Here is a 142,920-nt window from a genome sequence, read left to right on the forward strand (position 1 = left end):
ACCTTTAGTCAATATGAAAGCCAGGCCCCTGGCTCATGTTTAAATTGCATTTTTCCGCCCTTAAAATCACATTTCTTCTTATAAGAAAGGCTGAAATCCTGTGATGCAAAACATTCTGTACAATGAAAACTTATCTTTCCTCATGAGCTCCCAGATCATGCCTAAGTCTCTTCTCTCTATAGAGAGAATACCTTTGCATTCATGCAAATATTTGTGTCTACAGCAGCATTTGAAATTCTCTTCATACAGCTCTTGCATGTTAAATGAAACTAGTTCTAGTGTGTGTGTGTGTGTGTGTGTGTGTGTGTGTGTGTGAGGGGGTACAGGGAGTTGAACCCTGGGCCTGGGTATGTTAGGCAAGCACTCTACCACAGAGCTGGATCAACTCAGCCTCAAATCAATTCTTCTTTTTAGTAGTTAAATTTATTTGTTTTACTTCTCATTTTTAAAATTTTATTCAATAATTTTAAAAGTAAAATTTCAGATTCACTTTCACCCCCCCCACAACTCCTTTCCTGCTCCACTATTCCTCCCCCCCCCCCCGAAAGCCACTGAGTCCACTTAGTACCACAAGTGAGAGGGGGCAGACAACTAAGAGCCAGAGGCAGTGGATGACTGAGTCAAAACACTGTTTTCTGGATGACAAAGCTGTCGCACACACAAGATCATAGAGGAGGCCGTGACTAAATCCACAAGACCCATACAAGATCAAGCCAGCCAAAATCCCAGCATGGGTGGGGGAAGGGGTTACAAAGTCCAAATTAGTTATCACTCAAAAAAAAAAAAAAAGGCTAATAATTGAACTATATGCATCACTTCTTAAATGGTCATCTTGTCAATTTATAAAATCCAAAGTTTAATTAAAATGTCTGTACAAATCTCTACAGGGACACACTCAGATCCGTGCATATATTACTATTATAAATTATATAATTAAATCAAAAGAGACAATACACCCTGTGGGAGGCTAGCTCCCACCTTTTAAAAGGGTTCCTATGAGAGGGATAAGAAACTTTTAGATAGAAAGATAACAAAGAGGAGAAAGACAGAAACACAGGATAGCTTTGGGAGGACCTGGGTCAATACCCAACAGGCCCTTCTGCTTCTTCAAAAGGGCTTTTTATAACAATGCCAAGGGGAAGGGCAAAAGACCTCCCCCTTGCTAGATCAAAGCACACAGTACAGCCAAGTGTAGACCCTTCCAAACACCTGGTAACCACACCTGTGGTCATATCATCCCCTCATGTAACCACACCTGTGGTCATATCATCCCCTCATGAAGCCCTGCTGGGTAAAGCAAGCTCAGATTCTCGGACCCGGAGTAAGTCCTTACTGGGAAACCTCTGTGGGTCTCTCTACAATACCCCATCATTTTGTTTTGTTTTCTGAGACAGGGTTTCACCATGTAATCTAGGCTGGCCTCAAACTCACAGGCATCTCCTTGCCTTCTCCTCTTGAGTGTTGGGATTAAGGTACCACATTGCCTTGGTACCACATCCTTTAAAATTTTTTTTTTTTTTTTTTTTTGTTTTTTGAAACAGGGTTTCTCTATGCAGCCTTGGCTGTAGTAGAACTCACTCTGTAGACCAGGCTGGCCTTGAACTCAGAGCTCCACCTGCCTCTGCCTCCTGCTTAGCTATATCCTTAAAAAAAAAAAAAACAGCTATTTTTAGTCACTTTTATTTATATGTGAGTTCATGTGCACGACCGATATGCAGGGACAGTAAAGGTCAGAAAAAGGGTGTTGGATGTAACACAAATGTACTAAAAAATTTAGAAACAAGACAAAAAATACAAATTAATTTCACGAGAACATTACCAAGATGTCAAAACCTGATGAGGGATCTGCAGAGAACTGAAGTTACAGATGGTTGTGAGCCACTGTGTGGGTTCTGGGAACCAAACCTGGGTCCTCTGCAAGAGCAGTAAGTGCTCTTAACCTCTGAGTCATCTCTCTAGTCCCCTTGTCCTTTTACTAAAAATGCTATTATTACATGTGTGTGCACGCACATGTGTTCACACCTGATTCCAGGTGCCTTCAGAGGCCAGATCCCCCCCGGAACTACAGTGACAGGTGGTCGTGACCTCTTAGACAAAGGTAAGGGAACTGAACTCCAGTCCCCTGCAGTAGCACCAAGCCTTGTTAACCTCGGAACCTCTCATTAGCCTCTCGTCCTTTCTTTTCCTCCCTCCCTCCCCCCCCCACTCCCTCTCTCTGTCTCCTTGTCTCTTTTTATAGAAAACAAGTTTGCAGGAATTTTTTTCTGCAATGGATTATTACAAATCTTAATGCACATATAGATTTGTGTAATTATCATCCAAATAGCTGTTAATGGCTCCATCACTCCCAAACACTTATGTTGCCACTTCACAGCTTCATACAGTTCTCACACTAACTCTGGAAACCTGGTTCGTCCTCCCAATCATGTATCTTTTCTAGACTATTACGTGACTAGGAACCTCCCGAGTGACATCCCCACAGGCCGTTTTATGCATCAAAACTTGTTTCTCAGAGCGTTGCATTGCGCCATATGAACACCACAGCCCTGTTTACTCGAAGCTGCTGACAGACACGGGGCTCTTTCCAGTTCCTGGTGGTTATGAACAGAACAGGCTTTTGTGTAACTGTAAGTTTTAACAACTCCAGGTGAATACACAGGAGGGGGATTGCTGGGCCATGATGTCAGGAGCTGTTTACGTTTGCCAGAACTCACCAAATTGCTTTTCACCCCAGCTAAACCACGTGCATTCCCAGCAGCCAACTGAGTTCAGTTGATCCACACCCTTGCTAGATCTTATCTAAGAAACTCCTGCTAGGATTTTGATCGAAAAGGATATGTTTATTGAGTTTTCCATCATTAAATACACCTTTAATTTATGCTTGACAACAAACTTTAGTTTTTAGTTTTCAGTGTGACTGTCTTCTACATGTTTTGTTGGGATTATTCTCGGGAATGACATTTTGGTAGGAGCTGTTGCAAGCAAAACTGTTTAAATTTCAGCTTCCTGTGCTCCTTGTCAGTAAGCACACATCCAATGGCTTTTTGTGTGTCAGCACTGTAGCCTGGGTAACGGAAGGGCTTGGAATTCCCAGGAGGTTGAGAACACTTTTGGGTGTCTGTGAGGGCATTTCCAGAGGAATTCTGGAGTGGCAGAGGGAGACCTGCCCTGAGTGTGAGCTGTGCCACACCCATGGACATGTCACAACAAAGGAGCAAACGGCTAAAGCCAGCGTTCCCTTTCTCTCCCCGATTCCCAGTCCGCCATGAGGTGCACAGCTGCCCTCTGCCTCGCTCTCCGGCTGCCATGATGCTCTGTTCCAGTGTGTGGATCAAGCACTCTCAGATGGAACAGTCTGGAAACCACGAGCCAAAGGAAATCCTTCCTTGTTCCTTTCAGGCATGTCAGTCATTGCTGTCCCCAAAGTAACTGATCCATCCCACACAATGCTAACCCCAGTGTTGGAGGAGGGTTTCTGTTTTAATTTTTTGTGGAAACCTTGGGGTTTTCTTTCTCATGTGATGCCGAGAATTGAACTCAGGGCTTTGTGTGCGGTCTCCAGCCCCCATCCTTGGGGCTTCCCATCTGGATCATGATGTTATCTGTGAATAGCAACAACTTCACCCTTCCCCCACACGCAACTTACTTCTTTGCCTTACTGTGAGAACTGGGAGCTCCTGAATATGGAGAAAGTGAGTGGTGAGATTAGACACATGCACTGTATTCTCCCAGGACCAGCACTTCTCTTTGACTTTAATGTTAGCTGTAGTTTATTGAGTCTTCTTCTCAGTCATAAATGGTTGATTTCCATCAAATCATCATGTTACTGCCCACTGTGATTTGTAGTTTCCTTATATTGTTATTACCAGGTTTTTTTCTTAAGATTTATTTTTATTATTTTTTAGTTACGTGCACGTGTGTAGATATGAGCACATGAGTGCAGTACCTGCAGGGGCCAGAAGAGGGTGTCACTTTCCCTGGAGCTAGAGGCACAGAAAATTTTAATTACACTTATTTCTTTGGGTACGTGCATGCACATGCCATGGCATGAGTTCAGAGGTGAGAGGGCAACCTGTGGGTGCCTGTTCTCTCTTTCCATATTGTGGTCTGGGGACTGAACTCAGGTAATTCGGTTTGGGGGTGTTTTCACGTGCTGAGCAGTCTCGCTGGCCCTTTGTTCTTGTTCCTGAAGGGGATGGATGGATAGCAATCCTGTTGGTATTACTATTTACATTTCAGATGGAGTTTACCAATGGAATCATCTCAGCATTGAATTCATTTTTTTTTCAGAAATATTAACTACATATCCCGTTTCTCTGATAATTACAGTATACCCAATACTAGTCAAAAGGCCAAGAGGCAATAGTTTACAGCTAGCATTATTGACACTGCTCATTGGTATTAGGGAAGTTTTAGTTTTTATGAACTTATTCCATCTCATCCAGCTTGCTGACTTTATGTAAGTATAGTATTCCCTTATCCTATGAGCTTCAAATTGAAAAAAAATGAAAATACAACATGTTAAATCTTTGGCATCAGTTGAGCCTGATTTCCTGGGGAGGAAACCATACTATTAAATTATATCAGTGGGAGAGTCATTTCCTGCAGTGGTCCAGCCTGGTAGATGTTCAGTCAACTGAACACTGACTTGTTCCACAGTTCCTAGGTTTTCCTGTTTTACACAGAACCGCAGGAACTAATTGCTTCAGTATTACACACACACACACACACACACACACACACACACACACACACACACACACGTTCAAACTGGAAAGGGAGCTGCAAAGGGGTCCTGTTCTTTCCATGGGCCAGGCTGGCATGATCTCACCTTCAGTCTCTATCATAATAGACAAGGGACAAGCCTGTGTTTCCCAGGCAGTCCAAGGACCTCCTCAACTTGCACAGCTGTAGTAGGAGCAGCACAGCTGTCTGTCGCTTTCTGGAGCAGAGGGTCATTTAGCCAGGGAGGAAGATGCTTTTCTCATCCCGCAGGCTAACAAGTAATTCTGCTGCATATAACCCTTTGCATCAGGGAAAAGAAATGTTGGTTCCAAAGTCTCCCAATAGGCCCTAAGTAGGAGGCAGGGTATTACTCACTTGTTTCTGATTCTATTTAGAACGTAACTAATAATACTTGGAACACTCCTCCATCTTTAGGCATTGTTCTGTTTGTTTGCTTTAAAGTTAGGGACAGCTGGGGCTGGGGGATGGCTCAGTAGGTAGAGTACATGCCACACAAGCATGAGCAATCATGTAAGAAGCCGGATGTAGCAATGCTCACCTGTAGTCTTAGAGCTAGGAGTGCAGAGAAGCAGACCGCTGGAGTTCAGCAGCCAGCTAGCCTCACTGAGTCTAAGAGTTCCAGGTTCAGTTAGAGAACCTGTCTCAAAAAAATAAGATGGAGAGGGATTGTGGAAGCCACCCTGGGTGGACCTCCTGGCTCCCACATCTATATGCACACACATGGGTGCATAACCACACACACAGGTGTACCTATACACTTTCCCCTCCAAAGTTAAAGAAAGCTGGGATCAAACTATGGATCACTGTTCTTTAAAATGTCCTTTGAAGTCAAGAGTTCAGAAATGAGTAAGATTATAGAATTAAGTGATATGTAAATGAATTAACTGGCTAGCATATTTTAATCTAGATTATAACATAAAAGAACAATGTCTTACATTGGAGGACGGGCTACTTTGGCTTAGCTCCAGAGTGGGGCAGGGGACATGGAAGGAGGCAGAGGTGTGGTGACAGGTGCTGGAGGCTACGTGGTCACACTCCATCTGCGCTCAGGAGGCTGTGAGCAAACAGGAAGTGGGGCCGGAATACAAAGCCTCAAGGGTCGCCTTGAGCATCCCACTTCCTCCAGGAGGGCTTTACCTCCTACGGTTCACAACCTTCCCCCAAAGCACCACCAGCTGGGGACCACGTGTTCAAACATGAGTGTATGCATTTTCTGTTCAACTCACAACTGCTAGACATTTTAACTTTTGGTGTGTCTGCACATGTGTATGAGTATACACACCTATGTGCTTGTGGAAGCCAGAGCGTCAGGTGTCCTGTTGTACAACAAGCTGTATTATTCCCTTGAAACAGGAGTCACTCTTACAGAACTTGTGTTTTGGCTAGTCTAGTGGCCAGCAAATTCCAGTAATCTTGCTGTCTCTGGCCCTTCCACTGTTGGGGGTACATGACAGTACACTGCCATGCCTAGTTTTTTATATGGGTGCTGGGGCTGTGAACTCAGTTCCTCCTGCTGTGCAGTAAGGGCTCCTACCCACAGATCCATCTCTCTAGTCCTCAGACATCTCAACTTTTGAAGGAAATGAAGTAGGAGGGGTGGGTAGGAGAAGGGGAAAAGTTTTGTTTTGAGACAAGGTCTTACTATGTAGTCCTGGCTAGCCTTGGATTCCTAGAGATCTCAGCCTCCCAAGTGCTGAGATTACTGGCCTGTGCCACTGTGCCAGGCTGGAAGTTTTTAATGGGTTTAGTTTTGACTTTGCAAGATGAACAAGTTCCGAAGACAGGTTGAACAGACTCAGCACTCCTCAGCCGCACGCTTGACAGTGGGTAAGACGGTCAGGTGAAAGAGAACACGATGCCTGGCATTGAGTTGATGCTTTATTTTCTTAAGAAACATCTAGACAGTGCTAAGACAGCCCTAATGTATCTACAGTGCCATACATAAAAGGACGGTTGCTCACAATGACATTTTAAAACACCGGAAGAGAGCAAGTGCTTTCTGAATCCAAGAAGTCAAAATATATTCAGAATGGGTCTTAACATCCTCATGTGGATCAAGGTTTTAATACTTGCCACTTGGGAACCTAGACAACCAGAACACCTGATCACGTGACTTTGAGTGTAACATCCCTTGATGAAAACCAAGTCTTCTGGTGACATACATTTGTTACTCATCTGGCCTATTTCCATATACAGATTTAAAATCCTAGTTTCTGTCAACTGACACACTGCTTGGATTAACTAAATATATTTAGACTTCTCTATCACATGAACAAATACACAACCAAATTAAGTGTATCAAAAGTGCTCACTGTTTTTTACAGGAACATTAACAATCTGACAGATGTTCACGAATGCACTCTACACTAAATATGTCCCTAACACATCTAGAAATCTTCCTCTCTACATTAAAATCAATTTTGTGATTTTTCTAAGGAACGGACACCTCCTCAGGCCTTCAGCTCTCCTTTCCTCCTATTTCTTGGCTGCACTCAGTCCAAACTGCTGGCATCTGTGGCTCTGTGCCCACCCATCCTCACCACTAGCAGGTCCGCAGGGGCCTAACTCCAGCAGGGAACTAATGTTAAAGGTGTACGAAAGAGTATTAAAGACACTTCCTCTAAAATATACAGAACATGTCATGCCAAAACATACAGTAAACCGGTAATACTGGTGGATCACACATAGAATTTACATTCCCAAACAGAATAACTTAAATATTAAAACGTACCTTTATGTTACCCAATGTAACTGACTTTAAGCATAACAAATGGCAAAATTTGATACAAAAATCACAAAATCCACTAGTTTTAAATGCTGTGTATCACAGCATATGAACATATTTCTATCATCTACTCCAACTACAAACAGCAATGCTTCTTCAAGCTACTCTAGGGTTTAGAACCTAATTAGAAATTTATACGAAATACAATTTTATGTTCAAATATGGAAATGAGTAACATAATCCCAAAACCCAGGAGTATCCCAGCATTCTGCAGGAAGAAGTACCCCCAACGGCTGCATCCATGGTCACTAGCATCATTGTGCAGCATTTCAGGCACCTGAAAGAGGCAAAAGCAAAGCTCAGCTCCTGGAAGTACAGATGAATTCTAGAAGATTCTGTAGGGCAGTGTCGACCAGGCTGGATACAGTATGGGTCAGTTCCCTAGAACTCGACTATTACATGCACACTGACTCTCTTGGGCACAGACCTGAGCATGTCCTAGCGGCTGACTAGGACAAGGACTATTGTGGTATTCTGAGCAGGAAAACATTCACCCCACTGTTAAATGAAAGGTGATGTTGACTTTCCTGCTTCAGGTACTAAGGGTCATTTCTAGAATTGTTTGTTTGTTTGTTTTTCCCCAAGACAGGGTTTCTCTGTGTAGCCTTGGCTATCCTAGAACTCACTCTGTAGACCAGGCTGGCCTTGAACTTAGGAATCCACCTGCCTCTGCCTCCTAAATGCTGGACTAAAGGCCTGTGCCACCACCGAACAGCTTAAGGTTCACTTCTAACACAGAGAGGGGAACTCTCACACTACTTAAAACACAAGTTCAGCAGGAAGACTTCTTCTAGGTGGACTTGGAGACAAAGGAATTTTAAGCACAGCCTATTGACGACATTGGCTTGGGCTGGGTTTACCGCGAGTTTACTATAGACAATTTGGGGCCTAATTCTACTCTACAAAGGTTAAGACAAGGAGTGAGTTTTCACATGTTTCCTGGAAAACCCTGGGTAGGAGAAAGGTGTGTAAGTGATCAACAATGAAAAACAATGAACTCAAAGGGCATTTACACTCTTTTTTTTTTAAGATCTATTTATTATGTATATAGTGTTCTGCCTGTAGGCCAGAAGAGGGCACCAGATCTCATTATAGTTGTGAGCCATCATGTGGTTGCTGGGAATTGAACTCAGGACCTCTGGAAGGGCAGTCAGTGCTCTTAACCTCCGAGCCATCTCTCCAGCCTGCATTTACACTCTTAACTGGCATCCTTTGGGGTCCAGAATCCCTTTTCATCACTAGAATCTAACACCATTTCTGCAATGAATTTTTTTTAAAAAAGATTTATTTTTAATCCACGTATATGTGGGTTTGTACTTGTACACTGCCTGCAGAGGTCAGAAGAAGGGGTCAGATCCCCGGAACTGGAGCTACATGGGGCTGACTTGTAGGTTGTGGGTGCTGGGAACCAAGCCCCAGTCCTCTAGAAGAACAGTATGTGCTCTAAGCAGCTGAGCTATCTCTCCAGACCCTGCAACAATTCTTACCGAATACTTCCTGTTTTACCCGGTCAACGTCCTGACTCCTTGGAGACTTACCATGTCGACCAGGGCGACATACATGAACAAGCCGGCAGTGAGTGCAAATATCCACATCGACACATTTTCTGCATAATGCCCAATGAATATCCCTGTTGCCATTCCAAGGTACGCCAGCATGGCCGACAGGGCATTATAGAGCACAGCTTGCTTGACGGTCATGCCGGCCTTTAGCAAAACAGCAAAGTCGCCTGTAACAGAAAACAAAACCCAAGGCCAAGTCACTGAAGATCATTTTCACACACATCTAAGAGATTTCTCAGATTTAAAAAAAAAAGTTTGATTTTTTTTCCAGGGGAATAAAGAGAAAGAAAATATCCAGGGCTAGAGCAGTGTTAGTGACTGTAGTCACGCAAAAGTTTTATAAACCAAACAAATATTTTATTCAACATTTTCTGAAAGCTTCTTCCATGTCAGTGATGATGAGCACACAAATCTACTGTTTTTTTTTTTTTTTGTGTGTGTGTGTGTGTGTGTGTTTGTGTGTGTGTGTGTTTTTTTGAGACAGGGTTTCTCTGTGTAGCTTTGGAGCCTGTCCTGGAACTTGCTCTGTAGACCAGGCTGGCCTCAAACTCACAGAGATCCACCTGCCTCCCCACCCCCCTCCCGTTCTGGGATTAAAGGCGTGTGCACCACCGCCGCCACCGCCGCCCGGCTTTACTGCTGTATTCTTGTCCTGTCTTTAAGGGGGCTGACACTGGAGGAGCAGGCAGGAGCAACAGTTCAGTAATCCTGAGCTACAAAGTAAGCTTAAGGCTAGCCTAGGCTACATGAGAACCCAATCTCAAAAACACTAGGACAGACAACCACACAACTGTCAATAGAGAGGAGGGTGGTGTAGAACTCACAGGATCGGCAATTGATAAAGGCAACACCCAAGAGATACTGAACCACGGAGATGGAAATGGTTAACAAACCTCCCAGGGCAGGAAGGATGAGAATGGGGAACAAAAAGGAGACACAGGCTTACTCAAGCATGTGCCAGGTAGACGGGAGGCCTGCTGAATGGCTGGTATGCCAAGGAAGCAAAGTGAAAACAGGGTCAGAGTGTTTGCGAATGAACACGTGCCCATGAGAGGAAACATCGGGACTTGAGCTGGAATCCAAACAACGGAGGGAGAGGTCTCAAACTGTAGTACAACTCTAAGTGCAGCTCACTGACTCCTTTCCTTCAGCCCTAAGACATTACATCCTCGTGTGTGTGTGTGTGTGTGTGTGTGTGTGTGTGTGTGTGTGTGTGTACACACTCAAGGTCAGATGAGAGGGTCAGCTTTCCTGCCTCTATCATTTCCCACTTTACCCCTTCGAGGCAGTCTCTTACTGAACCTTGAGCTAGGCTGGCGTCAGCAAGCCCCCAGCCTCCTGTCTCCATCTCCCAAAGCACTGGGCTACAGGAACACACCCGGGGGCTGAACTCAGGTCCTCACGCTTGCATGGCAAGTGCTCTTGCCCACTGAATCAGCCACCCAGAGCCTGTTTTTTTTAGGTGGTATTCGGGACTAAATCTAGGGTGTCATGCATTCTAGGCAAGTGCTCTACCATGGAGCTACCTACCACACAAGCTAGACCCTCTTTCCTAACTTCCTGACTTAATTTAAGAAGTGTTACTATATATGCTGTAGTTCTCTTTTGGGGGGTGGTGGGAGACAGGGTATCATGTAACCCAGGCTGGTCTCGAACTATGTGGCTGAGGATGACCTTGAACTCCTGATCCTCCTGCCTTTACCTCCCAAGTGCTGGGCTGACAGTCGTGCGTACTCTACTGTAGGACCACAGCCACTCATGTCTCCAGTGTGCCAGCACAGAGAGACTTGGTAAAGAAAGAAGACTACAGACGGGGCCCAGGTACTGCCGGACAAACCCACACAGGCATTATGTACTTGTAGGGTAGGAATTCTGGCTGGAAACAGATTTGTGTCCAGTGAGAAAGAAGGGCAGTGGACGAGCAGACAATGGGAGGGCCTCGGGTTACGAAGAAGCCTTCTAGAGTACTCCTTAGCCCAGCCACGCAGAGCAGCACGGTTCATTCTCACAGCAAAGGCAGTTCACACGCTTCTCTTACCCAATTCATGAGGCAGTTCATGACAGAACACAGCAACAGAGGTGCTTAGTCCGCTGGACAGGCCCTCAGTGAAAGCAGCACCTGTACATAAAGTCAAGAAAGGCTGGGCTGAAATTTCTGAAATCTTTTCAGTACACAAAAATAATGAAGAAACAATGACAGTTAAATTTTGACTGTACATAAACACCATCTTCCCAGCTCAACCTCTATATTCTTACTAAAGAAAAAAAGTTACAAGCTGGGTATGGTGACACATATCTTTAATTATAGTACTTGGAGGAAGGAGGGCGTCTGTGAGTTCGAGGCCAGTCTGATCTATATAGGGACCTCCAAGTCAGCCAGAGCTACATAGAAAGACCCTTGTCAATACATAAATATGTATTTATTTTGCTTGTGTGCGACTACGGCACTTGTGAGGTCTGAGGACCACTTGTGGGAGTTGGGATTCTCCTTTCCTCACTGGATACGAGGGCTGGAACTCAGGTAGCAGGTTTGGTGGCTGGTGCTTGAACCTCCTGTGTCATCTCAATGGCCTGTCTTCTTTCTAAAAGGTCTCAGAGCACATCTCACTGGGAAGCACAGGCGTACGTGACAGGGAAGGGAAGGGTCACCTGCCTAGCAACAGGCCGCTATCTACAAACCGGAGAAGGGACTGCTATCATATAAAACACCATCTGAGAATATTAACTAGGTTAGAGGAGCGCCCTCCGCAGTCAGAAGTACAGAAGCATCTCACTGGCCTCAGGAATTCATGTCATCAGACATGCACATGCATCCTTTAACCATTCCACAAGGGGACTCAAGACAGAGCCCCTCCCATTTAAAAGGCTAATTCCCTCTGCTGACCAATTGCCTACAGCTGTGCACCGGGACATTCCTCCTGTGTCAGCCTAAGCAGACTGTGCGCAGGAGCGCCAAGGCCTTACTCAAATGCGGCACTCCCTCCTCTACCAGCTTCTGCTGCCTAATTCCTACCTAGTACTTTCACATTTTGTGCCTGGAACTCTCAATTATGGCACAAGGATTTAACTTTGTCTTTTCCTTTGGCTAGAGATGAGTAACCGGGGTTACCAGGTCCATGTAAATTCCTTCATCACAGAAAAGATCCGACCTCAGAGGGGACATGGATATACACGGGATGCCTCATACACCCTTCATTCATGTTTCAACCATGATCTGAAGACCTCATGGATAAGAACAACTTTTTGTGTTTGTGACGCAAGGGCTGGAATCCGGGGCTCAGGCACACTGTATAACTGCCCAGCCACTGAGCTAGACCCCAGCCTAAGAACAACTATTGGTAAGTACAATTTAGGCAATAGGTGAGGCACAGATCCCAGATTTATTTGTAACCCACATTCACTAAGTACTTCATTGTCACAAAGTGGACAAAAAGTATTTTGATAATTTTGGAAGTCAACATCCTCACCTAACTAATATATATATATTTTTTGGTTAAACTTGAACGAACAACTTAATGTGCTATTTCCAGGCTAACCAGCACGGACCAGCTAGGCAGCAGCATACCAATCGCAAGGCCGTCACTGAAATTGTGCAGCCCATCGCCCATGATCACCATCCAGGCCAACGTGGCAATGCCAGCATCCTTCAGCTCCTCTCGAGAGTAGCGCTGGCTGTGGCTGTGGGGGTGGTGGTTCTGGTGGTGGTGGTGGTGCAGAATATGATGGTAGTCGTGATGGTGGTGAATGAGGTCATCTGACTGGCCCAGTGTGTCATGGAAGTGTGAATGGCACTTGTTCTTGCAGCCCCTGGGCACGTATTCGTTGTAGACTTCCTGCGGGTGTGCGTGGGCTATCATAACCTCTTCCTCTTCCAACATCGTTGGCTGCTGGGAATCAAAAGGGGAGGGCTCTTGGGAGTCTGCTTGTAGATAGCTTTCAGGCCCTAGGGATAAACACAAAGAACACTGAGACCAAACGAAAGGCTTTGTGGATGTTCCGCTGATGACTGTTCATCTCAGGGTCAGTAGCTCTCAGCCCTGCAGGATAAGGCAGCACAGCACCGTTGATGAGGAATACCAACGGGCTCTAAGGAGTTCTTCAAAGGGAAATCTGTCACGTTTTAAGACGGAGTTTCAAGTGCATAGTCCTAGCACTAAAGAGGCGGAGGGAGGGTTCCTGGAACTCAGAGCTTCAGGATTAGCTCAGGCAACACTGTGAGAGTGAGAACCTATCTCATAAAATAAAAGGAATTATTTTTAAGTGTAATTTTTAATTACATTTATTTATTTATTTTAGCATGCACGGGGGTTGGCTCATGGCCATGGCATGTATGTAGAGGTCAGAAGACAGTTATCTGGAGCTGTCTTGCCTTACATCGAGTGGGTCACAGACTGACATACAGCACCCTCGTCAGCTAAGCCATTCACCTCACTGGCCCCATTTCCTCTTAGTTTCTCTCCTTTTTTTTTTCCAGTTAGTTTAATAACACCCCCCCCACACACACACACACACACCGGGTTTCTCTGTGAAACAGCTCTAGCTTTCCTAGAATTTGTTTTGCAGACAAGGCTTGCCTCAAACTTACAGAGATCCACCTGCCTCTGCCTCCAGAGTTCTGGGATTAAAGGTGTGAGCTATCACTTCCTGGCTTAATGACTTATTTTAAATTACAGGAAAATTTTTGAAATGGTAAATTCATGTTGATTTTAAAAATAAAAACATCTCTATCAAACTTCTCACAGCCCATCTGGAAGTCAGTCTACTTGAGGTATCTCTGTTCTGCTCTTCCTTTGTGTCAGTGAGTTAGGACTTGTCAGAAACTCAAAGGGAGAGATGAGGGGATCTCATCAGGACACCTAAGTTCCAGCTTCTAAAATTATCTGCAGTGCCTACGTGGCTTCCTCTGGGCTGTGACAGTGACTTCGACAGTCCTCTGGGTCAAGAGAAAGGGATGTGTACGGTGAACACATTTTTCCATTCCATTTTTTTTTTTTTAAAACGTGCATTACTGTTTTGCCATGGGTTTTGGGTTCCCTGGAATTGGAGTTACAGACAGTTGTGAGCTGCCATGTGGGTGGCTGGAGGTTAAACCCAGGTCCTCTGGAAGAACAGTTGATGCTCTTAACCACTGAGCCATAGCTCTAGGCCCCCCTCCCCCACCTCCACTAACGTAGTTTTAAACTCCCTCTTGCAGCTCTCATATGATTTTAAAGCTGGGAATACTAAAATCTTCAGTCCCAGGAAAGCCACGGGGCAGGCACAGCTCCTGGCAGAAGGAAGACCCCCTTCCCAACTGTCTAGAGTAGAACATTCATAGCGAGAATGGCCCATGCTTGGGAAGAGACGGGTCCAGTTCCACCAACAGCTAGGCTCAGAGCCTATTTTTTGACTTTGTTTTTTGAGACAAGGCTCCATATAGCCCAGGCTACCCGTGAATTGTTATGTAGCTGAGGATGACCTTGAACTCCCGATGCCTGTCATCACCTCTCAAGTGGATTATAGGCTTGCATAAAACCTGTTTTTTGTTTGCTTTTTGAGACAGGGTTTCTCGGTGGGTAGCCCTGGCTGTCCTGGAACTTTCTTTGTTGACCAGGCTGGCCTGGAATCACAGAGATCCACCTCCTGAGTGCTGGGATTCAAGGCGTGCACTGCCACATGCTCAAAGCCTGGTTTTATGTGGTGCTGTGACTGGAACCTAGGGCTTCAAGCATGCTAGGCAAGAACTACCAACAGAGCTACATCCTCACCCCTGAGTAAAGGCTTCAAATATTAGTCTTCCATAACTGCCCTTCTGACTACCCCTTAATATATTCTACTTCCTTGTATGCGAAAAGATGGGTTTTTCTTCTCATTAAAAAAATCATATGCCGCTGGGCAGCGGCAATGCATACCTTTAATCCCAGCACTCGGGAGGTAGGCGGATTTCTGTGAGTTCAAGGCCAGCCAGGACTGTTATACAGAGAAACCTTGTCTTAAAAAAACCAAAAACAACAACAAACAAAAGAAAGTATAGACCTATCAAGACTTCCTTTTTATTAGGTGACAAAATTCAAGGAAAACAACAAGGAAATAACCTTAATTACTTTATCATCATCAACACCAAGAATCATTGACTGGCTGGGCTTGGGGGCTCTTGCCCACAGTCCACACTGATTATCTGCTTGGACAAAGAAAAGGAAACTGTAACAGTAAGGCTGCTCTTTGTCCTATAAACTGTTATCAGTTTGGGGGAGCATCCCTGACCTCCTTTCTGTCCTATAGTTACAAATGTCACTGAAGTTCATCCAGAACCCTGAAGAAGGACCAGTTATGGAAAGAAGAATCAATGTGTTTTAGTTGCTCGTTAGAGAGAACCAGCATGCTAGAAAATGCAGCGTGAACTGCGAAGCTTACCCCCAGCAGCAGTCTCTTCTTTCCTTAGTCAGGAGCTATCTGTTGAGCTATCCTGCCTTAAGAATTCTGGGTTGGTTGGTTGGTTGTTTTAGAGTTCTGCTATGTAGCCCAGGCTGGCCTCACGCTCCTATTCCTCCTGTTTCAAGCTCCTAAATGCTGGGAATATAGGCCCAGCTTTTCCAGATGTTCTGGCAGGCCTTATGAGGATACAGGGAAACATTAGAAAACATCTGCCTTCTAGAAGTTAGTTGACTCTGTAATACAAGTATGCGTTTGTGAAAATCCCTAAACTACACTTAAAACTTGACTCTAAATGAGTGGAAAGCAAAGACACACAAGTCTCTTTCATCGGCTAAGAGGAAGTTCATTTGTAGGTCTGTACTTCCCTTCTCAAAGACTCATGCCCCATTAGGAATTCACTGGAACACAACGTGATGCTAAGAAGCACTCACCATGGTCTCAGATGACCTCATTTCAGTTCAGTTCTCCCTTCAGAAGGAAGTGAGAGGGGGCCAGCAATGTGTCAATGTGTTCACACCAAGTTCCCGGATGCAGAGCTGGGGGAACACTGAGGCTTGAAACAACAACCCCCAAGACTGAGCAGTTAACAACGGATGGCCCCTCACAGTAGGAGGCATTGGAGGGTGCTGTTGGCCTCTTGCCTGAGATTCCAGCCAGCTGTATGTTACTCTGCCCTAACTGCATATAGCCTTACGATCTCTGGAAGGGGTAGAGTATATGGAGGGTAGAAAGCTAACTTAAGGGAGACTCCATCTATGCAGCTGTGGGAAAATGTCATCCATACTGGGTGAGATTTTTGGGTGCTATGGCTGTTTTGAGGCCACCCATGTTCCTATAAGCTCATAAAGCCAAATAAGCTCATGATTGCCCAAGTTAGGCTCTGGTGAAACCATACTTGGGTTTGTCACTGGCAGCATCTTGGGTGGGTGGGGAAGAACAGGCTTTGTTTCTATTTCCCCAGGGAAAGAATTCAGAAGCAGACATTCACACACGAACCCCCCCAGCAGTGATTACTCTGTGGCAGTTCCATGACTCATGAGAGGCGTGGAGGAAGGCCTTCAACACCCTGACCCACATTTGGACACAGCCGCCACCTGCTCACACGAACTCAGTTCTGTATCTCACAGCAAATAAACAGGATTTCTGTTAGTCTCACATCAACTGAGTTGTCCTCAGGAAATTATCCTGTTTAGAGCCCAGAAGAGCACTCCCACCCTGTGCCATACCTGGGGGGGGGGGGGGGGTCCTCTGCTGCCTGTGCCCTCCCCTCCCTTCCCCTCCACTCTCCTCACTTCTACAGGAAGTTTACAGTGCTCTCTCTACAGCACACCATGCTCATTTCCTACACCAGCCACCCTGTGGATCCCAAGCCTGCAGAAAATTGCCTGTTAGAGTAAGCCTCTTAGACATTTGAATCCTGCCTCTCAGGTGGCTCCCAGCATGCAGTGCAGATCCTCATCTGAGCATTCTCGAGATCATTTTTAAAAATCAGGAGATACTTTAGGAAACAAACAAAAAGGTCACAGCCCCATCTCTTCCAAATGGTCCCAGCTGTCTTGTGTCCCAGTGCCACCTGGTCTGAGTCTTGGAAGACTTACGTTCACCTGCATCCACCTTCTCCTCATTTGTGGAAAGCTGGGATTCATATTTGGACAGCTGCTTCTTAATCTCCACATCCTCATCATTTTCAGGTTTCTTTTGATTCTGAAACAGCCAGGAAGAGCAACATTTTGAAATAGTTGATTTGCTTATGTGGACAGCTTTCAGTACAGTTGGGGCCATGGCTCAGTGCTACAGCACTTGCCGAACAGAGGTGGGACCCCGGAACAACCCCAAGCAGCACAACCAATCAAAAACCAGACAAGCAAAAGACACCGGGAAGGCGACAGGGCTGGCACACCTCAATGAAACACAAGCCATCCCAGACAGGGCCTTGGATGTGTTTTAGCACCTCCGTGGACTTCTGGCTATAACAGCTGTCAAAAAGGCACAGGACGCTGAGTCAAGAGAAAAGCCACAGTTCATCTCCCTGTGTGGCCTGCACCAGCTACTGTAGCATGGGCTCATGCGGTCGGTCAGCTGGAGCACTTGAGGACTGATGATGCAGAATCCTGGGGTGATTCATCCATACATTAAACCAACGAACTCTAACTGGGTTATACATTTAGAGCCAGTTACAGCCATTTCCTCCAGGCTTGGTTACCTCTGGGCCACTTCTTTGACACCGAAACCTACATTTTCCATATGTTTTTGCTATGAAGACTAAAGTACTTTTCCTTAGTAAAACACCATTAACATTAAAAAAAAAGATTTAGTTTTCATTTATGTGTCTGTGTGCATGTGCAAAGAGAAGCCAGGTGAGGGGATTGAAGCTACAGGTGGCTGTGAGCTGCCTGATGTGGGTTCTGAGACCCAAATCCAGTCTTCTGCAAGAGCAACAAGTGCTTTGAACCACTGGGCCATCTATCTTGTCCTAGTGTTTTCTTTTAAGTATTTACTACTTAGCCTTGAAATTATCAGTGAGCTTTTAAAAAAAAACCCTTTATCCTTTCTTATACATTTTGTGTGGTAATGGGGATTGAACCCAGGTCCTCATGCATGCCAGGCAAGCATTACCTCTGAGCTATTCCATCAGAATTTTTTTCTTTTTCTTTTCTTTGGGATAGGTTTTCCGTCTGAGCTAAGGCTGGGCTTGGACGTATAGCACTCTGCCTACAACACCCTCTCTGAGTGCTGGGATTGGGTATGGGCCACAGGAGCTGGCTATTACTGAGCTTTGCAACCACTCCTGTGCTAGGCTCCCTGTGTGAGTCGGAGCAATGTTTATGTTGCAGAGGTCTCATTAAACAATCAAGCCTGTGCATTATCTACTTATGTGGAAGATAGTATTTTTAATTATAGAAACTGTTACACAAATATTTATTATTTGTATTACATTTAAATGAGCAAGAGACTCCTAGTCACTAATGACCTGCAGCTGTTCCCCAGAAGACAGGAGCTTTAAGACAGAAGAGGACTATGCAATTCTTTGCTTATAATCATTGATACATTTGATAAAACAAAACCATGGATGCCATCAGTGTCTAACAAGACCTGAAGAAGTTTCAGGATGGGCTCTTCAAAAATGCAGCAGTTCAACCAAAATGTAAGGGTGAGCAGGACTTTGGAGGGCAGGATGGGGAGGCACTAGTCTAGGTAGTTTTTAAGCGTGAGGGAGGGGCCCCAAACAGCAAAGATCTTTCCCGGAACTAAAAGAAATACATGACAGCCTGAGAGGACTCTCTAGAAGGTGGGTGGGTTAGAGTTCCAGCTGCAGCAACTGCAGGAGGCCAAGTTACGCAGAGCATGCTGGGAGTGGCCTTTGTCTACAGAGCAATGGGACTCTGAGCAGAGGTGTAGAGTACCCCTGCTGTGTAAACAGAGTAGGTGGGGGGAACTGTGAGGGCAGGCTGGGTAGAGGGGGAGACAACTTAGGCCTGGACAGGAATGACAGACAGCAAAATGGTTGGGGGAAATAGAAAGACTGTGGACATACTGAATAAAGCTTGATCTGCACAGAGCCAGAGACTGTGGACATACAGAATAAAGCTTGATCTGGACAGAGCCAGAGCCGGAGGGTTATCATAATGATTCTCTGGCTCCCAGTGAGAGCTGCAGCACTCACTGGTTGGAAGGATTTGTGAGGTTGGTCAAACTGCTGTAGAGGTCTAACGCTACAGAGTGAGCATAAGCAGAAAGTCTAACTGGAATGCAGATTTCCCACTGACACGGATGCCATGTAACCGACCACACCTGCCACACAGATGCTCTGGGGGCAGAGTTTGGACTCCCTAGGGAAAACACCCTCTTGCTTCCGACACTCGTCATATGGTGAAGTACATTTTATTTTATTTATCTTTATGATGGAAAAAAGAAATTAAGTAACACCAAGACCTGAATGATCTTTAAAAAAATAAACCCGCTGGGCAGTGGTGGCGCACTCCTTTAATCCCAGCACTTGGGAGGCAGAGCCAGCCTGAGCTACAGAGCGAGATCTAGGACAGGCACCAAACAACACAGAGAAACCCTGTCTCAAAAAACAAAACAAAACAAAACCAAAAACACCAAACCAAACCAAACCAAACCCCAAACAAACCCAATGTTTTCTACGATGGGAGAAGAACAGGTAATGTTTGCAAAACAGGTGAAGGCTATCTGGAGTACCTCCTGCTGTTTCATAAGCATTCGTCATCATCTACTCCGTGCCAGACTCAAAGTGGGCAGAGAGAAGTGCACAGGACACAGGCAACCTGGATCTTCATGATTACGTTCTACTGGATGTCTTAAAATAGAGATAACCCAGCTTCCCTGCGGTGAGCCTGAGCAGCAGCAAGATCACACTGCTGCTGCCCTTAGAGATACTGGCACAACACATGATTCACAGTTCACTAGTGGCCTGTCAGAGCTGGGAAACAAACCGCTGTATCTGACGTAATAGTCCATCCTTTAGAATCTTGTTATAGAGCGCCAGGATAAAGGGCAGTTAGGTATAAAATTGAAGTAAAAACTGAACACCAGGGCTGGTGAGCTAGCAGTGGATAAAGACACTTGCTGTCAGGCTTGAGCTCTATCCCTGGGACCCATGTGGTGTAAGGCAGGTCATCCTCCTGTCTACACGCGTGTCACGGCATGCACGTACATGCCCTTCCTCACATGAAGGTAATTACCTTTAATCCCAGCACTTGGGAAACAGAGGCAGGCAGATCTCAGTGAGTTCAAGGCCAACCTGGTCTATAGAGGAAACAGACAGCCAAGGGCTACACAGAGAAATCCTGTCTCAAAATATATAAATAAATAAATGAAACAAAACAAAACAAAAAACACAGTAAAAATTAACTGAAACCTCACAAGTCAAATCCCAAGTATCCCCTAAGTGAAAAATGAACAAATTTTAAATTATTTTTACTTTTACAATTTCTAATTATGTGTATGTGTGTGGCTGTGTGTGGGTATGTGCATGTGAGTGCAGGTGCCTGTACAGGCCAGAAGAGGGCATCAGATTCCCTGGAGCTGGAGTTACATGGATACTCGAAAACAAACTTGGATCCTCCCTTGTAGCATGAATCTTAAAAGCTCTTATTAATAAAATCAAACCCGAGGCCAGTTATTGGGGTGAACGCTGGAAGGTCAGAGAATCAGAACAAGCCACAGCTATCTCACCTCGCCGGATCCCCAGCTGGTCCTGTTTCCTCAGACTGGAAGCTTCTGTGTCCTCATCCCAATGGCTCTCAGCTGAACTGCTGCTAGAAGCCTGAATGCTTAACCAGCCAAAATGCTTAACAAGGCCAAAATGCTTGTAGTTTCTGGTCCTCACGCCTTATAAACCTTTCTGCTTTCTACCACCACTCCCTGGGATTAAAGGCTGCTTTCTGGGATTAAAGGCATGAGTCACCATGCCTGGCTGTTTCCAATGTGGCCTTGAACTCACAGAGATCCAGAGGGATGTCTGTCTCTGGAATGCTAGGATTAAAGGCATGTGCTAACATTTTCTAGCCTAAGTATCTTGTGGCTTTTCTGTTCTCTGACCCCAGATAAGTTTATTAAGGTACATAATATTTTGGGGAACACAATACCACCACACTCCCTAAGACAGTATATACTCTTAATGTGCTCTCTAGCTCCATGATTATACTTTTAAAGCTAAGAATTCCAAAGGATATAAAGAAATAGGACATATCTTTCAAGCAGTCTAAGTGTAGCAATGGAAACAGCCTTCGGACATGACTTAGGACATTAAAATGAAGTGGCTGAGCGGGAGCCTTGGCTTGGTGGTTAAAAGCATGTTACCCTTTTAGAGAACCTGAGTTTAATTCCCAACACCCACATGGTGCTCACAACCACCTGTAACTCCAGTCCCAGGGAATCTGATGCCTTCTTCTGATTTCCACAGGCACCAAGAACACATATGGTACACATACATACATGCAGGCAAAATATTCACACATACAAAATAATAAAATCTTTTAAGATTTCAAAAAGGAAAAGAATGAAGAAGCTATTCTTTCATTTGTGTTGTCTTTTGAGACAAGGTCTCATATAACCCAGGCTGGCTTCAAACTTGCTATGTAGATGAGGATGACCCTGAGATCTTAATCCTCTCGCCTCCACCTTCCAGGTGCTGGGTTACAGGCATGTGACATCATGTCCAGCTCTTGAGGAAGTTATTTTGATTAAACTGTTCCTTTAAAACTTGGGTCCACTGAACAGAAGGTTCATATTTGTAATAGATGATTTTTTTTGTTGTTCATTTTTGTTTTTTGAGACAGAGTTTCTTTGTGCACCAGCACTGGCTGTCCTTGAACTAGCTCTGTAGACCAGGCTGGCTTTGAACTCACGGAGATCTGCCTGCCTGACTCCCGAGTGCTGGGATTAAAGGCTTGTGCCGCTGCCACCGCCACCTGAAAACTCTATTTTTAAAAACACGTGTGTCACTATATGGTCCAGACTGTCATGAATTCATTTATGTAGTTCAGGCTGGCATTAAACTCTGGATGCTCCTTCCTCCAGGTCGAGCACGGGGGTTACAGGTGTGTGTCACCCTGCCCCGCTTACCACAGCAAAGTTTGGAGTGTAAAATCCCTAAGGGTAAACACTCACAGGATGGAGTCGGCAGCAGTTCACACAGCGTTCGTTGTTTCCCACAGTGAGCCTGATGCTCACTCAGGGCCAGCTACGCTTCATTTTCAGACTTTTCTATGCCAGCTCTGCTGGTTGTATAATTGCACAACGTAATTACATGTTGCTCAAACTCCGAAATGACAGTGAGGATAGTTACTTCTGCGAACACAGAAGCTGAATGCATTTCAGATTCAAAGGCAGGTTCTGATGTTAAAAAAAAAAAAAAAAAGGCTAATTTATGTAAGGTGTCCATGGTTTAAAATGTAATACTTTAAAAATCTAACATCTACATTCAGGATAGCTCTACAAGTATATAACCTCTTGTTCAATTTTAGAGAAACCAAAGCTGGAAGTTGTAGATGAGCTATAGCATAGGTATAGATAAAGACATTAGACTCACCACGATCCACCCTTAAAAAGAAAGTCCTGAATCAATTGATGAGCACTTGTCTTGTTCTTTTTTTTTTTGGTTTTTCGAGACAGGGTTTCTCTGTGTAGCTTTGCGTCTTTCCTGGGACTGGGACTCACTTGGTAGCCCAGGCTGGCCTCGAACTCACAGAGATCCGCCTGGCTCTCCCTCCCGAGTGCTGGGATTAAAGGCGTGCGCCACCAACGCCCAGCTCACTTGTCTTGTTTTTAACTAAAAAAATTTTTGAGACAGGTTTCAGTAGCCTATCTGGTCTCCAACTCACATGCAGCTGAGGCAGGCTCAGGAGTGCTGGGACTAGTGAACGCCACGCTCGTACTCAGTATTTCAAGAGTTCTTCTGCCTGAGCTGTCTGATCACGTCAGATTAGAGGCAGACCACCTTATGACTGAAGGTGTGATCAGAAACAAGGAGCCTCTACTTGGCTTCAGAATGTTTTATGGTCCAATTTGCAAAGGAAACACTTGTAAGTGATGGATCTTTTGAAACACAACAGAACCACAGCTACAGTGCAATTAACTTAAAACCAATGACTATTTAATCACGGCACCAATACATACTGATGACATGTGGTCTTAGAGAACACTGTGGTCTCTAATACCAGGCCTCTGCTTTGGGTTCAGTCACATACATACACAGGCCTTCAGCTTTCTCTTCGTATCCCCAAGAGATACAAGGAATAAAGAAGATTGGAAACTCAGGGTTGGGGCTAGGAGAGCGCTCAGTCAGTCAACTGATGGTTGTGCAACCATGAGGACCTGAGTGTAGATATCCAGAACCCGAAAACTACGTGTGATGATGTATGCCTGTGATCCTAGTGCTGGGGAGATAGAGACGTGAGGATGCCCAGGGCTTCCTAGCCAAGTTGGCAAGCTCCAGGCTCGGCAGAGACTTGTCCCAAATAATAAGGCGGAGAGTGACTGAGGAAGACACTGATGTTAACCTCTGTCTCTATTCTAACACACGTGCACAGAAGGCGGGCGGGCAGGCCAGCTACTCCTCCAGGGTTATCGAGACGCAGACTTCTACATGAATACCTCTGGGGCAAAAAGCACCTTAAAGGTATTGAATGCCTCTCACAAAGATTACAGATTCTGGGCAGGCTATCCTAAGGACAGCAGAGTGCCACTCTAAGCAAGTGTCTGGTGCACATATGGTCCTTGGTGACTGGAGCCTTACCTTTTTTTTCTTATCTTTAAATTGCTTGATCAACGTGAGTACGTGTTCTACAAGAAACATGAAATATAGGCCCCCTAGTGCTGTCAGACCTTTCCACGTGGAATCAAAGTAGGTGCTTTCTTCTAGGTTCTGAGCCGACAGGTGACTGAACAGTGGGCCTCTTTTCATTTCCATCGCTGGTTCTTCATGGCTGTGACTGTGGTGGTGACTTGCATGAGACTAAAAGTGAAATAATACACAGTTTTTAAGTTGTCATTTCACGTCAGAAAAACTGCCAAATACGAGGCCATTCAGAACTAAGAAATTAATGGAATACTTTGGAGTTGAGGAGACATTAAAAAAAAAAATAAAGAGATTAATGGGCAGCTAGCTACCTAGAGCTTCATGAATGCTACTTTCTGGGCAACTAACAGAGTGGGTCTATTTGGCAGATACACCCCACAGTGACCATCATAACTCAGAAGTAATTCTCAATGTCTGACCTGTTACCATGGCCACAATTTAACAAAGACTTCATATCACACAGTGTCTACTACTTACAGGTACCACTTAGAGGCTCCTACCAGGCTCATCAGATCAGCCTTGGAAGAAGACTCGTCAGTGCATAGGGATGGGCCCTGCAGGTGTCTGAGAACCTGGGCAGAGTGTAGCAGTAATGAGCTGATGCTGGTTCTGACAGGAAACCAACCAGGTGTGCAGCATCCTAGCAAAGGCCATGGGGTCCCCGCTATGCATAGACTACTTCCCGTAGGTGGAATGCTGAGACACCTGACATTTGGTAGTCAGAGAGACAGCCCCTCAGAGTAGTTTTCATTTTGAGTCCAACATGAGATTGCCAGTGTTCTAGGAAGGAGGAACTTCCCCTTTCCACGTGTCAACTTTTCTTTTTTCAGTGCTGTGTATTGAAGCCAGGGCTTTATTTACCATCAAGCCACATCCTTAACTCTGAGATAAATGAAAACAGTGACCTCCAAATATTTCCTGTTTGTGACTTATCCCAAATACTTAATAAAAAGGCCTGTATGTTAAAAAATTCATGCCAGGTAGTGGTGGCACATGCCTTCAATCCTAGCACTCAGGAGGCAGAGGCAGGAGGATCTCTGAGTTCGAGGCCAGCCTGGTCTACAGATAGAGTTCCAGGACAGCCAGGGCTACACACAGATAAACCCTGTGTGGAAAAAACCAACCAAACAAACAAACAAACAAAAAACAAAAAAAGAAAAAAGAAAAATTCATTCAGGTCACGAAGAATGAATCTCTAAACACACAAATTTAACCTTGAAGGAAACCTAAGTTTCGTGGCCACGCGAACAGGCACACACTTTAAATCTGTGGCAACAACAGGAAGCAAGCAGCTCCCACTGGGGCAGCTGTCACAGTGCTTCAGATCTGAGCAGGATTTCTCTCCTTTAATTAGTGAGTTCAAAAACCTTAGTCCGATTCGGTAGAGTCTCTAACAGACAGAAACAAAACAACAAAAGTCCCATGGAACCTTGTGTATAAGTTATCAAATATACTTTAAAAATCAACTTTTCCGAACAAAAATTCTAACCTCTGAGAAATACCAACACCAAGAGTCCAAGTGCAACCTCAACGCTTGTGCTTTCGATGTGTAAGGATAAAACACAGCAGGGGATGGACGTCTCGCAGAACTTACATGTGGGAGAAGATGTAACAGAGCATCTCCACTCAGAGTCCCGACGGCTAGCGCCACGAGGAAGCTCAGCAGGAACTTGAAAAACACCCGGTTCATGAGTGGCACCAAGATGACCCCCAGCAGGGACAGGAAGCTGATGATGGAAATGGCTATGAAGCCTCCAAGCCAGGCTGTCAAACCAAACAGAGCAGAGGGAAGCCATGTCATCTGCAAACTGAGATGTTTCCGACCAGGGCGTTAAACAGCAGCTTAGCACAAAGCAGCTGCATTCAGGGCACCCTCAGCAATCCTGCTGCGTTCAGGGCACCCTCACAGCAATCCTGCTTCATTCAGGGCACCCTCACAGCAATCCTGCTGCATTCAGGGCACCCTGACAGTAATCCTGCTGCATTCAGGGTACCCTGACAGTAATCCTGCTGCATTCAGGGTACCCTCACAGCAATCCTGCTGCATTCAGGGTACCCTCAACAATCCTGCTGCATTCAGGGCACCCTCACAGCAATCCTGCTGCATTCAGGGCACCCTCACAGTAATCCTGCTGCATTTAGGGCACCCTCACAGTAATCCTGCTGCATTCAGGGTACACTCAGCAATCTTGCTGCATTCAGGGTACCCTCACAGTAATCCTGCTGTGTTCAGGGTACCTTCAGCAATCCTGCTGCATTCATGGTACCCTCACAGTAATCCTGCTGCAGGCCTAGATGGAGAACCTCATACACAAATAAAGAGACTTCAAGATTAGGAAGGCAAACCTCGTGGAAAAAAAATTGTTTCGAGACAGGATCTCACTATATGGCCCTGGCTGGCCTGGAACCTATAGAGATTCACCTGCCTCTGCTTCCAGAGTGCTGGGATTAAAAGTGTATGCTACCATGCTTGCTTTTAGTGGAAAAAATCTTTAAATGGGGATTATAGGAAGAGAAAAAGTTACAAGGATGAACTCTACCTTACTTGGGACCCAAGTGGGGCTTTCATTCCTAGAACAGCTGAGCTATGAAACAAGAGAGGGAGGCAGACTTCCTCAGTTATCAAAGCATGTATTTCTTCCTCATTACAGTATCTTCCTTCCCGTTCTCTTAGCCCTTCCTTACTTTGAGACAGTCTCTATGTAGACCATGGTGGCTTTGAACTCACAATCCCCCTTCCTCGGCTTCCTCAATGCTAGGATTACAGCTGCTAGCATACAAGGCTTTATTTGCTTAAAAACATATTTAATTTATTTTATGAATTTGTGTATGCTTGAATATATGTCTGTGTACCACATGCATGCAGGAGCCCTCAGAGGTCTGAAGAGGGCATTGGATCCCCTGGAACTGGAGTCACAGATGGCTGTGAGCCACCAGGTGGGCTCTAGGAACTGAACCAGGTCCTCTGCAAGAGCAGTCAGTGCTCTTAACCACTGAGCCACCCCTACCCCCATGCCTTTTTGAAGGAGGCAAATGCACTTTCAAAATTTATATTCAGAACATTCAGGGCACAGAACAACTAGTATGTTTATCTAGAGCTACAATGAAAAATAATCTCAAATATAAAGGGAAGTACACATAAGTATATCTACTAAAAACTATTCTTATGTAACAATGGCAGATTTACCTATTTGTAAAGAGTAGGTCTTCTGAGGGATTTCCGCCTTCTTCTCACTTGCTGTATGAATCAGACAAGACCGAGCATCAATTTGATTGATGATGGCTGGGCAGAGATAGTTAAATTCCGTTGCATTCAGCAGGACCTGGATGCTCATGCCATGGGATGTCAGCAGCTTTGTTGCATTGAAACACTGAAGGACACAAGCCAGTAACAATCACAGAGAGAAGTTCCCACTAGGAGACTCCAAAATGTAGTCTGACTCATTACCCTTAAGCTCTACTGAAGCTACTTTGTTGGCAAAATTAATGCGAGTTAGAGTTAAAGTCGGCTTTGCCTTCAGCACTTTGGAATCTGCCTCTAGTAGCCTGAAGAAGATACTATGTCACAATGATGGTATGCCATTCTCCCCTGACCACATCACAAGTCACCAAGGGAGAAAACCTCCCGTGGAAGAGCTTGGGGATAAGTGGAGATTCACAAGCCTGTTAACTCATTGTTTAAAGCTATTAAGGAAACGAGCTTTAATTTCGAAATGGGATTCATTAGAGATTGAGAAATAGGTTTGGGGACTAATGCCCTCCGACTTGGCCCAAACAAGCCCAAGACATGTTGCTCTTCCTGCTATGATACTACTTGCAAAAACTCAGCTCAGCTTTGTCTATGTGCCTGGCAACATGATTCTCTGCAATGAGGAATTTTTAAATTATACAGATGACTCCTGCAGAGGGCAATGCTGGTTAATAAAACAAACCTGTCCCAGCAGGCAGATGCGTTCAACAGTTTAATTGGATGACAAGCTTAGTTTGAAGAGAAACTGCTCTGTGCAATTTAACACCCCCCCCCCCCAAACCAAAAGCTCATCTGGTTATAGTATCTGTTTCTCATCTTCTACAAAGATATTTCAGACTCTCCCAATTCTTAACCAACACTACTCAGAACAACTTCAGTGTTGCCATGGCTGTGGCCATTCCTATGATTACTCCAAACTTCATAGTCATATACTGACTTGAATGAAGTACCTACAGTTGATCATTAAAGACTAACAACTAATGCTTTTTTTTTTGGCCTGATATTCATTAGCCAAAGTAAATTATGTAGCGCTGGAAAGTTTATTTTAGAAAAGCCACATAATCTGGGAATTTTACTACCTGACATTCTTGGTCCAACTTGCTCTACCTTCAATCACTCCACAAGCCACTGTTGGATCTTTCTGCCAAGAAGAGACACACGGGTGCTCTTGTGTTCTCAGCACCTTAACTCTGCTTTTCCCTAAAACATGGATTCTAAGTCCCACTCCTGCAGCTCCCCCATTGTCTATATATTAACATTATTTATCCTTAACCTTTCTCCACAATTAACCTTGGCATCTTTTTATAGTTATAATAAACTGTATCAGAAAAACTCAGCAGGCAGGACTATTCTGGACAGCTAGTCCTCAAGGATGTTTATGCCAGTCTGCACACTGTGAGCCAAAGCCTTGCTGAGAAGGAAGAAAAGTCCCTTTTGTAACAACTGTTTTATTTTATTTCACATCAACCCCTGGAGGGGACAAACAGGTGCATTAAATACTGCACAGCATTTATCTTACCTCCTGAATATTGTCATTCGTGTTTCGGGAATACATAAAGCTCTTTCTGGGTTCACTCACAGACTCGTTGGTTTTTCTACTGGCTAGACGGCTCAGTCGACCCACTCGGCTCTTCTCTGTGATGCTGGGTGGGGTAGACGGGTTTACATCTTTGGGGCGTTTCCCAGATTTTGGAGTCTCTATGGTCTCTAGAAACTGAGTTCCTTCAGCGACAGTGTTGTACACAGCTGAGGTCGCCTCACTTGTGATGACATTCTCCTTGACGTTCCTCCTACCATTCCCGTGCTCTGGTGGGCGAGAGCCTTTCCCTTGGCTGGTTCTAGGACTTTTACCTGAACTATCAGAGTCATGATCTGGGCAAAAGGCTTTCCGATTGTTTTTACCAGCAGCATGGCTGCGGTGGGAATGGCGCTCGTGGTCAGAGTGATGTTCATGGTCAGGGTGATGATCATGGTCAGGGTGATGTTCATGGTCAGGGTGATGATCATGGTCAGCGTGGTGCTCATGGTCAGCGTGATGATCATGGTCATGGTGTATGTGGATTCTTTTAATCTTATCTATGCCTATGTTCTGAAGCAATTTTCTGAACCCTTCCACTGACAAGGAATCATTCTCTCCATATCGGTAGAAAAGCTGTTGCAGATGATGTCGCTGCATGGTAACCGCCAAGTCCATATTAATGCCAGATTCCCAATTTGAATTAATTTTCTCAGTGGTCTGAGAGAAAGCAGCTGTTGCTTGCAGTTCATGAAGGGGATTCGTGACCCAAAGGGCAAAGGTCAGGATCCTGATTACAAATAAATTTCTGGCCATTGCACCTTCCTAGAAAAGATAAGGGGGAAAACCTCTTTACCACACTTCTAAAACAATTTCAGAAACTTCATGCTGAAAACTGATGCCTAATTTACACTGTCACCATTCACACAGCACTGTTTGTTCTGACCAGGGTAGTATGAGGTACTGTGGAGACACAGAACTAGGAGCCTGGGGTCTCCCCCTGCATGCTACAACACCTGAAGCAAATGCAGCACAGTCATGAACAGAGAGACAATAATCAGTCCTGCAGAAGCAACAGCCGGAGGAAAAGATCCATGTGCTCACACACACCAGTCAGCTGCTCACGAAGCTGAGAACTACAGCTCAAAACCAAACCTCAGCACACCTACCATCACCACCATTTCATAAACAGTTAAAGAAAACAGTCAGAAAAAGAAGAAACAGTTGCAACTGACACTTGGAATTTTTAAAAAAATGGTTTCATTTTCCTTGGACACACATCCATGATGTCCTTTATTCCCCACATAATTTTATCAAGTTTTTGTTGTTGTGTGAATCAAGCTATTTTCTAGCCATCTTCAGATTGGAGCATACACAAGAGCGCTCCTCACCTCCACTCAGCAATGAATCAGACCCGATTTCCCATCAGTGCTTCGAGATTTCCCAAGTCTTCTGAATGACTGCATAATAACAGTTCTTTGAGTAAAGTCAATTAAGCTTCATGAAAACACACTACATTGTTCTTCACTTGCTACACATTAGCTAGAGAACGTTTTATCACATGTCTGGAACTCAAGGCCTATGCCTGAAAGGGGAGTCCTCACTCCTTTTCAAGTGGAGCTTGAAAAGCAGAATTCGTTTAAGCAGAGGCAGTATAGTATAGTCAGATCTTTGGATGGATGTTAAACCATGTCCCTAGCAAAAAAACACTGAGGGATGTTCAACCATACAGGAGCAACAGACTACCATTTTCCAGGCAGTTTCTTGGCAGGTTCTCACGTTCATGACCTCATCTGAAAAGCCGGTAATATCTATTTGCAAGGACGACTTACACAGTGGAAGTGCTTGTTAAACTCCCCTGTTGCCCAAGTGCTGATTATCATACTAGGCACCCAGGTAAATGGAGGCACACACAACCAGCTAGGACCAGATTCCTGCAAACAATCTTCGGGACCTCACATTTTTTTTTTTTTTTGGTTTTTCAAGACAGGGTTTCTCTGTGTAGCTTTGCGCCTTTCCTGGAACTCACTTGGTAGCCCAGACTGGCCTCGAACTCACAGAGATCCACCTGGCTCTGCCTCCCAAGTGCTGGGATTAAAGGCGTGCGCCACCACCGCCCGGCTGGGACCTCACATTTTGAGAATTCACGTGATAGGCAAAAAAGACTCAAGAAGAAATCATTCCCGGGGGAGAGGCGAGTCACTAGATGGGTGGGGCAGATCTGGCCTTGAGCCAGAGGAAGATGCTGAGGGCCGCAGGCAGGTTCCCAGATCTCCTTATAGGCCAAGTCTGCCTGTGTGGAAAACACAAGCAAGCCACAAGAAGAGGCCTTGAAAAAAGGGGCAGTGGAGAAAACGGAAAAGCGCACAAAGCTTGCTTGTGAGGGCTCCTGTAATGAAACACATTAGTAGCTTCTTTGAATGTGGGTGAAAAGTTAAATCATCGTAGAAAGTCCCTAGTTTTGGGTTCCCAAGCCCACATGGGGACGTCCCCAGGTTGGGAGGGGAAGCTATCCAGGGCAAGCGGGGGCTCCAGGCGGGGCCCTCGCAACATCCCTTCTCCGTTGCCCTGCTTGGCCCCTGCACCCCTTCTCTGCGGATCCGGGCCTGCGGGGCTCCTTCCTGCCGCCCCGGGGCAGTCGTGCAGAACTCACCTCTCCCGAAGTCCCGCCGCCGGGTCCCGCGCGCAGGTTCCCCGAGGGCGGTCCGAGGGGGCTGGGAACCAGCCCGGCTCCGGTCTCCGAGAAACCTTTACAGGGCGCGGAGCATCGGCGGAATCACGAGCCAGTCCACCCCTCGGTCCCAGGTTGCCGCGCCTCCTCCAAGCAGGACAATCGGTAATTACCGCCGCCTCCCGCTGCTACCAGCGTGGCGCACGCGCAGTGCAGCTCCAGAGCCCCGGTCTGCAAAGACCGATCCGCTTTTCCGCGTGTTCTCAGACGCCACGGGCTCGCCGCGATGGAGGGGCGGGCGAGGGTCCTTTGCTCGCGCCCTCCCGCTCCACCGCCAGGACCGCGACCCAGCCGGGGCCGCTGTGGGCAGCCGAGCCGGATGGAACCGCCCCTGACCGCCAGCTCCTTCGGGAGCGACCCGCGTCCAGCGGTCGGGCCTGGCTCGCGTGCGGAGCAGCGGTCGGAGAGATGCGCGAGGCGAGCAGAGGCTACGGGGTAGAACCACGCCAGCGGGCGGGGGCGTGGCCGGGAGGCGTGGCTTGTGGGGCTGGGCCGTCTTAGCCCCGCCCCGGCTCCTCGGAAATACGGACCGGCTGGCGTCTGCGGGATGAAGCGGCGGCTAGCTAGAGTAGTTCCGCTCTGGGGCGGAAGTGGCGGGAGTGGCTCGGCCGCTGATCTGCCAAGATGATGGTGGTACCTGTGCTGCAGGTGTCTCATGTCTTTTGCTGCCCGAACCAGGTTCGAGGAGCTTTGAGTTGGAATTCCGGGCATGGAGGACAACTGGCCTTCGGCACGTCCTGCTCCGTGGTTCTCTATGACCCTAAGGTACGGGGATTAGGCGCGCGCGCGCGCGCTACGGGCCCAGGCTTGCAGGCCTCGTGCGCGGTCCAGAACACTCAAAGGGACTCGGAGAGCCTCCCGAGGGGCCTGGACTCGGTCCTCTCCTGCATCGCGCTGCCTCAACCTAGGGTGACCGTGGCTTGTGATCCCCGAACTGAAATCCTAAGGATGACATCTTTCCCACACCCCTTAAAAGAATTGAGATTTAGGCGTGGCGTCTGAATCCTTTGTTTCCCCCCGCAGTGTAGTTAACGAAATTGAATTGCGCAAAGAAATGTTACCGTTATTTTAGATACATGAATGCAGCTTTTAAAGAACTGGGAAACATAGAGGATGGGAGTCCTAAGCCCTGGTTATAAGGCAGGACTTAACCCATTTCTTGAACATCAGCCAGCTGATTATTTTTGGCAGTTTTCCTATTCAGCTTCTCAAGTGAGTAATTAATGCATACTACCGGAGATATGAATCCTCTCTATTCTATATGAATCTACCATTTAGGATGGTCCAGTTAGTGTTGCCTGGGTCCTGTGTCAGAGTTGAAACGTTGAAAACTAAAACGCAGTGCAGATGCTTGTTTGTGTTTCTTACAGTGCTGCATTGTTAAAATTTGATTTGAAATCCAATTTCCCTTAACTTTTGCTATATAAAATGATACGAAATTCATATGAAAAAAATTAATTATTTCCTCTTAACCTATAGCATGCTCCTACTTCTGGTCTTTATTTCTTATCGATTGCAATATGTATTCTTGATTGACAAGAAGAAGCATATCAAACCAAAGGTGAACTTTACGTTGACCATCAGCCAATGGCTAACTAAGCCAGTAGAAGCCCATCTTTGGGCAGAAGTCAGTGGATTTGTCCCCATACCTTCCATCACTGTTTGTTGTTGTTGTTGAAGCCCATCTTTGGGCAGAAGTCAGTGGATTTGTCCCCATACCTTCCATCACTGTTTGTTGTTGTTGTTTGTTTGTTTGTTTGTTTGTTTCACTTTGTAGCCAGACTTCCTTGCCTCTGAACCCACTGGAGTTGAGGTTGCCATCAAGCTTACCATCCTCTTGTCTTAGCCTCCCAGGCTAAGGACCTGAGCCACCATGTCCACCTCTGTCACAATTTTCAATGATAACCTGAGAGTCATGTTAGAGGATTTTTAACATGTCATACGTTGAACCCTCAAAATATTTTGCCAAGAGTTTTCTGGTTGGGTATATAATTAAAGGAACACTTGAAGTGTAGGGCTGGAGAGATGGCTCCTGGTGGGTAAAGTGCTTGCTAAGCAGGCATGAGGACCTACATTCAGATTTCCCAGCACCCACGCAAAAGCCAGGCATGTCTGTGTGCATCTGACTCCAGAGCTGACTGGCTACCCAGAGTATCCAAAACACTAATCTTAGGTTCAGAAAGGAAGGTGGAGAACTGATTGAGAAAGACATTCTGATATCAGCCTATGACCTTCACACACACACACACACACACACACACACACACACACACACACGAAATGCTACAGTACAGTTTTGAGAATGATATTTATTTGGTATTTTTTTGAGATCCCATCTAGGCTTGCTGTAGGCATTGTGATGCTACAAAGATAATGAGTAATTACTCCTCAGTCTGGTGGGAGAGACAGGGAAATGCAATCACACACACACCACACACACATACACACACCACACACACACACCACACACACACATCACACACCCACACCCACACCACACACACATCACACACATACACACACACCACACACACACACATTACACACACACACACATACACCCACACATACACACACACACATCACACACATACACACACTACACACACACATACACACACACATCACACACACGTACACCACACACACACACACACACACACAATGCTACAGTACAGTTTTGAAAATTATGTTTATTTGGCATTTTTTGAGATCCCGTCTAGGCTTGCTGTAGGCATTGTGATGCTACAAAGATAATGAGTAATTACTCCTCAGTCTGGTGGGAGAGACAGGGAAATGCACTGAAGTGCTTTCCAACCTCAGAGAGCTCATTCATTAAATGTATTGGTTTATACACATTTGCCTGGTTTTTTCACCAGCCATGAGAAATTCTGTTTGGCATACAAGCAGGCATCAAGTCAGTGCTATTGATAATAAACATGGACAGGGCTGTCAAGAGAAGTCCTGTGAGCAGATCTTTAGTGGGGTGTGAAGTCAGGCTACCGAAGGGTGGCTGAGGGTCTGGCTGTAGAACTTGCAGGGGTCTGATTTAGAAGGACTTTAGCAGTTGTGGCCTCATGACCTTGTGTCACTGTCACTGAGGCTAAAGAACCTACCACTTGACTAACCATGAATTTATATACATTAACTACAAGGTTTTTTTTTTTTTTTTTTTAAACCATCAATGTGGGCTGGAGAGATGGCTCAGTGGTTAGGAGCCCTGGTTCAAAGGACCCAGGTTCAATTCCCAGCCCCCACACGACAGCTCACAACTGTCTATAACTCTAGTTCCAGGGAATCCAACACACTCATCCAGACATACATGCAGGCAAAACACCAATGCACAGGAAAAAAAAGTTAAACCCTCTACTTAATGCAACCTGGTATTGTTTTGCTGTGGACTGTAGCCCACAAAGGGACTTCTTGTTTATCCTGGAGACTCAAGACAGGCTTGCTGACATGGAGGTTGGGGTTGAGTTGATCTATATCAGCTATGTAGATGAAGATCCGGGGAGCTAAGATGGCCAGTTATTAACAGGATGGTGCGAATGCGTGTGGAAAGGCAGGAAATGCTGTAGTGAATGGATAAGTCAAGCCACAGTTAGAGGTTTATGACTTGAAAGGCAACTCTGTTGATGGAATTCTGCTCCTTTTATTGCATCAAAATACTGATAACTGGTTTTTACTTACTTATCCATCCCTTTGTGGGCTACATTCTAATGTACTAATTGATATTTTTTTTCTCTCTAAAGAAAAAGGTGGTTCTTAACAATCTGAATGGTCACACTGCTCGAGTCAATTGCCTGCAGTGGATACGTAGACAGGATGGCTGTAAGTATTAAGCAAAGAAGGCTGATCTCAAATGCTTTTTGACAAAGTACAGTTAGTAATTTGTTTGTTTGTTTTTTAGAGACAGGGTTTCTCTGTGTAGCTTTTGGAGCCTGTCCTGGAACTTGCTCTGTAGCCCAGGCTGACCTAGAACTCACAAAGATCCACCTGCCTCTACCTCCCAAGTGCTGGGATTAAAGGCGTGTGCCACCACTGCCTGACCAGTTAGTAATTTTTTTTTCAGTATTTCTCTTGATTTATCATTTTCTTGACTGATATTTGTTTGGAAAAAAATGAAAATTGGTCTACCCAGTGAGGTAGCTGACTAGTATTTTTACTTGATAGCAGTTGAAGCATGGATACACCCTGTACCCATAGCCTTTGAGTGGAAAACCTGTGAGTAGGTCATAGGTAGAGGCTGACATTCAGCTGACTTAGTCTGTTTCTGCCATATAGACTGTTGCTTTAGTTAAGACTTTGGATGTTTGTTGCAGTTGATAGTATGGTCTAGAAAGTAAAGGACTGTACTGGATCAGAGGACCCTTGGTAGTCCCAGGATGTGTGAGGTCCATGCTATTTTCATAATATTAAGAAGCGTGCTCACTCACAGGCTGTCATGAGTGTGCTGTGTGGTTTTTCTATGAACCACATGATGTGTAATACTGTAACAGACTAAACAGAGCAGCAAATAGGAAACTTCAGCTGTTTTCTAATGTAGTCAGATACTAAAGAGCCTCCAGACATACAAAATTGTGCTCCTGTTCTTTTTAATTTTTTATGGTTCTAGCATTAGACTTCTTCAGCTCCTATGGAAGTTTATATTAACATATTTTGTACATCGTTATAATTAAATTACTATTACCAGTGTGTGATGGTGGAGTTGGGTACAGTGCGTGTGTTGACTTTGCACCCACCTTTGTGTGGTTTGGGGATCAAACTCAGATCTCTAGGTTTGTACAGCAGGTCCCTTTACCCAATAAATCATCTTAACTGTGTCTTTTTTTGGAGACTAGGTCTCATTGTCCTGGCTGGCCTAGAACTCACTTTGTAGACCATACTGGCCTAAGATCCACAGAGGTGCCCCTGCCTCTTCCTCCGGAGTGCTGGGGCTAAAGGCATGTGTTTCCTTGCCCAACATCATTATATTTTTTAAGTGAACTATTAAAAAAATACTTTTTAGTTTTAACTTCTAATATTGATACAAATAGCCCACATTGAAAGCTTTTTAGGGGTTTTTAAAATTCTTTTTTTTTTTTTTTTTTTTGAGACGGGGTTTCTCTTTGTAGCTTTGTGCCTTTCTTGGAACTCACTCTGTAGACCAGGCTGGCCTCGAACTCACAGAGATCCGCCTGGCTCTGCCTCCCGAGTGCTGGGATTAAAGGCATGCGCCACCACCGCCCAGCCTTAAAATTCTTAAGAGTGTGAAGTAGAACAAAAATTTTGAAAGTTGGTGGAATGCAGTGGATTATTTCTCTTCGTTGTAAGAGTCTCTGTCTCCAGAGTTGTTACTGGCCTATTGATTGCTGTAAACTCTTACTCCACTGGGATTCTCTCAGGTGTCCTGTCCTGCTGTGCTCTTGTCTTACACTCTAAGTTCTTCTCATTCTGCATACGCTCCAGGCGCAAGTGCAGAATTTTCTTGAGCTGGTGAGACTCTTCTGTGGTTTTATCTGTAATATTAAAAAAGGCTTAATACACAACTTATCTTAAGTGGTGAATCAGAGTAAGTCTTGTATCAAGTCAGTAAAAGCCATTATATAATACTAAGGATGGCTCTTAATGTGTGTGCAAAAATACAGTTGTAAATAATGTTACTTGGCACCACTTGACATCAAAAACTACTGGAATCACACCATAGGACTTTGTTGTGAAGTATTAATTTTACTTCCATTTAAAAGTGAGGTCACGTAAAATGAATTACATGTGTTATCACTGTAACCTGTGACCTTCTAGTAAGGTCTGTCACCAGATAATTTAGATTTCCTAAGAAATTGATAAGAAAAGAACTAGGGGAAGAAATGACGTGAATGAAGATATTTACCCAAACACGACTTTTTCAGTCCCTTCCTCTGAATTGGTGTCTGGAGGAGCCGACAGTCGAGTGATTCACTGGGAGATAGTCAATAATCAGGTCAGTAGCTATTTCTCCTTCTAAGAAGTGACTGTATGGACTGTTCAAGTTTTAGCTCTCATTTCTTGTTTTTGGATTTATAAAATGTCCTCCTTCTTTCTCATCTGTTTATTTGCTTGTCTGTAACCCATATCCTTTATCGTTTCTTAAAATCTGAAGACAAAATCCCAGCACTGAGAAGGGGAGGTGGACACAAAGCCCCCAGCCAAGCAGATATTTGCAGCTGATGCCTGCTGGGAAAGAGAAACTTGATTGTTTACAGTTTCGTCTCATTGGAGTTATCAGACATACTCCAGGCCAAGCCCCGTGTCCAGGAGAAGCTGGCCAACACAAAACTGATGCCATGTTTTTGTCTTGTTGTTGTTGTTGTTGTCGTCCATTTTGGTATTTTTTTTTTATATTTTTGGTTTGTTTTGATTTTCAGTTTTTGTTTTTTGTTTGTTTGTTTGGAATAAGAATGAGAATATGAGGTTGGATGGGTGGGGAGATGGGAAGAATCTGAAGGAGTTGGATAAGGGGGAAACATGATCAAATATATTGTTTGAAAAAAAAAAGAAGAAAAGAAATAGCTGGGCATGATTGAATTGTTATGCAGGAAAGTAAAAGGTCTCTTTTTTTTTCCCCAAACTAAATATTTCAAGTAAATTAGATCATAAATATAACTAGAAAATAAGTTGCCAAAATAGTATTAAGAAAAAAAATCTGAAGCCCAAATGCTTCTCTCTCTCTCTCTCTCTCTCTCTCTCTCTCTCTCTCTCTCTGTTACTGTTCTATTGCTGTGAAGAGGCACCATGACCACAACAACTCTTATAAAGGAAAACATTTCATTGGGGCATCTTACAGTGTCAGAGGTTTAGTCATTATTGCCATGGCAGGGAGTGTTGTGGCATGCAGGCTGACATGCTGGAGAAGGAGCTGAGAGTTCTACTTCCCCAGGCAACAGCAAGAGAGAAACACTGGGCCTGGTTTGAGCATTTGAAACCCCAAAGCCCACTTTCAGGGACACTTCCTCCAAAAAGGCTACACACACCCTATAATCCAAGTCAAGTAGTGTTGCTCCCTAATGACCAAGCATTCCAATCTATGAGCCTGTGGGGGCCGTTCCTATTCACACCATCACAGTAGCCAAGAAACTTTGTTTAGTTATTTATTTTAATAAAAAGTCTGAGCCAGGCAGTGGTGGCACGTGCCTTTAATCCTAGCACTTGGGAGGCAGAGGCAGGTGGATCTCAGTGAGTTGAGGCCAGCCTGGTCTACAAATTGAGTTCCAGGACAGCCAGGACGGTTATACAGAGAAACCAAAAAAAAAAGTCTGAGACATGGGTTGGGGATATGCAGTGGGTAAAAGGCATGCTGCACAGGCTGGAGGACCTGAGTTCTAGTCCACAGAACCCACATAGTGGCTGGACGTGGCAGCATTCCCAGGAATCCCAGAGTCTCTACTGTAGATGGAAGATGGAGACAGGAGAGTGCCCAGAAGCTCCGGGACAGCTAGTCTGGGATACATCATGGCCAACAGGCTTAGATCAGGTGGAAGATGAGGACAGACACCCAAGTTTGTCCTTCGGCCCCACATGTGTGCCATACACATGGATAAACAGAAATAAACAGCAGATGCATACACATTTTCTAAGGCAGTGTCACCGTATGCCATGGAGGGCTGAGATTGCAGGTGTGTGCCATCTCACTCAGCTGCGATGGTTTATCTCCTGCCTGTCAGGGCTCTGTACCCCTCCTCTGACTCCTGCTTCCATGTTCGTGTGCTGTCTGCCACTTGTGCCTGGGACTCCCTTATTCAGACCGATCTTAGGTGAGATGTTCTGTTCTCGATAATGACAGACATTTTGGTGTATTAGGCAGGTGCTGCCAGGTAAATATTGGTTTTGAACATTACCCCAAAGAAGTAGATAAGGCGGAACCCTCTTGTTCCTGAGTCAAGGACATTATCTTGAAGGCAGAGTGGACTTGAATACTGAAAAGTCAGAGGGCTCCATGCCCAGGTGTGCAGAGCTGCTGCAGATGGATGGCCTTTGAGTTGACTGTGCAGTGGAGGGTGTTGTCCTGGGGAAAATTCAAAGGGTAAGGATTCCAAGTAGAAAATACATTACACAAACGAACCTGTCATTCCCATTTAAAATCTCTTAGCATCCCATTGCACTCCGAGGAAACAGTTTGGGAAATGTTATGAGATGATACATGGTGTACTAACGCAAACAATAATAGGTCCAGCCTACATTGCTCCCAGGGTCCACGGAAGAGCCTACCAACCAGCTGAGGATTCTAATCTGAGGGATATTCAGTGAATCTAAGCACACTGAATTCTTTAGTCCATTTGCTTTATTTCTCTAAGTTAATTATATCTACACAGTTTCTTTTTTGTTCTCTTACCTCTCAGTCCCTCCTGCTCTCAGCCCCTTCTCATGTATACCTAGTTCTTTCCATCTCTGTCCTCATCTTTGTTCTTCTCCACCAATCCTATTCTCCCAGTGCTCTCAGAGAACCAGTCTATATATCCACACAGTAATTCCTTGGCAATGCAGTGCGAGGCTTGAAGTTTTCAGGGTCGCAGAGAGAGGTAATAAGGACCCACACATAAAGCAATTAATTGTCAGCTTCCAATTACAACCCAAAAGGGGAGTGCCTAAAGGGGAGTTCTCTGGTAGGGTCAACTAAAGGCTAAGATCAGTTAGGGAATTTATGTGCTCAAACTATAATCTAGAAATGGCTAGGTAGGATGTTATGGATCAATAAGTCACAAGAAAGTAAACTGTCTTTGGTGCCGCTTTTCTTGCTCATCTGCAGCTGCTTTCTGATAGGGAGGGGGACATACGCTAGGTGGATAAGCAACCTATGTCAGAGCATGTAGCCTTTGGTTAGTAAAAGCACTTTCGCTCAGAGTAATTGCTGAAGAGAAAATCTAGGAATAGCACCTGGCTGAGGAGGGGGAAAAAAACTTAATTTGCATAAGAAAGAAGCTTGGTACCTATCACCTGCCTGGCCTTGTAGGCAATCTCCAGGAGGTCAGTGGGAGGTAACTGCCTTAACTCAGTAACTAACCAGTGGCTAAAACTTCATCCCAGGAATGTGAGCAGTAAATCTCTTAAATTAGGGTCTTGTGTAAATAACCTGGGGTGAAGGTAAGAAGTTGAGGATTTAATTGTTAGTGGTTCTTTTCTCTATCTGTGGGTGAGATGAGCTCATATTTATCTACGTGCAGTTTTGTCCTTGGAAAAAGGGATCTTTGCTGAAATACTTTTGTTTGGAGAATGGCCCTGGCCAGATATATGTTAGTGAAAAATAAACACAGCTGGGGCAGTTGTCCAATTACCCCAAATGTACAGGGAAAGTTGTGCCCAAGATTGAGATGCAATCATGAGATTACATGTACACTAACATGGAGATGCACGGTAAATGGGGAGAATCATAGCTGTTATTGCACAAGATGTTTACAACAAGAGACAGTCAGTTCATTCAAAAGGCAGTAATTCCATAACGCCTTGCGTGATGGTTTCCTCTAACAGAACCCTTAGTTCTGATAGGTTGACCTTCTGAACTCTAGTTGTCACCGTTGTATACTCCATGGAATTTTGTTACCACCGGCTCTCAATAGTGTACAAAAATACTAGAGAATAAGGGGAGTTCATATTTGAATGCTGGCTTTAGGAGTTTGTTCTTCGGCACTCATGTAGTGCAGGCCTGAATTGTCAGCACTCAACAGCCGAAGCAGGAGAAGGATGAGTTCAAGGTCAGTATAGGCTGTACAGCAAAACACTATCTCAAATTTTTTGTTGTTGTGGTTGGACTGGGATACAGATCCATGGCAGAGCACCTGCCTAGTATGTGTGAGGCCCTGGATTTAATCCTTAGCTTGTAGGCGAGGGGTCTTATTCAGTAGGCATTTGGAAATCAGCGATGGTTGCTAAGGAAAGGATATGTCAGGTGTACTGTGAAAGCACTGCTGACTTATAGGGGAAACCGGAAGAAAAGGAGAGTGTGTAAAAATGTTTTTGGCACTGACAGGTTAGTTACAAAATAAAATGGGGATATGATGGACAGGGACATGAGTGAGAATGGGTTCTTTTTTAGGGCTCTGGGAGAAAGGTGCTTCTGTATAGAAAAATGGGCAAGTAGGAAGATATGGAACCTGATGTGGTCATGTCATGTGACCTGCTGGCTGCTCCATGCCCCCAATGCTACAGGAATTAGAGGGCCATGTGGAGCCACCTGCATTTGAAGGAGCAGAATGCCACCCCCACTGGGCCCAGTCTTAGCAGAAGAATCCAGGGAGGTGAAGTGAGCTCTTACTTTTGAGACCTGAAGTGAGAGACTTGCCAGACTTTTCCTTAATGCTTCCCTGAGCTCCTAGTGGCAGGACAGTCAACTGAGAGGAGAATGAGGCCAGACTGAGGCGGGGTGGGGAGATGAAAGTCGGAAAAGAAGGATGAAAAGAATTGGGATTCAGGGGAAAGGCTGAGCATCTTCGGGATTGGGTACCCACCCATTCAGTTCTGTGTGCACAGGTGCTCAGTGCGCCTGGACTGCTGATCAAAGAGAGAGCCTCTCAGCTGGTGTAACTGAGGAGGACTTTGAACTTCCTAAATGCTGGGATTACAGGTGTACAGCCATCATGTTCTGTTTACAGCCTCCTCACCTTTCTTTTTTGAGACAGTCTCATTTGATAGTCCAGGCTGTTCTCAGACTCAGAGTGGTCCTCTGGATCAGTCTCCTGAGTTCCAGGATTACAGACGTTAGCCACCATACCCAGCTATATAGTTCTTTTGTTCTTGTAACACGGATGACATTCTTTCTGATTCAGGTTTTAAAAGCAGTCCGTCTCCAAGGCCATGAAGGACCTATTTATGCCGTGCATGCTATTTACCTGAATGGGCCATCCGATGGTGCGCTGCATGCTCTGATAGCTTCTGCAGGTTCAGATTCTACAGTTCGACTGTGGTCTAAAAAGGGGTCAGAAGGTAGGTTTGGAGGCTTTGTAATGTAGATAAAAGAAATGGAAATTGTGAAATGAGTAACAGCTGCAAGAGCGCGTATTAAGTTCCACCATTTCAAGCAACTTTAAAATGGTATCCTAATATGAATGTGTTACTTTTGTGCTTTTTCAAAATACCCTTTAACCAAAGTATTTGCCTAAGTAAATTCCAACTAAGCCTTTTTAAATGGGCTATTTTGTTCTCTCTGATCTTTGGGTTGACTTGTCCATCACTCTGCTGACACCCTGAACTAGTGATACCACCCAGCTACTTTAGGTAGAGAAGCTCAGGGGTAATTGCTCATGGTGAGTTTTTGTTTCATGTTTTTCAGTAAAATTCCTTCAGACCTTGAACTTTGGAGATGCATGTGTTCTGACTGTCTGCCTGTCTATTTTGCCCGGTATTAATGGTGAGTATCCTCCCATTTATTAAAAGAACAGCATAAGAAAGGTTTGGGACCTTGATTTTGTATCTGTTACATTTGTTTATCTTGTGTTGGTGATCCAGTGGATGGCCTCACACATACTAAACAATACTCTACCACTGAGCTATACTCCAGCCCTGTATCTAAATGCTCCCATGAAATAACAAACTGGGCATTGAGATACACATCAATAATCTCAGCATCAGGGAGATGGAGGCAAGAGGATCAGGAGTTCAAGGATAGCCTGGGCTACATGAGACTGTTTCAGAAACAGAAAAACAGCAAATCAACTGGTATAGCTCATAAAGTTAGGACAGCTATTAGGAATTTTGGTAACTGAGATTTTATTGGTTTAATATATGCTCCAAATTGATATTGCTGCTTGTTTATTTCATCGTGGATGTATCTGAATACAATTGGAGAAAGTAGTTCTTTGAAGGTGAAGGTTGGGCTAAGTTGAAAGGTGCTTAACTGTGAGCCTTTCAAGATGGCAACCCTTCATGTCCTACATGATGAGTTTGATTTTCCTTGCCCTGTTAGGCACAGAAATGGTAGTTGATGTGAGACAATGGTTCCTGTACCTTCTCCTTTACCTGGAGGACAGGCCCAGCTGCCAGAGGCATGGCCAGGAAACTCCAGCCTCTCCTGCTCCCTGTCCTCTACAGCAGGAGCTGGGACTCTGGTTCCATGTTATGCTTCCTTTATGTAAAGGTGGCTGGGAAGCAAGGTTAGTTTTGCAACATGTACCTTTTAGTCATCTCAGAGTTCTTAACCGTATATTTGATTATGTGCTCTTTTATTTTAACATTTAATTCATTCTCAAGCCAAATGTAAAATCCTTGAAGTCAGCAAATACATATAAAGATTTTTTAGGTAGCAGCTGATGCTGGACTCAGAGGCTCTTTAGTATTCAGCTGGGCTAATGGCTTTTCCCCCTGGTCCTCTGGCTGGTGTTGTAGAAATGCACCGTCCTTGTTCTTACTTGAAATTTATTTTGGTTAGGGCACAACTTCTGGGAGTCTTTCTGTCTGTACACCCTGTTTCTAAAGCACGGGCTCTCTTGTTTCTAGACACATTGTGTTTTAGGCTAGGTGGCCTACAACTTGCTGCCAGTTCTTCTTTCTTCCTTTCATCTTGCCAAAGGAGTGCTGGGATTACAGATGCACAATGCCACATGTGGCTTTTTCTGTGGTTCCTTAATTGAACTCAGGTATTCAGGCTTACATGGCAAGCACTCACCCCATGCCTTCTCCCTAGTCCCTGCCTTGTTCTCCACTTTCCCTCCCTTGTGTCATAGTGCACAGAACTAACTGTCCCAGTATTTGCCAGATCCACTGACTAGAAACGTCAGAGTGTCGATGTAGTCCTGGAGGCGGGGGACCCTTTCAGTTCATTTGTGCGGTGGTGTGGGGAGCAGAAGTCGGTGTCTTCACCCAGTGATCGTAGCTGCAGTACTGACAGCCATGCCTGTTTTCCTTCCCAGTACCAATACTAGCGTGTGGTGATGATGACTGCAAAATTCACTTATTTGTTCAACAGGATGACCAGGTAACTAATGGTTTTTACTAAGAGACTAGAATTACGTTTTGCTTAGCAATGCATATTAATGTAGAAATTTTAAAATAGTTGCAACAGTCTAGCTGTCCAGCATTTTCAGTCCTGTATCTGCAGCATGTGCTGTTTTATCTTGTGAATGTTTAGACTGCTTGAGACTTGAAGATAGTGACTAGCCTGACTAGTCACTGAGGTGTCACTTACTTTATTGACTCTTATCTTCCTAGTTTCAGAAAATGCTTTCTCTCTGTGGGCATGAGGACTGGATAAAAGGAGTAGATTGGGCAACTTTTGGTCAGTATGAAATTTTATTACAAGTGTGCATGATAGGGACAAGTTTTAAGTTTCTTTGTGTGTTACATTGTCTACTGTCTTGGTTAGAAAAGGAACACACATACTATGGCATGCATCTGGAGACTAAAAGACAGCATTGGGGATCGGGAGCAGGGTTTCCTTTCACCGTGTGAGTCCCAAGATCACACTCACTGAGGCTTGGTGGCAGGTACCATTGCCCACTGGCCCAGAAAAGGGGATTCTTAACTCTTGTTGACTGTTGATTGGGTGGTAAAGAATGAAATAAATTAATATTGACAAGATGACAATAGTTGTCCTATTTATATGTAGATGTTCTTGAAGAACTCTTCCTAGAACTTTGTGCCCTAGCTGTAGAGAACTACTTGTTACATACATATTTATTAACATTGTGTATATATTTGCCAATGCCATTAAAAATGAATTCCAGTCAACTTCATGAAGGATAAGGAAGCAAAGTCTAATATTTTTGGATCTAGAAATATACAAACCATATATAAAAAGTCTTATACCTAAATTTACTGCATATAGTGTTTTAAAAAGTAATGTAATATGTATTTCCTAATTAGGTAGAAACCTTTTCCTCGCAAGCTGTTCACAGGATTGCCTAATAAGAATATGGAAAGTGTATATGAAACCAACATCTTTAGAAACTGAGGATGATGGTATAAGACTGAAGGAAAATACTTTCACTATACAGGATGGAGGTGGGTGACAATGAAGTGTTTGATGTACCAATACTTAGCTCTGCTAACTGTTTTATTTGTCTGTGTCTCCACACATCTGTGTGAAGGTTAGTTTTTTATTTTTATGTGAGATCTATTATTTTTCGTGTTTGAAACACTTTTATAAACTATTTTTTAATTGCTGAAAGTTATGCTTACTGTTTATCAGTGAATTAATTTGTGAAATGTGAATTCTGGTCCTGTTGGGGTGCATTTATAATGGACAGGCTAAACTCTACATTTGAGTGGCGTGTGGAATTCATATTTTCTTACAGTGTTGTGATAGACTGGCTTGCCCCTCATAGGTCCTGTTGGGATGTTGTAGGATGGAGATAGAGTTGAGTTTGTTTGTAAATACCAAAGCCAGTCCTTAGGAGTCCTCACTCCCTAAGTGTGCTGTTCTTGGTTAGTCTTAGTTACGAGGCCTGTTAGAATTGTGGCTTTGGTAACAGTTGTCTGGGGGAAACCAAGAAATGATATAGCCAATATACTATAAATAGCTATGCCAAAATGCGAAATTTTTCATTTATTTACCGTAATATAAATTTAGTTTCCCTAATATCTGTCTATCTATCTATCTATCTATCTATCTATCTATCTATTATCTATCTATGAATGACAGAGTCTCATGTATCTATCTGTCTGTCTGTCTGTCTATCTATGAATGACAGGGTCTCATGTACCCCATGCCGGCCTCCGGAACTCCTGAACCTCCTCTTCTACCTTCTGAATGTTGTTGTTAGCGGGCTGTGCCACACCATCCTGTTAATGTCAAACTCGGGTGTGCCAGGCACACTCTCTCAACTGAGTTATACCCCTAGTCTTTGTTTTTGCTTTAATACTACTTTTATTGGAGGGGGGCAGTGTATGTATTTTTGTTTGTGCTGGAAATTCAACCCAGCGCTTACACATGCTACGCAGTACATGGCTGAGCTACACTCTCAGCCCTAGTTTTGAGCTGAAACGTAAGAATTGTATATGTGATGTTTCAAAATGTAAATGATGTGTGATTTTGCTTTTAAATTGCTGTGGAACAGCTTTTCCAGGAATATTTCAAATAGTAAAATATATTCTTTAGTATTTATTTATACCCAGATAGAGAAAGTATAGGGACAATTCATTTTTAGCTCCTTTTCTCTAGTGGGTGAGGTTAATGAAGTTTAGAATTCTTGTTCTTTTTGTTGAATCTGGATTATTATGTTTTGTTCTAATTTCTTGACATAATTACACACTAGACTTGATTCTGCAGATGTCCTTTGAGAGGAACTGTGAGGAAAGGGTGTCTGTGTGGCTTCTGTTGTAGGTATCAGCATAACTGTTGCGGTTACCCTGGAGACCCTGCTGACTGGACACGAAAACTGGGTAAACTCAGTTCATTGGCTGCCTGCGTACTACGAAGGTAGGAGCAAACCAACAGCTCTTGCTTCATTCAGTGTCACAGTGTTTTGAGCTGAGCAGCTGAACTGGAGGGTTGCTGTGAGCGTGACTAAAGTTGGCAAATGTAAGGCGTGTGTGGTGACCGTGCCGACAGCAGCTCCACTGGAAGCTGTCCTCAGGCAGGCTGATTGCTACCAGGGCGCTGGAACTGCCAGCCCCTGTTACCTGTGCTTCTGTAAGTGCCTGTGTGACTCCAGAGCTTAAGAAAAACCGACTCAAGCCAATCTCACTAGAACCTTCCCTCTTGAAAGCATGGAGTGCTGATACTGGGAGGTAGTACTTAGGAGAATCAACACCTTTCCCTTCTTTCTGCGGCCCTTAGCCTCTGTCTATGGAGGGCAGGGTTGCCCTCAGGCTGGTGCTGGTGTAAAGCTGAGCAAGGCATAACCTGGTTCTTGTCCCCAGGAACAGCAGTCACTAATGCTCGGGGATCACTGCTCAGCTCTTAGGTTGTACATAGTTGCCACAGCGTCTTCTTCATCATTTTACCCTTTGTAGCCAGCTCCAATGTGTGCCGTGTAGCCTCGCCTAGTGGTTTCTTTCTTCCCAACCCATCACCTCTCTGCTTTTCCTGACCCATGTGCTCTGTGGTCATTAACGCCTGTCGGTACCTGCTCTGTGCAGGGGTCACTGTTGTCTCTGTAGCTGAGAGCAAACTAGCTGTGTGATTTAATTTTTCTTTCCTAGCAGCTCAAGTTTAGTTTAAAACTTAAAAAAAAAAAAATCTTGTTGAGTGTGATGGCACATTCATGTAATCCCACCACTAAAGAGGCTGAGGAAAGAGGATTGTTAGTTTGTAGCCAGGCTGAACTATGTAGTAAAACCCCATTTCCATAGAAAAGAAAGCTGAGCATAGTCATACATAGCTACAATTCTAGCAGTCAGGATGCTAAGACAGGAAGATTACAAGATCAAGGTTAGTCCATCTTGAATAATGAGACCTTATTTCAAACCGACACATGTGTACATACACAAATAAAAAGAAAGAAAAGCTGGACACTCATTTTTGCTAATTGGAAGCTGTGTTTCCAACAGTAAAAAGAAGAGAAAGGGGCTAGAGAGATGTGTTTGACACCCTCTTTGGATTTTGAGGGCACTTGCACTCACACACATAGACACATAATTAAAAATCTTTAAATAAATAAATAAGAGGAAGGCATTGTTTTGGCCTAGCACTTACACCAAGACCCAGCCGAAGTTACTGAAAGTCAAAGTGGAATCCCTAATTTCATATTCCCAAGCTCAAACGAAGCTCTTTATTTGGTCTTTAAAGGGAGTAGGGGGTCAGTGTCAGAGGCTGGAGTGATGTCTCAGTGCTTAAGAGTACTCACTGCTCTTGCAGAAGACCTGAGTTTGGTTCCAGGACCCACATCAGGCAGTTCATAAAGACTTGTACTTCCAGGGAATCTAATGCTCTCTTAATGGACTCTGCATGCATAGTATCAGTGTGCCCATACAGGGGAGCAGATGCACTCATTCACACACCTATAACTAAGTAGTGAAAATGTTCAAAAAGGGCCTGGAGAGATGGCTTTTGCTGAGGACCCAGGTCAGTCCCAAGCCACCCATGTCAGGTGGCTCACAACCGTTAACTCCCAACTCTAGGGGATCAGACACCGCTGTCCATACCCACACAGAGATGCACATACAGGACATAATTAAAAATAGTAAAACAACAATCTTTTTAGATTTATTTAAAAGAATATATATTACTTCACAATTTTGTATTAGAGGACAACCTCTAGCTTTTCTGTAGTTCAGGAACCTTTGAAGCTTTCCTCCATTCTTCTGTGGAGACACTGTGCTAAGTTCAATGCCTATCAGTCCTAGGCATGTTAGTGAACCTGAATTTCATGTTTATGTAGTATTGTTGTCATTGATAAAACTCGGTACTAGTATGTACTTATCCTTTTGCATCACACATGTATATGTTTAGAGATAGAGCTATGTTGGTTCATGTAGACCCTGTAATACTCCATTGTCTGAATATATCACAACTTGTTTAAACTAAGGATAGACCTTATGATTGTATGTTTTTGTTTTTGGAGACTGGGTCCCACAGTGTAGCCCAGGCTGGCCTTGAGCTTAAAGCAATTATGCTGCTTCAGCTTCCTGACTGCCGGGGGATAGGTGTGGGCCATCGCACTTGGTTTTACACACCTCTGCTGTTGCAGTCAATGCTGCATGCCCTTCTGTTTTGTTCTGGAGTCAGACTCTGCTCGTTTATCTAAAGACGTCAATTTTTACTCTTCAGATGGTGTCCTGCAGCAGAAGGTGAGATTGCTGTCTGTCTCCACGGACAAAAGCATGATTCTCTGGGGTCCAGAAGAAGACTCCGGGGTTTGGTTAGAACAGGTAAGAGGTGGATATTTAAGAAATTCAGTATATACACCCCAAATCTATATTCCTAGAGCTGTAAATTTTCACTCTTTGTGTGCATTAAATGAGCTGTAACTTAGTCTCTGAACTTCTTTTCCAGTGTGAGAAATGGACCTGTTGATTGATAACTGTTTTTCTGTTCTTGTGTAGGTCCGAGTAGGTGAAGTAGGTGGAAATACCCTGGGGTTTCTCAATTGCCAGTTCGGAGAGAATGGCACCATGATCATCGCTCATGCGTACCACGGAGCACTGCACCTTTGGAAGCAGAGTACAGTGAACCGAGTATGAGCACGTGGTTTCTTGCTACACATTCAAGCAGAGATGATAGTCATTTTAAACATAGTCTGTGGTATTTATACTAGATTATAAGTTTGGGCTTTTCTAGGAAGAAAAGTACAGAGCTGTACAGCAGTGTGACAGAATTGAATGATGCTCAAATGTTATTTATGTAGGGCTGGAATGTGGCTCAGTGGCATTGGCCTAGTTTATGTGAGGCCCTGGGTTGTCTGCCCCCCACCCCCATCACGTACAGATACAAGTCAGAGTCTGGATGCTAGATAAATAAATAAGAATATTGGGTGAAATGTGACTTGTCATATTTTGAATGTGTATCTGATAGCTTCCTTTTTTTTTCCCCCCTCTGTGTGGTTTTGGTGGCTGTCCTGGATCTCGTTCTGTAGATCAGGCTGGCCTTGAACTCACAGAGATCCTCCTGGCTCTGCCTCCCGAGTGCTGGGATTAAAGGCGCGCACCACCGCCGCCTGGCCTGATAGCTTCCTTTTAAAAATATATTTCACATATTTTTATTTTATGTATGTGTTGGTGTGTAAGTGCAAAGGTTAAGACCGCCTACAGGAGCCAGCTCTCTCCTTATACTATGCGGGTCCTGGAATAAAACCTAGGTCATCAGGCTTTGTGGCCAGTGCCTGTATTTGCTGAGCCATCTCACTAAATCTTTATAAAGTATAAATTCATGGATTTGCATCACTTTTAGTTTGTGGCCTTTGAAATGATCACCTCTGAGGTTTCACCTTCTTGTTTTATTGGAGACTTAGTCTTCTAGCCTCTATTTGGACTTAGTCTTCTAGCCTCTATTTGGACTTAGTCTTTAAGATTATTTCTGCAGTTAAAACAACCAATAAATCTATGACATTGTTAGTTTAGGAACTATTTTTTAAGGTGAACTCTGTTTCCTTAACTCAGACTCTTTGAGGGTCTTTGCAGAAAAAAAGCACAAGATGAGAGAGGAGCTATCCAAATCTGAAAACAGTTTCACTGTGCTTATGCAGACAAAGACTTACCACGTGCCCGGGGGAAGGGGTTGACTTTTAAGTGGACTGTATTTTTTTTAGAACAGTGTTAAATTGACAGCACAACTGAGAATAAAGCAGAGTGCATGCCTGCATACCCAGACCCAGTGCTCCTGTGCCTGGCCTCCCTGACTGTCAGCAGCCCTTACCAGAGTGGTCCATTTATTTATAGTCAAGATTGATTATTTAAAGATTTAGTTTTATGTGTCTGTGTGTGGGTGTGTGAATGTGAATACAGGTGCCTATGGAGGTTGGTGTTAGATTAGAAGAGGGTGTTAGATTCCTTGGAGCTGGAATTAATAGGTAGTTGTGAGCTGACTGACATGGATGTTGGGAATTGAACTTGGTTGGTCTGGAAGAGCAGTACACACTCCTAATCACTCCTAACCAAGCCATCTTTCTAACTCTTCAAGACTGATTTTTATTTATTTCTCAAGGATTTATTTTATGTGCGTGTAAGTTTGTGTGAACATATGCTCAGATGTATGTGCAAGTGCTCACACCTGCCTGTGTACAGAAGCCAGGAGAGTGTCAGATCTTTGAGAGCTTATAGACAATTGTAGGATGCCTGGCTTGCTCCATGGATGCTGAGATCTGAACTCTAGTCTTCATGATTATTCAGCAAGCACTCTTTTGTTTGTTTGGTTTTTGGTTTTCCGAGACAGGGTTTCTCTGTAGTTTTTGGTGCCTGTCCTGGATCTCACTCTATAGACCAGGCTGGCCTCGAACTCACACAGATCCACCTGGCTCTGCCCCCCCCCCCCCAAGTCCTGGGATTAAAGGCCTTTGCCACCACCGCCTGGCTCAGCAAGCACTCTTAATAACTGAGCCACCTCTCCAGCCCAGGAGTGATTTTTCATGAGCAAGTAGGGAGTTACTACGGGAGACTGTGCTGGGAATCCCAAAGTGCTGTCTGTGGCCCACAGCTTGTTGTAAACACCCTTTAGAGCATAACTTTAGAACCTGTATAACTTAGTTTAAGTATTTATTGAGCTAGTATGTTACTTCATGCCTGTAATTCCAATACTCGGAGGCAGAGATAGAAACATTAAGAGTTCAGTGCCAGCCTCTGGTATACAGAGTTTGGGGCCAGCCTGGGTTACATGAGACCCTGTTTCAGTGAAACAGAAGAAAATATTCTTGCCTATATCATTAGCCTTGATTTTAAACAACCTGTTAGTTGCATAATTAATTTCATTTCCTCTCCTAGTTTTCTTCCCTCTGCAGTTTATTGAGAAAGGCTTTGAGACAGGGTCTCTATGTAGCTGTGGCTGTCCTGGAGCTCACATGTAGACTAGGCTGCTATCAAACTCAGAGAGAGCTGACTGCCTCTGCCTCCCTAGTGCTGGGTTTAGAGGTGTGCCCCACCATACCTGGCTCAGTCCTTTAACTTAATATAGAAACCCTCTAGGTTCACACTCAAAATCGGTCTCATTTTACTCAATATTCATTCTTCATTATGGAGTTTAATAAATGCTCAGCGAGCATGCAGTATGTGCTGTCGTTGTCTGCATACTTCACGAGTATAGACTCATTTAATCCTAATACGTTTGCGTGGAGGTCGCCATTGTTTACCTGTTTGATAGGAGAGTTGATGGACAGGAACATCAGGCTGTCTGTCTGCTGGGAAATTTTCCATAGTTACTGTTTCAAAGGATAGAACACATATTTGGATTTTACAGTTTAATGTGGTTGATTGGGAAACAGCTCCTTTTATTTTATGATCTTGTCTTGAATATTTAGTTTTGCAGCTTTCTTCATGATGGTCCTTATCTTGATATGTGTTATTATCCATTTTCATTGCAGAAACGGTGGGTTTCAGACATTGTCATTTCAGGACACTTTAGTGGTGTTCAAGACCTGATATGGGATCCAGAGGGAGAATTCATCATCACCACTAGTACAGATCAGACAACTCGCCTTTTTGCTCCATGGAGGAGGAAAGGCCAATCACTGGTAAGTTATCTTACTTCTTAACTCAAGGCCTTCCTTCCATTTGAAATCTCCTAGTGGAACAGCCTCCTCAGCCATTAGGAACCTGCAGGCTGGTTACTTGACAGTAGGAAACTTTGCATCCCATATTTTGCTTGTTGAAAAGGACCGATTTTTGAAGCATGCACTCTTTTCATTTTATCTGTTGTGTGTTAACCCAGGTGACTTGGCATGAGATTGCAAGGCCTCAGATACATGGATATGACCTGAAATGTTTAGCGTTGATTGATCGGTTTCAGTTTGTGTCTGGAGCAGATGAAAAAGTTCTTCGTGTTTTTTCTGCTCCTCGGAATTTTGTGGAGACTTTTTCTTCCATTGCAGGGCATCCACTGAGTAACCTGATTTGTGATGTGAGTATTCCTCCAACTGTTTTATTTCAGTCATTTTGTTTCAAATTTCAAAAAGTTTGCTTCAGGCTGTAGATGTAGTGTACAGGTAGAAGAGAATTTCTATCACATGTTTCTGGTTTGATAGACTTTTATGTGAACTGTGGCAGGTAATGATTTAAATATTAACACAGGCTGGAGAGATGGCTCAGCAGTTAAGAGCGTTTGCTGTTCTTGCAGAGGACCTGAGTTGGTTTTCAGCACCCACATGGTGGTTCACAACCATGTATGTAGTGCACATATACACGTGTAGGCTAAACACTCATACACATAAAAATAAATAACTCTACAACAAACGACTAGACACAGATATTTTGTATGACAAATGAGTTTAAGAATAAAGCAGCAATATCACATGTTCACTTTAGACATGGCTGTCATAAGTTGCCTCTGTGGTAAGTGAAGGATCAGCCCAGTCTTGATGAAGATTGCAGTCTTTCTTTAGGGCAGGAGTGGGCGCTGGACTAATGGGTGACCCTAGTGAATCGCTGCTTTTATTTATTCATTTATTTTCGAGATAGTGTTTCATTATGTAGAACAGGCTGGCCTCAGATTCTCAGAGATCCACCTGCCTCTGCCTCCTGAGTGCTGGGTTTAAAGATGTGCACCACCACTCCTGGCCTAATAGCTATACCTTATGACAGGAAAGTTTGTTGTGGAACAAAGAGGTCACCATTTAGAGTAATGCAAATGTTGTTGGTTTTTTTTTTTTTTTAAAGTTACTATGACTTTGTATATGAGTGTCTTGCCTGTACATGTATCTGTGTACTATATGAATCAGTGCCCTCAGAGGCAAGAAGAAGGGGATCTCCTGGGACTAGAGTTACAGATGGTTGTGAGCCACCGTGGAGGTGCTAGGGATAGAACCCAGGTTCTTTGTGGAGAGCAGCTAGTGCTCCCAACCACTAAGCCATTGCTCTAGCCCCAATGAAAATGTTGGTAGGACTTCATTTATATTTCAAGTACATTTTTATTTTTGTTTATTTATACTTGCTTTTTACATAAGATTTGAGCTACTTACAAAAATACATGAATTTGGTTTTAGAATACAGCTTGGGTTACTTAGCATATACATGGCTCATGGTTCTGGCACTGAAGAAAACAAATAACGTAGATTATAAGATTATGAAGTAGGTGGTATATGCCTTTAATCTCAGCACTCAGAAGGCAAAGGCTCGCAGATGTGTATGAGTTCAAGGCTAGCCTGGGCTTTATAGTGAGTTCTAGATCAGCCAAGGCTATGTAACTGTCTCAAAAACCCAAATAAATAAGTAAGTGAGTATAGCATGAATCTTAGAGGTCTTATTAATAAAAACAAACCTGGAGCCAGGTATTGGGGTGAATGCTGGAAGAAAGTAAGTAATGGAAATGAAGTGGGAAGACAGTTGGCTATAGAGAATGGTTCTGCTGCACATAATGTCTGTTTATACTTTATTACTAAGTGTTGGGTCACAGGTAGAAGAGAGAACCAGCAAGCAGGGGAGGTCAGAGCTGTTGGGGCTCCTGGTGGAGTGAAGAGGGAATTGGAGAGTTGAAGGAAAGTTCTGGAGGGCTTCAGGTGGCAGGTACAGTTCATAGTGGTGCTGCTGGAAGAATGCGATGAAAAGCATTTGGAACAGAGCATTGTGTGGGAGCCCAGAGGTCGAGGGAAAGCCAATGGCAGTGTGGGAGAGACAGGCGAGAGCAGAGGGGCGGAAGAGAAGTTGAGCTTCATTTGGTAGTGCCTCATGCCTCAGCTTTCTCAGTCACTGAAGGCAGTTGCTTCTGTTCTGCTGCTGCTGTGAGTGAGAACCAGACCCAGAGGAGCTCAGACTTCATGGGTGGAGGGAGAGCAGGTTCAGGATCTGTCCAGCTCTGGGAAAGGAAGTGGGGTCTCCTGGGATTCCAGGAAAGGTTTAGTTCCAGGCATACTTCGTTCTGTATGCTAGAAAACAGGAACTGTATGGCATCAAGTGACTCACTGATTTTGTTCTCATTCGAGTGTTGTTGGGTAAGCATCAGGATTGCTCTCATTGCCCTTTCCCACAGTGCATAGGATAGCATGCAGCACCTGGCCTCCAGGTGGCCTCTCAGTCAGTTGGTGTTTTAAATTTGTATCGCTCATGTGTCTAGTTCCAGCCTGTGTGTTAAATTGAATTGGTAAACACTCCGCATATGGTTGTATACCATTTCTGATGGTTGGCATTTGGTTCATATGTGAATGTAGGATCTAGGCATAGCATTGTTTCTTCAGTTGATACTAAAGTTCATACTAAAGTTGTAAAGTAGCTTTAAGTTATTTATATATGTATAATAAAAATGACATGACCATGCCTTTCTGGGCTATATCCTCATCTCAGGGGCATCTCTTGACGCTTTCTTGGGGGCGGGGTTCTTGGCCTTGCATTTCAGCCTGCTGTATGGCTGCTGCATTGTGGGGGCTAAAGGATGTCCCTAGGAGAGAATGCCTGGTGGAGGTGGAGTGGTGGTAGGGCCTTCTATTGGAGAAGGATTGTTTGAAGTGGCGTCTGTCAGTTCAGGAGCTGGAAAGATGACAGACAGCCACACAAATCAGGCTCATAACATTCTCAGCATTCATGTACATCACTTTTTTTGTGGTATTTGAGGTGTCAATAAATTTCAGTATCTGAAATGTACATGTCATGCCTTTCATTCTAGCAAGACGAAGCGATTCCCGAAGGTGCCACTGTCCCTGCACTGGGGCTGTCAAATAAAGCTGTCTTTATGGGTAAGGATTTAGTCTCCAAAATTTCTGAACAGCTCTGTGACTTAAAATTGACCGACAGACTTGTGTGCCGTGTACCCAGTGCTCCCTTAGGCCCGTTGTAACATTTTGTCCTAACTGCTCAGTTCACATGCGGGCCACTGACACAGCTGTAGTTCTCACCCAGGATTTCACAGAGCCCTCCAACATTGTGAGCAACTTGAAGGATCAGTTATATATGTATTAAAAAACTTGTAAATAGCTAGGGGAAAGTAAATGGACAGAATCCTTACGGATTTCATTCCTACTTTAGGAGCTAGTTTGGAAAATACTAGAGTAGAAATACTTTTGCAGTCTCATGGACACAGCTCTGAAATACACTATTTGGAAGGGCTGCTGCGCTCTGCTATGTGGCTTTGAGATGTTGTCATTGCAGCTCCACTCATTCATAGTATCCATGTTTCTCTAAAACAGAAGACCTGGCCCCTCAGTGTACTCAAGAGGAGCCGTTCTTAACTAGCCATGTCTTTGGGCAGATCGAGATGACCTTTCAGCCTGCCGTTCTTTCTGGTAAGACATGGTGAAAATACAATTATACAGTCTGTACTCTGGCTGTGGACCTAGAGCTATGGCTTTTACTTTCTATTTGGCTAAAATTAGGAAAAAATAATTGTAGTATTAAAAATTTACTATAAAATTAAAAATATATTGTAGAACCTCCGCCTGAGGATCATCTTCTGCAGAACACATTGTGGCCTGAAGTTCAGAAACTGTAAGTTGAACTGTGTTTCTGGAGGCAGTCATAGCTGGAGGGTCCTCTTATGACTTGACTTTCTCTTCCCCTTCTGCCTACCTACATTGTCCTCCTGCCCAATAGAGCTACATAGGGTCAGAATCAAACCTCACCTGGATTTGTTTTCTTTTTTATGTTTATTATGTTTATTAGTTGGTTGGTGTTCATTTCCCAGATAGAGAGATGGAACATAGTTATGTGCTTCTGTTCTCTCTTCCGCCAGTCATTTTTATCTTTTGGTTCCCACCAGTGTCTTTCCATGGTCAGTTATTGGACTGGCAGGCATTAGACATGAAAACCTGTGTGTTAATCTAATCATTTTGATGAGTTACATTACCTTTCGTTTTTCTCTTGTTTCCTCCTTTTTTCCTTAAATAATTGCCTAGGCAAAATGTGATGTTCTTTAAAGAATTGTGTGTTAGGTTGAGGGAATGATCCTTTTCCATTTAAAATTTTTTGCAGTGTTCATTACCAATAAGTTCATTACCAATACAGAAGATACATGTTTTCCCTTTAAATTACAGGTATGGACACGGCTATGAGATATTTTGTGTTACTGTAAACAATTCAAAGACTCTGCTTGCCTCTGCTTGCAAGGTAGGGCGTTTGTGTGTCTATGTGTGTGTGTTAATTTTACTTGCTCATAGGTAATTGGAGTCATTGGGCTTCTGTAAGTTTGGCAGATACAGGCAGAATCCACATGAAACGAGCCTTTCAGATACCATAGCTTGACATTCTCTTTTCCTCATCTTTCTTTAAAAACATGTGATTATATTTTAAATCTATTGTAGCTACTCATTTATTCTTTTTTTTTTTTTTTTAAGAAAGGAAATCTTTTTTTTTTAAAGATTTATTTATTATGTATACAGTGTTCTGTCTGCACGTATCTCTGCAGGCCAGAAGAGGGCACCAGATCTCCTTACAGATGGTCGTAAGCCACCATGTGGTTGCTGGGAATTGAACTCAGGACCTTTGGAAGAGCAAGCAGTGCTCTTAACCTCTGAGCCATCTTTCCAGCCCTACTCATTTATTCTTAATGTTGATCCTTGAACAGTTTGAGTTTGGGGTGCTGATCCGTATGCACACACTAAAACATTATGCATATGACCTTACATCACTGAAGAAAATGTCCTCTGTAGGCAGTTAAGTGGACCAGGTTTTTTCCTCACAGAAGTTTGCAAGGGCTGCAATAGCACCCTCCTTGGGAGAGTGTAGCCTGTTGCTTGTGTTGTATAAGGGACCTTGGAGACAGTTTGCTAGTGTATCTGTGCATGTTTTGGATCTCATATTGTCCCCAGTCCCGGCTCCAGGCAGGTATGAGGGTGCCTTTGAGAAGCTCCAGAGCACAGTGGCCAGGGGTCATATTGGCCAGGTCATCATGTCTATCTACACCAAGTTGCAGAGTAAAGAACATGGATTGAGACCCTGTGCGGGGCCAAGTTCAAGTTCGCTGGCTGCCAGCAGATCAATGCTGCAAAGAACTGGGGCTTCCACAAGTTTGATGCAGATGATTGTGAAGATGTAGCTGAGACATGGCTCCTCTCTGATGGCTGTGGGGTAATGGACAAGGGCTGGCCCTGCACTGCTGAGGTCCACTGCTGTGCAGAGCCTGCCACCTTCCAGTCATGTTCACTGGTCAATGTCACATCCTGTTCACCTTGAAAGAAAGAAAAGAAAATTCCTCGTCAGCCGTTTGAGGCCTTAGCTCCTAGGAGGGGTACAGCCTTGTGAGTTCCTCCTGCCAACTGTTATTTTTATGAAACATCTTTAAGATAGGAAAGTAATTGTCTTCCAACTTTATTCTTTTATTTTATTTATTGTGTAATTTTAGAATTAGCTTGAAGTATTCTCAGTCTCTTTGATAAGGATGGCAGTGAATCTGTAGATCAGTTTGAGGAGAATTTTTAACAATATCTGAATAATATCCGTCTTTTATGTAAGTCTTTAATTTCTTTTAGGATGGTCTTTTAAAAGTCTTACAGAGTAATTTTAGATTTAAAGAAAAATAGTGATCACTGTCTAAAGTATCTGTACACCTCATCCATTTTTCTCTACTGTTCACATCAGAGTATCTGGAAAGTCTATAGGTTTTGGTGTCTGGTTTTACACACATTTTGTGAGCTATACCCTTTTCCCATATATTTTGTACATTTTTTTGAGACAAGGAAATTCACTTTGTATAGCAGGTTGGCCTTGAACTCACAAAGATCTGCCTGTCTCTGCTTCTCAAGTACAGAGACTGAAGGCATGTGCTGATTGATGTGCCTGGCACATCCGTATGATTTTTAATTTTTGGGGGTTTCTTTTCTTTTTTTTTTGTATTCCTAGAGCCACACCCCACATATTTTCCTTTTGTATATTATTCAACTCAATTTGATACAAGTTTGTTAAGAACTTTATCAAGTACTGCTGTCATGCTCAGTAGGTAAAGGCACCATCAGGTCTGAATTTGATCCCTAGATTCACATGGTAGAAGGAGAGAACCAACTCTTGTAAGCTGTCTTCTGACCTCCATAATGACCCCCTCCCTCTGTACATACACACATACTTGAGAAATTAATATACGTAAAAAAAACCTTAAAGCTGGAAATGATGGTATACATCTGTAATCTCTGCACTTGGGAGGTAGAGACAGGAAGATGAGGAACCCAAGGTCAGCTTCAGCTGTATCTGTAAGGGATTTGAAGCCAGCCTGGGCTACGTGAGACCCTGTCTCAGAAAACTCCAAACAAGCAGCAGCAGCAAACCTATATAGTTTTCTTTGGTTTTGAGGCATGAGCAATTTGAGCCTCATGGAAGTATGCCCCTTTCTACAGCTTTCTTGAGTAGCTTATAAAACTACTTAGTTGTTTTTTTAAGATTTTACTTTATGTGTATGAATGTTTACCTGAAAGTATGTCTGTGTACTACATACATGCATGCCTATGATGGCCAAAAGAAGACATTGGATCTCTTGGTTCTGGAGTTAGAAGCAGTTGTGAACTGTTGTGTGGGTGCTGGGAACTGAATCAGAAGAGCAGCCAGTGTTTTTGACCACTGAGCCATCTTTCCAGCTCCCCCCACAAAATTTTTATAAAACCTTCATAGACTTTCTAGATAGACAACTGATGGAGGTGTTCTTTGTGGGAAAATTTTTAACTATGTGTCTTAGTTGTGTTCTATGGCCAAGTCAGCTCTTACAAAAGAAAGCATTTAATTGAGTCTAGCTTACAGTTTCAGAGGGTTAGTCAGGCCGTTTTCATCGTGGCAGGGAGCTTTCAGCACACAGGCAGACATGGTGTTGGTGGAGAAGCTTGGAGTTCTGCACCTGGATCCACAAGCAGCAGGAAAAGAAAGACACTGGGACTGGCTTGGGCTTCTGAAACTTCAAAGTCCTCCCCCAGTAATACACTTCCTCCAACAAGGCCACATCTCCTAGTCCTTTCAGGTAGTGCCACTCCCTAGTGACCAAACATTCAGATCTGTGAGCCTGTGGGGGCCATTCTCATTCAAACCACTACACTGTGTGTGACTGCTTTAACGGGTGCTGAATACAGCTGTTGAAGTTATACATTTATCCCTTAGCATCGTTTCAGTAGCTGCAGAATCCCCAGTGATGCTGTTTTTTCTATTGCTGTGATAAAAACTATGGCCAAGGCAACTACAGAAGGAAGGGTTTATGTGGGCTTCCAGCTCCAGAGGGTCAGAGTCTGTCGTTGTGGGAAGTGTGTCAGCAGGTAAGCATGGTGGTGGAACAGCTAAGAGTTGACAGTTCACATATCAGACCATAAACCAGAAGCAGAGAAGTGGGGGAGTCTTTTGAAAACTCAGAACTTCCTCCAGTAAGGCCATGCTTCCTAAGCCTCCCCAAACAGTCGCTGAAGACCGAGTAGTCAAACGCCCAGACTGAGGGGCATCTCGTGCAAACCAGCACGGATGCGTCTTTTTATTCTTCCTGCTGGCAGCACCTCTCTTCCCACCGCTTCCTGTCTGTGTCTGTGTCTGTGTGTCCTTCTGTCGTGCAACACAGGGCACCTGGGTTGGTCTGCATCTCTCTTCTGTCCCAGAACCCAGGAACTGGCTCTGCCAGAAGAAGGCATTCATTCCACAGATTTTAATTCAGTTAAAAATACTTTGCAACCTTTTGATCACCTTTGACCTCTTAGCTATTTTTAATGTATTATTTAGTTTCTATAAACAAAATGTTTTCTGGGTATTTTTTCTATTGGTGCTTTTTATTTTCGTTTCACTGTAGTTTCACATTATGACTTGAACCCTTTGAAATCTTATCTTGGTAAACTCTCATGTTCAGTTGAAAAGAGTGTTTATTCTGTTGATAGCATATCCGCAACTGTTAGTCACTGGTTAGTTGAGGGTGATGTTATGATTGTTATGTTCTCAGCTTTCTGGAGTAGAGTTAGAGATCTCTGACTATACTTAGGGTATATTTACCTTTTTCTTTGAATTCGTACTTTATGTGTTTTGAAGCTCCTTTGGTAGGTTTGTTTGTAAACAGTTACAGTGATGTCCTCTTCGTTAGTCTACTTATTTGTTATTATGGAGTGACCCTCTTTCCAGTGATACTGACTCCTTTTTCACCAGTGTAAGACAAATTGCTAAACAGTCTTATAAATAAAAAACCTGGAGCCAGATATTGGGGTTAAAACTGAGAGATCAGAGGAATAGGACAAGCCACAGCCAACCTCACCTTACCAGCCCTCAACCTCCAAAGAAACCTACTTCCTGTATACCCACGTCTATATACCTTTCTGTCCCTGCCATCTCACTTCCTCTTCCCCGCCCAGCTACATCACTTCCTCTTTCTGCCCTGCTCTGTCATTTCCTGTCTGTCTGTACAGACCTCCAGACTGGTTGACTGGTGTTGGAATTTAAGGCGTGTGCCACCACACCTGGCTCTGTTCCCAGTGTGGCCTTGAACTCACAGAGATCTGGATGGATCTTGCCTCCCGAATGCTAGGATTAAATGTGCTACCATTGCCTGACTTCTATGTTTAGTATAGTGGCTGGCTTTTTCCTCTGATCCTCAGATAAGCTTTATTAGGGTGCACAATATATCACCACACACCAGAGTAGAGGCTTCTAAACTGTTACCATGCAGTTAATACACACGACTTGTAAAAAGTTCTAACATTCTCATTATGAAGGGTCCCTGATGAAGCCTATTTTAAATTGCACATTCCTCTACCTTTTCCTAGAACCTAGTCTTTGTGGTTGTGTGTTACTTCCCAGGAGTTTTCTAGAGGCTTTTGTGGCAATACATAGATAAATGCATTAAACAGACAAACAGAAACACCACACTACTTTATTGTGTTCTTTGATTTGTTTCTGCTTCCATGTGTCACTGTCTCATCTTGTCCTGCAGGCAGCTCAGAAGGAACATGCAGCTATCATTCTTTGGAATACAACATCTTGGAAACAATTGCAGAGTCTTGTTTACCACACCTTGACTGTCACACAGATGGCCTTCTCACCTGATGACAAGTTCTTACTGGCTGTTTCCAGAGATCGAACCTGGTCTTTGTGGAAGAGGCAGAGTGTGGCCTCCCCCGAGTTCGGTAAAGCAGCCTGTGTGGTACAGGTTATCAGTAAAGCTGTCACATCCATTTTGTCCACATTTAGCAGCTGTGAGATCAAGAGAAAAGTAACAGGTGGAGACAGCCTCCTGGCTGGGAGGGTTCAGTGCTCTTGGGGACCTGGGGAGCACTCGGCTTTCCTTGTCAGATTTTACTTAAGCCTTTTTTCCCCCTTTTCTTTTAAGATTTATTCTTTTATTACTTATTTGTGTGTGTTTGAGGTGGGGGCACAGACAGATCATTCCTTATGGTGATGTGAAAGTGATAGGCCCATGGTGCAGACTGTATTTCAGAGTTTGAATCTTGATCTCCTGAGTGTGTGATGTGGGTAGTGGACCCACCACTGTCATGCCGAAAGCCACTATTCCACAGCCGACTTGTGTGAGCTGTGATGTTCAGTACACTGGGTGTATTAGTTGCATTTTGACATAACAGTATTTTCAGTTCATGATTGATTTGTCAGGACGTAAAGCCACTGTAAATTCGGAGCATTTGTTTTCCTGTGGTATCACTAGTGAATTCCTAACTTACAGCCTTTCATTTGAAAAGTTGAAGTGCTGGACCTCTGAGCTGGCTCAGCAGGTAAAGCCACTTGCCACCAGCCTGAGGACCAAGTCTAACCACTGGAATGCACGTGTGAAGAGAGAGACCAGCTCTACAAACTGTTCTCTGACAAGCACTGTGTGTGCATGTGCACACATGGCCATACACACCCCTAAATAAATAAATGTTAGAAAGAAACACAAATGAAAAAGTCGAAGTACTATAAATGGTGCAGGTGTTAATTTGTTGTGTCTTCTTGGATTATGGATTGATAAATCTATCCTCTGCTCTCTTCACAAGCAGTTACATGTTCCATATAAAGGTTACTGTTAGGCCTTCTGCTTAAATATTAATGAAAAAAATACGTCTTCCCTTCTCTCTTTGCAGTATTTTCCCCTTAATATGCAAATCTGGCTACTTCTGGAGTACAGTTAAATCACCCCAGACTTCTTTTAGAATCATAAATTAGCCTGTAGTTGAATGCCTGAAAGATTTTTGTTAGTTAGTCACCAGAGAGTAAGGAGGCAACATGAGCCTTGTGCATATGGCCTTGTGGTGAGGGGTAGGTTCCTGGCATTTGCTGTAGAGTGAGTGCAGACTGGGTGAGTGCAGACTGGGTGAATGCAGCATGCATGAGTGCAGACTGGGTGACATGCATGAGTGCAGACTGGGTGACATGCATGAGTGCAGACTGGGTGAGTGCAGCATGCATGAGTGCCGACTGGGTGAGTGCAGCCTGGGTGAGTGCACACTGGGTGAGTGCACACTGGGTGAATGCAGCATGCATGAGTGCAGACTGGGTGAGTGCAGACTGGGTGAGTGCAGCCTGGGTGAGTGCCGACTGGGTGAGTGCAGCATGCATGAGTGCCGACTGGGTGAAGTGGCCCAGGAGTTGATGTTGGCAGTCAGTCAGACCTTGCTGCAGGTTAGAAGAGGAGCTGCTTGTCCTGATTGGGTGTAATGTATGTGTTTGTTCTTTTCCCCAGACCCATTTTTCAGCCTCTTCGCATTCACCAATAAAATCACTTCTGTGCACAGTAGAATCATCTGGTCTTGTGACTGGAGTCCTGATAGCAAGTTTTTCTTCACTGGAAGTCGAGACAAAAAGGTAAATTTTTTTTCAATAAAAGATAAAATAATACTTCTTAAAATGTAAAATGTTTTTGTAGTTCTGTTTAAAAGCACATTATTCTGCCTTTCTGATATGTTTACAAGTTAGTCACGGCTTCCCCATTATATGTGTACACTGAAAGGGTTTCCTTGTTAACTCCACAAATGTATTTCTCTGACACATGAGGAGAGACCTTTTGGTCAGTTACTGTGATCAGACAGTGAAGCAGCTCTTTGTTAAGAGTGAGAAGCCAGGAGTGCAGAGGGCTTGAGACACCACTCCCGACTTCTCATCAGTACTCTGGTGAGAGTGAGCTTTCTCACTTTCCCTGTGGCTGCTGAGCCAGCTCCAACGATGCGGTCCACCGCATCCGTGCTGGGTTCGGGTACAGCACCTTGCTTGGGATTTGTTGGTTTTGGTTTTGGTTTTAATACAGACACTGGAAATCAAACACAGGTTCTCGTGTTTGTGTGGCAAGCCTGTAAAGACTCAGCCATCTCCCCGACTCCCATTTTCCAGCAGTAAAGGTTATGATCTTTTAATTCAGTGACAGAAGAGGGGCAGAACATGGCAGAAGCTTGAAAAACTCAGGATAAGTTAGTCAGCCCTGTGTTTGAACCCACCCTTCCCCTTGTTGCCTGACGACTGCCCCTAGCTCCTGCTTGTCCCTCTGGTGTCCTGTTCTTTGAAACATCTTTTCTGAGTTTCCTAGTCCAGGGCTGGTAGAATGGTGTAGTGTTTCTTCCCTTTCTAGTGAGAACACTCCAGATAACTGAAACAGTGCTAGGTTGGGCCTGGTGACACCAGGTTAAACATGTAAGTGTGGGCCTGCCAGCGGTGGTTCTCACTAGAGAGACTGGCTATTTGTGCCCTTCCTGGTGTTGAGCATGGATCCCCTGCTGGGTGCTGAGGAAGCAGGCTCTTCTGCCTAGCTCTCGGGGATAGCGTGACTAAAACAGACCAACCACACTTGCTGCAGCTTCCCAAAGCCTCTGTTCAGAATCATGCTTTGGTTCTGTGTTTGCAACTTGTCCATTTATTTCCTTCTCCATTTCTTTGTGGCCAGTCAGACAGCCTTGAGCCCTAGGCTCCCAGAGAAGCAGAGTACTGTCAAAGTTCTGTCCTCCTGACAGCCAGGTTGACTGAGCGTTAGGTAGTATAGAAGAGGAGACTGGCTTCTTCTCCAACAAACCTGTTGCAAGTTCTGAGGGTGGTATCTGTAGCCAGGACACGATGGGTGGATTTTAGGGTGTTACAGAACAGACTAGATCACACTTACGCTCTTTGGATACACTTCTGTAGCTGAGATCTCAACCTGTGTCTACTACACAGTGACTTCTTTGTGATGCACAAAAAAATCAGGGCAGAAAGTTTTCATCATCTACTGGAATTTGAATGCACCACTAGAAACCTTGCAGAGAAAGCTTCACAGTGTGATTTATATTGTAGGTGGTCGTCTGGGGTGAGTGTAACTCTAGCGATGACCTCGTGGAGCACAGCATTGGCCCCTGCTCCTCTATCCTGGATGTGGGCAGTTCTGTGACAGCTGTCAGTGTCTGCCCTGTGCTGAACCCAACCCAAAGGTCAGTTTCTTCCGATTTGGTTTTTCAGTAGCATCTCAGTTTTGGTTTGGGTTTGTGGACCCCCTTCAGCATTGCTGCTGCTTTCAAAGTGTTTATGCTTCTGATAAGAATGTCTACATCAGCCGGATGGTGGTGGCGGCCCACGCCTTTAATCCCAGCACTTGGGAGGCAGAGACAGCCAGTTCCAAGACAGCCAGGGCTACACAGAGAAACGCTGTCTCAAAAAAACCAAAACAAAAAAAGATATTTTAAATCTTAGAATTCCAGGATTAGTGGTCAGACGGGCATAGGAGTGAAGGTTCTTCTTCCAGACTATGCACTGTGGCCTTGCTTTCTTTGTCAGAAGCAGCCCAGGAGACCAGAGTTGGTGCAGTCTTCTGGGAAAACACTAGCTTGTTAAGGACAAGTAGACCTTCATGCATCCTCTGCAGAGAGGAGGCTGGGGATACAGCAGAAACAGTGTGGATGATTGAGATACTGTGAAGGACTTAAACAGGTAGAGATCAGAGAAATTCATACTGAACCAGCCTGTGTTCTCCCTCCCTTGAAAACAGATACGTGGTTGCAGTCGGATTAGAGAGTGGGAAGATTTGTTTATTCTCCTGGAAAAAGTCCAATCAAGAAGTCAATGACTGGATCCAGTGTGTAGAAACAAGTTCAAGGTATTTTCTTCCTACTTTGCTTCCATCTGATTAGATAGGAACAGGGGTGTCTTTGATAGCAATTTTTTTTGGCTGTTTTCATGGGGAGGGACAGAAATCTCTGTCTCTGGTACTTAACAGCCAAATAGTATCTCCTAACATGATGTTTGCTAGTATGCTGGAATCAGGTTTTGGCTTTCTCAACTAGATTACTGGTTTCTGTCATACTGCTTTCACAGACATTATCCGTGACTGCCTCACCTTCCCTCTCCTCTCTCCTTCCTCCTTTGCTTTCTAAGACAGGGTCTCTTGTCCCGAGCCTGCTTCCATCTCCTGCGTTCTGGGCTCACAGGCCTGCACCATCACACCCATTTTTCACTGTGGTCCTGGGATGGAACCTAGGGCTTCGAACACTGAGACAAGCATTCTGCCAGCTAAGCTACATCCCCAGTCCCAGCAGAGGTCATTGTAATCTGCCTTTTAGCGCTTGTTCATTGTTTTTAAATGCCTAAGCTTTCAGTAAGTCATGGATATCTGTCTCTCATTTTCTTGGGCTTTTCAATCTTTCCAGTCTGTACTGTCTAAAGAGAATTTCAAATACTTTTCTAAACGCAGTGTCATGGTGAGGGTGAGATTAGAGAGCGCGGGCCTTGCACATCCATGTCTTCTAGAGGAGCTTGTCTGTTAGTGCTCACTGTAACTGTTCAGATATGTGTCTGCCTTGTTCTTGCAGTTGAAGTAGCTTGTGCTCAGCTTGCTACAAAAGGAAGCAGCCCTGACAGTCCATCTTCATCTGACCGTATCCATTCTTGCTCTTGCCCTCCCCTTTCCTTCACTTCCTTCTGTCTTGTCTGTACACGGAGCTCTGCCCCTGGGTTGGTACTCAGACTGCTATCGTGGCCTCAGAGCAGGAAGCCAGTTAGCTTGGGAAGATGTGCAGAGTTCAGGGTTTTCATTTGGCAATTTCTTTCTTTGCTCATGTAATGACAGGGTTTGTAACATGAAAGTAGTTCTGGATTTAGTACATTGTGTTATTTGGATAGCTGATGTTCTGATTACTAAATTTTAACTTTTTGCTGGTAATGCATTCACAGAAATACAAGCAGGACTTTCAGATTGGCCTCCTAAGGGCCATGTCTTGTAATTAACTGATGAATTTTGTGGTGCTGGGAATTCAACCCAAGGCCTTAAACATGTTAGGAAAGTACTTTACCACTGAGCTACATCCTCAGCTCCCCAGATCTCTTTTTATCTTCCCTCTTCCCTCCTTCCCGCTCTTCATGTGGTGTGTGTGTGTGTGTGTGTGTGTGTGTGTGTGTGTGTGTGTCTGTCTGTGTGTCTGTGTTTCTGTGTGTCTGTGTCTGTCTGTCTGTCTGTCTTTGTGAGACAGTCTTACTATATAGGTCTGCTTGGCCTAGAACTTGATGTATAACCCATCCTGGAATTGAACTTACAACCTTTCTCTTGCCTGTTGAGATGAGCACCTGCCTGGTCCTCTGTGTCGTGCATTTCTGTGTGTGTGTGTGTGTGTGTGTGTGTGTGTGTGTGTGTGTGTATGTGTGTGTGCTCATGTGTTCGTGTGTGTTCTAGCATGCTACCATCTCCTTGTACATGTGCAGAGGCCTGAAGAGGATATCAGGTGTACTGTTCTAGTCCTCTCTGTCATAGTCACTTGAAATAGGGTCTCTCATTGAATCTGGAGCTAGGCTGGTGGCCAGCAGTCTAGGAAGACAGGAGTCTACACTCCACACACGGGTTACAGGAGTATGTAGCTAGTCTGGCTTTTTAAATGGGTCCTGTGGATTTAAATTCAGGTGATCCCATTTGTATACTGAGCATTTCTCCAGGTCTCTATCTTTTAAATGTGTTGTGTTGTTAGATTTGATAAAACAAACCAAAAAAAAAACAAAACAAAACAAAAAAAACACCCATCATTTTAAGTAAACAAGTAAGTTCTGTCCTTCAGCGTATATTCGATTGACCACCATTAATGGGATGAGAGAGATGTATTTAAGGAATGCTGTTAGTGGTTGGCCTCTATGATGTTGCTGTCATGAGCACTGCTTTTGGAGCTTCTCTTTCAAGACTGTGTCCCAACCCAACCCCTGATAACTTGTGATATGAGAAAAACCAGTAACAGTGTTTTTTAGTGTTGTTCAGGAGTCTTTGCCTTTTTAAAAATCAGCACCCATGTTTATAGAGCTTGATATTCACAGTAAATCTACCATTTTAATTAGTGTGTCCAAGTGACTCATGGCCACTTTAGTAATCAGATTCCTCCTTACAGAAAGATTGGCTCTCATTGAGTTCAGTCAAGTCATAGTCTGTATAACATGGAAGCATTTCCTCTAGAAAGTTCTCAGAAAACATTGCACACAGCAGCACCATCTTGTGGCTGTTTTTTGTAAGCTGTGACATCTGACATCTCTGGGTTGGACATGATTCCCTGTGCTGAAGCAGAGCAGGCCTGTTAGCATGCCTTGTATGGGGGCACCAGACCTTCAAGGGAGCCTCGGGAGGCCCTCACTCTCTGAAATTATGTAAGGTGAACAGTTGACAGATGTGTAGTTGCCCATCCGTCTCCCAAGCTCTTTTGAGTAAGCCCAGTAAACTCCAGTTCACCGAGCTTGCCTGGGCTGAATCCTGTCTGTGTGCTCTGTCTCAGTGAAAAGACCTTATGTCTCCTGTACCATAAGGCTCATACGCACTCAGGCTGGTTTGTCAATCCCCTTTCTTCAGACTTGCACCTCATTCTTGCCTGCTGACCCGCTGCCCTGTACTTCATTCATTTTGAGCGTGTGTTTACAAATTTGACACGGAAAGTACTGTACTTTCTCCAAGACCCATGGCTAATCGGTTCGGCGGCATTTTAGGACTGCTTTTTGGGGCCCTGTGGGGAACAGGAACCTGTTCCTGTTGAGTTTGTTACCTTGCCCAGGGCCCTGCAGTTAGGTCACCCTGAGAGTGTGGCTCTCACTGTGCAGTTCGCTGAGGGTTTACAGCATCTTTCTTTTACCCAGCATCCATCTCCTGGCAACTGTCAGCAGAACAGAATAAGCTGGGCTCTATTACAAAATGGAAATACGTCCAGTGGTGGTATCTTGAAAGACTAGAATTTAAGGAATTTTACATTTACTTACATGTGTGTTTGTTTTGTGTATGAGCATATACATGAAATGGTGTGAGTGGAGGTTAGAGTCTACTTGGAGGAGTTGGATTCTCACAGGTCCACTGGTTTGTTGGAAGTGCCCTTAACTACTGAGACGTCTTGCTGGCCTCTGAGGCCTTAATAGTCATTTCAGACCAGCACTCAGGAGGCAGAGGCAGGCAGATCTCTGGTTTCCAGAGCAGCTAGGGCTATGCAGAGAAACCCTACCTTAAGAAAACAAAACAAAAAACAAAACAAAGGTCATTTCAGTCATTCTACTGATGCTTGAAACATGTGACAGTTTTGGCAGTGTCATTGGCCAGTGAGGAGGTATTAGTCTGTTTTGAAAGTAAACAGAGGAAGATACTTTCAATATAGAATAAAATTACTGGGGTATTAGACTTCCATCCGTGTTAGAACAGCTGTACGGGCCCCCTGGTTACATCATTGTGAAAGCGCACTTCCAGTGGGGTATTCTGCAGTCATGGCTTGTGCCAACCTTATGATTTCTCTGTCTTGGTTGCAGCCAAAGTCACACACTTGGTGTCAGAAGGCTGTCCTGGAAGAACTGCAGCAGGAGGAACACTCAGCGGAGAGAGAGCACTGAGTGGTTGCAGTTCGCAAGCTGTGGCGAAGATCACACTGTGAAGATTTTCAAGGTTCACCGATGTGTCCTGGCAGACTTCACAAACCGGGGGCACTCCGCCATCCCTGATGCGTCCTAAAATGTCCGTGTGTGAATCGATCCCCTTTCTTTACCTTCATGGTTGAATGAGTTTCCCTATCTGGGTCTCAGTCCCTCCATTATCCTATGAAGGCTCTGGATGCTTTCCCTTGTTATAGTACATCTATAAACCCCCAGAACTCTTATGCATGCTGTTAGAGACAATTAGATGTACCTCTGTGTGTTCCAGATTGAGAACATTTGTTCTTCATGGCTATATTTGTCTGATTTTGCATTATGTTGAGTCTTTAGCTCTCTCGTGTCTGTTTGGTGTTATAACAAAATGCTAGTGGATGGGAACTCAGCATAGAAAAAAACAGGGTTCTGGGAGTTCAAGAGCATGGCCCTGGAATCTGCTTGGTTCTGGTGAGGGCCTTGTGGGTGGGATGACAGTAGTGGGCAATGTGTCTGGAGCAGGGAGATCACATGATGGGACAAGAAGCAAGAGCGTTTGAGGGGAGGTACCACTTTGCTTAAAACTCTCTAATGAGAATGCACTCCCTCTTAAAGGCCTGATCACCAGTCACTAGACCCTGACTCTTACAGGTTCTCCTACTGTCAACATCACCACACTAGACAGTAAGCTTCCAGCAGGTGGACTTCTGGAGTCTACACTCAGACGGTGTGCAAAGCACCTTCTTTGAGATACTTTCTTATTTATCAATTTCTTCAGAGGCTGGGGGTAGAGGAAATAACAGAGAAGCCCAGAGTGTTCAATTTTTATTTTTACACTCCCTCTAAATGAGCACACCACACAGCGTGCAGTCTTGACCTCTTCTTCCTACCAGCTGCCAAGTATTCCAGAACTTGGCTGGCGATTGTAAGCTTGGGCTCAGCCGTTTCCTTCCTTCCCTTAAAGAAAAGCATTGAGATTCTTCTTTTAAAAACTTCAAATGGGGCTGGAGAGATGGCTCAGTGGTTAAGAGCACTGGCTGCTCTTCCAAAGGTCCTGAGTTCAATTCCCAGCAACCACATGGTGGCTCATAGCCATCTATAATGAGATCTGGTGCCCTCTTCTGGCCTGCAGGCAGAACACTGTATACATAATAAATAAATCTTTAAAAAAAATAAAATAAAAGCTTCAAGTATCATTTCCAGATGCAGATAAATTAGGGGCTGGACAATAAGCGACCTGAGTTTAGATGACAGCTAATGTCATGAGAGTGAAGGATGTGCGTCCTCAGGAAGACCGCAGAGGGAAACGAGGGGCAGGAGACATCGGGATGTGGAAGGCCAGTAATAGTGCGAGCTTGGGAGAGGTTTGGGGAAGATGTGGGTCTGCAGATGGCTGCAAGGCTGGGACTCACCACGGCACGAGCATCACTTCGACAGCTGCTTATAAACTGATAACTGGTCCTGATCCTAGAGTTTTGCATTTGTTGGAAGTTGGGAGCCTGAGACGATATTTGAAACAAATTCCAAGGAACACCAGTCCCAATCTCGACAGCACTCCTGTCATACTGTGACCTCAGCCCTCAGCTCTCCCTCCCCACCCCACTCCTGCACCGTACATCCCCATCCGCTGGTGTCAGTTCCAGGGATGTTAGGCCCAGAGAGGAAATCTGCTTCAACCATCCCCAGGTTGTCGGCAGCGGGAAGTTTGCTGCCTTAATCTTAAATGCCCTTTCGTGTCCTGTCCAGTTGAGTTGTTTGTGTGAAAAATGTGCAGTTGGGTTCCGGAGGGTGCTGGGGATGGAAAACAGTGTCCGGCTTGCCTACAGATACAGAGTAACCATCCTTGACTCCTGCTGTCAGAGGGGTATATAAGCCCATGTTGGTACAATAAAGAGAGCTGCTTCCCTGACGAACTGAAACTGGGTGTCTAGAGTGCTGTTTAACCCCGGCGTCCCTCGCCAGATTTCGTGCTCCAGCTTCACGGGTCACGGCTCAGGTGACTGAAACACCCTCAAGCTTCAGAAGCCCTGTGGCACAGCTGGATAGTTGCTTGAGCACACAACTTCAATATCATCAATACCATGTTTTGTATTGATGCCTGCCTGGAGTCTTTAAGCTCTCTGAAGTGTCTTTCTGGGCCAGCCTCGTGCACAACAATGAAGAGTTCAGTTTTTGATTTTTCAGTGCCATTTTGAAAAGCCCATGGAATGGGTAGTATGGTTCTCAAGGCACACATAAGAGTGGGCATGGTGATTCACAACAGGAATCCCAGCGCTTGGGAAGCCTTTTATTTCTGTACTCAGTAACTATGACCTTAGAGTCCACATGGCAAAAGACCTCATGTCCACACAGTAGTTGGAACAGGGAGTTGGTCTGTTGCTGATGGTATCCTGATCATATAGGGGTCCTTATTAATTGTACAGGTTTTCTGGTTCATTGAATCTAGCCCGTCTTCATAATGATGGAACACATTGAGCTACTAGTGAATTTAGACTGCTGTAACAACAGAGGGACTAATGTGCTACATCAGTTGTGGGAGGCCAGCTCCCACTTTTTAAAGGGTTCCTATGAGGAGGAGAGAAAGATAAGAAACTTTTAGATAGAAAGGCAGGATAACTTCAGAAGGACCTTCTGCCTCTTCAAAAGGGCTTTTTTTTTCCCCTCCACAAAGGATTTTTATTTGGGTTTGTCAGAACCACTGTGCTCACTAGGTCTGGGACCCAGCCCCATTATCACAGGTCATAGGCCAAACCAAGAAGGGATACCAGGGCACCCGGGGACTGGGCTCTTTCTTGGGGAAAAAGATCTGGGAAGGTGAAGGTCTGCCCATGGGCCAGCTGCACGTAGGCCATTTTGTAGTCTGGCGTCTTGATCCTTACATTCTTGTAGTTTCTCCTCCTGTTGGAGCCATGCTGCACCCATGTGCGCACTGCAGCCACAGGAATGTTGTAAATTTGCTCCAGGTAATTCCGGAGGTCCACCCTGGTCATCTCCATGGGAATCCGGAATTGCACAGTTTCTTCAGACTGGGCAGTACCAGGCCACACCACCTGGATGAAGTTGGTTCTGAATACACGGAGCTGGGGGCCACCCAGCTGGTAGAGGGGTACAGCACATTACACTCCATGGCAGCCTCATCTACTGGGCTGGAAGTCCAAAAGGGCTTTTTGTAACAATGACAAGGGGCAGGGCAAAAGACCTCCCCCTTGCTAGATCAAAACACATGGTACAGCCAAGTGTAGAACCTTCCAAACACCTGGTAACCATGCCTGTGGTCAAATCATCCCTTTATGCAGCCCCTGCTGGGTAAAGCAAGCTCAGATTCTAGGACCCTGAGTAATTTGGGCCTCCACAAATTTCCCCTTCTGAATAATACAAATCTCCCAGCACTCGGGAGGCAGAGCCAGGCGGATCTCTGTGAGTTCGAGGCCAGCCTGGGCTACCAAGTGAGTCCCAGGAAAGGCACAAAGCTACACAGAGAAACCCTGTCTCGAAAAACCAAAAAAAAAAAAAAAAAAGACTCCCTTAGCTTTACCAGACCATGGTTCATCAATATCAACAGGTTAACACAATTCTAGCATGCATATGACTATACATATTTACAATTCTTACAAACTTAGATCCAAAAGCAAACTCTACACTTCATAGACTTAGCAAACATCCAAAAGCAATCTCTTAACAGACATATTTACAATTCTTACAAACTTAGATCCAAAAGCAAACTCTACACTTCATAGACTTAGCAAACATCCAAAAGCAATCTCTTAACAGAACTATTTACATCTCATAGACTTTAGCAAACATCCAAAAACAATTTCTTAATAGAACTGTACCAAACATCAGGTACATTAACACAAGTTAACATCAGTCCACTCAAGGGACAAGAAAATATTTTTTTAAAAATTAAAAAGACTGAGGAATATTAACTCTCCCTTTTCTTTATAATTTTTTAAAGCTTCATCTTGAGCCTCGTTAGGAAAAAACCCAAACTTCTCCATTTAAACACTTCCATTTTTAACACAAAACAATTTGTGGATCACCACAGTTAATAAAGCATATTTGCATACACAAAATAATTCATAAGTCATCACAGTTGATAGAATATATATGTGTAGGTAAAGTCAAAATTGTACCATTGCAATTGAATCACTCCTGTCCATCCTATTTCTTGAAGTCTGAAGAGTTCAAAAAGTAAGTTTTGATACCAGTCTTAATGTTCCACTGAACCCATAACCAAAACCTTTTTGTAGTTAGCAATTCTAGTTCAAACAAGGGTCTCTGAAACTTTCAGTCTCAGCCACAGAGACACTTTCAGTTAGCTTTCCCCTAGGCGAAAACTGCTTCATGGCAAAAGCTGCTAGCTGGCTAGGGCAGAGTCCTTTCAAAACAGACTTTCTTACAGCCAACAAACAGAAACTGAGTGACTTTAGCTGCTGGCTTCCTTCGTTTGGCTTTTACAGTCTCAGTCCTGAGGCCCTGGGGGCTCTCAACCACCTTGCTGCATAGTTGAATGCCTCCCTGCTGCTACAAGCCCTCCTGGGTCCCCTAGGAAATTTAGCTGCTATGTACTGCAGCTTCCTCGGGTCCCATTACTGGCTCCACTGGGAGCCCCTTGCTCAGCACCTCATGGCTATATTAGCTGCTCTCCCCCAGTGATCCTTGTGTACCATGCTCTGCCTTGTTTGCATGGCCAAACGCAACCAGCCGCAAGGCTCCGCTTCACTCTGTCTCTGGGAGCTTGGGCTGGCCTAGGTTCCAGCTTCTCTGCCTCACCCCAGCAGTTCCCTGGGCTCCAACGCATCTCAGCTGCTCGTCCAGCCGCTGACCCCGCTTCTCTGCCCAGAGAAGCAGCCTCATCTCCACAGTCTCCGCTGCTCACCACTGCTCAAGCCATGTCTGCAGCTCCTCTGCAGCTCCTTCCTGGTGGAAAGCAGGCAGAATCCTGCTGCCTGGGCTGCCTCTGGCGGCTGCCTCCTGCACTGCTATGATGCCCTGAGGGTTTCAGCTGCCGATGCCTGGCTGCTGCCGTTTGCGGTGGGGGCCTTTGAAGCTGGCAGTTTCTGAAACTACCCTTCATTTTCGGACTGCCAGGCCCGCAGTGTCTGCTCAGTCCTGGAAGCTGCCCTGTGTGCCCCAGGTCCTGCTCCAGAAAAATCTGCTCTTACCCTAAGTTCCTCCCTATTAAGTCTACACAATGTCTGTATATCTAAAGGCTATTCTACCCTAATGTACCTAAGCCTACACTTCTCAAACTAAACTTCACAAAACTTCTATGACTTACTTATACTACCATTTTTAGATCTAATTTAGTAGATAGATAGAGACTGAGAGAGAAAGAGAGAAACCTAGACAGAGAGAGATATTGCTGCAGCCTAACTTTTCTATATATAGATTTTGCTCCGGAAAAATAAAAAAAAAAAAACCACCGCCTAAATCTTAAAACCAGACATGCCCAACTGCTTCCCCGGTGTTCCCTACTCTCACTTACTTTCTTTGCACCCAAGTCCCTAGTTCTGGTGCCATCTGTGAGAGGCCAGCTCCCACCCTTTAAAGGGTTTCTATGAAGAGGAGAGAGGCGTAAGAAACTTTTAGATAGAGAGATAGTGAAGAAGAGAAAGACAGAAACACAGGATTGCTTCAGGAGGACCTGAGTCAATACCCAACAGCTCCTTCTGCCTCTTCAAAAGGGCTTTTTATAATAATGCCAAGGGGCAGGGCAAAAGACCTCCCCCTTGCTAGATCAAAGTACAGCCAAGTGTAGACCCTTCCAAACCCCTGGCAACCACACCTGTGGTCAAATCCCCTTACACAGCCCTGCTGGGTAAAGCACGCTCAGATTCTCTGGCCCTATTTGAGTCTCCACACTCAGGAGGACCACATCTAGAAAGTCAGGCTCTTCAAGTCAAGCAGTGGCTTTCTGACAGGATCCTCGTGGCTGTGTGGACAACTTCCAGGCTGCCTGCCACTGTCACTGAGTGAGCTAGTCCCATGAGCTGCAAGAGGCAGGCTCAACACTAAAACCAGGATAAAGAACGGAGACAAAGCTGTGTGGTGGCGCATGCCTTTAACCCTAGCACTTCTGAGGCAAAGGCAGGTGGATCTTTGTGAGTTCAACATCAGTCTGCTCTACATAGTGAGTTCCAGGACAATCAGGGCCATACAATGAAACCCTGTCAGCAGAAAGCAAATGGGTACCGTAGAGAGTTGAGCTCCAGAGGTACTTACAGGAAAGAAGTAGAGGGTTGCTAAGACCCCAGCCATCAGATGCCAGATAGGTATGGTCCTGCTTTGGGCAGGAGGACAGAAGTAAAGAACTATTATGTAGTCCTGGTTACCCCAAGTGATGAAATTTGGTGGTGCTGATGGCTTTGGTTTTGTGGAAACCAAATGCCCTAACCAAACCACACCATTTTATGTCCCTTAGAAAAGGTTTTCTGTAGTGAACATACTCCCGACATAGGCCTTTATTTTTTGAATGACACTTTATGTATGTGCGTGTTTTGCTTGCATGCATATCTGTGTACCTATCACTTGTGTGCCTGGTGCCTGTAAGGTCCAGAAGAAGATGTTGGTTCCCCTGGAACTTTTGTTAAAGGTGGAAGTTAAGCACCATGTAGATATTGGGAATGGAACCCAGATCCTCTGCAAAAACTGCCAATGCTTTTTTTTCTTAATTAAAAATATTTTTTTTTCCTTACAATATATTTTGATCATGGTTTCCCCTCCCAGGTCCTCCCAACCTTCCCACCTACAACTCTACACTTTCTTTCTCTTTAGAAAACAGACAAACATCAGAAAAAATTTTAAAATGACAGAAAGAAAAAGCACAAGAAATATGTACACAAAAATAAAAATCCATCAGGACACAAATTGGAAATCATAATATATAAACAAAAGACCAGTACGACACAAAACTGAAAAAAAAAAAAACCAAAGCAATATGTGATAAAAAGTCTACAAATGTATACCATTAAGTTGATTTTGTGTTGGCCATCTAATGCTGGTCTCTCAAGTGTGCTGAATGTATCCAGTGAGGCTTCTTTGGAGAAAACTAATTCTTCCATTGCAAGCAGATGCCAATTGGAGATTTGTGGTGATATATTGTGTACCCTAATAAACTTGCCTGAGGATCAGAGGACAGAGCCAGCCACTAGATTAGACATAGAGGTCAGGCAGTGGTAGCACACACCCTTAATCCTTTCACTCAGAGGCAGAGATCCATCTGAATCTTTGTGAGCTCAAGGCCACACTGGAAACAGAGCCAGGCAGTGTTGGCACACACCTTTAATCTCAGTACTGGGAAGCACACAAGCCTTTAATCTCAGGAAGTGATGTCTGGGCAGAGAAAAGTAAGGCACGAGGAAACAGGAACTCACTCTCTTTAGGCTGAGGATTTCGTAGAGGTAAGAACTAGTGGCTTGCTGCTCTGCTTCTCTGATATTTCAGCTTTCACCCTGATATCTGGCTCTGGGTTTTTTATTATAAGACCGCCTAAGATTCGAACAACAGAGATTGACAGCCTATTTGTTAGGGATAGGAGCTAGTGTCTGTTTCCACTCTCAGCAATGGGACCCCAACAGGCTTGAACCTCTACAGGCCCTGTGCATGCTGTCATAGTCTCTGTGAATTCATATGTGCATCAGTCCAATTGTGTCGGGAAGACACTATATCCTTGGTGTCTTTGTCAGTGTCCTATTGCTGTGAAGAGACACCATGACCACAGCAACTTTTAAAAAGGAAAGCATTTAATTGGGGCTTGCTTACAGGTTATGTTAATATCATGCTGTTTTTATTACTATTGCTCTGTAGTACAACCTGAAATCAGGGATGGTGATGCCTTCAGAATTTTTTTTTTTTTTTTTGGTTTTTCGAAACAGGGTTTCTCTGTGTAGCTTTGCGCCTTTCCTGGAACTCACTTGGTAGCCCAGGCCGGCCTCGAACTCACAGAGATCCGCCTGGCTCTGCCTCCCGAGTGCTGGGATTAAAGGCGTGTGCCACCACCGCCCGGCCAAAATTTTTTTTTTCAGGATTGTTTTAGCTATCCTGTTTTGTTTGTTTGTATGAAGCTGAAAATTGTCTTTCCAATTTCTGTGAAGAATTGTATTGGAATTTTTTTTTTTTTGAGACAGGGTTTCTCTGTGTAGCTTTGCGCCTTTCCTGGAACTCACTTGGTAGCCCAGGCTGGCCTCGAACTCACAGAGATCCGCCTGACTCTGCCTCCTGAGTGCTGGGATTAAAGGCATGCACCACCACCACCCGGCTGTATTGGAATTTTGATGGGGATTGCACTGAACCGTAGATTGCTTTTGGTAGACTGGCCATTTTTGCTATATTAATCCTACTGATCCATGAGTATGGAACATCTTTCCATCTTCTGATGTCTTCTTCAAATTTCTTTCTTCAATGTCTTAAAGTTTTTATTATACAAGTCCTTCATTTGTTTAGTTAGAGCTATCCCAAGATATTTTTTGAGGCTATTATGAAAAGTATTGTTTCCCTGATTTCTTCCTCAGTCTGTCATTTGTATATAGGAAGGCTATTGATTTTTTTGTGTTAATCTTGTATCCAGTTACTTTGCTGAACGTGTTTTTCAGCTGTAGAAGCTTTCTGGTGGAGTTTTAAGGGTCTTGTGCATAAAGTATGTTACCTGCAAATAAAGGTACTTTGACTTCTTCCTTTCCTATTTGTGTCCTCTTGATCTCCTTCAGTTGTCTTATGGCTCTAGCTAAGACTTTAAGATTATATTGAAGGGGTATGGAGAGTGGACATCCTTTTCTTGTTTCTGATTTTAGTGGAAATGCTTTGAGTTTCTCTCCATTTAGGTTGATGTTGGCTGTGGGATTACTGTATATAGTCTCTATTATTTTGAGGTATATCCCTTATATCTCTGGCTCTCCGGGCCTTATTTTGGTGTGTATGGTTTTTTTGAGGCAGGGTTTCTCTGTGTAGCTCTGGCTGTCCTGGAACTCTCTATGTAGACCAGGCTGGCCTCAAACTCAGAACTCTGCTTGCTTTTGCCTCCTGAGTGCTGGCATTAAAGGTGTGAACCATGACGCCTGACTCATCAGGACTTTTATCATGAAGGGATGTTGGATTTTATCAAAGGCCTTTTCTATATCTAATGAGATGATCATGTGGTTTTTGTCTTTCATTTTGTTTTTGTGGTGGATTATGTTTATTGATTTACCAATATTGAACCATCCCTGTATCTCTGCAATAAATCCTATTTGATCATGGTAATCTTTTTGATGTGTTCTTGGATTTGGCTTGTAAGTATTTTATTGAGGATTTTTGCCTTTGTTCAAAAGGGATATTGGTCTGTAATTTTCTTTGTTAGGTCTTTGTGTGGTTTATGTATCAGAATAATTGTGGCTTTGTAAAGAGAATTAGGCAGTGTTCCTAAAGTTTCTATTTTGCAGAAAAATTTGAAGAGTATTGGTGTTAATTCTTCACTGAAGGTCTGATAGAATTCTGCAATGAATCCATCTGGCACTGGGCTTTTTTTTGTGGGGGGAGGGAGACTTTTAATTACTGCTTCTGCTTAACGAGGGGTTGTGAGTCTGTTTAAATTGATTATCTGATCTTGACTTAACTTTGGTAGGTGGTACCTATCAAGACATGTATCCATTTCTTCTAGGTTTCCAGTTTGGTGGAGTGTGGGCTTATGATTCTCTGGATTTCCCCAGTGTCTCTGTGTTGTTCCTCCTCCCATCTCTAATCTCATTGAGTGTTCTCTCCATCTTTCAGTTAATTTGGCTAAGAATTTATCAATCTTACTGATTTTCTCAAGGAACCAACTTCATTTCATCGATTCTTTGTATTGTTTTTCTCTTTTCCATTTTATTGATTTCAGTGCTGAGTTTGATTTCTTACCATCTGCTCATTTGGGGGGTTATTTCTTCTTCTTAGTCTAGTGTGTTTAGGCGTGCTGTTAAGCTATTAGTATGAGATCTCTCCATTTTTTTAAATGTAGGCACTTTGTTCTATGAACTTGCTTCTTAGAACTAACTTCACTGTGTCATAGGTTTAGATATGTTTTATTTTTGTTTGTATTCAGTTCAAAGATATTTTTAATTTCCTTTTTAGTTTGTCTTGACCCATTTTTTTTATTCAATGGTGAGTTGTTCAGTTTCCACGAGTTTGGAAGCCTTCTGTTGTCTCTGTTGTTGATGATATCCAGCTTCAATCCGTGCTGGTCAGATAGGATGCTGGGTGCTATTTCAATCTTCTTGTATTTGTTGAGACTTGCTTTGTGTTTGAGTATATGGTCAGTTTTGGAGAAAGTTCCATGAGCTGCTGATTAGAAAGTATAATTTTTTATGTTTGGGTAAAATCTTCTCTGAATATTTGCTAGGTCCATTTGATTTATGATATTATTTAACCCCAGCATTTCTCTGTTTAGTTTTTACCTGGAAGACTTGTCTATTGGCATGAGTAGAGTGTTGAATTCACCCACTTTCACTGTGTGAGGTCCAATATGTGATTTTAGATGTATTAGTGTTTCATTTATGAGTTTGGGTATCCTTGTGTTTGGTGCATAAATGCTTAGAATTGTACTATATTCTTGGTATATTTTTCTTTGATGAGTATGTAGTACCTTATTTGCCATGCCTGAGACTCTTTTTAATGTCTTGCACTCTGTTGATGAGGCTTACCTTTAAGGATTTTGATTTCCTGAATTTTTCATTTCCAATTTTATTTCAGTTTGTGTTTTGTTTAGTGATTCTATTTCTATTACTTGTACTTTGTGAATTGTGTTCATTATTTTGGTCCATGGTTTGTGTTTTTATGAAGTTCGCTAAGGGATTTATTTGTATCCTCTTTAAGGTCTTTGAACATATTCATAAAGGCCATTTTGAAGTCCTTATCTTGTAATTCAGCTACAATGCATTTCTCAGGGCCTGCTGTAGTAGGGTACTGCATTCTGGTGGAGGTGTATTGTCTTGACTGTCAATATTTGTGCTTTTGTTTTGGTGTCTAGGTGTCTGAAGTTTGGCTAATTTGAGTGGTTCTAGGTATTGATATCTGGTCTTGTCTTTGTTTGGTGTGTGTTTCCATTCCTTGGTTTCTGTTGCCCTCTCTGGATCTTAGCAAAGTGTGATTGCTGTGAGTTGCTTGGTAGAGAGTGCTTCTACATGCAGGTCAGTGGGTAGCATAGAGGAACAGAGATGGGCTAGAAGAAAAATCTGAGGGGGAGTGTGGGAAAGAGCCAAGGGGATCCTGTCCACACCAGAGGCAGAGTAAGAAGTATGGTAAGAGGAGAGGCTCCTGTAAGTAGGTTGTGGTAAGACAAAGTGATCTTCAGAGACAGGGATGGAATGGGTAGGGGGACTCTGGGTCTGTACCAAGAGCTGGAGTCTCCGGTGAATGTAGTTCAGGTGGGAGGAGGGCACCTGTAAGCACATGGTTACTCCGCTGAGGGTAAGAATGGAAAGACTGTAATGCAGGACAGGAAGGATGGTATGAATCACCTAACCTGAGTCCCTGCCCTGTGTAGTCACTGGGGGTTCCACATAGAGAGTGTTTCTGGCCTCTGACACAAAGGAATAAAAGTGGGTTAGAAGGGAGGGCTGGGAGAGTCCACACTAAGGTTTGGCCAAGTCCCCAAGGGAATGGAGGTCCAGCCAGTGTTCTTAACTACTGAGCCATCTCCAGCACTGCATGTGTCTTAAAAAAAAATAGATTTTATTTTTAGTTATGTGTATATGTCTGTGTGGGGGTATGTGCAAGTGAATGCAGGTGAACAAGGAGACCAGAGGTGTTGGATCCCCCTGGAGCTCCAGTTACAGGTAGCTGTGAGCTGCCTGTGGTGCTGGGAATGGATCACAAGTCCTCTGCAAGGTTAGTACATGCTTCTAACCTTAGAGCCATCTCTCCAGCTCTGTACGTGTCTCTGCCTCTCAACTGCTGGGATTTCAGGTGTGAGCCACCATGCCCAGCTCCTTATAAGTTCTTTTCGGGCCATACTACCCATTCTCTCGGCCTTTTAAAATGACTCTGAAAAAGCAAATACTTGAACTCTAGTCATTGATGTATAGACTAGTATTTAGGGAAATTAAAACATTTCATTACACTTGTGCATGTGTGACCATGTGAGTGGAGTTCAGAGGACAACCTTCTGAAGTCAGTTCTCTCCCCCTCTACCATATGGGTCCTGGGGTCAGACTCTGGTGATTAGGCCTGGTGTCATGTGCCTTTTCCAGAGGAGCCATCTTGCTAGCCCTATATTTAGGGGAATTTTACTAAGGTGGGCAACTTAGCTTTAAACACACAAAAAGTACAATGGATGGATAGAATAGATGGAGCAAACACTACCAATATGTTAAAGGAACTCTTTGTAGCCACACCTACACAGCATCCTTTACCACAGCCTAGAGAGGAAGCATTATGTTTGGTAGTGGATGAACAGGTTTACATTTTCAGTGGAATAGTATCCAGCCTTTAAAGGGCAACACTGCAACATGGGTGTGGTGTTTTGAATATGAGTGGCCCCCATAAACCCATGTGTTTGAATGCTTGGCCCATAGGGAGTGGCACTATTAGGAGGTGCGGCTTTGTTGGAGTGGGTGTGGCCTTGTTGGAGTGGGTGTGGCCTTGTTGGAGGGCATGTGTCACTGTGGGGATGGGCTTGAGTGAAGTCTTACACATTTGCAAACCACGCTCAGTGTCACAGCTGCTTCTGCTACCTGTGGGTCAAGATGTAGAACTCTCAGCTCCTCTAGCGTCGTATCTGCCAGCATGCTGCCATGTTTCCTGCCATGATGATAATGGATTAAACCTCTGAACTGTAAGCCAGCCCCAGTGAAATGTTCTTCTCTATAAAAGTTGCTGTGGTCCTGCAACACTTGGGAGAGCAGGCCCTGCACCTTGCCTGGGCAGTACAATAGAGCCAGTCCTGTTGGTAGATGTGTAGGTGAGCCAGCCCCATAGTTGTTAGCACAGGAGAGCTGTTCCCATTACTCATCGGCCATGCGGTGGCATCTGCCATGCGGTGGCATGGGTGGGGGAGAGTGTGGGAGACCCACTCCCACTTTTCCTAGGGTACTCTTGAGAGAAGTGAGAAATATTTAGATAGAAGGGTAGAGGGGGAGAGACAGATAAAAACACAGGATAGCCTCTGGAGGGCCTGGATCCTGATCCACCAACCCTTTCTCTCTCTTCTAAAGGGCTTTTTAAAAGAATGCCAAGGGATGGAGCAAAAGACCTCCCCCTAGCATAGCCAATTACAGACCCTTCCAAACATCTGGTAACCATGAACATGGTCAAACGATCCTCTAATGCAGCTCTGTTGGGTAAAGCAAGCTCAGATCTCACTGGGAAACCTTTGTGGGCCTCCACAGGAGAGATGCCCTTCCCCCCACCCATCAATGCCTGAAGCAGGTGGGAGAGCTGGCCCTCAAGTTAGAAGGGCAGGAGAGCTGCTCCTGCCTGCCACCAGCTGCAACACTCGGGAGAGCAGGCCCTGCACCTCCCATGGGCAGCACAATAAAGCCAACTCCAATGACAGAGGTGTGGGTGAGCCAGCCCTGATATTGTGAGCATGGAAGAGCTGTCCTCATTAACTGTCATGTGGTGGCATGGGCCAAAAAGAGATGTTGTGTCCTCCTTCCTCCCCTCCCCCACCCATCAATGCCTGAGGCAGGTGGGAGAGCTAGCCTTAAGGTCATAAGAGCTGTCCCTGCCTCTCATCTGCTGCAGCACTCAGGAGAGTGGCCCCTAAGCCCTGCCTGGGCAACACAGTGAAGCTGGCCCTGAAGGGGTAGATGTGGGAGATCTGACCCTAAGGACATAAAAGCAGGAGAACTGGCCACACCCCTTGGTAATTGATGGAAAGGGGAACTCACTAAGGCAATGCAGGGAAGCTCACCCTGGTGGTAAGGACAAGGGAGAGCTGGTGGGCTGGCCAACCCTGCAACTACCCAGGCCCAGAGCCAGGGTTATGGGTCGGCCCACCCCAATATCCACCCCATCTGTGATTTGCTGGAGCAGGTGAAGGAACTGGTCCTGCAGACCCAAAGCTGCAGGATTTCCACAACACAGGGCAACATCAGGATAACCAGGATGAGTCCCAGTAAGAGCCCAGCATCAATAGTGTAGCAGAAACCAGGGGCCTTGAACCAGACCAATGACTCTTTGCAATGAACACTTGCAAGAAAGGTATATAGACAAAAGAGTTTATTGTGTGACTGTAATGTGACTGTAATGTGTCACATTACAGCTTCCACGACGAGATTTTTTTTCCCCTTTTCTTTTTCCCTTAAATTTTATCTGGGGTGGGGGCTGCAAAGGCAGAGGGCAGATACTCAGGGACTGAAAATGAATGGGATCGAGATATATGATGTAAAAGACACATAGAATAAATAAAAAGTAAGTTAAAAAAAAGAAAAAAGAGAAGAAAAAAGTTGCTGTGGTCATGGTGTCTCTTCACAGCAATAGAAACCCTACCTAAGACAATGATTAACACCTGAGGATTCATGATAAGTGAAATAGACCAGCTACAAAGGCAGACACTGTGTGACTCGCTTATCCTAGCTCTCCAGAGAAAGCATGCATAAGGACAGTAGAGTGATGCTGACCAGAGCCTGAGGGAGGAGGAAATGGAGAGTTGTGTGATGGGCACTCTAACAAGAGTGAAACGCTCTGGAGATTGTACAGGGAGCACACAGAAGGATACTGTGGTGATAGATACATTGTGTCCCCCAATATATTGTGCATCCTAATAAACATATCTGGGGTCAGAGGACAGAACAGCCACTAGATAGACATAGAGACCAGAAAATGGTGGCACACATGCCTTTAATCCTATCACTTGGGAGGCAGAGATCCATCCAGATCTCTGTGAGTTCAAAGCCACATTGGAAACAGCCAGGCATGGTGACTCACGCCTTTAATCCCAGGAAGTGATGGCAGAAAGCAGAAAGGTATATAAGGTGTGAAAAGCAGGAACTAGGCTGGTTAAGCTTTTAGGCTTTAGAGCAGCAGTTCAGCTGAGATCCATTTGGATGAGGACTCAGAAGCTTCCAGTCTGAGGACACAGGATCTGCTGAGGAATTGGCGAGGTGAGGTGGCTGTGGCTTGTTCTGCTTCCGATCTTCCAGCATTCACCCCAATACCTGGCCCTGGGTTTGTTTTTATTAATAAGACCTTTTAAGATTCGTGTTGCAGTATACAGCTGGTGCTTACAATGGCAGAAATTATATTTAACCACAGTTTTAAAAGATGTTCAAAGACACAACCTTTTCCTGGGTGTTAATTGGTATGCCTTCAAAATCCCCCCAAAACATATTTGGAAACTAAGCTAAACAAAGAGATGTCTTCACTCTGGGCATTTGTGGTCATTATACTACCTTTTTATGTTGAAAAATTCCTTGTATAGTCTCTCAGTGGAAAAAGATGTGAACAGGCAAATCCATAGATGGAATACCAAAGGACTTTTTTGTTTTGTTTTGTTTTTTGAGACAAGGTTTCTCTGTGTAGCTTTGTGCCTTTCCTGGAACTCACTCTGTAGACCAGGCTGGCCTCAAACTCACAGAGATCTGCCTGGCTCTGCCTCTGGAGTGCTGGGATTAAAGGAGTGTGCTGCTGCTGCTGCTGCTGCCACCACCGCCGCCGCCGCCGCCGCCACCCGGCCAAAAAGGACATATTTTGTTACTCTTTCCCCTTCTAACAAATAGTAGGTGGCTCAGCTGGAGCCCCCTGACATCACAAGCAAGAAGCCTGGATGACAGGGACCACAAGGCTGGAGGGAAGGGGGAGAAAGAATGGATGGATGTGCTTTGGAAGGTCTAGAGAACTTCACCCCACAATCAGGTGGCCCTAGTGTTCAGGAAACAAGTTGGAAGCATCCTCCTGGGATCTAAGTGTTAGCTCATCAGCTCTCTCAAGGGCTCCCTACAGCCAGCGGTCACTGACTGTCCAGCCTTGACTGAGTTCTGTGGACCACCCAAGTGCAGCTCAGAAGCCCCACTTGAGGAATCAGTGGATGAGGTTTTGCATGTGGGTTCACCCTGGCTCTCACCGTAGGGAAACTCTCTCTCCACCTCTGTGAGTGGAAAGAATATTATAGTATTAATTTGGTTTTCACTTTAACTGTGTATGAAAGAAAATGATAAATTATCTTTCTCCTTTACACAAGATAGACTATTTCTCAAATAAAATGAGTCAAATTAGGCATCGCAGAATGGGTTGGGAATTTTTCAACAACACCAGACACCCAGGCTTCTAATTTACCCTGTGTCTTCCACCTCCCAGCTGCTTGGCCTCCTGCCATGATCTCTGCATTCCAGCTAGAAAAGAAGAGAACGACCTTTCCTAACTAAGGGAGTTTCTTGAAGTCCCACATAGTTCTGTCCAATATCCTCGGCCAGAATTTAGGGTTGCGGCTATATTCAGTATAATGAGAAGCTGGGAAATGAATCCCCCTGCCCCCAGACACTTTGGTTTTTGAGTCAGAGTTTCCACTGTGTCTTAGTCTTTCTTCCTCTCTGCTTCCCTCCCTCCCCCTCCCCACTTGCTGTGCTGAGGTTCTAATCCAGGGCTTCCCAAAGCCAGGAAACACTTTACCACGGAGCTACACCCCTAGCCCCAGAATGGCTTTCTTTGGTCCACAACACCTAGCACGGTGCATTGCCACCCGGTTACAGAATTAGGGGTAGGTATATCAATTTGCTAAGCCGCATAAGCCAGCAGGAAGCATCCTCAAATGTCACCTATCAGTTGTCACGTAGAATGACTAATATCCTTTCCCCTTCTTGGTGGTATAGAGTTGAGAGGCAAAGAGCAGGAGGTGAGGTGTCCCAGCATAGAAGGAGGAGAGGAGAGGCAGCTTCTGAATGAATACGGAAGTCCAACTCCCAGGAAAACAGCATCAGGAGCCAACCTGGGTGTGCCCACCCTGCGGCCTATGTTCTGCTAGTACTCTTGGCTTTTGTTTTGAACATTACATTATGCATATAAATATAATGGACCCTTGTTCCCAATCTCTTCATGATTCCAAGCTGCCCTTCCAGCTTCTACCCACGGAAAAGGTCTCTCCAGTCCCTCTGGGGAGGGAGCTTCCTGTTTTTTTCTTTCCATTGCTGTCTAGTTGGTTCGACTGCAGCAAACTGCTGTGCTTTGGAAAGAAAGCTGCTCCGTTGCTCAACTAACTGGCCCTCTTCTGATTTCCTAACCACCCCAGTACCTAGACGTGCAGCTTCTCTTTTAGGGAGCTATATGCTACAGAGGTGGACGTGCAGAATTACTTGCATGATCTAAACCAAATTTGCTCTTGGAGGAAACACCCACCCAAACCTCATGCTAACTTGTCTGGAGATTTGATTCACGATGATGATAGGCCTGGACCTCCAACTTCCTCCAAGACCAACAGGCGAGGTCTTCCAGGGCTAGCTGGTGAGCGAGCTGCTTCTCCGTCTGAATTGGCTCTTACAAAGCAGCTCGGTGACAGAACTGACCTCACTAGGTCACAGTAAACCAGTTAACTAAGTTATGCTAACCCTCACAGGCCATCAGGCCCTGTCTTCTAGTTCTCCCCTTTATACTAATTTTCTCTGGGCCGCTGTCACCACTCTGCCCTCTTTCCTGAGCTTCTGAGGTGCCTCCACAAGCCTTCCATGCGTCTTGCTTCTCCAGCCTCAGACACTATCATTGTTAGTGCAGATTGGCAATCCCCACTTAATGGCCTGAATGGAGCCCCACATTGTTTCTCTGTGCCTGAGCTCCCCGCCTCCCAACCCCGAGCCAGTCTTTGGGACCCTCTTGTCCCTGAATCCCATCACTTCTGCACTATCTGGACCTCATAACCTCACTGTTCCGGGCCAGGACATTCCTGTCCAAACTTGGAAGCAGCACCAATCGAGAAGGCACACTTACCACTAGGCTTCTCTACCTTCATCACCCATCCCACTCTATCTTTGGCCCTAGCCCAGGATGTTGGGTTGGGAGTGGCTGGCTTTGACCCTGGCCTCAAACTTGGGCGTGGTGGCTTCCCATCTGGTCCTCAGGCTGGGTTCTCCATTGTGCAGGGATGTGAGCCCTTTTCCCAGTCCCTCAGTACGTACAATTCCTGAGAACCGTGTTCCCTAGTGATGTTCTCCAACTTTAATTCCTCGTCTGCACCTTGCCTGGGTTCACTTTGCGATGTCTTCCCATGCCACCAGGCACTGCACAACCAACCACCTCCTCATCCCTGTCGTTGTCAGATCTAGGCAGCACTAGGGCACCTGCACCTGTTGCCTCCCAGTCCTTGACCTCGACTCTGCGCTGGTGGGTTTGCCTGGCTCTCCCGGCAGTTCTCTGGCACACAGTGGCTGTGCTCTGAGCCGTCGTCGGGGTGCAGGAGGGAGAGCCCAGCCCACGAGCAGCCCTGGACAGGGTCACACTAGAGCTTCCGGGCTCCGACGTTGCACAATCGCTGGGAGTTTATCAAGCAGCCCAATGTTTTTCCTCTGAAACGCCGGGGAGCGCTGGCCACCGCAGCAGTTCAAGTGCCCTTCCCTTGCGGGGCTGGAGCTCATGGGGCGAGGATCCTCGGTTCTGGACCAGGAGAACTCGGGGTCACATATGCCTAGCGAGAAGGCATGCTGCTCCGTTGTTCCCTCCGCCTGCCTCAGTGGCACGGAGATATCCCAGGACTCCCGCCCACGTGTCTTGGATGTCACCTGAGTAGCGTCGGGCCGTGTCGGAGACTGCGAAGTGCGTGGCTGGGTCCTGTCCCAGGTGGCCAAAGGCCGCACTGAAGTGAAAGCACTCGGTGAGTCAGCGAGCTGAGAGGAGGCTGGCCCGCGAGGCGCCGCCCCTGGGTGGGGACCTGAGTCACCCACTGCCCGGCCAGGACTGAGTCGCCCGGCTCCGGCACTTGCACTTCCCGGGCGGGGAGGCCTGGACTCCTCAGACGGCAGGCGCGGGCCATGGCCTGCCGAGCGGCGGAGCGGGGACCTGAACCCCCGGCCTTCCAGCACCATCCAGAAGCCAGCGCACCGCGCCTGGCCCAGGGCTACAGGCTGCGCAACACGAGCGAGCTGCGGGACCTGGAGTTCGGCCGCCTAGCAGGTGAGGGGCGGGCGCAGGGACACTCGGGGACACTCAGGGACAGGCAGGGACAGGCAGGGCTGGAACCTGTGTGCCGTCTCATTTGGGGTGCACTTTGATCTTAGCTAAAAGGCTAAGAAGAGATGGACTCCTCGGGAATCGAAGGTCTGGGAGGGAGTGTGAGCGCTTGCTCGGTGCTGCCGGCTCCCCGCTGTGGCTTCCACCGTAGCAAGAATTCTTGCTACAATCGTTCCATAGACTTCTTGCTGTAATTGTTGCATAGACTGCTCTGTGGTGCGAGACCAACCTGGGCTCTCTTTAGGTCTCGCCACACACTTCAAATAGGTTTTCTTTGCCCGCCTCTATTGCCGGGAGAGTACCGGACTCTAAAGACCCCATTCCAGCCAAGGTCACACAATGCAGAATACTGAACAAAGGTGTTCCTCGGATGCCCTACACGGGACCAGGGGTGTGCAAGAGACCACTGCATGAAGTTTGGAAAAGCTATTCTGTGGCGGCGAAGAACTCAGAGACCGAGATTAATCAGCTGACAGGTCTCCCGAGGCCACGCCCCTCTCTCCATAGGGATGTCCTCTCTGTATTCTTTTCTAAACATTATTACTGCTGTTACTGTTGGCATTTTAAACAGGGTTCTATGTAGTCATGTGGTCTAGGTTGGCCTTGAACTCCCTATGTAGTCGAGGCTTGCCTTGAACTTTTGATCTTCTTTCCTCTGTCCCTGGAGCTCTGGGCTTAAAGGCGTGGCCCAAGCTCGCCTGGCACCAAGTCTCGTTTTTTCTCTTTTCTGTAGCCAGAACAATGCTCTATGTGAGCTCTAGCTTGCTGGGAAACTGGAAGAATTAGAGAAGCATGCAATTTGAGCTTTAATAGGACAAGCCTGTAAGCCTGTGAGTTGGATCGGACCTGTTGATTGAGTTGGAAATTAAGCTCAGATTAACTGCAGGTGTAGCAGAGCCCAGTCCACAGCTGCAGGTTGAGTACTGGTCTTTAGTCAGAGAACTTGACTGGGAACCCGGCCCTTCGTCAAACTTCAGAACCTACGGTGGAGCAGGAAGGTCATGGGACAGGGTACAGGGGTGGGTTTGATCCCTCGGGGTATCTGTCCCGCTGTGTGTGGCAGAACAGTGGCGCTTTAGTCTTTTCCTCGTTTGGAATAGTAACTAATTATCCTTTGGGGGCGTGGGGAGCTGTGGTCCCTCCCTGTGTGTCTCTTCTCTGCTCTGTAGCCACAGCCTTCCTATTTATTTCTCCTCACTCTTCCCTGTGCTTTGTCACCGGCTGGAGAGTTAAGGGCTGGAGATGGCCCTTAACTTCCTTGCTGCCCCCCTTCCTCCTTACCCTGCCCTCAGGAGGGAAATTTCCTACCAAATAGTTCGATATGAATACCCACAGGTGCAGAGGGAAGTAGCCCCCCCCCCTTTCTGAAGCAAATCCCAGAGCCCAGCGAATGATTCAGTGTCATAGCTCCCTAATCTTCTCAAATCCTCTCCAATCCTGATCTCTCACACCCTCAACGCTTCATAAAGGTGTGTTCAGGTCCCTCCTGTTCCACCCCTCTCCCTCAGAAAGCAGAACCCAAACGACATTATCTTGTAGCAGCCAGTCCCCCCACTTCCCGTCCCCCTTCACCTTTAAAGCCTTTTAACCCCCACGGTGATGGTATGTAGGGTCTTTAATTAATTAATTAATTTTAAGCAGCCTCACTCTGCACTCAGCCCTAGAACTCATTATGTAGCCCAGGCTGGCCTCCATCTTATGACGATCTTCCTACCTCAACCTCTGAGGTGGTAGAATTACAGGTAAGAGTCATCATACCCAGATGGGTCCTTTATTTATTTAGAGAATTCCCTGGATGCATTGTGGCTGAGGGAGACACCCCCCAGAGAGAGGGGGTGGGAAGGAAAAGAGAGAGATCTATCCACTGTGTAGTCCTGGCTGGCCTGGAACTTTCTATGTTGACCAGGCTTGCCTTGAACTCACAGAGATCATCTGCCTCTGTCTTCTGAGTGTTGGGATTAAAGGTGTGCACCACCATGCCTGGCTTGAAATATACTTTGTGTGTGTGTACAGAGACAAGAGAATGTGACAAGTGTCTTCCTCTGTCACTCTCGACCTTATTTCTTAAGGCAGGGTCTCTCACTGGTGTGGAGTTTGCTGACTGTCTAGGCTGGCTGACCAGTGAACCCCCTCTCCACCTCCCCAGTGGTGGCATTACAGGTGCATACTACCATGCCCGGCTGTTTTATGCCCAACTAAGGGATGGAACTCTGGCCTCAGGCTCAGGCGGTGGGCACTCTACCCACTTCCCATCCCTGAAGTAGACTTCTGTGGACTGAACAGGCACTTTTTCCTATCTCTGAAATATTGGAGCATATTCACTTTTTTCTCCATAGAAACAAACTGGAGAGAGCGCAGAGGAGTAACAGCCAACCCGATAGCCAGAGTGGTCTAGCCCCAACACCTTCTTTCCCTCCCTGAAGATTTTCTAGAGTTAAAAATGTACCTGCTTAATCGCTGGCTCTGAGCAATTAAATGTGTAAACTGTAGGAGCGGAAATGTTGTGCTTGATTAGGATAGGGGTTTCCTGGCCTTAGTGAAGGGGCGTACTGAATATCTTGCTGTGACCCAAATGGTTCTTCCAGCATCAGGTGCTGACTGACAATTAAAGGTGCATGGCCCATAGAAAATCCTGGTCTCTCTCTCTTTCTCTCTCTTTTTCTTCCCCCTCCCTTCCTCCTCTCTCCCTCCTTCCCCCTTTCCCTCTACCTCTTTTCTGTCTCTCTGTCTCTGAATTTCTTAGAACCAGACAGTTAATGAAACAGCCAAGTATTTCAAAGAAAATAAAAATTGTTTGACTTCTCTTTCTGCAAGACCTAGTGCTAGTTGGCTTTTGGATCAGTTGCCTGCTTTTGTTCGCTCTGAAAACTGTTGTGCTGTGTTCCAGGCATCCAGCTGGGTACTGTCACACACCTACTAACCATGATCACACTTGCAGATGTCAGAACAGGGGTTCAGAATGGCTGGTGGGTGAGCAAAGATCATTTGGCTGCTTGACTCGGATTTGCACTGTTGGCCTCCTAAGATCAGATCTCTGCTTCACCTCAGTTACCTTCTGTTGCAAGATTAACTGTTGACCCAAAGCCAAATAAAGCAGGTTCTTCCTGAATGGCTTCCTAGCCCCTTGGAAGATTCTGGGCAAAATGCACAGTACTCCTCAGAGCCTGGGTCTCATCATGCATTGGATCTTCACCTGAAGATCTTTTTAAAAATTATAATTAAAATTTAAAAATGTATTTATGTGTATTTTGTCTGGCATATATATCTGTGTATTACATGCATGCTTGGTATTTATGGAGGCCAGAAAAGGGCAGTGGACCCTCTGGGACTGGAGTTTTGAGTCACCATGTGGGGGCTGGGAATTGAAGAGGAGCCAATGCTCTTAACCAATGAGCTATCACCTCAACTCTTTTTTTTTTTTTTTTTGGTTTTTCGAGACAGGGTTTCTCTGTGTAGCTTTGTGCCTTTCCTGGATCTCGCTCTGTAGACCAGGCTGGCCTTGAACTCACAAAGATCTGCCTGCCTCTGCCTCCCGAGTGCTGGGATTAAAGGCGTGTGCCACCACTGCCCGGCCACCCCAACTCTTATTTTTTTTTTTTAGAACACCCCAACTCTTATGTGAACATCTTAGTACATTGACTATCGAATGTCCAAAGCCTTTCTTTTAGTTTGGTGAATTTTTATTTCACAATCTTCAGTAAAAGATTTGTTTTTATTTTTATTGTTTATTATTATTATTATTATTATTATTATTATTGTTGTTGTTTTTAAGACAGGGTTTCTCAGTGTAGTTTTGGTGGTGCCTGTCCTAGATCTCGCTCTGTAGACCAGGCTGGCCTTGAACTCACAGAGATCCACCTGGCTCTGCCTCCCAAGTACTGGGATTAAAGGTGTGTACCCCCACTGCCAGGCTAAGAATTATTTTTAAAAAGATGATGTCTTTAATTCTTTGAGAATTTTATATAATGTATTTTGGTTATATTCATTCTCCACTTCTCCCCCAGCTCCTCCCAGACTCAACCTCTATCTTCCCACACCCTTCAAACTCTGTGTCCTCTATTATTATTATTATTGTTATTATTATTATTATTATTAGTATTAGTATCGTCATCATCATCATCATCATCCACTAAATTCAATTTGTGCTGGCCACATACTTGTGGGTGTGGGGCCATCTGAAGCATGGCAGTCCAAGAAGGCAGTTTAAAAACAATGGGGGATATTAGGTGATATATTTGAATGCATCAGATTCAAAAGATGACAAATGAGATAGAATGGCCACGGAGCCTCCACTGGATTCCACCTGCTGTTAAACTGCCACCCCAGGAGCAGTGGCTGTCACTGGTGTCTGTGTTTATATATATATATATATATATATATATATATATATATATATGCCCCTTTTCCTACGACGGTGACCATAACATGTGTCACTTCAGACACTGCTTACTTGAGGGCATGAAGATATGATCACTAATAATGGTGATTATTTTTTTTGGGGGGGTAAATGAAAATGTTCCAGAATTAGGTCCTGTAAGCACACGACAGTCACTAAGTTATACACTTACAGAGGATGGATTTTATGGTGTGTGGGTTATATCTTGATGAAACTGTTGTAAAACAAACAAATATCTACCCTGCATGTCACAAAACTTTTCAGTGAATTAAAACATAAATAGATTTATTCATATTTTATGAATTTGAAATGGTATACCAGGATTTGCTTCATCTGAGTCTCTCTCTCTCTCTCTCTCTCTCTCTCTCTCTCTCTCTCTCTGTGTGTGTGTGTGTGTGTGTTTGTGTGTGTTTTGCGTGTGTAGGTGCAGTTCACAAGTGTGTATGAGCACTTACTAAGAGCATACCTGTGGTTCTTCAGGCACCACTTATCTTGTTTATTTGAGACAGGGTCTCTTGTCACCCTGGCACTTGTGGATTAGACAGGATGGTTCTCCAGAGTGCCCCAAGGATCCACCTGCTTCTGCCTCCCCACTGGTGGCATCACAAGCATGGATTCTGGAGATTAAAGTCAGATTCCCAAGTTTCCATGGCAACTACTCTATCAGAGCTCTGGCCCCATCTCATGTCCCTCTCCATCTCACATCTGTACTTTTGAAGGAGTAGATAGGTGTGGGCCAACCTTATCTGAAATACCTGCTATTGGCCATTCCTACTCCAGTCTTGTGATTTTGTTATGTTGCATTGGCTGTCTTCACATTCAGGCCATTTTGCACAATCCTAGGTTTCATGAGATGCACCTGCAGAAGGAAGTGTTGGCACTATGGCTGCATTTAACTCGTGATTGATGTTGCCCAAGTGCTATTCCATGAAGTTGTCCTAATCATCCCTTTGCCAGCTGTGTGCCATTGGCCTGCTGCCCACACCCTTACCCCACAGTGGGGTGATAACCTTTTGACCTCTGCCAATCTGATCAGCAAATCACAGTATCTCCAGCTTGTCTGAATTTGTCTTTGGTCTTCAGGAGGGCGGGACTGCAAGGGTGGCTTCTGCCCTCTATCTTCTCTGAAGCTCTACTAATGAGTCTAGGCTGAGGTCAGTGGAGCATTGTGGGAAAGAAAGGTAAGGGCTCACCTTTCCTGGAAACACTCAGCTTCCAGAACACGGTGTGAATGAGTGAGAAACTGCTGTGTCATGGTTGGTCACAAAGGTCTGCCGAGTACTGTCTGGCTGGTAAGAGGGCTGCTTATCAGGCTCCGCAGGGCCCCGTGCTTATATTAAGAAGCACACATCAAGAAATTCAGGGATATCAGCTGTGCTGAAAGATGTTGAGACAGGTGGGTGTGGTGCTGCACACCTGAAATCCCAGCTCTGTGGAGGTGGAGGCAGGAGGATCAAGAATTCAAAGGCATCCGTTGACTACATAAAGGATTTGAGGCCAAGCATGGAGTATGTGAAGTCCTGCCTCAAAAACAAACAAACAAAGAGAAACAACCTCAGCTTTATTTGTGATTTTTTCCCCCTAGGAACTGTCTACCTTGACCATGCAGGAGCTACCTTGTTTCCCCAGCGCCAGCTCACAAACTTCACTAAGGATCTCATGGAAAATGTCTATGGTAAGGAACATCACACAAACAGATTTTTAGCCACCTACACACAGCTGGTTAATCAATTAATTTGTGTTTAATCATGTTGGATTCATGGAGTACATGGGGAATACATGAAGCAAAACCAGACTCATGCCAGATGGAGGATCAGGGCAGCACCCTGGATCATTCATGGTATATCATACACATGTGTCTGAAGTAGAAAGGTCCAGCTCAGGGACAGGCCACTTCTGGAATGGGTAAGGAAGAGAATTTAAGTTTGAAAGTGCAGTGTTTGGTGGTAGTAAAACACTGTACCATGCAGAGGGTAGGGGAGCCTGAAGAGCGTTCATTCACTCCCTCTAGACATTCCCTGAGCCACTGTGGTGTGTGGTTTGTGCTATAACATCAGAAGAAAACATAGCTCCTTTCTTGGTGGAGACCTGGAAGACAAGACCTTAGTCAAATGATCTCCGACTAAATGTGCTTAGCAACTGTTCAAAAGGCTGCGCGCAAAGGCGGCTGCCATCGTGGGCATCTGCATTTGCAGAAAGACAATAGGGTTGGCAGTGTGCATGTTAGGGGAGTTGAGAGGGGAGCAGATGCTGGATGATGAGCCAGAATTCACTGGGACAGCAGGAGGGGACACCATGGAGGCAGTTGTAACAGCAAAAGCCAGGATCTAGGACCACAGATGGAAGAGAATGACAGCTGTCTGAATGGATAGGGTGATAGGGCAGGGCCATTCAGGGCTCTGTAGGTGGTGCAGTGGTGGTTTTTATTCTAGGGAGGATGGATAGTCTTCCAGGGCATTCAGCAACAGCATAGTGTGCTCAGGAGATAAATCAGAAGAGATATATAATGCTAATATCAGTTGATCAATACACCATTCACTGGGCACTTTCATGTATCAGGTGTGGCCTAAATGTGTGGCGTGTATTATTGCCATGCATCTGTATGACACTCAAAGGGCCACAGATTGTGTTCTTAAGCTTATATATTATAGCTGTTTCCTCCAGATAGGACATGGCCTCCATCTTGAATCAGAGCACCTTGGTCACCTGTATGAGTCCCTCACAGGATGGGGCCCATTGATGGTTCCTTGTGGAAGACTGATGGAGGAGCTCACAGGACTCAATAGCATTCTCAAAATCCCTGAGGCCACCATCATCCCCAAGGTTTATACAAGAGAAAAACAATGGACTGTGTTGGGACAATTTTGTAGTTGGTAAAGTTACCTATAACTTGCCGAGGGGATGGTGTAGCTACCTTTGAGTGACCCACACTCTTGTGAGTAACCTCAGGAAACTCACTGGCTCACCAAGCTGGTCTTGGGTGGAATCTTTTCTTTGGCCTCAATGCTGCCTTTGGTGTTCCTATGTCTCCCCAGGAATAGTCTCATAACATCTTGATTTACAGGTGAACAAATGGAGCCCCAGAAAGGGCAAGTAACTAACCTAATGTTACACATTTGGAAAGTTCTGGAGCTGGAGGTACAGGGCCACAGGAGCTATATCTCTCAGCGATTTGGCTCCAGGCCTTCAGTCTGGGTCTTCCCACCCCAAGATACTCTTGTTCACGACAAGTTCTGTTATGCTACGGATATGCACAGGGGTTTGAATCTTCACTCTGGGCAGTCAGGAGATCTTTAAATCTGAGAAAGCCACAGAGAAGGCGCCACTGAGGGATTTTATCTTGATTTTCATCTATGATTTGCAAAGAGACCTGAAATTCTCCTTCTGCAACCTTGACAAAAGCCATAACTGTGGGAAAGCAGTTAGCCTGGGAGATGGCAGCTTCAAGATCCAGATGGTCCTAAAGACACAGGGTTAAAAACTGACCTGGTGCCGGGCGGTGGTGGCGCACGCCTTTAATCCCAGTACTCGGGAGGCAGAGCCAGGCGGATCTCTGTGAGTTCGAGGCCAGCCTGGGCTACCAAGTGAGTTCCAGGAAAGGCGCAAAGCTACACAGAGAAACCCTGTCTCAAAAAAACAAAAAAACAAAAAAACAAAAAACAAAAACAAAAAAAAAAACCTGACCTGAGGGGAAAAAGGCAACGAGGGTGTGTGCCAAGTCCCACAGGCTGCTAGCTGATGGGGAAGGAACGTGTGGTAGCCGCAGTGGCCATATTCAGCGTGACCCTTTGATGTAGGTGAGGGAAGAAGAATATAAAGCAAACAGGCCACGTCTGCATCTATGTGCACGGCTTGTCCTTCGCTGAGAATGTGGGTGCCTGGCTCAGCAGGTCAGGCCTTTCCAGAAATCAGTGTTCAATTATTTATTTATTTTTCAATTGGTTCGATCAAATACTGGACAAAAAAACAACTTAAAAGAGGAAGAGCTTATTTTTTGGCAAAAGGTTACAGTTCATCATGGCCAGGAGGACATCAAGTCACATCCCTGGTAGAGTCAGGAAGCAGAGGGAAAAGACATGGATGGGGCTGTGAAGCCTCAAGGCACAGTCCTATTGACTTACTTACTCTCAAAAGGATTTACCTCCTAACGGTTCTGCAACTTTCCCAAACAGCACTACCAGCTAGGGACCATGAGGCTATGAGGGACATTTCATATTCAAGTCACCATGGGGCTCATATCTAAAATAAGTCTTGAGGGAGATCGTGACACTTGAGGACGCCTGGGGGAACACAAAGAAGAGGAAAACTTTTCTCAAGGTCAATGAAAGGAAAGGTTCAGTTCGGTGAGCCTGTAGTGTTAAGAATAGGTGGTAGGGACTGTTCATGTTGGCCCCCTTCAATACTTGCAGGAGGAGGGATGTGTTTCTGCAGAGATAGGGCCTGCAGAGGTGGTGGGAATGACAGGGCATTCAACAGATTGTAGAGGGAATCTTAGAAGGTCTTATTAATAAAATCAAACCCAGGCAGGTATCGGGGTGAAGTGCTGGATGGTCAGAGAGACAGAACAAGCCACAGCTACCTCACCTCACCGGATTCTCAGCTGGTCTTGTCTCCTCAGACTGGAGGCCTCTGAGTCCTCATCCAGACTGGGTCTCAGCTGAATTGCTGCTCAAAAGCCTGAATGCTTAACAAGCCAAATGCTTAACCAGCCAAATGCTTCTAGTTTCTGATCCTCACGCCTTATATACCTTTCTGCTTTCTACCACCACTCCCTGGGATTAAAGGCTGCTTTCTGGGATTAAAGGCGTGAGTCACCATGCTTGGCTGTATCCTTGAAACATGGATTTCTGCCTCTGGAATGCTAGGATTAGGCAGTGTGCTACCACTGCCTAATCTTTGTTTAATATTGTGGCTGTTCTGTCTCTGACCCCAGATAAGTTTATTAGCATGCACAATATTTTGGGGAACACAATACCACCACAACAGATGACTAATTCAGTGGAGGTGTGGTTCTGTCTGGTGGCTGGAGGAGAGAGTGACTCCTAAGGTTGTACCCTTGGTTCTGTAGAGTTAATGGACACAGTCCCTGGCCACCTGAGGGGAGCTTGCAGAGAAAGACATGGGGCCACTTGGCTGTCTCTGAGTTGATTGTCCCCAAATCTAGGTGCAATTTTGTTTTACAAATAAATGGAGTGGTTTTCTTATTTACGAGCTTTATTGAGTTATAGTTTACACATTAGAACATTCATCTAATTCATTTGTGCAATTCGGTGATTTCCAAAAAATAATTTAAATTGTTTTATTATTTTAAGAATGTGGGTGCATTGTTTGCATGTATGTCTGTGCACAACTTTTTTGCATTGCACTCAGAGTCCAGAAGAGTCCAGAAGAGGGGGTCAGGTCCCTCAGAACTAGAGTTACAGATGGTTATGAGCTGCCATTTGGATGCTGGGAATTGAACTTAGGTCTTCTGGAAGAGCTAGAAGTACTCTCAAGCACTAAGCTAAATCTCTAGACCCTTCAGTAATTTTTAAGTGTTCCCAGTGAGTGATTCAACCATCACTGTAAGTCTGTTAGATGTTCTTATTTCTCCATGGGATTCCCCAACCATTCATAGTTAAGCCCACTAACTCATCACTTTCGCTTTCTCTCTACTGGCCTCAATGGACATTTCATATAAATGAAATGATATAGTATGCAGCTTCTTATGACTAGAGTCATTTTCTTACTGCATTTAAAAATATTTTATTAGAATATATTAATTATACATAATAATGGGTTTCATTATGGCATTTTCATCTATGTATACATAATATGTCCTGATAATAATTACCCCTATGACCTTCTCCTGTCCACTTCCCACTTTTGCAGACTCCCTCCTTCTTCTCAACTAGTCCCTTTCAACTTTCATGTCATTTGGAGGTGGGGTGTGAGCCAATGAGTTTAATTAGGGTTGCTTATAGGAGAATGGTTGAGAGATTATTTAGGGGATAATGGGCAACTTACCAATGACTATTTCCTTGAAGAAAATGTCTCTCCTTTCCCCATTGACCATCAACTGTATATAGGTATTGGGGATGGCTAGGTCCTTATGAGCCCCTATCCTGCTCCATGATGGAATGTTGATAGACCCAATCATGTGCAGCTCTTATGCTGGTAATCACAGATGCTATGAGTTCAAGGGAGCAATGTCTTGCCTAGAAGACAGCATCCTAGAACACTCTTCCTCTGGCTCGTACCTTCCTTCTGTTCCCATTTCCATGATGTTTCCTGAGCCTGGGAAGGGTGATGTAGCTGTCCCATTTGTGGCTGAGCATTCAGCAGTTACTTGTCCTCAGTACTTTGACAAGTTATTCTCTGCAGTAATTGCTACCCACTGGGGAAAAAAGCTTTTCTGACCAAAACTAAGAGTATCACTGATCTAGGGGAATAAATATTAATATTTAGAAGGCAGCTTAACAGACACATTGTGTCTGTTTATCATAATAACAACAACAGGTTCCCTACTAGGGCCTATGACATCTCTAGCCACAGGCTTTTGATCAGGTTTACAGTTCCAGATGTGAACTCCCTGACATGGCCTCAATCAGAAAGCAGTTGGTTGCCTTCACAGTAGTTAAGCCACTATTGCCGTGGTGGGCATAATTTCTCTCCCAGCAGCCTGCACAGTACCTTCTTTCTATGCTATAAAAAGCTTAGCATGTTTTTGATGTTCATTCCCATCATAGCCAGTAGTTTTTTTTTCTTTTTTATTGCCAAATAGTTGCCTACTATATGGGGATTGCTGTATTTTGTCTGTCTGTTCACAGCCACTGGCCATTTCTGTTCCTTCCAGAGTTTGGCTTTATGAATAGAGCTGGTATGAACATTTGTGCAGTCTGTATGGATATAAGCATTTATTCCTTTTGAGTAGGTACCAAGAGTGGAATTGCTGGACCACATGGGACTTTTATGTTTTTAAGTTCTTGAAAAACGGAGGGAGAGAGCTTTGAAAGGAACCCAGGGAGAGAGCACATTATGACTCTTAAAGCTTTGTCTCTGTGACCTGCTAGGTAATCCTCACAGCCAGAACATCACCAGCAAGCTCACCCATGACACTGTGGAGCAGGTCCGCTACAGGTGAGCCCGAGGGATGCCCACCTGAGATGGCTACCTGGGTGGACGGACTTCCTAGTAGAGGCCTGTGTCCCACGGAACTTCTGAGGGGGTTTCAGAAAGAATTCAGCTAAACAGCAACGTATGAATGACAATAACCAGGAGGTCAGAAGACGGAGGGTAAGAGTAAGCAGAGTATGGATTGAGAAACACAAGATGGCGGCTCTGAGTGGGAGCTGGAGTAAAAGGGGCAGTTCAGGTTCCCAGTTATGTCTTCAGAAAGAAGCACCATTTTCTGGCCTTCCTTTTCGTGGATTGTTTTTTTTTTTTTTTTTTTTTTTTTTTTTTTTAAAGATTTATTTATTCTGTATACAGCATGTATGACTGCAGACCAGAAGAGGGCACCACATCTCATTACAGATGGTTGTGAGCCACCATGTGGGTGCTGGGAATTGAACTCAGGACCTCTGGAAGAGCAGTCGGTGCTCTTAACCTCTGAGCCATCTCTCCAGCCCTCGTGGATTGTTTTATTAGGCATTTTTATTTATTCATAGAACCATTATCACCTTGAGACAGGGGGTCCAGTAGCTCACCTCTAGCTCTCTTGTGTAACAATGCTGACCATGAACTCCTAATCCTCCTGCCTGCACTTTCCAAGTGCTGGAATTGCAGGTGTGCACCACCATGCCCAACTACCCCATTATTTTCACTAGTTTTTGCATGTTAAAGTATTCTTTAATTGTTCTCCATGCATAATAACTAGTTTTCTGATACGTAATCTCCACATGGTATAGGTTACTTAAATCAATAAAATTTAAATTATTTCAAATTTGAAAGTGATATCAGTTTTGGATCAGCTTGCCAGTAGTAAAAGCAATGTAAGACAGGCTGCTGACTTAAAATTCATTGTGGTAGGGGGTGGAGATATGGCTCAGAGGTTAAGAGTGCTTACTACTCTTGTAGAGGACCCAGGTTCCCAGCACCCACAAGGTGGCTCATAACTGTATATAATGAATTCTTGGGGATCTGATGCCTTCTGTCTTTCATGGGCACCTGAACACACATGGTGCACATACATATACTCAGGCACACAATAAGAAAAATAAATAAATAAATAAATAAATAAATAAATAAATAAATAAATAAATAAATAAATAAATAAATTTTAAAAATGCTTTGTAATAGAGTAGGGGGAATACAAAGATGAAGATGTTTTCAACTAATTTTCAGGTTGTTATAGATTTAAAACATTTTTTTAGATTTATTTATTTGATGTGTGTGTTTTACGCACATGTACATATGTTCATTATGTTCATGTCTTATGCACACAGAGGTCAGAAGAGAGTGTTAGGACCCTTGGAACTAGAGTTACAGATGGTTGTGAGCTACCAGGGGGGTGCTGGGAATTGAACCTGGGTCTTCTGCAGAAGCAAGAAATGTTTAAACATGCTGAGTCATCTTTCCAGTTCCTGTATAGACTTAAAGAAATGTAATTTATTTATTAAGAAGGTCTAGTCCTGTACCTGAGGCCGCTCTAGAGCTTACTATGTATGCTGGAGATTGTTTTCCTTTTCTTTTTTTTTTGTTTGAGACAGGATCTTGTGTGTCTTGGATTGGCTCTGAACTCACTAGATTGCTGAGGTTGTCCTTGAACTTATCATCTTCCTGCTTCCATCTCCTGCGTTCTGGGATTTCAGGAGACAGTACTTGGGTTTATGAAGTACTTGGGACTGAACACAAGCTGCTTGAGTTTTAGGCACACTTCAGCCAGCCTCAGCCCTATGTTGTAGGTTTCTGCTATGACCACGCAGAGATGGGACCCCAGAGGCAAGAAGTTTAAATGCGATTTTTGCAAGAATTCAAGGTTATCCTTAGCTAAATAGAAAGTTCAAGGCCAGCCTATAACGTCTGACTCCCTCTGCCCTGCTTTAACTACACAGCTGTGGCTGAGTCCCTGGAAGGTAGAGATGCCCTATTGAGTAGACCTAAGGTAACTTGGAAATATTCTGGGTGGAGCAGAGACCCAGCTGTGACACTGTGCTTCTTTCCAGGATCCTGACTCACTTTCACACCACCCCAGAGGACTACATTGTGATCTTCACATCTGGGAGCACAGCTGCTCTCAGACTAGTGGCAGAGGCGTTTCCGTGGGTGTCCCGGGCCCCGGAGAATGGTGGGAGTCACTTCTGTTACCTCACCGACAACCACACCTCTGTGGTGGGAATGAGGAAGGTGGCTGAAGCCATGAATGTCACATCCATCCCAGTCAAGCCAGAGGACATGTGGTCAGCAGAGGACAGGGGTGCTGGAGCCTGTGACCCTGACTGTCAGCTTCCACACCTCTTCTGTTACCCAGCTCAGAGTAACTTTTCAGGCACCAGATACCCACTGTCGTGGATAGAAGAGGTCAAGTCTGGGCGGAGGAGCCCTGTGAATGTGCCTGGGAGGTGGTTCGTCCTGCTGGATGCAGCCTCCTACGTCAGCACCTCCCCCTTGGACCTGTCCTCTCACCAGCCTGACTTTGTCCCCATCTCCTTCTATAAGATCTTCGGGCTTCCCACAGGCCTGGGTGCGCTGCTGGTCAGTAAGCACGTGGCTCCTCTGCTGAGGAAAGGCTACTTCGGAGGAGGAAGTGCAGCTGCCTACCTTGCAGGAGAGGACTTTTACGTCCCGAGGCCATCGGTGGCAGAAAGGTAACCTTGCCTGTGGCACGTCCTGTGTCCTTCACTTAGGCAGGCTGGCAAGCATGACCTATAAGACTGTGCAAGCGGAACCCAGGTCCAGGGAGTTTGATGTCACAGGTAGGGCAGTCAGGGCGGAGATCAGCTGGAGTGTGTTAGGGGTGACTCTGAACTCTGTCCTGTAGCTTCTTCACCTGGGTGGAGGAGGGGATCTCAGATAACAGCTTCAGAGGAAGGAGTGAAAAGCCTGCAGGGAAGGTAAGAGCAGGGGACGGGAAGCTCTGGCCTCAGAGCACTGGGGAGGAACGACAGCGAGAAACAGTGATCTTAAGAGACGCTGGTCTGAAACACGGGCCAGCAGTTCACAGCACACTCACTTTCCCAGCAGCTAGAGTGGACCCTGCTCCGCTCCTCAGCAGGAATTAACTGTACCCAAAGCCAAAACCTGGGGAGCAATGTTGGTGGCAACCTCTGAGAGTCAGGCTGAGAGGTTACCAAAAACACCGAGGGCAGGCTGCCACTTGCCCTCCAGGTCTGAGGCCTTTCCCCCAGGCTGTAGGGCAGGCTGTAGGGCAGGCTGTGTGGCTCTTGCTGAGTACCTTCCTAAAGGGGGAAGGTGGGACCCAGAATGTTGCATGTGTGAGAAGCCAACATGGCCACTGACCAAGGACATACCATAGGTTTGGGGTAGGGAATTAGTTACCCACTTGGTACCTGAGAAGGCCTGAGGGGAAGGTGACTCAGATTCCCGCCCCATGCCCTGCATCTGGGTGCAGATTCAGGGTCCCACTCTGGTGGTAGAGTCAGGGTTAGTTATACGGCGTGTTACTGAGCTACAAGGATATGGAATCGTTCCCCACACAGCAGCTGTGGCTGCATATGACTTGACCACTCTAAAAATTATGCTCTTTTAAATGGGCACCAGAACATATTAGGAGGCAATTGGAAATATCTTCCATTTAGGACTTCTCCAGAGTGAATATTTTAATACAGAATTGTGAGCCTGTGTGGTGACACATTCTTGTCATCCTAGCTCCTGGGAGGTGTAGACAAGAGGATTTCAGTTGAGGGTCATCCTAGCTACATAGAGAATTTGAGGCCAGCCAGGGCTACAGAAAGCCCTGCCTCAAAAGAACAAACAAAACAAAACAAAACACTACCCTCCAAAAACAAGCAAGCAAGCTAACAAACTCCCCCTACTCCTAAACTAGGAACGCTAATGTAAAATCTTTTGAACCCAAGTATAGTAGTTAATTATTTAGAATAACTAAGTGAGAAAAAAAAGCATTTGTGATACAGTGTGTCTTGGTTAGTGTTCTATTGGTGTGAAGGTACACCATGACCAAGGCAGCTTATAGAAGGAAGCATTTGGTTGGGGCTTGCTTTACAGTTTCAGAGGGTTAGTTCATGATTATCATGGTGGGATGCATGGTGGCAGGCAAGCAGGCATGGCACAGGAGCAGTAGGTGAGAGCTTACATCGTATCTACAAGCACTCAGCAGACACAAAATGAGACTGGGCCTGGCTCTGGACACCTCAAAGCCCACCCCCAGTGACATACCTCCTTCAGTGAGGCCACACCTCCTAATCCTTTCCAAACAGCTCCACCAACTGGGGACCAAGCATTCAAACATAGGTGTCTATGGGGGCCATTCTCATTCAAAGCACTACACAGTGTAAATTATTTTGTTTTGTTTTGTTTTTTTTTTTTGAGCTGAGGACCGAACCCAGGGCCTTGCGCTTGCTAGGCAAGCGCTCTACCACTGAGCTAAATCCCCAACCCATTTACAATGTAAATTAAAAACAGGACAGAGACACTCTATAACTTAATTTGGTGTCTGAGATAGGGTTTTACTTCTGTGAAGAGACACCATGACCACGACAACTCTTACAAAGGAAAACATTTCATTGGAGCTACCTTACAGTTCAGAGGTTTAGTCCATTATCATCATGGCAGGAAGCATGGCATCACACAGGCAGACATGGTGCTGGAGAGGTGGCTGAGAGTTCTACATCTGGATCTGCAGGCAGCAGGAAGTGTCAGTGACACACTGGCCAGCCTCGGGCTTCTGAGACCTCAAAGCCCACCCTCTAGTGACACACCTCCTCCAACAAAGCCACACCTAGTCCAACGAGGCCACACCTCCTGATAGCACCACTCCCTGTGGGTTTATGGGAGCCATTTTTATTCAAATCACCACATCTGGCTAAGTAGGGGACAGGAAGGCCTGGAGAAATGGAGCAGCTCAAGGGGGCAGATATCGGAGGGCTGGGCTAAATCAGACCACATTCTTTTGATTCGGATGGAGTTCTTTTAGCCAGAGCTAGCCTAGATGTTCAGAGAGCAGACGGTATTACTTGCCTTTTTAAGCCCGTTTTCTTTGCAAGCCGTAGAGTAGAGCTGGAAATGAAAAGTTCAGTACATTATTCATTATGCAGTGCTGTTTACCGAGCAAGAGAAACATGAGGCACAATAAAACCCACTATAAGAGTTTATTAGGGGACAGTAAAGAGGGAGTGTGGAATAGGCCTACTGGAAGTGAATGGTGTAAGAGAAGGGGGCAGGGAAACAGGTGGAATCTGCTTTTTTGGGTCCCCTTGAGCATGCGCATATGGGCCTACGCAGCTACGCCATGCATGTGCACGTGGTCATGCTGCCCGCAAATTATGAGATCATGTGGTGCATGTATTACATAGGACATAAGGCCTTGGGATTACTAAGCATCTTGCCTGGCTGCTGGACAGCACATGCGCAGTCATGTAGATGGGGGGTGGGGGTGGGTAGCTAGGAATCCTAACACAATACACAGGTAGATGGGGGGGGGTAGCTAGGAATCCTAACACAATACACAGGCATATTGAAGGGTGAATGAACCATGTTTTCACCCTTCCAGATCTTACAGTTCAGTGCACAGCTGCTGTCACCTGCTTCCCTTCATCTGGATGTTTGTGGAAGCCTCCCCATATCACCCTTGGGGACAGCCCTTCTTCAGTGGTCACATCTCTCTCTCCCTTCTTTCTCTCTCTCTTTTTTGAGACTGGATCACAAAACCCAGATTAGTCTCCACATTGCTCGGCAGCTGAGGATGACCTTGAACTTTTGATCCTCCTGATGCAACCGTGGTCCTGTAGATTTTGCTAACGTCATGTTAGAGCCACCCAGCATTTCTGCCTTATGTCACATCTGCTTCTCTGACGATCTGCCGCTGTCCTGCTGGTGTCCTGATCCTTCCAGTAGTGTGCTGGGCTTCTGTGAAGGACCGTGAAGATTTCGTTTCTCTGTAGAATAACATTTCCCTTGGAAACTCTTGGGTTGACACCTCTCCTCCTGACTTCTACTTAACCTCCACTCAAGACTTCACTAGAGAGGACTCGGCCTGAGCACACCTTCTCTGCGTTTTTTGCACTTACCTGCCTCAGTGTGCTGGCTGCTCATTTTCTCCGCCCGTGTTTGCTGAGCCTTGTTCCTTGTTTTATAGGTCTGCTGTGGGAAAGGAGCCTGCTTATCAGTTTACTGCTGTGTGCTTTGCACCAGGAACAGTGCCTGAGGCATAGTGAACCATCAGTGATGAGTTAATGAAAATGCTGATGACATTAATGATTACGAAATGTAAACACAACAAACACTTTGACAGTGAAGAAGGTTAACATCTTTAAGATTAATGAGATCTTCACACTTAATCCAAACCTGTGCTTCCATATATTTTGGAACTAGAGACTCCTTTGTTAAGAGCCTCCCAGGAGCTCAGTGGGGTCCCCTTGACTTGATGCCTTGTTAGTGGTGCCCTCTTGTGGTCAGAGTATAGTATTTCAAGAGTTTGTGGCCAGTTTTGTTCAAATTCCTCCTCAGACTTGTAAAGTGTATCTCATTCGTCTTTCTCTCTCTCTCTCTCTCTCTCTCTCTCTCTCTCTCTCTCTCTCTCTCTCTCTCTCTCTCTCTTTCTTTCTTTCTCTTTCTTTTTGTCTGTCTGTCTGTCTTTCTTTTTTTTTTCCTTCTGGAGCTGAGGACCAAACCCAGGGCCTTGCGCTTGCTAGGCAAGCACTCTACCACTGTGCTAAATCCCCAACCCCCTCATTTGTGTTTCAAGGCAGTCGTGGCAGGGTCCTGTGCTGTTGTTCCCTTTGGGGGAGGGGGCCAAGTGCAGAATCAACGACACAGACTCTGGGAGAATGTCAAAACAAGAAGCTCAGTTTATTCAGGAAGACGCAAGCCTTATTTACCCTCCACTCCACCCTGGGGGGAGGTCTGATGAATATGCATCTGCTGGTGTGACGTGGCTGCCTGTCATTGGTCCAGGTCATCTCCAGATCATGTCTCAGCTGCTGTTGCTAAGGCCCTTAGGCAGACCCAGGTTGGCTCTTAAAAGTATCTTTTTTACTTGTTTGGGCCAGCTGGCCCTCAAGCCTTTTAGGGATGAGTCATCCCACAGGCAGTGACTATCTTTTAGTGTCCTCTGTCACCACTGCAGCCCACCGTAGGAGTCTGAGTAGTTTGAAAGGCTGCAGAGCTGGTTAGGGCCAGAGGCAGCCAGGTGGGTCTTGACATGCAAAACTCCTCCTGTGGTGGGGAAAGCCAGTTTTATAAGGCTACAGAAGAGAGCTATTAACAAACCATCACTCAGCCTATGCCCGGCTGCCCTCACCTAGCACAGAATGCATGTGGATTGTGATTGGCCAAGGCTTGACAGCTTGTTCCCTACAGGTTTGAAGATGGCACCATTTCATTCCTTGATGTAATAGCATTGAAACATGGATTTGATGCTCTGGAGCACCTCACAGGTCAGTGGACATATTTACCTGAGTGGACTTGGCTTTTGTTGCCTGTGTCCTTGAGGGATCCCAGGTATAGGTATGGTGCTGGTGAAGGAGACAAGATCTATGGAAGGGAGCAGAATGTACCAAGTAGCTAAAATCTCTGTGCAGTGAAGTCAGATTCTAAATGTCTTCAGAGCACTCAGTAGGGCTTGGGATGGTTGGTTTTTGCTTTTCCAGGCTTGGACAACCCCATTTTAACAGAGATCATTCCAGAGCCAAAGATTAATGGCTGTGTGTGGTGGAGGCATGGCCCTGGGTCCCTGGGCTAGGTGAGGTCTTATCAGCTCTTGCCTGCCTGGATTCTCTCTACAGCCCCACAGGGGAGCTGCTGACAAACCCATATTGCCCAACAATGGAGCAGATGCTCAGAAAGTGTATTCGTCAGAGTTCTCTAGAAAAACAGACCTTACAGGATGAATCTCTCTCTATGTATGAAAAAGGGGGTTTATTAGAATGACTTACAGGCTGCAGTATTGGTAAAATTATTAAGGCCACTCCACGTAGTTAAAAGGAGATTTATTTAATGGTGTAACTTACAAATTAAGGGATAGGTAGGTTGCGGGGTCTGGGGAAGGTGTATCACAGTCTAGCGGTGTTCTCTGGAGCTCTGCTTTGTCCACCTCCACCATCCAGGGTCCTGGAACCGAGAGAGTGTCCGCCGATCCAGATCTCGGGTCCCCAGGCGCCTCCCTTGGCCCCGCCTTGTAGGCGTGACAGTTGCCGAAGTCTCAATGGGGGTTGGAACTTCCAGAACAAAGCTGGAATGGCTACCCACTACATCTCCCCCTTTTTGTCTAAATAAGAAAGTTCTAATCTAATACAAGACTATATACAAAGGAATGGTTATCAAATATTGTCCAGGAATAATGAGGGATAATGACCTAGATAAGATGGAACTACAACCAATGTAACCAATATCAAGCAAGAAACACATATTAAAATCTAGAGAAGTATAGAGCATAGGTAAATGGCATGTTACAAAGATCATTTCAAAAGGTGTCCTATCTTAAAGAACCTGAATCTAATACTTAATATGTTCTATCTATTAAGTTAACTATAACTATAACTGCTAGTCTTCAATCCCATCAAAGACCTGAGAAGGAATATAATGGTACCTGAGAAATGGTAGATGGATGCAAGCAACTTTTGGGAATCTTGCGAGAGTAGACCGAGACAGCTGGCAGCCTGGACAGTCACCTAATGTTTTTCAGCATTGTTGGTGTATTCAAATTGGCTACAGGCCTAGAGTATCTGACAGACCATTTTCAGAAGCAGGAATTCTGAAAGACCATCTTACCCTGTCTTGGCAGAGTACCGTGGTCGCTTTCCTTGTGTCCCGCTTGTCCAGAAAGGATAGCATTGCATTCGTACTGTCAGCCGTCAAGGCAAGGGCAGTTCTTTGCCCAGTAGGCCATTTTGTGCCAAGAAGACAAACTTCCAAATGGAAATGTCTAGAAGCCCAACATTCTCTTGGGATCAAATTGGTGCAGCCAGGAGCAATTGTGTCTCACATCGACAGAATTCTAAGTTATTTAAATGCCATATTCTCTAGGTCTATGAAGTGTTTGAAGATTACCTGTCCATCAGACCTATGTATCTGTAAATCTGTATAACCTAACTAATGTAACTATAGAGATGACAAGCATAGGTGACTATAAATCTATAAGTCTTGTCTACCGAAATAACCTAAGGACTAAGGCTTTACGTAAACAAGGTAGACAGTCTATAAGCAAGTGTATGGTAAAAAACGATGACTTCAAAATTGTGACAATACACAAGATGTTATAACAGAGGTAGGAGTGCATAGTGCGATATACAATATGACAATAATCTTAAATATATATCTGTGTCTCTGTGTGCTTTTGTCTCTAGGTGGCATGGAGAACATACAACGGCACACCTTTGCTCTGGCACAGTACACCCACTCTGCCCTGTCTTCCCTCTGCTACCCCAATGGAGCCCCTGTGGTACGGATTTACAGTGATTCTGAGTTCAGCAGCCCTGATGTCCAGGGTCCAATCATCAATTTTAATGTGCTGGATGATGGTGGGAACATCATTGGCTACTCCCAGGTGGGATTTTGATTCATCTTTTTTTTTTTTGAGAGAGAGAGAGAGAGAGAGAGAGAGAGAGAGAGAGAGAGAGAGGTGTTTTCACTCGAGCCCAGGCTGACCTTGCACTCACAGCAACCCTCCTGTGTCTACCTCCCTAGTGCTGGAATTATAGGTATTAGCCACTATACTTGGCTCAAGTCAGGAGGTCCAGCTCTCCCTATATTCATCCTACTTGCCCTTTTATACTAGAAATGTTCTTGTCTAAACTTGGGAGTCTTTTTGACCCTTGACATTTCCTTAAAAATCCCCTAGAAGGAGCTGTGAGAAAGCCCAGGCTCTGTGGGTGAGCCTCACTCAAAGGCATTTGTTTGTTTATTTATACACATAGTCTCCTGTAGCCAAGGTTGGTGTAGAACTCACTATATAGCCATGGGTGACCTTGAATTCTTGATCTTTCTGCCTCCATGTCCTGTGCGTAGACATTTGACACACCCAACCATACTCAGCTCAGAGGCTTTACAGCTCTCATCAATATGCAATTCTGCTCAAGCTTGGCTGTGTATGTCTTTAGCCTCCTTTACTTAGGTAGAGAGAGAGGATCAGAGAGCAGATGACAACTTGCCTGAATGGGAAGGCACCTAAAACAGATAGAAAAGCAGTGTGGGCACTAGGCCACAGCTGAGGTCACTTCATGTAGCCCAGCAATACATCAGACCACATCACATCATATGTTACCATGAGGTAAAGCCTGGGACCGCCTCCTCCTTATCTATTTATTAAAAAAAAAAGTATCACCAGTAATTCACCTAGCTTCAGAAGAAGCCCGTATTTCTGCCTTAGTCTGCATACGATGACTTCAAAGGATTTGTGGGCTGATTAAAACAGTTTCTGTGATGCACCCTCTGCATGGACTTTTTTCCAATGGGGAAAGAGGGAAACTGATTTGCATGTAGGGAAAGGCTACATTTGGAACAGACTCAGTTATCAGTTAAAGCTGGAAGATGCTGCTCATTTCCCCTGAACATCCTAGAACACGTGCATCTTGATTACACTACAAACAAAATCTATTTCCTCGCCATGCACTGTGGCATGATGCTACTCTGGAGGCTGAGGCTTGAGAATTCTTGGAGCCCAGAATTTAGAACCAGTCAGTGCACACCCCTTAGCCTCCAGGGGGCAGCAGAGTCATGACACCTGGACTGAACAGCAATCCTGACTGAACCTGAAGTTGGAGAAATTAGAAAATGGACATAGATGACATATGACATCCACATGATGCTCATGATACAGGCTGTGAGCCAAGCTGGTGCTGCACCTCACTGGGTCCTGCTCTGTGGCCAGACTCTGTGGTGACCAGTGTGAAGGAGCTGACAATGGCCCCAGCTCCACTCACTGTTACTCTTCTGAGGCTCTTAACTTAGACTTTGGTCTGGATTTGATATTTTCTCAAGCACGCTTCTGTAGTTTGATAAACTCTGATTTCCAGGACACTTTATAAAATGCTGAATAAACCCGTAGATCCTTACATCAGTTACTTTTCTTGTCTTGGTGATAAAATACCTGGCTAAAGCCATTACAGGGAGGGGGGTGATTCTCACTCACAGATTAAGTGATATGGTCATCACTGAGACAAGGAAATGGTGGCTGACAGCCCCGTGGTGGTAGGGTTATGTAATTGGGTGCCTCATCTCCTCACTGTTCAGCAGAGGGAGGAGGGGCTAAATTTTAACTTCAAAGGCCCACAAATTAGTGGCTTACTTCCTCCAGTGAGGCCCCACCTACCAATGTCCCACAACTTCCCAGAACATCACCAGCAGCTGGGGACCAAGTGTTCAAGCATGTGAGCCCCTGGGGGTATTTTTTACATCTGTGACATAACAGCCATGAATTTTAGAGCAAGGTCCAGTCTTAGGTCATCTACCATCTTTTTGTTAGGAAAGCGAGGTTCAATGCTGTTCTAGAATTCTGTTCCAGGCAATCATAGTGAAACTAGACACTTCTGACACTGATTCCATGTCACCTTTATCTTCAGGTAGACAAAATGGCCAGCCTGTACAAAATCTACCTGAGGACAGGCTGCTTCTGTAACTTGGGGGCCTGCCAGCGGCACCTGGGGCTAAGTGACGAGATGGTTAAGAAACATTTTCAGGTCAGTACAAGCCCCTGTAGCCCACGCAGACTGCAGTCAGCAAGACTGTGTGGTGGCTGGTCATTGAGGCTGGTGGAGGCTGCTTCTACAGGCTCATCTTGCCAGGACCATTCCGTGGGTGGACCAAAAAGAAAAGGAGCTGATAAAATGCAAAGTGCTTGAAGTTATTAGCTCTGTGGCAATATTTTATGATTCATATTTCACTCTGAGAGTAATTTTTTAATTACTCTATGTGTGTGTGTGTGTGTGTGTGTGTGTGTGTGTGTGTATGTATGTATGTATGTATGTATACATGAGTGTGAGGTCAGAAGGCAGCTTGTTGAAGTTGGTTATCTCCTTCTGCCATCCTGAAGATCAAATCTAGGTTTGCAGGCTTGGTGCCAAGTGTCTTTACCCAGTGAATTGTCTCACTGGCCTGAGGTTAAAAATGTAACCGAAGAGGGCTGTTAGCGGGGGACGTTTGGCCAATTCACCCTGCCCAATTCACTCCTCCTCGGGTACAGCTTCCTAACTGAGGTTAGCCTCCCTCCTGGCTGGGAGTGGGTGGAACTCATCCATGGATCCAGAGGTCCTGTCTCCCAGAATCCTCACCCTCCCTGTTTGTCCTGGGGTGGAGGTTTTTTCACTCTGAGTACATATGACCTATTTTGAATTATTTTGCAAGAATAGTTTCTCACTGTGATAAAAGATCCAATGGAAATGACTCACTTGGGAGGTGCTGCTTGCTTTGCTCATGATCTCAGGGGTTCAGTGGATAGTCACGTGGTTCCGGTGCATGGGCAGAGCATTCTGGCCGTGGGAGTATGGCAGAGGAGAGGAGCTCACTTGGTAACTGACTGGACGGTAGGAAACACGTAAAACGAAAGGGCTCAAAGCTCCTGCTTTGGTGACCTGCTTCCTCCAGGTGGGCCCCCCTCTTAGTATTTCCACGACCTCCCAGAACATTGCCACCAGCTGAGGACCGAGTGTTGAACCTTATGGGGGGCTTTCCAGTTTCAAACCATAGCCAGGGGCAAAGAGTCCTGTGCATTTTGCAATAGTTGCTAGTTTGAGTTTCTTTTTTTCTTGCCACTGAATGTGCACGTGCTAAATCCCAGTTAACTATTATTATTATTTATGCATGATATATGTGTGGACATGTGTGGCATGTCACACATGTGGAGGTTGGAGAACAACATTGTACAGCTAGTTCTTTCCTTCCATCTTCGCGTAGATTCCAGGGTTCAAACTCAGGTCACCAGGACTGGGCAGCAAGCCTCCTTAATCAACGAAACCATCTCTCCGGCCTCTGAACTAGATTTTATTTTAAAAAAGACAAGGGGCCTACCAGGGGATGTGACCCTCGGTAGGTTGAACATGCTCCAATGGAAAGTTGTATATCTAAGAGTATATGGGCAGCAAAGACTGTACTTATTAAGGGTTTAAAAAAAGGGGACACAAACTTAGTTGGGTAGGGAAGGGGGGTGGATCTGAGAGGAGTTGGGAGAGGGGTATGATTATGGTCAACATATATTGCATGAAATTTTCAAAGAACTAATCAAAATGAGAAAAAAATTGATCTCTGTCTGACAGAGAAAGGTAGAGGGAGAAGGAGGGGGTAAGAGGGAGAGAGAAAGGGAGGGAGGGGAGGTCAAGAAAAGGAGAGAAAGAGAGAAGGCAGAGAGAGATGGCCAGAACTCAACTGCTTGCAGCTCTGGCTGTGGCTCTGGATGGTGATGGAAGGCTGTGTCACATCTCTGAGGGTGACTGGCCTAGACGAGGGAGGTGTCCCGAGCATCTAATGTACGTACTTCCCGTGACCTGTAACACCAGGCAGCTAGATTTGGAGATGGAATACCTACCTCCACCTTCCCCGTTGTGGCAGGGGTGGCTGAGCTGACCTGGGCCTTCAAGGGGCCAAGGGCTGGTACTGCGTCCTTTCTCCTCTCCAAGGGCCGCTCAGGATGCCAGCCTCCCTTTGACACTCAGGGAGGCGGTCTGGGCGTGGCCCATGGGTGTTCTGCTTGGCCTGGGAAGACTGTAAAGTACAGCTCTTGGCACTTCTGAGACTTAAGCCTGTCTGTTGAGGCCTCTGGGAAAACGATCTTCAGGAAGCACTGCTGCCAATCTCTTTAAAATCCCTCACGTTGGCATCAGCTCCACTTCACAGCTGATTAAGGTGAGACCCAGGTTGTGTGTCCCCGCGTCTGTAGCAAAGGAATGGTTTCTCAGGCACCTAGCAATTCTACCTTCCTGAGTTTATTTTAAAACAAGTAAAATTAATTTTTATAATATTTTTTCCAATTTATCTACAAAGCACAAGTTTCCCTGGCTGATTTATCTGGCTGATTCTAGGCTGGTCATGTCTGTGGAGATGATGTCGACATCATAGACGGACGGCCCACGGGCTCTGTGAGGGTTTCTTTTGGATACATGTCCACGCTAGAAGATGCCCAGGCCTTTCTCAGGTTCATCAGCACTATCTGCCTTTGCTCACCCGGTGACCAGCCTGTTCTTCCAGCCGGCACCAGTGATGCTGGAGCCTTATCCTCAGAGAGTGACGGCCGCTCACCTCAGGAAGGTGCCTGCACAGACCCTGCAGTTTGCAGTGACGCCTGTCCTGATGCAAATACCGTGGACTTGTACCTGTCTCTGAGTGAAGCCAGCAGCAGCCGGCAGGCCCTTCCAGAGAAAGCGGCAGGTATCCTGAATGGGGACCTTGGGCCCCACGTGGTCACCAACATTTACCTCTACCCCATCAAATCCTGTGCTGCATTTGAGGTAAGGGCGTCACAGAAATGGCTGTCCCGTTCCTTTCTCTGAACACCCTTTCTCCCCGCCCCCGACTTTTTTGAGGCAGTGTATAGCACTTTTTTTCTCTTTTTGGCAAGAAGTGAAGGAGCAATGTAGCAAGCGAAGGAAAGCCGGAAAAACTCAAATTGAAGGTCAGGATGTTGTGGTTTGAAGAGCCGTTTTCCTTCTGCTTCTCTTGGTAGGGATGATTTTTTTAAATGTGACACTGCTGCCCGGGACCTCCAGAGGGCCCTGTTGCTGTGTGCATAGGGGTGCAAGTGTGTTCGGAAGTATGTGTACATGTGTATGCATGCACGTGGAAGCCAGAGGATGATGTTAGGTATCATCCCTTGGGTGCCTTCACCTTGCTTTTTGAGACTGAGCCTCTCACTGGCCTGGATCTCCCTTAGTAGGCTTAATGGCTGGCCAGCCGGACCAGGGCATTTTCCTGTCTCCATCTCCCCAGTGCTGGGCTTACAAGTACATGCCACCACACCTAACGTTTTCGCGGGGACCTAACTCAGTCCACTTGCACAGCAAACACCTCACCAGCTAAGCCATCTCTCCAGCCTAGGCCTGATTGCCTGTGACTGTAGCCAGAGGGATGCCCTGGCCCTTTGCTGAAACACTCGACATGCCTTGTTTCATTTGACCCATACAATGGTTACATGAGAGGCGTAGTGACATTATCCCTACGTCATCATCATGGGGCCTGAGGGGACGGAGGTTAAACACCTTGTCTAGGCCACCTGCAAGAATCTGTATTTGGGTCTGCTGAGCCAGGTTCACACCCTCGTGTGGTTTCTCTGCTCCATCTTCCTCGTGGAAATAAACTGCTGGGGGGTCATTTTGACCCACGAATTTTGTGTCGATGGCATCAACCAACGGTGACCCCCAAATATTAGGAAAAACTGCAACTGTGACGATACACCATAAACAACACAACTATTCACAGAGCACTTACATTGTGCCAGGCAGTGTAGGTCACTTAGAAGTGGAACATTTTACAGGGAGATGTGCATAGGTTCTATGTAAACATTACGGTTTAATAAGAAGGATTTGAGCATCTACAGACCTGGGTGTTTTTAGGGAATCCTGGAAGTAATCTCTCGCAGATACTGAATTATGTCACACATCTACAAACAATGCTGTTACGGTGATCCTTGCACTGGGGGACAGCTGGCTTGCCTTGGCTGGCAGCTAGCCTTAGTTACTTAAAAGATGGTCTTCCTTGTGGTGAACCTGAGGCTGCCAAGATCTTAGATTCCCGAGTCTCTGGGATGGCTAAGTCTCTGGCTCCTCCTCAGACATATAGAGATCAAGGCTGTTTATTGGCCTGCTCTCCAGGGTGGCTCTACGGGAGCCTGGATGTAAAATGTTTCTCACAGGCTTGTGTGTTTGAACAGTTCCTCCCCACTTGGTGACGCTGTTTTGTAGGATCTTTGGGAGGTGGACCTGAGATGGAGGAAGTGGGTCTTGAGATTTACAGCTTGACTCTGCCTCTGTCCCCGCACTGCTTCCTGGTCTGTGGAGATGTGAATGAGCAGCCACAGACTTCTGCCACCACAGGCTCAAGCTGTCCCCACCACCAGGCCTTCCCCACCGTGATGGGTTGTACCCACAAACCCTGAGCCCAAACAAACTCCTCCCCTTTCGGTTGTTTCCCGTCAGGTATTGGTCACAGCGACAAGGAGGATGATGGATACGCTAGGCACATGAGCTCCTTCAGGCAGGACTCTGCCTTCCCTTTGGTTTTTACAGAGGGGTTGTGTTCATAGGACAAGCACAGGAGGGACACACCAGGACTCTGAGGCTCTATAAGAGTTGGCTTTTCCTTCAATCCGTTCTCCAAGGAGGCTCTCTCCTTTTGGTTGTGAATGGCATTGGAATACAAGATGTGGGCATACTCACGTGCTTTATATTTAAATTCTGTACAAATATGAACAAAGCAGGTTTGCTGGTTAATTTTTACGACCAGCCTGATGTGAACTAGAGTTACCCTGGAAGAGGAAATACCAGCGAGGAATTGTTTAGATCGGGTTGGCCTGAGGGCATGTGTGTGGAGTGTTTTCTTGATTGTTCATTGAGGTGGGAAGATACACTCTGAATATGGGCAGGACCATTTCACGGGCTGGGCCCTGAACTGTGTGAGAATGAAGAAAGCTAGCTGAGCAGGCAGCATGGGCGCATTTATTTCCCTCAGTTCTGACTGGATGTAATGCACGCAATCTTCTCGAGCGCCCGCCTCTGTGATTACCCAGCAATGACGGGGCTGTGACATGGAATTTTAAGCCAAATAAAACCTTTCCTCCCCAAAGTTGCTTTTGGCCAGGGTATTTGTCACAGTAATTGAAACCAGGACAGCAAGAAAACTTACATATTTGAAGTGGGCCGATTCAGTGACCATTGGTATAGTCGCATGTAGTGTTAGGAGGTTCCTGGACCAGCATCCACTGTAGTGGAAGGCTCTACAGAAAGCAGGATCTGTGGACGCCTATGGGGAGGGATGCTAGCCTTGGGGTGAGACAGAGCATTGCTACTATAGATCCTGCACTCTGAATTTTTGCATGCACATGCCTTGCCTGGTCAGTGGTGAGGGGTGGAGAATGGTTCTGGGGACTGAAGGGAAGGTCTCTCATTCCCACAACATCTCCTTTGCAAAGCTCTCTCTGTTGTGTGTTTTCCTCGTCTCATCTTTCAAGAGTATGCATTGAATCCATGAAGGCCGTCTGTATTTGTATAATGATTGATATGAGTGATTTCGAGGAGCCCTGGCCTAAATCCTCTACTTCTGTTTAGGTGACCAAGTGGCCTGTAGGGAGCAAAGGGCTGCTGTATGACCGGAGCTGGATGATTGTGAATCACAATGGCGTTTGCCTGAGTCAGAAGCAGGAGCCGCGGCTCTGTCTGATCCAGCCCTTCATCGACCTGCAGCAGAGGATCATGGTCATCAAAGCCAAAGGTGTGAAAAGGGTTCATTTCCACAGAGTGACCACTGGGGGCAGCTTTCATACTCAGATTAGAAACCAAACCAAACCAAACAGACCGATGTCTTCTCTCCTACCAAATGTTAACATTATTTTCAAAAGTCTGTGTTCTTTTTATTTCGGGAAAATTGTCAGAAGTGAAGGGATATAAGCCTGGGATCTTAGGGCTTGCATTTCTTTTTTTACCCATCGTACTTTGTATTTTAGGCTTTGGTTCTTTCCTCTTGGTTTTTATCTTGATCCATCTACATATAGGAGAGTGCAGCCAGTTCTGCTCAGTGCAGTTTATGATAATGGGGGTGTTCAGCATCTACACTGTATAGGTTGGCAGCCACTGGTCATAGGTGGCCATTGAATCCTCAAAATGTGGTCAGAAGACATCAGAACTGAATTTCAAAACTTATTAAATTTTAATCCCTTTAAATAGCTACCCATGGCTTATGGCTACAATGTTTGCCACCAGAGAGGTAGAAAATAATGTAACACACAACTCTGCCATCCAGTTTTAACAAAGTTTAACATTTGGCTTAATTTCTTAAGGTTCTCTCTTTCCTATATTTCTTTTTTTTCTTCATTTTAAAAGTCACGGTATGCACGTGTGAGTGCGGGTGCCCATGTGCTACGGCATGTATGTGGACATCACAGAACCACTTTTAGGGAGTGAATTCTCTCTTTCCTCTTCGTTTTTGAGACAAGGTCTCTCTTGTTTCTGCTGCTGTGCTGTGTACTCCAGGCTAGCTGGCTCTCAAGCTTCTGATTTTCCTGTCTCTTATTCCCTTCTCATTGTAAGTCTGCTCAGACTACACATGCATACTACCTATCTAGCCTTTTATGTATGTTCTTGGGGTCAAACTTAGGTCATCAGACACAATTGTGTATTAGATACTACTAGAACCATTAGGGTCAATGGTTCTGATGAAAACCACTATAATATATAATTCTCTACCCCTCTCCTGCATCTTATCCCTCCTCACTTATAACTTATAGAATATCATGACTGAACTTTCATGATATCCTAAATCTATATCTTCCTGACCTTTTTTTCTTGCCTGTGCTTTTTTTCTGGTTCTGTGGTTGAGTTTTCCTTAAACCAATAGGTCAATATTTTAGAATTCCAAAGTGAATACTGATATTGACCCTTTGTTCTACTGTATGAATTTTAGTACATGTACATATTTGGGCAACCACCCCACAGCACAAGTACAGAAGAACCCATCATTCCAGTACCCCTGTGTGGTTTCTCTTTCCCCAACCTTAATGTCTGATGACCAAAGAGACTGTGGGATCAAGGGCATTGTGTAGTATCTTTCACTCAGCAAGACAGTTTTGGGTCCACTTTAAGTCCTGCCTGTAACATGACCCGTAACTGCATGTTACTGAGCAGTGTGTCTGAGTGTGGATGTAATACAGTGTATCTGTCCATTCATTCACTGAAGGGTATCTGAGCTGCTGCTGATTTTGGGCAATACCGTGGTCTTTGGGGATCCTGCTCCAAGACCGCACCCAGGGTATGCAAAAAAATCCACGATGTCAAGTGAGAACTGAACTTCTATCTGAATGGTATTAGGAAAGGAATGCATATATTCTGATGGTAACTTTCTTTTTTACTCCATCTTGGAAAATCTTCTTCTCAACAGAAAACTCTAGACAATATATGAGTTACATTTTGAGGGTCACATTGCATTTCTTGAGTAGACAATAAGAAGCAGAGCCATTCTGACAACACATAAGAAATCACATGGTTTCTCTCAGGTTTGGAATGTCGCACTGACCAGGCAGAGCAGCTGGAAGTGAGTAACCATGGCAATGCTAGGCTGTCAGTCAGGTTCTCTGATGTGCAGTCTGTAAAGAAAGATAGGAGACATGTAGCACTCGAGTACTCCATACTTTCTCGAGGAACAGTGACCTTAAAAGCATCTCAGGAACTAAACATAAACAGTTAGTTGGCTGAACCTTGAGTTTTGTTTCATAAAACTGAGGTTAGGAGTTGAGTATAGAGAGTTAGAATTTGTGTAGGTGGTTATGTCTTCAATGGTATCAGCCAGAGTTTTACAAGAGAAGAACTGCCACTAAAGTCACTTCATGCCTGACCTTGGTTCAATAACAAGACATCTGTCCTTGTGCGATTCATTTGCAGGGGCAACTATTCTGCTTTGAATTTGCTCTGAGGTCTTAAATCAGCTAATGGTGTAAAGAGCTGTCTTTGTAGCTGAGAATACTGTTACTTTCTTGTGTCAGTCTGAGCTATGAAAAATATCTTAGTATTATTTCTATTCATCAAAATTGTACAGTTTAAGAAGAAATCATCTACCTGACCATCCACAGATATACATGTGCCCAGAAAGTATAAAACACACCACCAATTGGCTGTAGGAAGAACCCCACTTTCACAGCATGGGGTAGATGACAGCGAGCCCTGTTGGGAGTGGTTCGCCTGCCTCTTTCCAAGGGAACAGTGCTATTGTTCTTGTGCTGTTCTGTCGTCCTTTCCTCTGTCTCAGACTCAGAGGTCCAGCTCTTCTCCACATGAGTGGTCTTGGAGGACATGACACAAACATGCTTGAGTCTCATCATCTGTTGATGTGATGTATTATGTTAGTAGATTATCTTGTCCTGAATTATCCTTGATGCTTTGAGAAAAAAAAATGCTACATGGCAATATGTTTTAATACTTTGCTGGCTTTGGATAGATAGTATCATGTTGATTTTTTTTATTGATAATGTTGAAATATGGCCTGTTTTAATTGTATACTTTCTGTTCAAATTCATTTACCAGGATGCTAATATGCTATTATTTAACCCATTACATGTGTATGTTAATCCTGTATATAAGTGGTGTATATACCAATTGAAGAACATTGGAACCCCTTTCCAATCCCATAAATGCAGCTGGTGCTTGAATCTAATCTGATTCTGGAATGTACACTCTCTGCCAGTATCTTACAGTATCATCCTGCCTGTCTATTTCTCCCATCCAAGTGCCACCCAGGCCTGACCCTGCTGCACTTTTGAGCCCAGATGAGATCAGATGCATTTGGGGCAGTATGGCCATGTACTGGCTGTCTGTTTCTAAATGCTTTAAGACAGCTTAGAGGACAATGACTTCAGAAGGTGGAGACTCATAGAGCAGAAAAATCTATCCAAGCAATTAGTGGAGGGTCCTGGGGACTGTGGATGTGATGGCGCAGTGTAGATGTTCCACCAGGAAGCTCCTTGAAGCACACACCATGGTGCGGATAGTGAGGAAGAAGATCTGTGCTATCGGTTTATAAGAGCCAGCCACTTTCCTCATCTAACTAAAGCCCAGCGTCATGAAACTGGATGTGTTTCCTAACAGTGAGCATTCACTTCCACAGTCATTCGTTTGGTGTGGTGCTCAATTTGCTTCTACCTTCTTCTGTTCATTAGGGATGGATCCTATAGAGGTGCCTCTTGAGGAAAACAGTGAACGGGCTCAGATTTGCCAGAGCAGAGTGTGTGCAGACAGGTGAGGCTCTGGAGCAGGTAACACGCATGGCCACAGTGGCCACAGGGAGGAGAGAGCTTTGCCCTACACAGTGGACCTCCTCACACCTTCCATTCTGCCTGCCACATACTCCACCCGACCATGCTGGCTTCTCCGTATCCTTCACACCTAAGCCGCATGCTTCCCTCTCAAGTCTGTATTTGCTGTTTTCTCTGCCTGCCGCGCTCTTCCCTATCTATGACTCCTAAGGCTTATTTCCTGCCCCCATCAGTCTCACTTTCAGCAGGAAAGTTTGGGCTCTAGAGCATCTCTATCCCTTGAGACCTAAATATGACCTGCACCTAAGAACATGGAATAGCAGATTTTTCCAATCAGGAAAAGTCTGTCCAAGCCAATACCAACCAACCTTCTCCTTCAATAATATATGCAACTATACACAGTTCACTAGAGACTTATATATAATAAGCAGGAGCTGGGAGACAATTAGGCCAAAAAAGTGCTTGCCACTCAAACATGAGGAAGAAGATGGGTGTAATGTTATGCCCTTTTAATCTCAGCATGGGGAGGAGAAGGCAAGTGATACCTGGTGTTTGCTGGCTAGCCAGCCTAGCCAAATTGATGCGTCCCAGGTTCCAGGAGAGACTCTGTTACAAAAACACGGGGTAGAGGATGGCTCAGTGGTTAATAACACTTGCTGCTCTTCAAAGGACCTGACTTTGGCTCCCAGTACCCACATGCTGGTTTATAACCATCTATAACTCCAGTTCCAGGGGACCTGACACCCTCTTTTGAGTTCAGCAGGCACCAGGCATGTAGGTGGTGTACATACATGCACGCAGGCAAATGCTCAGTTTCATAAAAATAAAAATAAATAAATCTTAAAAAGAGACATATACTTAACAAATTGAAATTTTTAAAGAAATAAAGGTGAATGGCTCCTGAGGAACGATACCCAAATTTGACCTCTGGTGTCCACACAGACACACATATGCTCATGTACCTACACACATATGTGTACCCCCACATGCAAACATGTATGCCTACCTACCCACCCATCACCCACCCCATAACTTCTAGACTGTGAATTATCTATTAATTATTGCAAACATTCTGATGGAAAGAAATACAGACATGTTCAGTAGACGGTGGCACTACGTGAATAGCAAATGTGTTTCCTTTGTAACTGCTGTGAATTCATGTGATGGGATTTGCTAAAGCTACATCCAAATTGAGGCATGACTATTCCAGTTACTTTTTCTTTTTTCTTCTTTTTCTTTTTTTGGTTTTTTGAGACAGGGTTTCTCTGTGTAGTTTTGCACCTTTCCTGGAATTCACTCTGTAGCCCAGGCTGGCCTCGAACTCACAAAGATCCTCCTGAGTGCTGGGATTAAAGATGCGCACCAACACCGCCTGGCGTCGGTTACTTTTTCAATGCTGTGACCAAACACTTGGGAAGAGCTCCATAGTGGGGCGGGGTTTATTTTGGCATATGGTTCGAGGGTTCAGTCCCTCATGATTGGGAAGGATTGGCGTCAGAGATGGCTGCTGCAGTGGCAGATGGAGTTCAAGGGTGCCCAATCAAAACTTGACAGGGAGAAGGCAGAGAAAGGGGAGTGTAGCTGTTGTAGTTTTCTCCTATCTCCCTCTTACAGTTAGGGACACCAGCCCCTGGGGTTGATGCTACCCATAATCAGGGTGTGGCTTCCTTCCCTCAGATGATCTCTCTGGAAGCACCCTCATGGAAACACCCTCACCGGCATGCCCAAAGGCGTGACTCACTAATGTCCCAGTGTTTTTATTCCAATCAACATGCCAGTCAGAATTAGCCACAGAGTCCCAATGTGACAGGCAAGAATCCCTCCAGGACTTTGAGTACTACACCACTAGGAAAGAAGAGAAAGGTGTTAATGTGATGTGGACGGCCAATTGCATGTCTTTCATCTTGGCAGCTGAGGTGTTGAGCACAAGCTACGTCTTCTCGCTAGTAGTATTTGTACCAATTTAACAGCTTTGACAATTTAAATATTCGTTCCAGTACATTTTCATCGGGACGATGAATTTCAGGCAAACATTTTTTCCATATTGCTATACTCAAACCTTCTGACAGAAAGAACTGTATTTACATAGGGATATGTGCAGTTATTTTCATTATTTATTTGTATGTGTGTGTGTGTGTGTGTGGATGCACGTGCCATAGCATATGTATGGAAGCCAAAGGAAAACTTGTAGGAGTTGGTTTTTTTCTTCTGCATTGTGGATTCTGGGGATGGACTCAGGTTGGCAGGCTTGACAGTAAGTGCCTTAGCCCACTGAGCGGTCTTGCCCGGCTAGAATATGTGCAGGGTTTTTTTTTTTTTTTTTTTGCTAGGTCATCAATTTCACTTGGCTGCAACAGAGACGAACACAGTGTTCTGGTTAACGATGCTTTTCCGACATCTGGAGGTTGGAGGCACTTCTGCTCAGAGGTCGATTGTGATGACTGTGATCTTGGTGTGGTTTCTGAAAGTATGAGGGACAAGAGCGCTGCAAACTGGTTTCTTGGTCTCTGGTCTTCCTGGAAAAGGAGCCAGCCATTTTCCCCAGTAGAATTTAAGTTTTCAACAATATCCGCTTTGTAACCCTGAGATACTGTGATCTCAAGGTGAGATGTGGCCTTCAATCTTTGTGATATACATTTTTAAAGATTCTAGGGTATTCTAGGGTTTTATTTTATTTCATGTGTATGTACATTGTGCATTCCTGGTGCCCTTGGAAGTCAGAAGAGAGCACCAGAACCCCTTGAGCTGGGGCTACAGACAGTTGTGAGCTGTCATGTGATCTCTGGGAACCAAACTTGGGTCCTTTGGAAGAACAGGAAGTACACTTAACAACTGAGCTGTTTCTCCAGCTATAAATCCCACAATTTAAAACACCAGATCAATAGATTTACTTACACTTCAGTACCTTATAGACACAGCAGTCAGTTTTGTGAACGAAACACATTAGCCCATGTGATCTGACTGGGAGAGAAAAGATTCCATCAAGCCTGTTGTAAAAACCAGGGCATGATTTTGGGCATAAGGCCTTATGAAAGGAAAATATCACTCTGGAAGTCTTAAACTCCGAGCTCTGTGCTCCCCAGTGTCAATCTTTAATACAAAGAAGATCTTTCGGAAAGGAGGGTTTGTAAAGCATTTGACCAGCTCTGAAAGCCTCCCACGAGCCCCCCATCTTAGATATTTTTGGGCCTGGGAGAGATCCCTGTCGCTTCCCAAGCCAACTGCTGCCTCAGGCTGCCTGCCAGTGGGGACTTTGTAATGTTTTATTTTGTGTTCTTATTTTAATTTGGCTATTTTCTATTTGAATAATTATTTGAAGAATTGCTGCATAAAAATTCACTGTTTTGTTTGTTTGTTTGACCAGGGTAAATACTTATGATTGCGGAGAAAACGTTTCAAGATGGCTGTCACAGTTTTTTGGCCGTCCATGTCGTCTAATCAAGCAAAGTCCTAACTTCCAGCGGAATGCCAGGAAGACACCTGGAAAAGGTATTCCACCGGGATGGAGTACTAAAGGGCTGGAGAACTAGTTACTCTGCATGTGTCATTCTCAGCCCAGGAAGTGGATTCCCCGGGCTGCGGGCTCCTGACTTCACCTTGTAGCTGCAGGACACACTGCAGGGTTCTAAGCTGGGAGTTTTGTCATCTCCCTTGAGGCTTGGGGTGCAGCTGCACCACAGGAGGAGACATGGGAACACAGAGCCACAGCTGGTGCCTGGGTGCAGCAGCGGAAGTGGGCACAGGGGAGAGAAGAGGCCTGGGGCCTGCACGGTATGGAACCAGAGCAGGATGGTGGCGCTTGTGACCGCTTCCAGGATGCCACTCCCAGTGCAACGCTCTCTGGGTCCCGCTGGAATTCTACCAGTTTTGTGTTTGGAGACTTTAGGAAAAAGATGAAGTTTCATTCTTCCCCAGAGTATTTTTACATTTTCATCTAAAGTTTTGAAGGTAGTTTAAACCGTTACAGAAGAGTATCTATAGAACATTTTATTTTTGTTTTATGTGCTTGCATGTGTCTCTGTGATTTGCTTGTACATATGTCTGTGCACATGTGTGTGTGGTGCCCTTAGAGGCCAGAAGTAGGAATCAGATCCCCTGGAAGTGGAATTTTTATAGACAGTTGTTAGCCACTGTGTGAGTGTCGGGAACGGCACCTGGGTCGTCTGGAAGAACAGCCAGTGCTCTTAACTGCTGAGCCATTTCTCCAGCCCTGCAGCACATTTTACTTAGTACGATATTGAGCTAAAACTTGTACAGGATTTTTTCCAACATATTTCAGTACTTTTTTTTTTTTTGGTTTTTCGAGACAGGGTTTCTCTGTGTAGCTTTGTGCCTTTCCTGGAACTCACTTGGTAGCCCAGGCTGGCCTCGAACTCACAGATATCCGCCTGGCTCTGCCTCCCGAGTGCTGGGATTAAAGGCGTGCGCCACCACCGCCTGGCATTTCAGTACTTTGATAGTTATTTGAATGTCATGGAAATTTAAATTTCATGAGTTTTCATTAAAATACATGAGTATGTGGACATAGCTGTATGTGTTTGTATGTATATGTATGTATGTTGTTCATATATATATATGTCTTTTTAGTATATATATGGTGTGTGTGTTAATGCATGTGTGTTTGTATGTATGTTGTGTGTTCATGTGTATGTATATGGTGTGCTGTGTAGTGTGTGTGTGTATGGTATGTGTATATGATATGTATGGTATGTGTATGTGTGTTTGTGCGTGTGCACCTTGCTTGAGGCAGAGTCTCTGGCTTACTCCTGCATGATAGACCTCAAGCTCCTGGGATTCTTCTAGCTTTGCCTCCCATCTCACCTGAGGCGTACAGGAATCACAGATGCACACCACTGCATCTGGCATCGCATGGGTCCTGACCATCTCAACTTCTGCCTCATGTCCGCATGGCAAGCACTTTACCACTGAGCTCTCTCCCCAGCCCGTGTGTAGGTCTTTGTTGTTGTTGTTTTTTCTTTGAGACAGGGTTTCTCGTTGTATCCCTGGCTGTCCTGGATCTCGCTCTGTAGACCAGGCTGGCCTCGAACTCACAGAGATCTGCCTCTGCCTTCAGAGTACCGGGACTAAAAGGCATGAGCCACCAACCTCTGCCTCCCAAGTGCTGGGATTAAAGGCATGTACCAACACACCCAGGTTTTTTTTTTTTCAAGAAAGAGTTTCTCTGTGTAGCCCTGACCATCCTGGCCATCCTAGAACTAGCTCTATAGATTAGGCTGGCCTTGAACTCAGGGATTCACCTGCCTCTGCCCCCCAGGCACTGGGATTAAAGGTGTGCCACCATGCCCAGCATTTTATTTCTTTCCTTTTCAAACTTGTGTTTCATTTCTTCTTGGTGGAATATTGCCTTAGAGTTATTTTATACATAGAAATATTTTATTGACCACCCCACATCTCTATAAAACTAAAAAAAATATAAATTAAAGCGTACAAAGACTTTGAAGTTTGCTTAGACCATCTGGGTCTAAGGGTTAGGAAATTACTTCTGGACTAAGTTCTTATAATTTTAACAGTGTCTAGTCAATCAAAACAACATAAATATATGATTATTTTGAAAAATAATTATTGAACATAAAGAACAAATCTTAGCACTCTCTTACAGGATAGCTGGGCTCTCGTTTGGTTCCCTCACTTGAGAGCGCTGTCATTTGTAGACAGACCTGGTGGTGCTCAGCACCCCTCACTCCTGGGAAATCTCATGAATCAAGAATTGCTGGGGAAGAAGGGACCCTGGTTAGCACACTGTCACTCAGCCTTTCTTCTGAGGTCGGTGACAGGAGCACAGGGTTCTAACATGAAAAGCCTTTCATGCCTGTCACTCGACAGCTTAATTAGGTCCTGCAGCCCCACAGCCAGTGAAGGGCTGGTCTGCACCTGACCTGTGGGAGGGTCTTTTGCCCAGGCTGTGGAGACGTTTCTTTCCCTGGTCCTGGTTCCAGGGTTTGAATGGGACTTTTGTTTGCTATGCTGGAGGTGGTCAGCCCCAGGGCAGTGTGCCTTTCCTCTGTGACAGGGGAGCCAGCCCTTTGTAGAGGATGATGTGGAGGCATCCCTTGTTAGGCAGACCAAAGAGGACAGTTGGAGTCGGACCACATACTCTGGAGATCACAGTCCCTGCTTGAAGATGCTCCATAGGCCCCGACCCAGCCAGCCCTTTTATCACCAGCTTGGATAAAAATAGAAGAATTTTATAGTTTCTTTCAATAGGTCCCCCCCCCCCTTACTTTTCAGGAGCTTTGAATCTTCTGTTTATTTCTCCATTAAGTACCATATGCAAATCCACTGGCTGTTAGAGCATCTTCTTCTGTTTATTGACAAAGACTGTCTGTCTGTCTGTTTGTTGTCTGTCTGCCTGTTTCTCTATGGTTAGGTATAGAAGGCCTTTGTGGGGCTGGAGAGATGACTCAGTGGTTAGAAGCACTGCCTGCAGAGGGACCAAGGACGCCACAAGAAAACCCACAGAATCCACTAACCTGGGCTCATTGAGCCTCACAGAGACTGAACTGACAACCAGGGAGCCTGCATGGGACTGACCTACGCACTCCGCATATATGTTATGGTTGTGTAGTCTGGTGTTCTTGTGGGACTCCTAACAGTGTGAGCAGAAGCTGTTTCTGACTCTTTCACCTGCTTTTGAGACCCTTTTCCTCCTACTGGATTACTTCATCCAGCCTTAATATGAGGGGAGGTGCCTGGTACTTATTGCAACTTGATAGGCCATGTTTGGTTGTTATCTTTGGGAGGACTGTGCTTTTCTGAAGGGAAATGGAGGAGAAGTGGATGGGGGAGGGGGAACTGCAGTTGGGATGTAATTTATGATAGACAAGTTAAAAAAAAAAAAGCACTGGCTGCTCTTCCAGAGGACCCGGGTCCGATTTCCAGCACCCACATGGTGGCTTACAACCATCTGCCACTCCAGTCTCAGGTGATCTAGTGCCCTCTTCTGGCCTCCATGGACATGTAGGCAAACACTCACATGAATTAATATACACATATATACATATGTATGTATGTATACATGAATACAACTGATGGAAGCTATTTGTAAGCCTGTATACACTGCAGGCCTGTCTGTCTTGCCCAGGGCAGGTAGGGTTCACTCTAGCCCTGTACTGTTGCTTCCAAGAATTGTCTCTGAGTCTGAGTGTGGTGGTGGAGCATGCCTGTAACCTGGGGAGGTAGAGGTAGGAGGACTGGGAACTTGGGGCCAGCCTGACCGTGCAAGAAGACCCTGCTTCAAGAACAAAACTCTTTGTCAGAATAAATTCACTTCAGTGTTTTATTATCTCTGGATTATTGGAAGCAGGGACCTAGTATATTCTAGGATCACCAGCCCTGGGATTACAGTGGGTGCTACCTAGAAGGGCTTTTTACCTGAGTGTTGGGGGTTGATTCAGGCCCCCATGCATGCGCAGCATGTTTTTTCTTCATCTGTCTTTGCAGAGGTCTGAGCCACGCTTAGAACAATCTTGCTTTCCCCAGCATTGACATTTTCCCTGTGTGGAAGGCATCTGCCTGTAGAAACCGCGGGCCTCAGGAAGGAGAGTCAGCGGCAATGCCCAGAAAGCAACCCTTCTCTCCCTGCTTCCCTTTCAGGGCCACCTCCTGGCACTGCTGCCACCCTGTCCCTGGTGAATGAGGCGCAGTATCTGCTGGTGAACACATCGAGTGTCCTGGAGCTTCAGCAGCGGCTAAATGCGAGGTTAGACCCTTTCCCTGCGGCCAGAAGACACTATAACTCTTTGCCCCTGGGGGGGGGGGGCTGGTGCCCACCTGGGGAGGGAAGATCTGGAAGTTGGTGAGTCCAGACCCTTGAGTTACAGGTGAGAAATGAGGCCCAGGGAAGTCAGTGAACCTTTGGGCAATTCTTGTTTGTCTACCCACCTGCCTGCCTGTTTCCTTCCTTCCTTCCTTCCTTCCTTCCTTCCTTCCTTCCTTCCTTCCTTCCTTCCTAAATTGAGTGTGTGGGCATGTGCACATGAGTGCATATATGTAACACAAAATCTAATTTGGTCTTTTAATTAAAAAACCCGGACCAGATATTGGGGTGAAAGCTGAAATATCAGAGAAGCAGAGCAAGCCACAGCCACTACCTCTTCCCTCACCAGTTCCTCGGCTGAAAGAACCTCTAGCTAAAAGGCCTCTAGCCAAAAGGGCTTCAGCTGGAAGGGGCTTCCTCTGCCCGGCTGGAGGTGCTTTAATTTATTACGTTATTGCTTTAATTTATAATTTGTTATTTTAGACAATAAGGGGAAGTGTGGTGGTATGTTATGTACCCTAATAAAATTTGCCTGAAGATCAGAGAACAGAACAAGCCACTAGATCAAACATAGATGCCAGGCAGTGGTGGCACACACCTTTAATCCTAGTACTTGGGAATCACACACTTTTAATCCCAGCACTACGATAATTGAGGCAGGAAATGGTATGGGTGGGCAGAGAAAGGTATATAAGGCGTGAGGAGACAGAAACTAAAGCCTTCTCGGCTGAGGAAGCTCATTCGGCTAGAGGTTTGTCGGCTGAGGCTTTTCAGGTTGAGGAGTCCTAGAGATACGAGGTGGCTTGTTCCTTTGTGTCTCTGATCTTCAGGCAAATTTTATTAGGGTATACAATATATCCCCACATATATAAGTATGAGGGTACACATGCATACACGTGGGTGTGGAGGCTAGAGATCAATCTCAGGTTTCTTTCTCAATCACTCTCCACCTTGTTTTTTGAGACAGGGTCTCTCACTGAACCTAGAACTCGCAGAGTAGGCCAGGCCAGCCGACTCTCAAGCCCCAGGGATCCCCCTGCCTCCACCTCTCCAGCACTGGGATTATAAGTGGGTGCCACCAAGCAAGGCTTTTTCCGTGAGTGCTGGGGATTGACACAGGTACCATCCAAACCATTTCCTCGGCCCCACTTCCTGCTAATAATTCTGAGTGTTCTCATTTACTGCCTGTGTCCATCAGCCTACCATTACTGGAGCAAAGGCTTGGGACAATCAACTTGTAGAGAGAATGCCTGTCTTCTGGGGTGCCAGTCATGATTGGTGGCCCATCACAGCAGGAGTACGTGGTGAGAGAATGGAGAAGAGCTGGGGACATGGACAGTTCCCTTTAAGGACATGTCTCTAGTGACCCAAGCACCTCCCAGTAGTACCAGCTCTTCAAGTTTCCACCATTTCTAGTGGTACGATGATGGGGATCCAGCTTCCACCATGGGCCTTTGAGGATATTTAAGGTCCAGACTATAGCATCCTCCATGGTCTCTCTAGACACTCTCATGAAACAGGGAGAACCCCAGCTCCAGGTTTAATTATTCTATTTCTACACCCTGTTTTAATTCGTTACCAGCTCGACCTGGTTTCATTGCCCACCCTCCTACTGTCCCTGTCTCTTAGGATTCCTGCCCTACTTCACACAAGGGGTGATTATAAAAGCATTTGGAGTGCGATTACAAGCAGCTTTTGTCTGTAAGATACACCTTCAGACACAGTGTCCCTGGCTGCTCGCTCTACCCAGTGCTCTCCTGAGGGCCCAGATGCTTTTAGGATACCTTCTCAAGTCTTGGGAAGTTCTGACCATACCAACTCCTCGTTTTTCCTCAGAGGAAACTCGGGTCTGGTAGTCAGGCAATTGATTAGAGAAAGTCATCCAGCTGTTCATCAGGCCACGGTGGACACAGACTTCTCATTCTTAGTCCTCAGGTCAGGGGGGTAGGTATGCACTCCTGGCACATCATGTGCCATGTGGTCTTGTACACACATGTTCACACCTTGAACACCTTGAACTCCTTGACTTTCACTCTTTGCTTGAGATTGGCTCTTGGAGTTTCTAGTCCTTTGAGAGAACACACAATAGGATTCCTTGGCTGTGGACCAAGTTTGTCTTCCTCAGGTATAGAATTGTGACATGGCTTTGGAGTTTCTGGTGTTCTGATTTTTCTCAGAACCAGGGGACCCTTCTCTCAGACACCCAGAACAGGAGAAAGTGGGTCCTTAATGTGGAAGGTTAGAGAAGACAGGCATGCTGAGACCCAGGTTTCTACCAGCGGGGCATATGTTTCCCACCAGCTGGTTTAGAGCGAGGCTGGCTGGCCCTGAATGACGTCATTGGTAAGAGACTGAGCCAGGGATTGGGGTTTCTCAGTATCCATATGCAGATTGATGGGCTCCCCCATTTGCATGGTAACAAAATAGCTTTCAGACAAGAAACCTTCCCTTTCTCAAAACACAAAGGAGTTTGTACCAACTTGGAAAGTAAATCCAGACTCGAAGGACTGAAAACTGAAGTCCTCTTGGGTTGCTGGAGGTACACATGGCTTGCAGTGAAGCTAGGCCAAGATCTCCCAGTCCCTGGCTTATATGTGACCCCTGCCATTCAGAAGGGATGTCACAATTTTTGACAATCCTATGTCAACCCACAGCCTTTCAGCTCTTTCCCCAGAGCACATTCTACCAAGCTCAGTGACTGTCTCCTGCCACTTCCCAGCATAGACCAACCTGGAAATTCTAGGAATTTGTGAAAGTATGCAAAGTGCAAAAAGTCCTAAGCCCATGGCACCGAGAAGTTTTACAGATGTGTGCCCCTGAGTCACCCCAGATCAAGTAGGGACCACACCCCACTTATATCTCATCTGAGCCAACCTGACCGAAGTCACCCTTGTTGAGATTTCTTTCACTGCACATAGTCTCGCTCATTCTTTGATATATCAGAGTGTGTGCTCCTGTGTTGGGGAGGTCTTAAGAACTGTTTTCAGTGTATTCCTCTGAATGGGCTGGGGTGTATGGGAACACAGAAAGTCATTTTGTAGAAGCTCGTGACAATAAACAACACTTTCAAACAGGAACTTTATAAGCTGGGCCTGGTGGTGCATGGCTATAATCATGGCACTTGGGATGCCGAGGCAGGGGGATTACATATTTGAGGCCAACCCGGGTAACATGGGGAGATCCTATCTCATTAAACAAACAAGGAATCTTATCCTCTATGATTTTTTTTTTCTTACGTTCTGGTCTTTGTGCTAAGCAGGTCTTTGTAGTTCAAGTACTGACAGTTCTTCTCTGACCATGTCCCGTCCCGTGTTATAGAACTGACACTTTCTGGAGACTTGTTCATTTTTACTCTGTCCATCTGGTTTCTTCAGCTAAGACTTATCCATCATTTGCCTCCTGTGGTCTTCTCCCTGGAGGTGAGACCATATCCTAGGGAGGGGCAGTGAATGTGTCTAACAGATGGGTGTGTCTTGCTCTTACACTCTGAGAGTTTTTTTCTGACCATCAGAGGATAATTGGCCTAGTCAGGGATGGGGAGCCAAGTGTGTAGAATTGTTGCCACAGTGTGTGCATCTGCTGTCTCTCTCCACTTACCCTTCTTGGTCTGTCTGAACAGTGACGAGCATGGAAAAGAGGAGTCATTCTCGGTGAAAGATCTCGTCTCCCGCTTCCGGGCCAACATCATTACCAAGGGAGCGAGGCCTTTTGAGGAAGAGGAGTGGGACGAGGTTTCCGTTGGCTCCTTGCATTTCCAGGTAAGTTTTAGGAGGTGGTTATCCTTCCTCAAAGGCTGCCGCTGACTGTTGATCTCAACTCCAGAACTGGATGGTGGCAGGTGCCCCTCTCTCCAGGTACCATTTTCTGTGAATCATGTTTGGGCTCGAGTCCGTTTTCTGGGAATGCTTGTGTCCTGGGAACATGTCCTCTTTAATGATGCTGGGTATCACTTTCCAGTGCCGTGGAGCTTGTAGGGGCGACTCAGAAGCCTAGGGACCCCTCAATGCCTTCTGTTGCTGTGCCTTCTCCCTTCCCTTCCCCTCTATTTTCCCTCTCTCTCCTCATCACCCTCCGTCTCCCCTTGGTCTGCTTTCTCTCCCCTCTCCTTCCTTCTTCTTCCTCCTCTTTTCCTCCCCTTTCTCTCTCCTCTCCCTTTCTCTCTTCCCTCCTCCCCCTCTCCTCTCCCTCTTCATCCCTACTCCCTCCTCTTTCTTTTCCCTTCTGGCTTCTGCCCTTAATGGCAGCCGGGGAAGAGATTATCGTTAAAGGCCCCAGGCCTTTGCAGTAGTCTTAAATATGAGAGAGATGGAAGGGAAACCCCACCCTAAACCTTTATTCCTCACATGACTGACAAACTCATGAGGTCTGTCTGCCTCTGAGCCTGCTCATCTCTCTGCCTCTGAGCTCGGCCTCCCCTCATCCAGGGACAAGCCACTCTCCTGCCTCAGGCCTTTGCCCCTTTGCCCCTTCTACTTGCTGTGTTGCTACTGGACATCGGCTTAGAGGTCACCTCGGTAGAAGCTGCTCAGGAATATGATTCTCCTTGACATGCCGCCTGCACCGTCCCCCCAGAGCACACACGGTGTGGATCATGTCTGCCTTTTTTTTCCCCAGCTTGCTTCTGGGACCTAGAGCATCCCGGCTGAGTCAGTGCCCAGTGAGTAATTGTTGGTGGAGGTAGACAGGAAAGATAAGGGTGAGCTGAAGGCTGGAGGGATGGCTCACTACTGGACAATGTGCTCAGCTCCTTAGTGGGTACAAGCTGATCCTACTGGAGGCTGGAGGGATGGCTCACTGCGGGACAATGTGCTCAGCTCCTCAGTGGGTACAAGCTGATCCTACTGATTGCAGGGGGTGTAACCTGGCTGTCACATGACTTCCTTGTGTCCAGGCTCTGTGCTTAAACGGAACACCAGTCTAACACGCAGAAAAAGCAGTTACAGTGATCTAAATTGCAATCAGTGGATCTCAGGTCTGGGGTGGGGATACCACAAAAGGACCTGACGGTCTTTCTTATCCTTGAACTCTGTAAGTTCTTCTCGAGGCAGTTACCGTCTTGAAAGTCATTCTCTTTTCTCTCCTGTAAGCCTGGTTCTGGCAGCGTCTTTCCTGCCGTTTTCCTGTATGCTGACCTCCTCTCCCATTCCTGTTCTCCATCACTGAATCTCTGCTGCTTTACCTGCTGGGCTCCAAGGTAGGCACTACATAGACCTTGTGAGATATTTGGAGAGAGAGAGGGAGGGAGGACCAAAGGGAGGGAGGACCAAAGGGAGGAAGGAGGAAGGAGGGAGGGGGAAGTAAACTGTTCCAGGATCACTATCAGGAACCCACCTGACAACAGCAGTACCGGTGTCTCCCCAGGGGCTGGGGCCGTAAACAGAAAAGGCACAAGAACCTTTCTGAGTGACATCTCAGCGTGCTTTGCTCTCTTTAGTTAACATTTCTAATGTTAAACTATGCATGCTCTTTGGCCTGGTAATTTCATTTTGAAGAAAACCACTGCTTAGATATTCTTGTGCGCTGGCTGGGGATGTAGCTCAGTGGTAGAGCACTTACCTAGTTCAGTCCCCAGTGGAGCACCCTAGGTTTGAGTCCCTAGTGGAGCAAAGCCGCTACTATTACCAGCAACATTGAGGCAAGTGTGGGAAGATAATGTGGTCATATTACTTATTGAAGTATTATTGTGTTATAAAAAATTAAGGAACATCCTAACTATGCTTAATACAGAGTTATTAATAAGATTAAATAAATTATGCTACATCTACACAATGCAGACAGTAAACAGCAAATAGGGCAAGATTCAGTTAATTCTGCATCTTTCAAAAACAAACCCTTAGAACCTGTCTGCCGACGGCAGTAGGTGCTGCAGCAGTTGCCCTGGGACTGGAGCATCTCTGTGAGAAAGCGGATTTTACTGGATGCCACGAAGCCATCACTACTTTATACATGTTAGTTCAACCTCACTTGGGGAAACTGATCCTTAAAAATTCCAAATAGGGGCTGGAGAGATGGCTTAGTGTTTAAGAGCACCGGCTGCCCTTGCAGAGGACCCAGGCTTGGTTCCCATCTAAAACAAACAAACAAATCCAAATAGGAGAGTGGTATGGATTATGACCTTCACTAAAAATTATCGACAACATGTTGGCTGTTTTTCTTATTGTGACTGGATACCTGACAAGGAACAGCTTGAGTGAGGAAGGGGTTGTTTGGGCCCATGGCGTCAGGGTAGATACAGTCCATCAGGGAGGGAAGGAGTGGTGGGGGAAATGGCTTTCAGAGGTAGTGGCAACAGTGAGGCTGCTTGCTCATATCTGGGCCAATCAAGGAACAGTAAACAAAAAGCTAGGGCCAGCTAAAGGTCCACCCCAAGTGACCCACTTCCTCAGAGCCGCTCCATATCGTAAAGGGCTACAATTTGCCAAAATAGCACCCCAGGAGGGGATTTTACATTCATAGCACAACGGGAGCTGAGTCCTTAGAAACTATTTCATGGTTTTGAAGAGCGAAGAACGTCAACTCGGACAGGCCAAGCTTTCATCCTGGTAATTTCAAAGTGTGAGGAGGAGGAAGAAGAGGAGTTCTCCATGTACTGACATGGAAGGGTACCCACTGTGCCGCGTGATGGAAGGGGACCCAGGGAGCCTCTCAGATGTCCGTGTTCTTCCCACAAAGGTGTAGAGGTATGGCTGGGCACAGGCCTCAGCTGGGGGTGACCTCCAGCCTTGTAGCAGCCCCTGTCTCTGAGGATGGGGAGGTTGTACTGGCTCCTTTTCTGGTGGCTGTAGTCTCTGAGAAAGCAACTTACGTGAGGAAGGGTTAATTTCAGTTTACAGTTGGAGGGGACAGTCCACCATGGTGAGGAAGACAGCAGAAGTGAGGAGCCGCTCACCCTGAGTCCACAGGAAGTGGAGAGCAGTGTGGATGCTGGTGCTCAGCTGTGTTTCTCCTGTTCTTAAGTCTGGGACCCCAGCCCATGGAACGGTGGCACTCCATTTAGGGTGGGTCATCCCACACCCACTAGCCCAACCTAGAAACTCCCTCATAGATGCGTTTGGCGGTGAGTCTCTGAGATAAGCCCAGATCCTCTCAAGTTGCCGTCTATTTACCACAGTAGGGACAATAGCTGCTGACTTTTTTCATTTAAATCTGCATGTGTTTGTGTTTGACTTATTTTTCAACAGGCATTTATAACAGTAAATGCTTTTTAAAGATACCAATTAAAAGAAAACTAAGAAAGACTTAAAAAGGAAATGTGCATATATGTGTATGTGCTTATATAAAAGAATATCTGGCCAGTGTCCCTACTGCCATCTCAGAGACTTTTCCGAGCATCTTTTCAACAAAATGACTAGATTTTGACACAAAGTGTTGTCTGTGAGGAGAAACTGGCTTGGGCCTGGGCCTGGAGGCTGCTGCTGGTCCCTGACATCCCTTCTGCCGGCTTCCCGGGAGACGCTCTTTCCCAGGGTAACTAAGAGGGTCTGCAAACTGAGCTGAGCTGGCCCCTGGTCTCAGGAGTGAGTGTTCCCACTTGAGCATGATGGTGTGCCGGATACGGGCTTGGCATCCTTCAGATAGTGTCTGGACTCCTGGATAAATCCAGCTAAACGGTTGGATGAGGGAATCCATCTTAGTTGGGTGTTGTAAGCAGTTCTTCCTTGCACTCTCTGCCACTCACAGGGCCTGGGAACGTGGAGCTCAGAACCACACAGACATTATTTCCCAGTGGATGGATGCCCATCAGCTAGAGTGTACACTACAGCACAAGCCAAGGCTCAGCTACATTAGTGAGTGCTTCTAATTTTAGTGAATAATGCTTACTCACGAATAAGCAGAGGCACAAATGTCTATGGGGACCTAGTGGCTGACACGGTGGTCCCAGCTGCTCAAGAAACTAAGGCAGGAGGATCACTTGAGTTCAGGCATTCGAAGCCAGCCTGGAAAACATACTGAGACTCTGTCTTTTACAAAAGCACTTCTGCATCTTATGTGTGTAGTAAAAGAGCAATCTTATTACTGCTGAGATGTAAACTTTTGGTTAGTATTTATGTTTTTTCTTGTTATTAAAGTGATAAAGGTACATGGCCAATAACTACTGAAGTTCTCTTATACCGTATGACCTATGCCAAGCATCTGGATGTTCTTTTATGTATTGTTGTGTGGGGTATGTAGGTATGTTTATTTGTAGATACACATAAAATATACATATACCTTGCTTTCTGCTTCAGCTACAAAATATGAGTATTTCCCCATTTTATTTAAAGGTCTTTGTGATTTTTTTTGTTGCTTTTTAAGAGTCTTATGTAGCTCAGGCAAGTGTCAGACTTGCTGTGTAGCTGAGGATGAACTTGCATTTCTGATCCTTCTGCCTCCACCTTCCGAGTGCTGGGATTATAGATGTGCCTCACCACACCTGTTTTGTGCAGGGTTGGGGGTGGAACCCATGGCTTCATGCATGCGGGCAAGTACCTAGCTCACTGAGCCACATCCCCAGCTCCTTGTAAATGAATGTTAATTCTTGTGGCAAGCATCACATAGATGTGTTATCTTCAATACTGTGTGATGTCTAAGATACAAGTTTTCCATACGGTCAGCAATATGAGGACAAATCCCTGCTTGTGATTCTGTGTCTGTATGTCTACTTCCTCTGTAGGTTAAATCTTTATGTGGATGGTTGGTGCTCAAAGCTTGCGGTGCCCTGGGCCTGGCTCGGTGCTGGTTTCTGTTTGTCTTTGCAGTTCCGAACGTTTTCCTTCCTCAGATTCCTCCCACCTCTAGGAACCATCGAGATTGTCTTCCATTCCTTTCCTTCTCTCCACTGCTCTTATGCAGTAGCCTTTCAGCCCTCAACCCTACATAGGCCATTCCCAGAAAGCGCTGCAATGAGGGGCCGCTTCTGTGTTCAGAGTTTGGCCGTATGTATGTGATTCCACCCTGCAAAGTGTGAAGGCCTCATCACGGTTCCCTTCTCCTCTGCCAGGTCCTGGGGCCTTGCCACAGGTGTCAGATGATCTGTATTGACCAGCAAACCGGGCAGAGGAACCAAGATGTTTTCCAGAAGCTTTCTGAGAGCCGGGGGAGAAAGGTAGGTATGTGTGCCCAACGTGGCACCCCATTGTAAGATCTTGGCATGCAACTATATTGATAGGAGTGCTGAGTAGTTTTCAGCAGTGGAGGTTTGTTATTCTTCTCAAAGCCAATGCTTTAATCAAGGTCCTGAGCTTGCCCGTGGTTCCCTGTTATTTTCCTTGCCATTCAACGTCTCATCCAGTGTTGGTTATTGTTTTATTATAAGCATTTTAATGTTCTCAGAGCTCTTTTTTTTAAAAGATTTATTTATTATGTTTACAGTGTTCTGCCTACACACCAGATCTAATTGTAGATGGTTGTGAGCCACCGTGTGGTTGCTGGGAATTGAACTCATGACCTCTGGAAGAGCAGCCAGTGCTGTTAACTTCTAAGCCATCTCTCCAGCCCCCCCATGCTCTCAGATATTATTGAAGATAGAAGGACTATAAAAATAACAGGGCTGGGGATGAAGCTCAGTGGTAGAGTGCTCAATCACCCTGCATGTACCAGGGTCTGGTTTCCATCCCTACCAGCTCAAGAAAAAAACATAATTCTACTATCCTGATCACTATTTTCTTCACCACAGAGATCTCATAAAAAGGTCAGATAGCTCCGTGGGTAGAGGATCTGTTGAGAAGGCTCAGTAAAGTTCATGATACCAAGCCCGGCAGCTCATCTTCTTGGAGGTTAAAATGACTCAGTGTTGCTGTTGTAGACTCTCGATTATAAGAGCTGAGTGTTTAATATATTGATTCACTCTAGAAGCATTTATTTTTAGCTTTACATTTTCTGTTAGGCTTTGTGAAGAATTCCAGTGAGACTCTTAAAGCATTCTTGAAGCCGGGTGTGGTGATAACTCCTAGATCCCCAAGGAGGCTCAAGGACATCCATGGTTACATAGAGTTTGAGGTTGCCCTGTATTACAATGAGGTCCTGTCTCAAATAAATAATAGATAAATAGGCTGGGGAGATAGCTCAGTCTGTAAAATGCATGCCTTGCAAGCTCAAGAGCTCACACAACAGACACACACACACACACACACACACACACACACACACACACACACACACGCTGAAAAAAATAGAGCTGGACTGGACACTTTGACACATGCTTGTAATCCCAGATCTGAGAAGGTAGAGCAGGCAGACTCCTGGGGCTCTCCAGCCAGCCTGCCCTACCTGGTGAGCCACAGACCTATGAGAGACCCTGTCTCAGTAAACAAGGTGGACAGACGGCATCTGAGAAACAACAGCCAGGGTTGTCCTCTGGCCAACATATGCACACATGTGTACCTGTACACACACGAGCACAGGCCTCTGCATGCTGGGATGCTGGGATTAAAGGCATGCGACAGATGATTTTAACTTTTAAAATAATGTGGCCTGTGACTGTTGTCTCAATCGCAGGTGAACTTTGGTGTGTACCTGATGCACGCGTCCTTGGATTTATCCTCTCCATGTTTCCTGTCTGTGGGATCTGAGGTGCTTCCGGTGTTGAAAGAGTGTGGAGTGTCCTGATTCACCTGCTTCCCAGAAACACCTGAGTGTTATCTCCTTCTTCCCCAGAGAGCATTAAAGTTTCTCTTTACAACACTGTCTACCATTATTGAGACCCACAAACTTGATTCAATAGAACTTAATCTTAGAATGAACACTCTTTGCCTTTGGAGGTTGAACCCACTCTTTTTTTTTTTTTTTTTTCTGAGACAGGGTTTCCCTGTGTAGCTTTGCGCCTTTCCTGGAGCTCACTTGGTAGACCAGGCTGGCCTCGAACTCACAGAGATCCTCCTGGCTCTGCCTCCCGAGTGCTGGGATTAAAGGCGTGTGCCACCACCGCCCGGCGGTTAAACCCACTCTTGACCTGACGTCTCTGCTCACCCGCACTGACCAGGCTCAGCAGAGGTCTGCTGTGCCCACACCTAAAAAGGCTCCCTCACATCTCACATATCCAAAGAATGAGCAGTCGTAGTCAATGAAATTTTTCATGAGACTCAGGAGATTAATTTTTCTAATAGTTTATTGTGCTGAGTGGTGGTGGCCCACACCTTTAATCCCAGCACTTGAGAGGCAGAGGCAGGCAGAGCTTTGTGAGTTTGAGGCCAGCCTGGATGACAGAGCGAGTTCTAGGACAGTCAAAGCTACACAGAAGAATCCTGTCTCAAAAAAACAAAAAAAAAAAGTTTATTGAGTACATTGCAATATTGCAAAAGGTGATCAGGCTGGCAGAAACTAGAATACACTGCCTAGCTTTCAATCTATATATTTTTAATGGCAGGGATTGAGACAGGTTTTCTTTTTCTCAGGCTGGTTGATTTTCCTGCCTTCACCTCCCATATTCTGGAATGTGCTACCATATCATATCCAGCTTGATTTATGTATTTTGAAAGTGTGGTGTATTTATTTTAGTGTGTTCACACTTAAGATTTCTGTTTTTCTCTTGTGTTTTTAATTTTTTATTTTTAGACAGGGTTTCAATGTCTGGTCTAGAACTTACTCTGTAGAGCAGGCTGGTCTTGAACTCATGGAGATCTGCCTGCCTCTGCTTCCCAAGTGTTAGGATTATGCCACCACACCTGGCTTCTACATCTTTTTGATGGACTGGGTTTTTTCTTTTATATATGATATTTTTTTGTCCCTAGTATTTTTTTTTCAGCTTTCTAATATATCATGTTGATGTAGTTTATTTCTGGGAATTATTCTGAGAATCCTCTCATGAATAAATATCAATCCTGAAATTCTCGAAAAAGGATCAGACTTGGTGTATGTAGCAAGTGTGACTTTGCACATCCCAAGTGTGTGCTTAATTCTCCCCCTTGTCACACTTGCTAATGTTTGTGAATGGGTGACATCAGCAAGCACTGTGCTACACGCTTCACAGATCTACCTTTGTTTCTCCCAAACACCCCACGGAGATAGTCAGAGAGGTGAAATGACCCAGTGAAGGTGAGAACACAGCACCCAGCAGAGACCAGAGTGAGCCAGGTCCTCACTCTCCACTGCTGGGGTAAACTGCCGCCTCATGATTGTGAGCAACATTCTAAGCACTTCAGGTGGATTAAATCATGTGATCCTCTTGAAGATGGTTATGAGGAATTTACTAGCCTCATCTCTGTTTATAGATGAGAAAACTGAGACCAAGATTAGTTGCTTACCTAGGTTCTTGAACTGGTGAGTGATAGGCCTGGGATCTGAGGGACTGAATGAGATCTGAGGGGCTGAGGTCTGAGGGGGTGAGAGCTGAGGGCTGAGATCTGAGGGACTGAATGAGATCTGAGGGGCTGAGGTCTGAGGGGGGTAAGGTCTGAGGGGTGAGATCTGAGGGGCTGAGATCTGAAGGACTGAATGAGATCTGAGGAGCTGAGGTCTGAGGGGGTGAGATCTGAGGGCTGAGGGCTGAGGGCTGAGGGGCTGAGGTCTGAGGGGGTGAGATCTGAGGGGCTGAGGGGCTGAGGGCTGAGGGGGTGAGATCTGAGGACTGAGGGGCTGAGGCCTGAGGGGATGAGGTCTGAGGGGATGAGATCTGAGGGGCTGAAGCCTGAGGGGCTGAGATCTGAGGGGCTGAGGTCTGAGGGGCTGAGATCTGAGGACTGAGGGGCTGAGGGCTGAGGGGCTGAGATCTGAGGTCTGAGGTCTGAGGGGGTGAGGTCTGAGGGGGTGATATCTGAGGGGGTGAGGTCTGAGGGGGTGAGATCTGAGGGGCTGAGGTATGAGGTATGAGGGGGTGAGGTCTGAGGGCTGAGGTCTGAGGGGGTGAGGTCTGAGGGGCTGAGATCTGAGGGCTGAGGTCTGAGGGGCTGAGATCTGAGGTCTGAGGTCTGAGGGGGTGAGGTCTGAGGTCTGAGGTCTGAGGGGCTGAGGGCTGAGGTCTGAGGTCTGAGGAGGTGAGATCTGAGGGGCTGAGATCTGAGGGGGTGAGGTCTGAGGGGGTGAGATGTGAGGGCTGAGGTCTGAGGGGGTGAGGTCTGAGGGGCTGAGGTCTGAGGGGCTGAGGGCTGAGGGGGTGAGATCTGAGGGCTGAGGTCTGAGGGGCTGAGGGGGTGAGGTCTGAGGGGGTGAGATCTGAGGGCTGAGGTCTATAGTTTGTGCTTGAATCACTTCCCTCTGATCACTGTTGCTTAATAGCAAGTGGATTTGCTTCAGATGCACGTGGAGCATGGTAAGAATAAGCCCCCGTGAGCGATTTTCTCCCCTGGGGCACCTCCCACTGTAACAGGACAAGCCCAGTGGGCCTGGTGGTTCCTGTCAACCAATCACAACATGACGGTGCTTTGACTAGCCGTCCAGGGACAGGGGTACATCTAGGAGAGGTGAGATTGGCCTGGGGGAGGAGAAGTCCCACGGAGATGGACAGGACAATGCCATCACCTGTCCAAGCTTCAGTTTCCTGGTCCTCTTCTACCTACAACTGTCTCTGGTCTCAAGGACCTTCAGGCACGTCCAAAAGTGGCATTTGCTGTCTGGAGTGACAATGCCTTGGTTAGATGATGCCATCAGGACCAACTGTGTGCTATTTTCCCTGCCATACTGAAGTTGTGATGGTTTAAGTTGTCGACTTGACAGGACCTAGGATCACCTTGGAGATCGCCTCTGGACACACCTGTGAGGAGGGATTGTCTAGGTTAAGGGGTGTGTGCCTACCCCAAATGTGGGCAGCCCTATCCCATAATAGCCTGGGGTCCTGAACTAAACAAAAAGGAGAAAGTGAGCTGAGCACCAGTATTCTTCTCTCTGCTTCCTGACTGGATGCATTGCCACCAGCTGCCTCACACTCCCACCACCTTTTTTCCCTGTGCTGTGTGGATTTTATACCCTGCAACTATAATCCCAAATAAATGCTCCTTTTTCTTAAATTGCTTTTGTTGTGTATTTTGTCACAGTAACAAGACAAGTAGCTGTGGGATATTCCTTTACACTGTGTGAATATATGTCACCGTGATTGACTTAATAAAAAAGCTAAACAGCCAGTAGCTAGGCAGGATTTTTGGAGGGCAGAGAGAATGCTG

The 142,920-nt window shown here is 45.4% G+C and overlaps 4 protein-coding genes and 1 pseudogene across 6 annotated transcripts; 3 read left to right on the plus strand and 2 right to left on the minus strand.

Annotated features, from left to right (window-relative positions):
- Positions 1-6,611: 6,611 nt before the first annotated feature.
- Positions 6,612-31,732, minus strand: Slc39a6 (solute carrier family 39 member 6). Its single transcript, XM_059246159.1, has 10 exons — positions 31,253-31,732; positions 28,603-29,424; positions 27,021-27,204; positions 25,428-25,597; positions 23,771-23,989; positions 17,106-17,211; positions 12,659-13,036; positions 11,132-11,212; positions 9,070-9,260; positions 6,612-7,808 (listed from the first exon to the last, which is right to left on the minus strand). The coding sequence occupies exons 2-10, from the start codon at positions 29,413-29,415 to the stop codon at positions 7,656-7,658; spliced, it is 2,295 nt and encodes a 764-aa protein (XP_059102142.1). The 5' UTR covers positions 29,416-29,424; positions 31,253-31,732; the 3' UTR covers positions 6,612-7,655.
- A 130-nt stretch (positions 31,733-31,862) lies between these two features.
- Elp2 (elongator acetyltransferase complex subunit 2) lies at positions 31,863-69,867 on the plus strand. Its single transcript, XM_059245970.1, has 22 exons — positions 31,863-32,095; positions 35,083-35,161; positions 37,219-37,289; positions 42,106-42,262; positions 42,609-42,686; positions 44,185-44,249; positions 44,483-44,549; positions 45,137-45,274; positions 46,596-46,691; positions 48,984-49,084; positions 49,259-49,390; positions 52,225-52,374; positions 52,572-52,760; positions 55,455-55,524; positions 55,975-56,070; positions 56,215-56,272; positions 56,818-56,890; positions 61,656-61,848; positions 63,396-63,517; positions 64,970-65,103; positions 65,658-65,765; positions 69,419-69,867. Exons 1-22 carry the CDS (start codon positions 31,955-31,957, stop codon positions 69,615-69,617), a joined length of 2,517 nt encoding a protein of 838 aa, XP_059101953.1. The 5' UTR covers positions 31,863-31,954; the 3' UTR covers positions 69,618-69,867.
- LOC131896264 (small nucleolar RNA SNORA70) lies at positions 57,427-57,547 on the plus strand (annotated as a pseudogene).
- A 2,376-nt stretch (positions 69,868-72,243) lies between the features above and the next one.
- On the minus strand, positions 72,244-72,627 carry LOC131896124 (large ribosomal subunit protein uL23m-like; the record flags this gene model as incomplete). The annotated part of the gene is made up of 1 exon (XM_059246706.1): positions 72,244-72,627. A coding segment is annotated over one exon (384 nt), but the record flags the coding sequence as incomplete, so codon positions are not given.
- A 15,712-nt stretch (positions 72,628-88,339) lies between these two features.
- Mocos (molybdenum cofactor sulfurase) lies at positions 88,340-139,508 on the plus strand. Of its 3 annotated transcripts, none has more exons than XM_059246475.1 (15): positions 88,340-88,561; positions 94,600-94,689; positions 100,067-100,133; positions 102,161-102,802; positions 107,493-107,569; positions 109,478-109,677; positions 111,692-111,808; positions 114,143-114,568; positions 117,380-117,542; positions 120,976-121,054; positions 124,436-124,560; positions 128,686-128,791; positions 132,468-132,606; positions 137,829-137,933; positions 139,325-139,508. In XM_059246475.1, the coding sequence occupies exons 1-15, from the start codon at positions 88,420-88,422 to the stop codon at positions 139,433-139,435; spliced, it is 2,589 nt and encodes an 862-aa protein (XP_059102458.1). In that variant the 5' UTR covers positions 88,340-88,419; the 3' UTR covers positions 139,436-139,508. The 3 variants fall into 3 exon arrangements, with proteins under 3 accessions (XP_059102458.1, XP_059102460.1, XP_059102459.1); XM_059246476.1 differs by lacking the exon at positions 88,340-88,561 and adding an exon at positions 94,290-94,522; XM_059246477.1 differs by lacking the exon at positions 100,067-100,133 and having other exon boundaries at positions 88,539-88,561.
- Positions 139,509-142,920: the final 3,412 nt, after the last annotated feature.

This window comes from Peromyscus eremicus, chromosome 19, assembly GCF_949786415.1.
Source record: "Peromyscus eremicus chromosome 19, PerEre_H2_v1, whole genome shotgun sequence".
Taxonomy (NCBI): domain Eukaryota; kingdom Metazoa; phylum Chordata; class Mammalia; order Rodentia; family Cricetidae; genus Peromyscus; species Peromyscus eremicus.

Bases quoted from the DNA above. Each gene is read 5' to 3' on its own strand.
- Slc39a6 (XM_059246159.1), bottom strand. From the start codon at position 29,415: ATGGCCAGAAATTTATTTGTAATCAGGATCCTGACCTTTGCCCTTTGG. The intron at 25,598-27,020 runs GTAAATCTGCCA...TTGGTTTGACAG, and splicing joins GACCTACTCTTTACAAATAG to CCTGGCTTGGAGGCTTCATA. The intron at 23,990-25,427 runs GTAAGTTCTGCG...TTTCACTTTTAG, and splicing joins TGTTACATCTTCTCCCACAT to TCTCATGCAAGTCACCACCA.
- Elp2 (XM_059245970.1), top strand. From the start codon at position 31,955: ATGATGGTGGTACCTGTGCTGCAGGTGTCTCATGTCTTTTGCTGCCCG. The intron at 32,096-35,082 runs GTACGGGGATTA...TTCTCTCTAAAG, and splicing joins TGGTTCTCTATGACCCTAAG to AAAAAGGTGGTTCTTAACAA. The intron at 61,849-63,395 runs GTAAAGCAGCCT...TCTTTTCCCCAG, and splicing joins TGTGGCCTCCCCCGAGTTCG to ACCCATTTTTCAGCCTCTTC.
- Mocos (XM_059246475.1), top strand. From the start codon at position 88,420: ATGGCCTGCCGAGCGGCGGAGCGGGGACCTGAACCCCCGGCCTTCCAG. The intron at 117,543-120,975 runs GTGTGAAAAGGG...TCTGTTCATTAG, and splicing joins CATGGTCATCAAAGCCAAAG to GGATGGATCCTATAGAGGTG. The intron at 137,934-139,324 runs GTAGGTATGTGT...TCTCAATCGCAG, and splicing joins CTGAGAGCCGGGGGAGAAAG to GTGAACTTTGGTGTGTACCT.